We start from the raw sequence: 131,497 nt of genomic DNA, 5'->3' as shown, positions 1-131,497 counted from the left end.
AAAGTAAAAAGAAAAGTATTCAGGATGGGAGAGGGAGCACAGCTCCTAATAGCTGGGTGGCACCTGGCAGTTAGAGCTAGAAAAATCCTCTGGCCCATGCTGTTTAATCATCATCCTCCCCTACAGCTCCCTCGCAAAACACCCAGGGACTGAGCTGAAAGAGCTGGAACACTCCATTTCCTCCTTTCTTATCCACTTTTCATCCTCACCCAACTGCTGTTTAAAAATGCACACTGGCCACACTTTGTGGCATAAGCAAATGCATGCATGCAGGCATGGCTGGACTGGGGGTGTTGAGGCCAAATCCCACACTGCCTTTATCAGCCCCACAAAGGGCTGGGCAGGTTCTGGTTACAGCCCAGGAGAGGTGAAGGGAACAGTGCAGCATCTCCCAGTGAGAGGGAGAGGACAAGGTGTCACTCCTTGATTTTGTATCTCCAAGGAAGTGTTTAATGAGACAAAGACGAACCGAATGCTGTTGGTGGTTTTGGCCGTAAAGGAACCCAGCTGTAACACAGACCAGTTCTATGGTTGCATTTACCTGTAGAAGCATCTGATCACCTTCGAGTAGTGATGCAGCACACCCGTTTTCTCCTGAGGCGGATGCTGATGTGCACAGCGATGTTTTGTTCTGGCAGGGAATTCTGTGGTCATGTTCTCTTGTGTTAACTACAGAAACGATACAAGAGCAGCAAAGGTGTGAGCCAGGCAGCTTGGCTGCAGTCAGAGTTTTCCATCCGTTCAGCCCTTGGCGTTTCCTCTCCATGAGGTTGGTGATCTCCATCCTCATCCTCAAGGTTTTCTTCTTCAGAAGTACTTAAAACAGCAGGGATCTGTGAAGAAGCCTCCAGCAAGGCTTGTACTGAACCTCGGTCTCCTGTCAAGGTCTCCCTTTGTGGTAAATCTTCAAAGGGGAAAAAAACAGGAGCAGAAAATGGCTGGACTAAGGCTATTTGTGGTTTTCCCCTTCCTGCCACAGTTCCTCAGTGGCTCTAGAAGGAAAGTTTCACAGCAGGCAGTCTGGTGCGGAAGGGACCTGAAGTCCCTTGGGTGAGGGCATCTCCTGGATCTCATGCATCATCACTGCACGCTGAGGTTGGAACAAACCTCTTGGTCCATCTGCCCTAATCCCTCCATCAGCAGGGACACCCAGAGCTCTGCCCAGGATCACATCCAGGTGGGTTTGAAGATCTTCAAGAAGGGAGAAATGCTGACATTGAGGTGCTGTGCAGCAAATCCGCAGTGGTCCCAGTGAGGCAGAGGAGCTCCAGGTCAGTGCAATGGAGGAGCCATTCCCAAGGCTGTCCCAGAAGATGGGCAAAGATAAAGAGGTGAGGAGAAATGACAGCATTGGCAAAACTCTGCTCTAGTCCATCAGAGTTGCTCACAAATGGAATGGTCAGAGCAGCTTGCTCAGCCCCAGGACAGAAGCTGGAAGAAGATCCATCTTCTCCTATGGGCCAGCTATTTTCCTTCTCTCCCACACTGAAGGACATAGTTGAAAGTGTTCAAGCCTAACTATTTTTGTATGTAAATATTACTGCTATTCATTAGCAATGTATTCCGCACACTTCACTTATCTGTGCACTGCACTACGGGGAAGCAATTTTGGGAGGGGGGGGAAATTTAAAAAAAATAAGAGATTTAAAAAGCTAAAGGCCTGTCTGGTAGGGGATTGCAACCCAGCATATAGCAGGAGAACATCTGATGAAGCTGCTTGGATAACCCCATGCTGCTGCACGTCAGCATCGTATTAACGTTGGCAAATTGGTCTTGGATGGGCAGCAGCATGGTTCAGCCTTAAGGAACCACTCTAGTTGTAATGCTTTTGGAAGCGTGTTGCTTCCCAGCTGTCCAGGATGGGTCTTTGGACTCATATTTCTGTCCTTAGCATAAAATAAAAGCAGTACGTGCCTAAGATCCCCTTCCAGTGAAGAGATGCCAAAGTGCTTTAATGAATCAGGTCCAAAGACTTTCCCAGAGAACCCTAGAAAGGCTTGAGATCAAGCAACCTTAAATCTTTCAGAGCAGAAACCGGTGGAGATATTAACTGCTCAACAAGTGCTTACAGTGATTTATATTTGAATAGTAATTGTACATTTATTTATTTTTCCAGACACCATATTTTTAAACCACTAATATTTTATAGTAGATTTTCCTTCCCCTATTTAAAGAACTATTTCCTTGGGAAAAAAAGAAAAATAAAGTTTTTATGTTGATAACATTCTTTTTGAAAAAAAAAAAAAAAAAAAAAAAAAAAGAAACATCAGGTAGGAAATGCAGCATCTTCAGCCTTAATATTTCCCTTCATAGACTTGTAGCCATAACTGTTAGACCAAAAAGAAGGATTTACCCATGCATTTCCTCGCTGCCCCTCTCTCCTTCCCCTCACTCCTCTTCCCTTCCCCGAAATAGCTTTAACACCCAATATGCTGTACAAGGACTATTACTCTTACCATTTGGTAAGACTTTTGTAAGCAGTTCAGATGTTCTTGCAAGAGACTTTTCTATTTGCAGATTCAGAAGGAGCATGTAAATACTTTAGGACCATTTATCTCCCATTCACAGTGCCATGACCCAACCGAGCAGGTTGATGCTGTGACTTGCCTACAGCCGAAGATAATTACCCACAATGGGCTGCAGAAGGAGATCCTATTTCCCAAGGCAGCTATCCATTGAACCTTGCAAATATTGTAGAGCTCTCATGTACTGTATAGCAGCATCTCTCATGGGGACAGGAGTCTGATTTACACTGGAATTTAATGAGGAAAACTGGATTGTAGAGATTATTCTTGCATTTTCCTACAAATATATTTTGAAAGCATCATGTATTTCTGTCAATAAACATTCGTATGTAAAAGATTGATTTCTTGGCTGAGTGGAAGATGTGTTGTGTGGGGAAGCAGAGCTTGTGCTCAAGAGCCATAACCAGTTACATGCATAACCATGGCTGAGCTCGGTTGGAAACCCAGCATAGGCATTGCATGGTCCTGTTGGCAACAGCGTGTAAAAATTTTTGGGGAGGGAAGGAGAAAAGCACAGACCTTCAGATACCCAGCCCTGTAAGAGTTTCTGTTTCTGCCATGCTAAAGAAAGCATGAAGTGATGAAAACATTCCCTTAATTAAACAAGTGGATACCCATAGGTGTGGGATGCTAAGCTGATCGAGGTGAGGGCAAGCTTTTAAGTGTCTCTAAAAGACTCCATAAGGCCATAGTCAGCCAAGTCTGTGCCATTCCCCCTGCTCCAGCCACAGGCTAAGCAAAACTGGGCTGTCCATAAAGAACCACCCCTGTCTGAACTGAGGATTGGGCAGAAATTGGCTACTCCAAGGGAAGCAAACTGCTGGGTATTTCCAGCTACAGAAAAAAAGACAAGTTTATGTCGTTTTTCTCAACTATTCTTCTTATGGCTGTTCAGTTTTAGCAGTCAGTACTAACCACTGCACTGCAGATCCATGTGTGGCGTGCAACCCACACAGCCCTCCAAGGTCAAGAGATGCATGAGCAACCAAGGTGGCAAAGCAGCAGCAATGTGGGCAGTGCAGCACTTCCATTTGCCTCCTTGCAACCCAAAGAAAACATTTTGTTCCAGGTTGGATGGACAAAAAAAGAAAAAGAAAAAAAGGGAACTTGGTTTGATTTAAGTACTGAGAGTCATGAATTTGCATCAATCTGTGTTCTAGCGCCGTGTTCCTCCCCAGTAGAAGTTCTTGCAAGTGACAGCACACAGCGGATTTATGGAGCACAGATCCAGCTAATCATCGCTTCCACAGAACAGGATGTTTTCTCAGCTTTTCTGCAGCACAGAGGACAGGGCAGGCTCACCCAGCAGGAACAGTGCCTGCTGTCCAGACAGAACACACCATCAATTTGACAGTATCTGCACCGCTCAATCTGTTCACAATTTTTCCATCCTCAGAAATAAGTGATGTTAAACAGATCTGAAATGTACACTCTTGCTAGCATATGCATTTTTATTAAGAAAAAAAAAAAAGAACAAAATACATTCTCTCCTTATGTACATTACATACATCATAACTACATTTGTAGGTATTCCTCATGTCACTCATCCACTTATGTACAGCACAGGGCTTTCAGATCAACCCAGAAATAATCGAAGATGATTTTTGCCAAGGAAGTAAATTAACATTCCAGGCTGAACAAAGATAATCCATTTAACTGTAAAGAAAAGGCAGGGATGGGGAATGACCACAGTCCAGGAATGATGCCTGTGACCACCACGGTAAATGGGGGCTCAGTGCAGGACCAGTCAGTATTTGAGTTGCTCACTGAAAGATGCATGCAGTTCATTGTTCTCTCCCATGGATGCTCTTGCAAGCCCAGGGCTGCACTCCAGTTCAGCTCTCCTGAGGTCAGGTGCCCAAGACCACAGCTGCAGTAAAAAGGGAATTCAGAGGGACAGCAGAGTCTGGGGGGGTGCTGCAGGAATGCAAATGCTTTGGGTCAGATGCCAAAACAGAAGAAAAGGTCAGACTCTGGATAGGGTGTTGATGCTCACAAATCCAAGCACTACATAAAGATACTCATTTTGGGGGGGACCACAGAGTGTAGAGGACAAGAAAACAAACATCAAAAGTCCAGACAAACAGACCACCACACTGTATAGTGCTAATGAGAGGCAACCAACAAAACAGCTTGAAAATGCACCCCAACCAGGTGACAGTGAGAGTTCAGCCAGCTTAGCTGTGTCCAACTCCACACTCGTATGCTATCATTGCATTTAAGAGAGGTAGTTCGTTTCAGTGTTTTCAAAGTACAAAGTTCAACAGGAACATGTTTATCAAGACTCCTTTCATACTTCTAAAATGCAGCATGTTGACCTCAACATCTAAACATACAAGATGGATTTAACTACCAAGACTGGAACGTGGTCTCCCATTAACTGAGAACAAGCCAAAGGGCTGTAATTTTCTGCCCCTAGGCAAGGCAGCATGCAAGGTTTGGGACCTCCAAGACTCAAGTCTCCCAAGAACATACATGTTTGTGCAATTAAGCTCTTTTCTCTGGCTGAAGGTCTCCCCAGCATCCCCTCATTTCCTGCTGTGGGGAGGGCATACTAGAAGACAACACAGAAAACACAGCTTTGTTAGACAGCAGCAGCTCCTAATAACTAGGGTTTGTTTTGTTTTCCACAACCCAACACTGCAGCTTCTGAAGTGAGAGGTGTTTTGCACATCAAAACATCAAATGGAGGGAGAGAGGTTAGGAATGAGGAGGAAGAAAGGAAATATTTGGCTTCCACTGTTAAGAGCGCCTTACCAATTGCCATGGCAGACAAGAGGGGAAAATAAACACAACTATCCTCCATGGTCAGAAAAATGTAATAGTCATATCAATATAGGAGTTCTTATCAACACGGGAGACCTCTGCAGTGCTTAGCAAAGGGAACCAAGCCATCCAACTTGACTACTGCATATTACTGCAGTGTATGGAGAGGTATGAAGATCAGCCAATATTCAGATGTGACTATTTTCTGAGAATTCTGACTTGCAATTAAGGAAGTAGATATAGATAAAAGTCACATTCCTCTGCTAAGAGTTGAGATTTATTTTTCAAGGCCTGAAGCCTTAAAAAAAAATAAAAAAAAAATTCAGTTTTCTTCAATGAAGAGACTCCACTGACGCGTTGCAGTACTTTTCTATTTAGTGAAACATGATGTAAATGATTCAATCCTTTAGGCAGCTAGTTACCAAGTCAGGATATTCAAAGAGTATTTTCTCATTGCTGGGATGAAAAACACGTCCACTGGTCTTTTGGGAAGCTGAGAAGACTGCAACCACTGGGGTCACCATTTTAGTCTAGTCTTCTCACCATCATATTAATTAGAAAGTAAGCTAACATTCCCTCAATTCCACCAGCAGCTTTTGTTAGAAAGCTTGGGGCATTTTTAGGTTCTAACAATCTTTAAGTCTGTGAGACCTGATTGTGCTGCAAAACTTTCAGTACGTTTTATTTCAAGCCTCATTGGCCTCTCTGCAATTGTTGGAAAGACTGAAAAAGGGGGCTGGAAATCTTCCTTAAGATATGTCCCATGTGTTCATCTTTATGATGACTGTGACAGACACAGAGTGCCAAGGCCCAAGATGAAGCTCCAGGACTAGAAGAACCTGGTCTTGCATCACCCACACTTGAAAAAGAACCTGAGAATCCAGACTGAGTAAAGAAAATCTGCTCTAATTTTGAGCTACTTAAGAGTCAAGTCTTTCCATGAAATGCACATCACATGATCATCATGGCATCATCCCAAGTCCACTTCTCATGTCTCTTTGTCCTACACTATGGAAATAAATCAGACACCAACTACTTGCTGTCTGTCTACACTGGTTAGGGATTTGGGATTACAGAAGCGAGTGCTAGAAACCTAGAAGAATTATTGAGATGAACTTGCTACTACCATCTTTCTCCTTATGTCAAACAGCTATCACACTCCAGCTGCTATGCAAAATAAACAAGGCTCAGACAGGAGGAAAGCATTTATCACAGCAGTTCTAGGAGAAAACATTGTGATTCAGATATTTTTCTTCCAGAGTAGTAGCAAAACCAAAACCTAACCTGGTAGAGCTCTTCAATCACCACAATTTTTTCAGACACGAACTGCAATGCTGCACTAGAGCTGTACACACCGATTTCTGACAGCACACAAATACTTACACTTTCCAGGTCATCAGTAAAGGCTGAGCTGCCTTACAGCAAACAGCTGGAGGCTGAGACAACATACACCTTTGTCTCTACCAAGTATAAATTCAGATTTCAAGGTACTAATGTGATATACTGACAGATGTTGCAAGTCTGTGGCTATAAATGTTCAGAAGCGGGGCACAATTTGGGTCACAGCAAGAATTTGGAGTTCACCATATTGACAAATGGAGTTCAAACACACGAAAGCAAAGGAGACAGCAGCAACGTTACCTTCAGGATCCATGCTTGCAGTAGATGCTGCCTTGCAGACCTCTAGACTCAAGACATACAGCTGGCATCATATACAAACCCACGACCACTACTGTCTGCAGAGGTTTACATATAAAACCAAGGCATTTATGGATAACCCAGAAATCCGTCGAGTTCTTTGACCTCTGCCAGAATGCCAAAAGCATACCTGCTGACATTAACCATCATGATTTCTCATTCTCACTTTCAAATGGCAACAAGCAGGTAACTAGCTGGCTGCACAGTCATGCTAAAGCTGGGTTTAGATGCATTACTTACAAATAAAACATATGGAATCAATTTAGCCAAGCACTGAGCCATGTACTATTATAATGGTTTCAGCACAATAAACTTAATTCTTCCACTCAAGTTCTCATTATAATGGAACCTTTAAGTAAAACAGTGATTTTGCCTTGAAATTGCTGCCACAACTTGAATACTTCTAATATAGCCTTTCCCATGATGGGGTATCATGATCATATCTACCATAGCCAAAGGCATTTAGATACACTACCAGTACATTTGCATTTCAACAACATTTACAGCTCAAGTACTACTATTAATCTGTATCAAGAACAAGTCATGTAGCTACTCTTAAATCCCCCTTTCACAAAAAAAGACATCTCAAAATTTCCACACATACTTAGAAGCAGCATGGCCAAGCTCATTTGTTAATGTTTTGTTCTGTTTCTTATGTTCTTTCTCCTGATCAGAACAGTGGTAATTATTTGTTTTAAAGTGGGTCTACCTCTGTTTCTGTGACAACTACAGCTGTAAAGCAGCTCAAGAACTTCCAGAGAAGCACATGAATTAGTTTTGCTGTCAGGGCTTCTCTTGACAACAGCCAAAGATTCTTTAACTCAGAGCCAACCATAACTAATAAGCTAAAATTCAAAGAGCACACAGCAGGGATCAATGCTTCACAAGACATTTTTCCACTTCTAAATATAAAGGTTCTGGATAGAAGCATATGTAACACTTTTTGTCATTTTCCTCAAAAGCAGCACAGCATTACATCAACAGAATCACTACACGTACGGAGATGCAGGAGCACTGAAGTCCAATAGCTCTACGGTAAGTCCTTCTCAATCCTGAAAAACAGAAGGCACCAAGAGAATGAACAGTTGTAGTTTTACAGCTACCTGCCACCTTTCTGCATCTGAAACAAGTGCAGTTGTGTCTTTTATTACAGTAAAAGCAAACTTAGGGAAAGGAAAAAAAAAAAGATGATTCGAGTCTTTCAGAGTACTGCTCTGAATTTATTGCTCACTGCCTGCAGCACTCACAAGTGCAAGTTTTCACAGCAGGACAAGATTGGTCTACAGCACTGTGACAACGGAAACTCCCTTCTAAAAATTTGCACACATCAGGAAAACGATTCAGAAAACAGCTGTTCCACAAAACCCCACAGAAAACATTCTTCCAGGGTAATCACTATGCCTGGAAGGGGTCTGTTCTGGAAGAAGAAATAGCTAACGGAGACCCTGACACTTGTGGCTGCTCATGAAAGAAAAACACAGAGGAAACTGTTGTGACCTCTTGCCACTAGCCCCATCCCTCTGAAAGGAATCTGCATTCCTGCAAATAGGTGGGTGTGAGTCATTTACTGACACTTCTCCATCATTTAATTTTCAGGCTAGGTCCCTTCCAACTAGGGCCATTCTGTGATTCTGTTAGTGTAATTCATGACCAAAAAAGTTCAGCAATTTAAATTAAGCCTATCCATCCTTATTTTAGTACAGACTTCTTAGAGATAAGCTGCAGTATGTTCTTTAGAAAAGCTCCCTAATTCCAGCCTAGCTGCAATTGCACAAGGCAAATACTTCTGAGAGAAAAATCTTTCCAACCAGGACTTCACGTATCAATTAGCAATGTCGTGCCCTTATTTTGAAAAATCAGTCCTCTTGACCCTTGAGCTAGAGCAAGTCTGTGTGTGTCCAAAGCAATTCAGGGCAAGCAAAACCAAAACCCATTTATGCACATGATTGAGTATCACTATGTGAACCACACCTATGGGATGGTGCCAGGAGAAAGAGCAAACAGAACTTCTGTGACACAAAAGTTGTCCTTCCTCATTACACTCAGCAAAAGGAAGGAATGTTTACACATTACAATCATCATCCTTGAAAAAGCCAGAAGAGAAAAACCACAGCTCATTTCAATGACCACTTTGCAACAGCTTTCAGATCACTCCAGGAGCTATGCTAATTAATAGAAGGGCAAGGAGGTGGCTGTCCTCTCCTCATTGGTAACACCACCACCTAAGCAAGTCCTTCTGCCCCTTGACACATGAAAACGTGATCGAGTCATGTTATGATATCAGCGCTCTCTTGTCATGTTGAAGAAATCTGAAGGACTTCTGCTTTGTGATCACCATGAGGGGCTATATAACGCAAGCATGAACAAACTCAATTTTGCCTGATCTAAGTGGGCAAATCAAACCTGAAGGGTTTTATTTCTCAAGGAAATCATATTACTTCATAGCAGTAACTTCACATGAAGAACAATTTGGTGATCCTCAAAATAACGTTACAGCTTAACACAGTTTAGAAATAAATTACTGTAAAGACTGTATAAAAATTGCATAAAGCCACACTATGATAAAGGCAAATACAGCATGCGTGTCTTTATGCTAGAAGTGACTGGCCTCTGCTACAGCCTGCAAGCAGTACAGGGGAGGCTTGAAAAACTCTCCCATTGCTGCATGCACTGTGCTGCAAAAAGTTTTCAGGCATCTCTTTTCTTGTTGTACTGCAGCATCTCTGTAATGATCACACCTATCATTTCCTGGAACACAATTGGTATCTTTGAAGATCTTCATGTAATTATGTTCAAACTCTCCCTGCTCCTTAACTGTCTTTTTTTTTTTTTTTAAAATACTTCCCCATTCCAAAATTTTAATTTTTTTTTTTTAATAAGGTAGTGCAGTATATACCAATGCTAAGAAATCATTTAGTAGAAGCACACAGAACCAGGAAATACCCTAGGCAAAGCCATGAGAAGCCCTCACTGTAGATTAACATCTGTGGCCACAGGGTGCCTCTGCTGCTCAACAAATACCCAGAAGCTGAGCAAATAGTTTCTGCTGGTTAATCACCAGCTGGAATCCACAAACTGTGCTGGTATGAGCTGAAATCAATCGGCTCAGGATAAAGGTAGACCAATATTTGATCATCCTGAAGTGCTCTCATCAGCTGGGATTGTCCATCCTATAGAAACAATGCTTGCCTAATTCAGACAAGGAATTCATTTATTCTGTGCTACAGAAAGAGAGCTAGGCTGCCAGGATTTGCACATACCTCCGAGAACAGTGAGTTTTGACTGAATTTCTGTAATACAAACCAGCTCAGCAGCAACACTGTTCACACAGCCTTTAGCATTTCTGAACTTCCACCATCTACTCACCACGGCTCCTCAATCTAGTTTTGGGTTCATGATTACGCAGAGACTGAAAAGTACTGCAGGGTTGCAGTATTTTAGCTGGTTGTGGGAGATGTGCCTCAGTTAGCAAAACTCACCCAGATTAGCACCTCCAGTATCTCTGTTCCTATGGCATAGGCTCTACTTTAAGTAGTTAACAAAGCGATTGCAAACATAGCATAAAACCTAGCAGTCACCTAAAAACTTTCCATGTCACTGGAAAAAAAATACCATGTTTCAAAGAAACAATTTCATCAAATTTCATTTACTGCACTGCGTATTCTTCCACAGACATCTGATTTGCTGACCACTGAAGTATACAATTTCTAAACAGTCTCAAGTTACAGGTTACTTAAAACACTGCATCTATATACTCCTCCCTGAAGACACAGCAAAGCCCAACCTCTAACACACTGTTCCTTTCTGGGTGATTAATCACTAGCATGGAGGTTTAAAATTTATTTCTAACATACCAGAACTACGGAAGTTGCTCAAGAACATGATTAAAGATGCAATACAATGCAATCAAAGCAAGCAGACACTCAAGCTCTGGAAAAGACACTTCACTAACTCTTTATTTCAAGAGTTCAAATCATCTTTGCACACACACACAGGACTTCCATCAAGTTCAACAGGAGCTGTGTAGCCACAGTGAGTGCAGCAATGGTACCCTGCTGGCACGAACATTTCTGGACATAAAGCTTTGCAGTTCATATACGATTTACAACAGCCAGTTTTGTATTGAATGCTTACTGACACTGAACGCAAAAAAGCTGCTAATGCTCAGTATGAGTATCCTTCATTCCACTTCATAGTGCAGCACCAAGCCCTTACCTTATTTAAAAGAAGACTTTCAGCAAAGAAGAATATATTTTCTATACATATGCATCAGCTTGCTTTTTAAAGGAGTTTATGCTAAAAAGGCCTCCTTCACATTCAGAGTAAGGTCTAAAATGCATTTAAAAGTAAAGAAACTGCACTACACAAACAGAAGACAAGCTGTTTGGAGCAAACCTCTTTACATTTACACACTGACAAATGCACACAGAAGCATAGGTGTATGTAAACGAAGACAATCTGCTTCGGAAATCCTACACCCAACCTGGAGTCAGGTTGCAGAGGTTGGGTGTGTGAGTGGAAGACCCAGTCCTGCAGAGCGCTGTGAGGACCTGCAGAGTTTTTCCATCAGGAGAGCATGGCACTGGAAACAGAGCAATCCCTGAAAAGGAGCCTGTGCAGACAACCCCTGCACTCCCGTTTTCTGACAGTTTCTCTGAGGCTCCCCCATGACTGTCAGGTCTAAGTGGAAGACTCCAGAGAACGGAAGTTAGGCATTTAGGTTTAGACTAGATATCAAATGCAATCAGACGCTGCTGCCAGTCAGGTTCTCAAAAGAGAAGACAGACAATTTGTAACACATGCTCCCTTCACATGACACCCTGCGATTACAAGACTCAAGACACATATATTACTATTACCTCAACACACGCCAGTGCCTTGCTGCCAAGTTATTCAGCTGCTGAGGATGGACTTGTAGGACAAAGCAATACATCATGACTAGCTACAAATGAGCAAAGAACCACCACCCCCTTTCCCATGAAATCCAAAATAAAACCTATCATCTTTAATTCCAGACAGCCCACAAATTTCAATTTTCCTCTAGAGGGAAAAGCGATCACTGCACGATGGGGTTTTATTTTCTTCTCCTCCCCTCTCTTTTCTCCTTACATTTGCTAACTCAAAATTCAATGTCAGAAAAAATATATATATATTTAGTCAGAAGTATGTCAGTTACATTTTTATTAACCTACTCCAAGGGAAAAGCTTCAGGGATTCACCATACAAGTATAAAACCCCTTTCAAACACCTAGGGGTTACTATATTACTTCATCCCAGCAGTCAATCGATGCAGTAAAAAAAATTAAAATACTGAAAATGGATGCTTTTCCCCTCTTCCACTTGTCCAGTGATCGCTCTGTTACAGCGTGATGAGGTCTACCAGGTTGCCTTTAGGAGGGGTCATGTTGTCCGGAAAGAAGTTGACTAATGTGTCAAACAGCTGAGTTCTCTGCGCATAAGTGTGATCAACATCTGAAAATCCTGAGGGAAGAAAAAAAAGGAAAGCAAGTCAGTGCTTACTACTTTAAATGCTCAGTTCAGCTGTGGAATAAACTGGCTTTCCATTCTAAATGGAAGTTAATTATCTGCCGCATTTTTGTCCCTGACTAAAGCCCAGCTAACATCTACAGCATCGTACTAACAGAGCTGCCAGCTTCTCATCCCACTACTGTATGCATGTAAGCACATCAAGTTCATGTCACTCCAAGCCAACACCGAAATCAAAATGCCATAAGAGGTAGTAGGCAAACGGCTGTCAAGTCTGAGGACAGTCCTGAAGAAACCAGGGAAGCAAAAGTCCTCAGGGGACTGCTCTGATGTCCCAGAAAATAGGATTCATGTAGCTATTTTTATTTGGTGTCTCATTTCTTCTGTCCTCAGGCCCTCATTATCTCATGACTGCCTTAGCCAGAACCAGTACTCACACTGCTCATAGTTTTTCTTGAGACAAGCTCTACTAATGGTAGGAGTCCCGAGTTAAGAGCTGCTGTTTAATTGCTGGGCTACACTGCGGATCCAGCCTGCATCTTGGCACGAGGTCTCTGCAAAATCATTTTGTGAAGTGCCTCCTCCTGACAGGGGAGGGTTTACTCTACCAGCAGCATTGTTTATCCAAATCCTCATACTTAAACCATCAACAGCAAGAACAATAGAGTGGGCATACAACAATTTCCTCTGCTTTGTACTACTTAAACCACTGGTATCTCAAAGGAATGTTTTTTAATTCACTTTTCAGTTAATCAAAGTCAACCAAGTTAATCAAACCAAGGGGGGTTGGTTGTTGCTTTATTTTAGCAGCACCATTTGATGCATGCGTCCTCCAATCTTTAAAGACAATCTCTGAATACAGCACTGTATTGTAGAACACAGTGGTGTTAATGTGGGAAAAACTAACTCATCTTTCAGATCACTGAAAACTAGGAGGGGAAAAACAAAATCAAAACACTCCCCTGAAAACTAGCATTTACTTCCCTTAAAAAAACATATTTTAAACAACATCATGAACTAGGTTGCACTGCCCAAAGTCAGCAATGCTTCTTCATCCAGCAGGGCAGGTAATGCAGGCCTTATCCTTCCCTCAATTTCTTCCATAGGGATTTACATGGTTTGTCAAAACTGAAACGATCTCCACTCCCAGAGCCCAGCAGCTGGCTGGCAACACAAATTACAAGAACACAAATTATGCCAACAGTCTTCCTATAGCTTGCCCAGGATTAATATCTGAACTGTTTAAAGCATGTTAACTGGATAGAAGAGCAAAACAAATTATGGCTTTGGCTCAGACCTCCTGTTTTCAGACCTACATGCCACTGCTTTCTTCACTCTTGACATCCTGCCCAAAATACTCATTTTGCAAAGAACACAATGAACTAAACTACTCCAGGAATTGCAATTATCCCAGCAAACAGAGCCGTAGCCATGCTGTGAGATTCCAAAGTGACATGACAAGATCCTGACCAAAGCTTCTGTTTATTTGGGCAACAGTAACGCATGAGATGTAATAAGAGACACAAAATGATCCCCAGAGGCATGGATTTAAAAGCACTGGTGACAGATGTTTTAAATATGGGCTCAAGGCATTGAGCACTGGTCATTACACTCTTTCAAATGCCTATGCATTTTCAAACTGAAAAAGGCTCACGATACTCATAAGAGCATGATATTAAAAAAAAAAAAAAAAAAAAAAAAACCATACAGAAGAAACTAACAGTAATGATCTTTAGGAGAGGGAACATTCTCCATGCGATTCCTCTGATACACAATACTCACCAAGAGTGGTGAAATCCGAGCCAGACTTAAATAATGCTGAGGCAAGAAGCTGAAACTGCAAAACAGGAGGTGGAAGAAGAAAGAAAAAAATGCTGTTAACTGCATTGACACAACAACAAACAGTGGCTTTAGAGTTTTCTCTGCATAATCCTTAAAACTACTGTTACATGCATGTAAGTAACAGCAGACAATGCTCTCACATGAACAACACAGCTTAGCGGCACACATTAAATGTTTTCCTGTAGAGGTCTGAGTTAGACCAGCATTGAAAGGGTAACTGGTACAGTGCAGCGTGAACTGCTTTAACGCACCAAAAGCTTTACATTTTGATAACCTTTCTGAAGAACAGCTCGTATCACAAGCTTGTTTGAGGCAAGGTCTTTTCAAGTTTAAAAAAAGTTCCTTGCTTGGGAATATCAGAATCAAGAGTAAAAGTAGATTAAGTAACATTCTCCCTTAATATCTTAACAACAGGCAGTGAATATTAGCTTCCTCTGCCCCCAGCTGCTGTTTTCAGTTCCTCATGTCGAAGCAAAGCTCAGTGCTTTGTCATGTATCTTCAAAAAACTAGCCAATCCCTTAAAGGCTTGCAATGTTTTGTCTCCTCTCTATTTTATGTATGGTGATACAGCCCAAAGAAAGAAGGGTAAAATATGTAAAGGGAAGGAGTGGGTAGAACACCAGAAATTAGATATTGAGCAGTTTAATTTCAAAAAGAAAAAAGTGGAACAATGTAGAAGGTGACAAGTAGCAGTCAATGCTGATTTAGCAATAAGTTGTATCACATCAAGCTGATTTCTTCTACAAAGGCAGCAGGCCATAGGGACGGAACATGGGACTCTTTTTTTTAATCTCGTCTTTCGTTGGACTTCAAATGCTTTTATATGCTACTTAAGGTGAATTAGTGAGGAATCGCTGAGATTAAGCTAGCAGGGAATAATAGGCCAAGTAACTTAACTGGAGGTAGTCATGAGTGGTTTGATATCAAAACAGAACCATGAATCACAGAAGAGGAACGGGGCCTGGTCTGAAAGCAGAGGACACATTCATTCAGCCCGCAGGCCTCGTGCCATGCTTATACCGCCAGCATGGAAGCAGTCATGCTTCAGATTGTTTTTCTGTTTCATCCAGGCTATAACGATGGCTCAAGATGCAATTCACTAGGGTCAAGTGCAAATCAACAAACCTAGGAATAATCAGTCATACAAAACAGAACTGCAAAAATACATTTGCAAGCTGTAATAGATCATTGTCAGCCTATTGCAAAAATAACAAATACAGCAGAAAACAAATGAAAAGGAGTCAGGTCTTCAAGTAAATCAAGTACTCCCGCTGTTCTAAGGCTTGTAAATTCTCATCTGCAGTACAGCAACAAACTCTGAACGCCCTCTATCAATTAGGAGCATATTGGGAAAGTGCTAGAAAAATCAAGTGGTTTAAAAATCAACCTCTGTCAATACAGTTTAAAGAGTCAGGGTTGCACAGCCTCCACAGAAGAATGCCCAAGGATGAAAGAGCAATGAGTCTCAAATGTAGAAGGCATTTACGAAAAGGTAAGCCTACAACTAAGTGCAAGAACAACAACAACAAAAAAACCTTCAACAAAATTCAATCTGCCATCAAGAAAAAAGCAGTCTGAAGTAAGGACTGCAATATGTCAGAATAAACCTGTAAATTTTTGTGGAGGCTATCACAGGAAGAGATTAAGAGACCACACAAAATCCAAAGGAACTGCACTGCTACACGTGTACTTCACTGTGATTGAAACCTGTAAGACTTGCTTGGCCCTGCACCAGTAACACCCGTAAACATGGGCCCAGTTTAAATAGCTCCAAAAGTTCCAGTAAAACCAGAGGCCAAATCCATTGTGCTTCTGATATAAAGTGCCATGTCCTAGCTATCTTCCTCTCACAAACAAGTGCCTTACTGGCCTGCTGCCAAGCTGCCTGGTGACGCACTAAGCCAGCTCTGGGGACAATGCAGACACCACATGCTTTGAGGGATTCCCCCTCCTTCCCCAGGGACCACAGCCACTCAGCCAGAAACAGAAGTAAACCCCAGCTGGGGCTGGGCCTCAGGTATTCAGTTCCTAGAGATCAAATAACACAATCCAGGTAGTAACTTGCAGAACTGAGACCAAAAATCAGTTGAAAAGACCCTTCGCCAAGTATTCTACTCTTCATGCACTTTGAGTGATGAATTTCTGCTGCTATTAGCTCCTTTCTAGCCTCTGGGGAAAGGAGTATCTTTTTTTCCTTCGATGATGCCACTGCAGTAGAGTTAACCTTGACAGTTGTGTTTACTTTTGCTTTAAAATGATACTTTATGCATCATTTCACATTTAAAAAGCACTTTATGATAGAAAAGTCAAGCAGGTATGTTACCAACATCAATTACGGACAGCACAGAAGCTTTATGCTGGCACACCACATTTGCATTAAAATCCCGACTCTCATTTTTTTCCCCTACGCATACGATTGCTACTGCTAAGTGAAGACCACCTCTCTTACACACCATTCACAGCATATATCCAATGCAACTTTTTTTTTCATATACTTCTGAACACACTATGAAAAAAATAATTTCTGCATTAGTTTTTCTGTTAATTGATATCCTACCAGATAGTATTTCATATCTTGCTTCATTCTGGGTGCCCAATTTGAAACTACCATCTTTTTTTCCCCAAAAACATTTTGCTTTAAGCAGCTTTTACTGAATTCATTTGTAGCTTGAAGAGCAAAGCCCTCAACAGACCGCATATCAGATCTCTCCCATCTAGTACCAAAATGAAAGAGCCAATTAATGACCACCTAGAAAAAGTGATTTGCTTAAAGTCACATAGCAGCTTCGTTACAGAGGCGCGACCAGAACTCAATTATCCAACAGAAGCATCCAACCGCTTTAATTGTGCCACCACCCATTTTGACCATTTAGACAATCCCTTCACCATGTTGGCTTAATCTACTCCAAATTAAGCCTCCATGCAAAACACAACAGTTTACTTCATTACATAATTAAGTTCTCTCTCTGAGATCCAATCCCCCTTCTAAACTAATGCAAGGGTTCCTCAGAGATTGGGATTTAAGACAAATAACATAAGGTTCCACAACCACTTTCAGAGAAAAGCCTAATTAAGACTGCATAATTAATATTAATTTCAGTATTTTCCAACTTCTTCGTGTTTCCAGCATTAGCATTCTTTAATCAGTTTTACATATTTCACCTAGGTTTCTATCTAAAGCAAAAAAACAATTCTGCTGTGTGACAACCCATACAGGTTTTAGTGTATTTGCTGCATGCCTCTACTGTCGGTGCAAAGGGAAGATGAGTAGTTCTGTTTGGGATACTCGAAGGGCTCTACAAGTCAGATGTAATTCCTCCTCCAGAAGGTCTGCACGCCGAGTGCTCAGATCGCAGCACAAAGCAGTTCTCAGCTTTGACTGATTCTGTTGGGATGGCGCCTTGTAGTAAAGGCACAAAGAAGAAACAAGAGGCCTGCACTGTTTGAGGATGGAGCTGTCACAAGCCGAAATCTGGGAGCGTTGAACACTTATTTCAAAGACTTTCCTTGGCTCCAAAACCTCTGCTCCTGCAGCACTCAGAGCCTGAGGCTTTACAAAGAATCACAGCAGGACGTGAAGAACAGAAGCGTGCTTTTCTTAGCTCCTTCCTAGAACTATTTTTCCTATTTGGGCTTAAATTTTCCCAGAAATTTCACTCAAATGCAGACCTAAGCAATACTTTTGGGCTCTGCTGGCTTTTATCTGGCAAATTTTTTTTAAAGAAAATGTCTCAAGAATGGAAAGTATAAAGGAACCTTGAACAGGGGCCTCCAGCCCCAGGCTACAAATTAGTCTGGCCTCAAATTAGCCTCCAGGTTCTTGTTCGTTTTCTCCTACCACGGTCCAGGAAAAACAGACTTCAGCTTTTACTTGCACTTGGTACTTATGTTTTGGCAAGCTTAAGTTTCTTCTTCACACTAGGCAAATCTGTCTCATTGTCATAAACGGTCTTGTTTTACTTGGGCAGCACTGGTCAATTTTTGGTAGCCTCTTCATTTCTTCTACAGATGCAAGTAAAGCAGCAGCAATGTTTTGGTTTTGATCAATCCAGTGTTCAGCTGAACACACAAGGCTAACTGTGTTCCCTGATGCTGCTTTAACAGCATCTATTTTTTCCATGATAAAGTAAAACACTTGGAATTCATTTTAAATTCCAGTTTCAATCACCCTTGTCTTCAAAAGCTTAAATTAGGAAAAAAAACTTCAATTTAGGAAAAAAATTATCACCAAATGCACATTTATTTGTATATGAAATAGAACATTCATTCTGGCAGTTTTTTTTTTTTTCCAATGTCAAGAACTCCCAGTGTGAGCCTTTTATCCAACTTTCATCTCCTAATGACCCAGGATGCACAGAGAGATTTCCATGTGCTCTGGAAATTTACTCTCCTTGCACACAGTGTCACAGCCAGTAAACAGAAAAGATCCACTGATCTGAAAATGCTGAAGAAGTTTAAGTGATTTCAAGCAGGAACAGTTAAAGAGAACTAGATCTGCAATTGCAGGCAACAGCAGAAATATAGTTGTTGACATACAGCCTGTGGCTATTAAAATAAGCACCCATGAGATACCTACCTGCTAGCAGGCATCTACAGCTTCACAGTGTAGTAATAAAAAAAATGGAAGTAAAATTATCATCCCATGAACATTGCTAAAATTCACAACAAAGGAAGGAAAATCTGAGGTATGTTCCTACTGTCAATCATTCATGCTGCTTTAAACAAAATTGGTTACTAATGCCAAAGTAAGTTTTGAGAACAGCCTGTTTATTTTCTTTGGCATTTAACTCAAAACAGCTGAAGAGACTTGCCTAACGAAGTTTGAAAAAAATCAATTCTATTATAAAACAAGTAAGCTTTACCCTAAAGTGAAATTCTGCTTGTAATATCATACCAGTCTATAAAACTGTAACAAAGTCAAGGATAAACTCATTTTGGTCCTTTCCAAAATCAAGAGCAGCCCTATAGAGAAGGAGAACAACACAGAAAGGAGAAACTAATTTCTTTAAAATCTGCCATACTTAGAAGCCTTACAGTGTTCACTGGTTGTAGTCCACACAGAACAAACCAATCACATACACAGCTCTCAATATTAAGACTATCTCAACTACAAATAAAGACAGAGTACGTAGGTGTCTGTGCTGAAATAAACAATCAAATTGCTGCTTGCAATTTGATATGGAATCCAAAAAGCCTGCGTCAGTCCTCTGGAAAGCACAAGAACTATTTGAAGATGTAATGCCAGAGCAAAAAGCCAACTCAATGTGATAATCGGAAGGTAAATTGACGTCAACTGGAAATACACCCAGTTACTACCAGGGCGCTGGCTGGCTCTAAGCCTCTGACCCAGCAGATCTGTTCCAGCGTAAAAAGCTTTACAAAGCAAAATTTTGTGACCAGCAAAATTTGCAAAACAAACAACAGCAAAAAAAAAAAACCTCCTAGAATTTGTTAAATAATTTTCAGATAGCACAGGAATCAAAGCTTTCATTCTGCTGAAAGGTTCGCGCTTGATTTGGCAGACCTACATGACAGCTACTGAATTCTGCTTGGATCAGGCACTAGGCCTGCAGAGAAAAGAAAGGGTTCAACATATATTCACTTATTTGGGTTGTTGTACTTGAGCTTATATGCTTAGAAGAGAAGACTGCCAGAAGACCTCATTATGGCTTTCCAGTATTTAAAGGGAGATTAAAAACAGGAAGGAAAACAACTTTTTGCACAGGTAGATAGTGATAGGACAAGGAAGAACAGTTTTAAACTGAAGGAAGAATGATTTAGATGAGATGTCAGGGGGAAGATTTACACTGAGAGTGATGAGGTGCTGCTGGCACACTTGCCAACTACTAGATCAGCTGTACTAGACCAAATCGCACAGAGTCCCATCCAACCTGGCCTTAAACACATCCAGGGACGGGGAATCCATAACCTCTCTGGGCAAGCAGCAAGGGAGCTGGAACTTGATGATCCTTTAAGGTCCCCTCCAACTCAAGTCACTTTATAATTCTAAGATCATTAATGAGCAGAATACTAGCATGCCCTGTCAAACTTTTATTATCATTTAAACTTTTTATTCTAACTATGCTCTGCAATATACAGCTACTACTTTTCCTCAGAACCTCAGATGTGCATGCATTTAGGTAAATTCTTCATTCTCAGAGTGAACAAATTCAGTTCTACACACTGAAATGAAAATATAAGATACAGAGTATCAAAGGATTCCTTATATTTACATGTATGCAACACACAGTCTACTGGTGGCAGATACCTACATGAACTAGAAGGAAAGACGCTCACTGATCTTACCACAAGCACATTCTCTTCAGGCAATAAAAAGGCACACCTGGCCAACAGATGCAAGATCTCTTTAGGAGAAGTTGGCCAAACACACACATGGCTTTCACAGACATGATGAGGCTTCTAGAACACGGATATGCTACAGACAGAAAGGGAAAGTAAAGAGCACAGGACAATTTCACGTCCTGCAGAGAGAGACGGCAGAGAACTTGAAAAGCAAGCAATGGAATTGTCATTTCATGTTATTAAGCTATTACAGATTCAAATAAGGTGGTAAAAGTGCTATCACATTTAAAATAGGCATAATTGGCAGAGCCCCCATGAAATATGGGGAATATCTCCTTTTCTAGCTAAGGAAAATGAGGACTATTTGTTCTCCGTCTTTCTTTTGCTAGAAATAGATTTAAAAATGTATGAAAGTACTTGATAGGGGACAGTTTCAGTGAGAAATCGCCTAACAGAAAACTTACAGGCACAGCAGTTATATTTTATTTGGACCAGAAGTTTATGAACCCTAGCCAGAATTTATAACAATTAAATTTGATCAGTTCCAAGATTCGAATAGTAGTTAATAAAATGAAAAAATATTAACCCTGCATTTTTATACTATGCATATGCAAAGTGATTCCACACCAACTACAACTTTAAGTGCCTGTACAAAGATCACTTCTTTGAGCTGAAACCAGATTAAGTGGCTTTATTCAGAGGCTCAGCAATGAGCAACAAGAGTCCACTTTCCTACTTGAATTTTATGAAAGGAGCTGTCAAATTATTTCCATGGTGAGTAATGCATGAAGATAAGAACTGAGGACTCCACTTCATCTAACCATCAGGAGTGTTTGAATGCTTGTACATCTAAGCTGGCTGCCTCAAGTTCCATGTAGACATGAATAGGAGAGTGAAGTCAACCAAACTTATCTGATACTTCACACTATTGCTTTAATTCATTTTGTAAAGTGACACATACTGCAGTAAAGGAATCAAAATTGGAAATGGGAACAAATTTCTAGAACAAATCAAAGAACAAGTCTACTAGATAATATTCAAAATGCTGAAGAAATAGGAGTTTTAAGGTTAGTGAGCAATGTATATGTGCAATCTGCCTCCAGCAGTTCATATGATGTAGAAGGAAAGCTCTTTCTACCCCCAAGCTATTTGATATTGACAAGCCAAAACGTAAAGTGAATAGGTGTTTTTATTCCCCCTCCACCATGCAACCAACCACAGACTCATGACATTTCAGAGTTTACATTTCAATTAAAGTTCCCAAAATACCCACAAGTACACTGGAAATAGAACAAAGGCTTAGTCTTCACTATTATAAGCAGAAATCCTATTTTATCTGGACACATAGTTGTAAAATGCCTGTTTCTAAAGTAATATGATCTTTCGTGTGGAGAAAATACAATACAGTGAAGTATCACGTTCCAGTTTAGCTTTTCAAACTGAATATAAACAAAATTTAAGAAACTTAAGATCTGTGCTAGAACGTGAAAGCACAGTCATATTTCTTTATAACTAAGACAAAGATTGCTCATTACCTCTTTTGTCTCCTCAGGGTCTGAGTGATCCACAGTTACATACAAGTCATTCTGTAGATACTTCAGTGCACTAAGAGGATCAGTCTGAGCTTTCTCTTCAAACCTGCAAAAAAGAGATAGAAAACCTAAGTGCAACTACATTCTTCAGGACTAAATACAGCTATTTCTACACAGAGCAAAGCCTACAAAACTTTTAGACAAATACTTCCAAACAATACAGTATTAATGGCAGCTTAGCATCACATTTACTAGGGTATGTGCTTTTAAGGCAGACTGAAACATAAGAAATGGGGTTTTTTTTGGAGGGGCGTAAGGAATATTTAGATTCCTGACTAAACAGAAGCCTAAAATGAAAGATGAAGAATGCTCCCTGCTTCTGCCAGACAACAAAAGAAGGAACAATGGGAACAAAAATCCTCGGATTCAATGACTTGACATCCCACCTTTGGAAAGAGCACAGAAATGTAAAATTTGGCCATGCATCACCACCATTATTTTCTCGTTTTCTTTTAATAAGGGGAAACATTAACTGCTGCAAATTCCTGAAGAAACACACACAGCCAGAACAAGACTATGGGCTCAGCCCTCTCGATGAGTACTGAATTGGGTAAATAAATCTGGAAATGAAGAGGTTTAAAATTATCTATTTTCCTCCTACCATCTATCTGCTGAGTGCAGTATTATACTGTTGCCTTCTAAATCACTAATACACAGTTATCAAGTCTTTCCATGAAAATAGCTCTGATAATTCTAGATTCCAGTGATGAGAACCTTAAAAACTATGCTCTCACTTACTTAACAGCCATATATCAAATGCCATAGAAGAACACAAGGTCTTTTATTTGTAAGCCACACTGAATAGATTTCAAACTACCTGACTGGTAGCAATAGACATCTGTAACTCAAATTTTCAATTCATCTCAAGATCTGGGCTTAAGTCTCAGAAAGGACAGATTATGACTGTTACCTGATTTACACGACAATTTAGTAATTAAACATTATTACTTCCAACTAGTCAAACAGATAGTCTTAAACGATATTGCCATAGTCCAGACAGCTCCAGCAAAGCATCTATCGTCCCAATTCCCAGCTGGTACGCTCAGTTCCCTGACGTACACCAAGAAACAGCAATACAGTGCATAAAATCCAAGCTTCTGCCAGACAACATGTAGCAATGTTTTCTTTGAGTGCAACTTAATCAAGTGAAAACATGTAACACACAGTTGTTTCTGGAGGCAGTACAGCTGTATTTGCATACAACCACAGCAGCTAGTAAACCTCCCAGATTACTGGCAAGATTTTGATTTGTTCTTGTAGGTATTCACAAATACTGCATTGCTAACCTGCAAAAGGTCTCACCCAGAAAGTCTACTGCAGCAATTTGCTTGCTACCTCAGAAGTTTAAAAAAAAAAAAAAAAAAAAAAAGAACCTCAGAAGTTTTTTTTAAAAAAAAAAAAAAAAAAAGAACTGACCCTTGACCTCCAACTCTTGGCAGAATCAAAGTATTCTCATCAAGAATGCAGAAAGATGATGTATCTATTGGCTTCAAATGATTTGCTGAACCTTAAAAGACTCCTTAACTGTTACAATTTATTGCTTAAGGCAACACCACCAGCTTGATTTTGCAAAGCTGTTTCCTTAAGTAGCAAACAAAAGGTAGCTCTGAAACATCCAGAGTGCAAGTATCACAGTGCAGATGAATTCCCCATAAGCGAGATCTTTCAAGTGGTTCTGAAAGAGAAACACTGATGACCTCACTACAGGTAAGTCTCAGATGTGCAAAGGAATTCAACCCCCAGATTTCATTAACATCCTTGTGAGCTGTCACTATCCCCTAGCACTCTGCTTTAAAAAAATATTCTATTTCCTTGGGAGGTGACAGTACACACGTTGATGAGAAGCAGAGTGAAGAGGAAATCTAAAAATTCTCCACAAATCCCCACACGGTAGTCAAGACTTATTTTAGCTTCAGAATAACATCATAAAAACAGAGTGAAGTAAGTGATTACAATTTTATCATTTAGATTTGCCTAACAGCTTTTAATATTGAACTATTTTTCCTTAACCAAAAATAAACAGGAAATTTGCAGATTGCCATATAATCAGTGAAGTGAAACAACTATTTACAGGATAGAGAGATTTTTAAAGATGCTAAAACTTAAGAGATTTTTGAAAAGAAAATTGCAGAACATCTTTTGTTTCTGTACCTGTGCTTCCTTATGAGGTATTTGCAGTGTCTTAGCAGGTATTCCTTTGAAGGTCGACAGAGCTTCAGAGACCAGAAATCATCTAATCTCATCTTTGGAGAGCAGGACTTGCCAGGATTTCCTCCAAATAAATAATGAACCTATAGATGAAGATCAAGAAGTTTAACTGTTTATATATATTCATTAGACAATAACTCTTTTTTGGAGGAGCTGCTCCAACTTATTATGAGCTTTATTACCCCTACTTTATCCCTTAGAAAATGAGGTTATCTTAAAGCACTTAAAATGTAAGATAATAAGACATCCACAGACCAGGGAATCTCTTTCTTTCGGAAAAACTTATAAGCATGATAAATCTTCAAGTAGATAATATGAGCAGAAGAGGATCTCATCCAACTCTTGTTGCTCTGTTCAAATTAGAGCAAGCAACATTCAAACTGATTGATTGTAAGCTTCTTTTCCAATCTTGTCCTCAAAGACACTAAATTATCCCCATCACAAGACAAGGAAAAATTAAGGTACCTCAATAAAGCCTCTCTCTATTTAGGTCAAGCAGACCTAAATATACATATATATATATAAAATCAAGATCCCTCCAGCAACCAGACTCTCTCTTCAAACAAGAAATACCTACTCTCATATGTAAGACTTAGAAAAATGAACTTTCTGGACTAATATTCTTAACTCCAGTCAAAGCACTGTTGATGAAGACGCAGCGCTGAAGACAGTACAGCTCAGGTACTACTCAGGTACAGCTCAAGGAGAAGTAGTCTTCTCCTTGAGTCAGAGAAGACCGCAGTATTCTTCAAACACAAAGGCCCCCGGAAAAGGGAATGGGGGAAAGTCCTAAAGATGCTCAAAATGAAGTGACAACTAGCCCACTCCAGCACAATCTTGGGAGATGACACAACAGACCTGTGTTCCTACATGTCCTGGAAGCTCCCAAGATCTTATTTTTCTCTGCAAGACAGTTTTACTTCCATTGTCTCTGGAACAGACATATTTCACCTGAATACATCAGTTTAGCTGCAAGGTGTTTGATGCACTGCCTGGGCACAAAGGAGGAATTAAAATAAAAAGACATAACTGTAAAGTTAAGAGTTCAGAAAAATTGTAATGCTAAGAACAGTGGAATAGCTGAAAAAGAAAACAAATCTTATTTGGAACCAGATGTCACATCCATTGCTGGACTGATCATGTTCAAGAGTTGTAGTAATCCAGAGAGACCAACCATGGAAATACTGAATGCAGTATGCAAAATCCATTTTTTGTTGAAGGCAGCTCAAATGAAGTAGTCTCAAATAGATCTTCTGATGATTTCAGAATACAAGAACTTTGAAATGCAAGGCTAGACAGAGAGAGGAAAAAGAGAGCAAAAAGGACTGTATTTCTTCACTTTTTTTTTTCCTCCTTCACATCATTTCATATTTCAGGCTCTGAACTGCTGATACTAACCACGACAAAGAGACTTCAAATATTGAAGTTCAAGTTTAATAGGCTACTTATTCTCACAGCTTTAAAAATAATCACTCAAAACAACGTATTCTACATCCTACTGATGTAGGCTCTCCTTATTTATATTGAGAGGAGTTTAGAAAGGTCATTTGAACAGAGGTTTCTAAAAATAAGACTCTTCAAAACAAGCACATCAAACAGCTCTTCAGATAATGCTGAGCAACTGCCACAATTTAGCAACCTTCACAATAACTTAGAAAATTCTACTATCAATCTCAATCTCATACCTTACACATTGGAAATAAACAATTAAGGGTAGATCAGTATTGATAATTTATCATTAACATGCTCAGTGAAGACAAATAATAACACTGCTATACAGAAGCTGCACCTATTCTCCCTTAACCTTCTCCTTCCATCCACAAGCTTTTCCAAATTCCATAGCGTACTATGGAATTATAAACAAATTATATTTATATTTTCCAGTTTAGGCTGTTTCACACTAAATAAACCAATTTTAAAAACAGTTTAATCACATCCCTGAAAGTTGATGTGAATTTGTCACCATGATTTAAATTCATAGGCTAATGAAGTTATGGTAACCTAATCCTCAGGTCTGCGTTAACATGCACAAAGCTCTAAATCTGCTCACCACTCATGTATACACTATGAACAATTTTAAGTACAACTCAGTATTTGTCCATTAAAGTCAGATAATGCTAAAGATAGACTTTTGCTTCTGACATGCAAAGGAAATAAAGGCACCCGTTACAGCAGATTCTTAACAGAGCTGAGTTCAAACATTTTCACAGAATCATAGAATGGTTTGGATTGGGAAGGACCTTTAAGATCATCTAGTTCCAACTCCTCTGCTACAGAAATGGACATCTCCCACCAGACCAGGTTGCTCAAAGCCCCATCCAGCCCGACCTTGAGTGCTTCCAGGGAGGGGCATCCGCAACCTCACTGGGCAACCTGTTCTAGTGTCTCACCACCCTCACAGTAAAGAGCTTCCTCCTAATATCTAGTCTAAATCTACCTCTTCCAGTTTAAAATCATTTTCCCTTGTCCTGTTGCTATGTGCCCTTCTAAAAAGTGCCTTCCCAACTTTCCTGAAGAAGGCCCCCTTTCAGGTACTGGAAAGGATTTATTTCACTATTACATCCCCCAGGAGCCTTCTCTTCTCCAGGCTGAAGTGCCCCAGCTCTCTCAGCCTGTCCTTGTAGGGGAAGTGCTCCAGACCTCTAATCATCATCATGGACCTCTTCTGCACCCACTCCAGTGAGGTGGGTTGAGAACTCGCTGATTGGCAAGGCTTACAGGGTGGTGATCAGCAGCAGAGAGTCTGGTTGGAGACCAGCAGTGTTCTCCAGAGTTCAGTGTTGGGTCTGGTCTTGTTCAACATCTTCACTGACGACCTTGACCAGGTCTCCAGTGTCCACCCTCAGTAAGTATGCCAACAATACAAAGCTGGGAGGAGTGGCTGACATACCTGAAGGCTGTGCTGCCATTCAGCAAGATCCGGACAGACTGGAGAGCTGGGCAGCAATAAATCAGATGAGGTTTAACAAAAGGAAGAAGGAAGTACAGACCCTTGCAACTGGAAAGGAATAACCATGAGTATCAGTACAGGTTGGGGGCATGACCTGTTGGAGAGGAGCTCTGCGGAGAAGGACCTGGAGGTCCTGGTGGATGACAGGTTGGCCATGAGCCAGCAGTGTGCCCTGGTGGACTACAAAGCCAATGGGATCCTGGGGTGCATTAAAAGGAGCATGGCCAGCAGGTCAATGGAGGTGACCCTCCTCCTCTGCTGTGCCCTGGTCAGGCCTCATCTGGAGTACTGTATCCAGTTCCGGGCTCCCCAGTAAAAGAAAGACAGGGATGTCCTGGAGAGAGTCCAGTGGAGGGCCATAAATGTGATAAAGGGCCTGGAGCATCTTCCCTAGGAGGAAAGGCTGAGCGAACTGGGTCCATTCTGCCTCGAGAAAAGACAACTCACAGGGGATCTGATTAATGTTTATAAGAATCTTAAGTGCGAGAGTCAAAGAGAAATGGCCAACCTCTTTTCAGTGTTCTCTGGGGACAGGACAAGGGGAAATGGCAAAAAAACTGGAGCATGGCAAGTCCCACACCAATTTGCATAGGAATTTCTTCATAGCGAGGGCGATGGAGCACTGGAACAGGCTGCCCAGGGAGGTCGTGGATTCCTGTAGACCCCTGTATTTTTTTTATTCCCTTCTTGAAAATAGGCTTTTTGTTTCCCCTTTTCCAATCAGTGGGAACTTCCCTAGGCTGCCACAACATTTCCAATACGGACAGTAGTTTGGCAACTTCATCCATCTCAGAACCCTCAAAGCTTGTGAATGGATTTTAATCAAGTCCCGTGGACTTGCACGCCTTCAAGTTCTTCAACAGTCTTGAACTTGATCTTCACTTACAGTAGGCAAATCTTTCTTCTCTAAGTACTGCCTTGGCATTTTGGGTGGTATGGCTAGAGCCCTTGCTAGTGAAGACTGAGGCAAAGAAGTCACTGAGTACCTCAGCTTTCTCCATATCCCTTGTGACCAGGTGTCCAGTATCCTTCCAGAGAGGGCCTGCATCTTCTCTGGCCTTCCTTTTACCACTGATGTATCTGAAGTTACCCTTTATGTTCCTGGCCAGATTCAATTGTATCTGGTTTCAGCTTTCCTAACCTGATCCTTGGCTCTGCCAACATCTTTGTAGTCCTCCCAGGTAGCCCAGTCCTGCTTGCACTCCTACAGATTTTCTTTTTGAGCTTAATTAAGTCCAGGAGGATCCTTGTTGATATATGATGGCCTGCTGGCATTCCTGCCTGCCTTCCTTTTTCTTGGAATGCAATGTATCTGGACTTGGAGGAGACAAACCTTGAAGAACGACCAGCTTTCTCGAGCACTCCTTCCCACCAGGGTTTTATCTCATGTCACCCTGCCAAGTAGTTCTCTAAAGAGAAAAACATTCCCAACGAGAGAGAAGAAAACAATGACATTCCCAGCATTCCTTACTGAAATGTTAATTGTCTGTGAGTTCTTGGAAGGATGAACTCAACAGTTAAACTAAAAGAAACAACTCCAAGAAGTTTTGAGCTCAAGCCCCTGAAGATAATGAGAGCACACGCAGCTTCATGCAAGTACAAGAGAAGCTAGTAGCTTGCTGCCTGACAAGTCTGTATTGCTTGTAGGAGCTATCCATAAGAGGGAAAAGTACAGCCCATTTCCAAACACCATTAACGTGTTAGCTGAAGCTTATCCACCAGAGTAATCCAAACAGTTAACACCAAACAGGTATTTTCATTGTACTATCTCTGAAGAAGCAACTACACTGGATGAGCAACAAAAATAAAGTCAGTGTCTATGTATTTAGACTCTCATACCTTGTGCAGCTCATCGTAAACCAGTTGATGGGCAAATCTTGGGCAGGGCTCTTCTTCCTGAAGACTTTTACCTGGATTTTCTTTGGCTGCTTGGTCATTTTTATAGACACAAGACCTAAAATATATGACAATAAGTACAATTAATAGAATAGCATTTTGGATACAGTAGAGATGAGGGAAATCTAGACGACAAACTTTAACAAAAGTACTATTTCAGTCACTATTCTCCTCTCCACAGAGACTTTTTTCTTTTGCTTTGTTTCCAACTGAAGGTCCTACAAAATGGACAGGGGAATTGCCAAGTACAAAAAGTTTAACAACAGCAAGTGCTAGATTCTCCACCTAGGATGGGGCAACTCTAGATATTTATACAGACTGAGGATAAGAGGCTTGAAGAGCAGTCCTGTGGATTCTAGTTGATGGTAAGTTGAATCTGGTCAGTGACATTCCCTGGAAACTATACCCCGGGGTGCATGAGACCCAGCTCTTCCAGACAGGTGAGAGAAGGAATTGTCCTTCTCTGTTCTCCACTGTATGGTCTCTCACCTCAACCACAGGGTGCAGTTTGGGTGCCACAATTTAAGAAGGACATAAAACTCTTAGAAAGCATCTGAAGGAGAGCTATAAAGATGGAAAAAAAGGACAAGAAGTACAAGGAGCAGCTGAGGTCCAAAACCAAGGTTTTTCAGACCAGAAAAGGCTGAGGGAAGACCTCATAACAACCTACAGCTCCTCACAAGAACTGGTGACAGTGATAAGGCCAGAAGGAATAGAGCTGTCAAGGGAGGGTCCAGTGGAGAATTAGGAGAATGTTTTTTGCCTTGAACATTTCCTACAGAAAAAACTTCATATAAGGGCTTACTTTTTCCCCCACCCACCTCCCACCTGTCTCCAGCGAAAGAAGAACACAGTTTCCTCCCTTCAAGTGGCTTGTTTCTACAGTCTTTCTAAATACTCTGGGAGAGCCTAAAAGGAACTGAGCTTCAAGATTACCAGTGCATAGTTATAAATTATTATAGAGTTACTTGGGAAGTATGACTGTGTTAAGGACTGCTTTCTAAAGAAATCACTGTAAAAGTTGGAAGTTTTCCCCTTTAATTGACTTACCAGCTGTTCCTCACGATGTCATAAATCCAGAAAGAATTCCTTACATTCTCTTCCCGCTTCTCCTTATCTTTACTGAGCCCGGACAAGACATGGATTTCATTCAGTTCTGGATCAATGGTAGCCCTTTGAGTGAATCCTGTCATTGGAACTGACAAAGGAAAAAAAAAAAAAAAAAAAAAAAAGAAGTTGAAGGCTAAAAATAATATACAGGAAAGGATCTAAGCACCGGATAAATGTATTACCCTCTCCATGAACTTCCAAGAGGGGAATATGGGGATAGTCCAATATTCACACTAAAGGCACAAGACTTCATTAAATTACCTTCTTAGTATTCAGGATGAAGAGCATCTTCAGTTTAACCTTGCAATTTATTATCCCTACTTTCTGTTTTTTAAGTACTTTCACCTCTTCAACTTTCATATAAAACCAGTATCTGGACTGGGTGAACCCAATATTTTCTATTTTCCAGTGTTCTCGTTATTTACCACTACTTAAAACTGAACCATCTCTAAACAGGAGCCGTGCAGAAGTTGCTCCTGTTTAGAGAGCTCCTCGTATGAGTCCTCCGAAGTCAAATGAGAGAAATGAGAGGAAGAAACATCACCCAAAAGTTGATTCCTTCTCTGCTAAAAACAAGTCCTGTACAAATTCTCTTATTTCCTTCTTATTTATGATTCCTGGAAGCATGTTAAACAACACTGTGAGAGCTGCTGTTTCCTAGAGAAAAGTACAGTCAAGGTTTGAAAAAACTGCTGCCCTCAAAAATGAGAATAAAACTGCACTGCAACAGAGCTAGATGATCTTTGCGAGATAAAAATGGGATGATTTTGTCGTTATCTCAACTGTAAAAGGAAGCATTGATTCCCAAATATTTAATTGAGCTAGAAAGCTCAAAAAAAAAAAAAAAACATAATAAACTTATGATCACACAGCTCACAGCCCTGCATTGTTTTCTTTAGTACAAATAATTCAAGGAAGTTTTCTTTATCTCCTGTATGGTTGTGGTATAATTGCTAAGTTACTCTTCTGTTCCACCTTCAGATTAAGAAATACGTTTAAATACTGAGGATTCCAGCAGTTTTCATCATAATTCCCTGAAAAAAAGGTCAGCAAATTTGTTTGGCAGTCCTTTTTGTTTGTTGTATAATTCCCATTTCCTGTTTCCCTAGGCAACCATCCTTCCAAAATGTATTTGTGAAGAACACGTGATCTTTGTTTACAGATCCTGTTTGTCTCATTTCTCTTTCTGGGTCAGTTTACAAAGGCTGGTAAAGGTTCCTGGACTTCAATCAAGATTTTGGCATGAAAAATTCTCAGAACTTTTGTATTTTGCAAATTCTTCCCTGCAATTAACTACACACACAGCCTAGAAAACAAGACCTGTGCTAATAAGCATTTAATATTGCTTTTCAAGAACACACAAAACAGTGTTTTGTAAAACCATTCTCTAATAGACTTGCGTCTCATACCTTACTGTTTACATCTGGTACACTAAGAAAGTAATAGATGTCAATTTGAAAATTCTAGGCAGAAAAATGTTACCAAAATGTTTAGCAAAGCTGAAAAGCAAACATTTTTTAAAAACAATTACCTTTTATGTAAACATAAGTAGGAACTGAGATATATACTGTTAAGTCATTTTTAGAGCCCTCTCAAACAATTCCTTGTTTGTTGTTTTAATGGAAAAGCAAGAGGCAGACTATCAAGCCCTCATCACCATAAACTTGCCTATTTTGACCTCTGTTTTGCAATGAAATTTCAAAGGAAAAGTCATCCAGTCTGTAAGCAAATGGGTACAGAGCAAAGAAGAAAGGCAGGGAACAACACCAGATGTAGAACAACTTCACGTTTTGTTTCATTGGTAAACCATGAGCAAATTTCTGAATCAGTTTAAGGAGTACTGTGAAAGTCACCCCATGAGAAAACTGATAGCAAAAAACACAATTAAAAACTAATTTTTGAAAAATATACATATAGCATGTGTTTTTCCATTGTCAGGGACTGAATCATTGACCCAAAAGGATTAAATCCAAGGCATATGTGAGATATTTCTGGTGAGAAGCATCTAAATTTGATCAGCAATGCTAATATAGATGGAAAATGTCTTTGCAACCCTATCTGCTGCTTTTAACATTCAAGACCATGTCAGGTTACTAGAAAAAAAGCATGCAAATCTCCAGAGCATTAATACCCTAGGCTCACTGAAATGAAAATTATTATAATCATGAGGGATATGGTTAGCATATTATCACTGATACACAAAGCATATGAAACTCGTCTACGGAAGCCTCATCCCTCCTGAAACGTTAAATGTGTTCTGTATCTTTCCTGAAGCTGAAATTATTATTTATGTCATACAAGAGGGAGAAGTTCCTCTGTTTTTTTTTGTTTTTTTTTTTTTTGTTTTTTTTTGTTTTGTTTTGTTTTGTTTTTAAAGCTCCTGGAAATAAAATAGGATTCACATGCAGTAACTGCAATCAAAACCAAATTCAAGTAATTCCAAGCTCCCTGTGTTTTATGTTAGCCTATTCTTGAGATTGAACGCAGAAAGTCTAGAAAAATGTATATTCAAAATATATATATATAAACTGCATTTACTAGGGACTTAAGATGAGGAACAACTTGCATCAACTCTGATCTAAGTAATTAGGCAGAAACCATACTGAAGTAGATAAAGCACATAAGGCATAGGAAACTGACAGCTAGCCTTTTGCAGAAGACAGGAGAAAGATAGGTGCAATATAACTTGAGAAACAAAAAAGCACAATAGATTTGGTGAACAAGTCCCTGAAGATAAAACAAAAGGGAAATAAGGCAAACTACCACATAGTAAGAGGCAGATGCTGTGATATTTTACAATAGGAACATCAGAGATGCTTGCCTATAAACTCCAATCCTTGACAGAGCAAAGGGCTGCATAAAATCATCATGACTGACAAACTGACAAACACTGCCACTAGGGGGTAAGAGAGCTTCATCACTTCCAAGCGCAGCCGGCTTGCAGTCAGCACTGGACGTAATTCAAATGATTGAGGTCAGCATATTATAGAGGGACAACGGCTGTAAACCCTTGTGATATTTAACTAATAAACCATACTTTGGGACGGAAATTAAATCTTGCATGCAAGATGTTAAATTGAATTTATGTCAGTAACAGATTGCTTAGGATCTTTTTTGTTGTTTTTGGTGTTGGTGCAATTTTTTTGATTGTTTATTATTATAGTAATTATATATTTTTAAGAGTCAGTAAAAAGCCATAAACAACATGGGATGAGAATCAGACAGTAATGCCAGTGGACTCTGAGAGCTAATATTTGCAATGTACTGGATCCAAGAAGTACATAAAGCAGTAAGAGCTGCACGAAAGTTCCCTCACTTTTGTGCTTCCCTGCAAAAAGTAGATGTAAATCAGCTCTGGAGCAAACCTCCACTGATTTCATGCAGTCTGGAGTTCCTCTCAGGCCCCACTATCACTCAGATCAGCTGCAGGCAGACAGCTTGAAGGACAAAACAGCAGCTGAGGATGTAGGGCTGGTTGTTTTGAACACGATACTGGCCCGTTGCATAGCGATATCAGCTTGGCTTCTATGACAGATTCATCACAGATTGAAGAGGAAAAGCTGTGCAAAGAAACTGTTAAACAGAATGCAAAATCAAAAGCACGCCCAGAAGAAAGTGAATATTTTTCACGTGCTACTGCATCCTTTTCCCATAATCTCATTAATTATCCCAGTACAGACAGAGAATAACTAATCGAAAGCAAGGGATCTGAATCCTCTCTCCAAAACTTGGCATTTTAGTTTTATCTAGTAAAACCAAAAAGCTTACAGCCTCCATATTTGAAACACTAAACAGCTAACCAGGCCTTAAGTTTACGTAACTGGCTGCATTCAAAAACCAATATGAGGTCTGCTCTGAAAGTAATACCTCTTCTTTCAGTATGTCAGCCCATGACGTTGGCAGTACGTCAGCAGAGGTTGAACCTTCCTGAAAACACTGTTACATTTTGTTGGCACATGACAGATGGCAGTGGAGGGGCAGCTGAGAGAATGGCATCTGACATGGAAGCGCGTATGAAGCAAAGGTGTGTCAGTGAATTCTTCCACATGAAAAAAAATCGCATCCATTGACATTCGTCAATGCTTGCTAAATGTTTCTGGAAACCAAGCAGTGAATACAAGCACAGTGAGTGGTGTGCCTCAGCAATGACTGTCATAGCAACTGTGAAACAGTGGGTGCAAGTGAAAATGTACAGCTAATGGTGGTAGTGACCATGCTGAAAAACCGTGCTTTGTAGTCAAGAATTTGCTCCATCAGATAGTGTTACTGTGCTCTATGCATCTACAGTAGTGTCCATGGAAATAAGCAGGAACTCTTACTTTCAGAGCAAACGACGTAATTCCTGAGAAAACTCTGCTAAAATGCTGAGTAACCATGCAGTGTCAATTCAGTCTTCTAGAAAAGTGACACCTAATCATGCAACAGATATGCTCCTACTACTATAATCCCTACTTGAAGACTTTTTTTTTTTTTTTTTAAATTACTGTGATCATTTCAGCAAGCTGAATATTTTTTGGCTTGCATGTACAAACAGCTACAGTTGTTTCGAGCACAATGTTGACTGCTGCCAGTATCTAAGCAAGAGGAAAAACAGAGCTCTCACACAGAGGCAGAGTTTGCCAAGCAATAAGCTGGAATTCACACAGAGGAGGATTTCATAATACTAGACAGAGGTTTGGAAATTAAATCCCATCTCTTATTGGGTAAGAAATTATAGCAAGTTTTTAAACATGTTCTGAACACACAGAACTGGCAAATGTAATATTGAACCTCTAGTTGCCAATCACTTCTGAAGGATTCACTAAGGGAAGCAAGTTCACTGATACAGCACTTTAGTGCCACCTAAATTACAATTCCTTCACAACTTGCTACGGCTAATCTTGCTACAAGCAAGCTGCAAGCATCCTCCTCCTCATGATACCCCATGATTAAAAGAGCAGAGAGAACAACATCACACTACTGCTGTTCACCAGAACCTAGCATATTCCTAAAAGAAAAATCTGAGGGGAAAAAAAAAAAAAAAAAAAGCAGTATGTCAGCAAGTTGCTACATATTCCTCCTTGTAATTCATAAAGCTGAAGCAGCACATCCTGAACTTTAATGGAGCAAAGTGACAGAGATAGTATTCAAGCCAGCTGTTGACACAGCAAGATAATAATTATTCTCTTGGATTTTTCATGATGAGACTGTGTTTGGAAGCCAGCCAGGGAGCAGCAAGGCGACCATGTGAACTGTTTGGTTGATATATTCAAGAAAAATAACAAATGAGCAACCCTGATGTTCAGTGAATAAGCTCTCTCCCAAGGAATGAGAAATTTTGGAGAAAGCCAATCATTTAGCAAATTCAAATGGAATTCTGCTCAGTCTTTCCTGTAGAGCTCTTAAGATTTGTTGACTGCCAAGTCTCCTCACCTTCAAAGACAAAACCAAGTGTTTTTAGATTGGTTCAGATAAGCACCTCACAAGAATGAAGAAAAGATAACGTACATCACCAAAAAAGTACTTCCATGTTAAAAGATACGCTGGCCACTGGCGGGACAGACCTTAAAATGAACACAGGGCAAAACACGTCAGGTGTCAAACAGACAATCAAAATGAGATATGCACATCAATTGTCCAAGCTGGCTCCAAACTACGCTTTTAATTTTGATTCATGTTTTTCCAACAGCGTTTTGCTCTACATGAAGGTTTCCCAGATCGGGCAGTGCCGTCTCTGTCCGTGGTCCTTACCCATGAAAACTCAGCTCTGGAACACGCCTGACTTCCTATATCCAATGAGCAGCTGCCCAAGCAGGGCTGGGAAAGCTTGAGGGAATTAAAAATATATATACATACAGACAGTTTGTCCTTAAGTACTACTTCGCAATTAAAAGAAAATACAAGAACACACAGGGCTCGCTCTTGTTTGATTTGATTAGTTACTGAGTGGATACAGAATGATCTGTGCTCTCCTGCAGCAGGAAATTCTCCCTCTGACACACCACCTGAGTCAGGGCCAAACAGGATTATCACAGGAACCTTGACCACAAGTGCTCCCATCAGCTACATTAGACCTGAAATGACTGCCCACGATTAGTCATATGCTGTGTGCTGAGCAAGTCAGGCAAGCTGTCAATATAAACTTTTAAAGACATGTGATATCAGTGACATCTCTAATCCATATGTATGCCTCAGACAAACGCATGGCTTGTGATATTTTTGGTTTTTCTTTTTCCCCCCTATGAATAATTGTAAGTCTGTAACTGCTCTAAAAGGGCTCATCCACCAACATGCACATTCATGCCCCTTCTTCAATCACAGGCTCTGCTCTTCAATCACACTATATGTCCTCCAATTTCATCACTACTGCCTTTGTTCTTATCAGACTCATTATCACGATTGAAATCTCCTTTCCTCAGTCCCGTTTCAACCACTTCTCTAGCTGACCTAATGAATTTCTTGCTCATAACACTTATCACACAGGAGAAAGATAACCAATATGAATGACTTTATTTTGGTGCCCTCCTGTGACAACAGGGAGAAAGCACTAGTGTTTTGGATGCACTGAGGTGGAGAAAGCACCAGTGCTCACCCTGCAGAGGAGGCAAGTGCAACTGGAAGACAAAAAGAGTCGTGAGACTTAGCTATGCACAAAGCAGACTCAGTAACAAGAGAGTTTCAGTATGCAAATCCTGGAGAGCTCTATTTACAAACCAATCTTTCAGCAGCTGTACCTTGGTCAAATTTGAGTATTTTCCAAATAAATAAAATAAAGTATGTCTAAATTTGCTACAGCTTGCAGTCCTTTATCTCAAGCACATAATCTACACAAGGAACTGATTTTCTACAACCAACGCTTAAAGTACAACTAAGAGTAAAGAATGACTAAACAGCATCAACAACTCATCCACAAGATGAGATAGCAGCAAAACCAAAACATCACCATAATTTTCTGACACGGTACCCATTTCATATTACTGATATGCCTTCCAGTTTTTCTACATTAATTTTTTTCCAGTCTTCTCACTGCTGCACTGAAAATTTTAAACAAATGTACAATTCAGTTTTTAGATAAAGTAAAAATCAAAATAGCTCAACTAAGAATAGCACTGAATGCCATATGCGAGCCAGGAACAAAATGTAATCATGGGACTTTATAGGAACATTTAGGTCAGGCACCTTCAACTTGATTCATCACACTAAGCAGCATAAAACTCCACAGCAACAAATCACTGAATCACTTAGTTCACGCAGATCAAACCAACATATCATCACCTAACAAGAACACAGAGACTTGCTTTTTTGGGGCAAAAATAATGCTATCACAATATTTACTGTCTGCATGTATCAGGCATTTTGCTCTGCTCCTGTTAAGACACACCGAATTTTAGCATTTTATTACAAAAGTGAAGGAAACATTGGAATCTGTTTGTTTACTTTTCACACATGCAAGAACAGTGAACTGAAAATCTTGTGAATTATTTTCAATGACTCATTTCTTACCATGCCTACCATTCACCACTCATGGACCTGTGGGAATGGGAAGGAAGGTTAAATACTTGATTCCCATTTGCGTAACTGAACCCTGCAGATAATATATTCACTGAGAAGTGGTGCTCAACGTCTTTACTAGCTTGAAGACAAGCTCAATAACTTTAAATATGAAGTTAACATCAGAGATAGTTCACAGCCACATATTTTAAAGCTTCTGGCTATTAAGAAATGCAGCTTTAAAAAAGCAAAATGGAAGAATGCTAGTAAAACCATCAGAAAAAAAAAGAACAATACAAAACTTTGAAAGCTCTAAGGACCACAGTCTGTGGTTGTGTACACAGCAGCATGGGGCAACAAGCAGGCACCTTATTTAATAAGACTGACAACAATACAAGCTGTTTCTTTCTTGGAAGCAATGAAGTAAATAAATCACTCCAGAGAATAAGTGTTTGGGTACTCTTCTCCCTCACTGACATATCTAAATTGAATGAGCAAACACGAACTCATAACTATCAATAATTCACTTCGGAAGTTCAGTAAAATTAAGCCTGATCAAAATAAGGAGGGAAGCCTAGATTTCAGGTAAAATCAGCTTCTTAGGATTTTGGTTGCTGGAAGAACAGTAAACAAGATCAAGCATGTTATTACATTACACATAATACCAGAAGCATTAATAAATTCTCTCATCATAGTAAACAGTGCAATGTAAATTTCAACTTCCAAGCCATAGGTTCAAAAATCAGGATATCAGCAAGAGAGGAAAACAATGTGCTTCATACAAGCAGAAATCTTTTTTTCCAAAATGACCATTCTTCTCCCTTTGTGTCATGTTTGAGGAGAAAAAGCTTGAAATCAATTCTATATGGCCATGTCCTCTGGGTGTTTTTAGAGGATTCTGGTATACAGGACTTCTGTATGTAGTTCCAGGTGGCATGAACCAAGCAGGACTGAAGCTTTACTCTATACTGCTACCACATTTAGCTCCCCTTCCTCAATTCAGAGCAAGTATATCAGCACACGCGCAGCAGAAGCCTCATTTTCTCATCAGCTCTGATCAGGCAAAATAACCTCTGCCCCTCTGCTCCATTTCTCTGGACATCCTACCTGCCTTTCTGCATCTCAAACCAAGCTAATGATTACTGTTTCACAGCACCTTTGACTTTGTAGAAGTTAAAAAGCTGTTCTCTCCTTCCCTGTTTCCACAGACAATTATTTTTAAGTTTTTTTTCTCATCTCTGCTGAAATTGCAAAAATGTTCTGTGTTTAATTTTGCTTTTTTTTTTTTTTTTTGTCTTTTTGTGTTTTTTTTTTTTTTTTTTTTTTTTGATGGGCATATGGTTTCATGCATCAATTATTTGTATTGTGCTAAAAGGTGGAGATATTGAATGACAAGAAGGACAAAAGAGCTGGCATAAGTTTAACCTATATACTGTGGAGTTCACTTGGGAACACAGGGCTGGTTAAGGATGCTAACCTGATACCACAGGACTCTGCAGTTGGCCATTCACCTACTTAGCAATATATTTCTCATTCGTACCAATGTGAAGACATTACTTTGCAGTCATACTCTTACCCATCCCTGAATCTTTCTTAGTACCATCTGATATGATATCCACATGGTCGCTGTCTACATCGTAGCTGAAGAAATCATTCAAGTAAGTTTTTGATCTCTGGCCACCAAACACGTATAAGCAGCGATTTTTCTAGAAAGAAAGAAAAAGGTATTCCTTAACCAAGTTCTTTATTTCTGTTTCACAGAAACATTAATGAATGAAAGAGTAACAGATTTTTCTTCTAAATTTAAAATCATGCTTTTAATTTGGTAATCATCTATTACTTCCATATCCACAAAGATTCACAGAATTATGCACAACAGTTTATTATTCACAGACTTAGTAAAAGCTATATAATTCTTGATTTCATTCTTAATCTTTTCCATTCTTGAATACACGTATTTTCAGTTTCAAGAGCTATACCACTGAGAGCTTCCCATTTCTCCACCCCCAAACAAATGCAATTTTAGAAGACATTATTTTCTCAGTCTAAGTAAGGCTATAAACCTGGATCCAACAGAGTATCTACTCCAGAGTAACCAGACAAATTCCACATAGTAATGGTTATAGCCCTGCTGTTTGAACTGTAATTGAACTCTAAGGTCAGAATTTTGAAATGGCAATTCACTTCTCAAGTCCAATACAGAAGAGTGAGAAGTCTCAAGGTAGACAAGGAAATAGCCTCAAGTTGTAGCAGGGCAAATATAGACTGGATGTCAGGAAGAATTTCTTCATAGGAAGGGTAGTCAGGCATTATAACAGGCTGCTCAGGGCAGTGGTGGACCTTCCCATTCATGGAGGTATTTCAGATATGTGCAGACATGGCATGAAGAGACACATTGCTTAGTGGCAGACTTGGCAGCATTAAGTGATGATTGGAGTTGATGATCTTAGTGGTCTTCTCCAATCCAAGTGATATAGTGTCCAAAAACAACCCTACTAGATAATAATTTCACAGTTTAAACCAGGAACAAAGAAATTAAGAGTAACTATCCAGATACCAACACACTAAGAACAGGCAAATATGCAGAAAAGCCAGCTTTATCACTTCTTTCAAGCTCATCAAGTAGAAGGCCCATAAGAGGCAGACTGCTTTTCTTACAAAAGATTGAGAAAACAGCAAAGTATCTAAATTGACATCAACTCTACTTGTTGAAATCTGTCTTCTTCAGTTTACCACGGACATATACTTAAATCCTCTGGTACCTACGCAGAATTGTGTGGCAGTATTTTCTTTTCTTTTTTTTATAAAACCAAGTTTTAGAGAGTCATTAAAAGCTCTAAAAGCATAGCAATCACTATGAAACTTCTGATCTTTCATTTGAAAGGGAAAACCTTTTCAAACAGGTCAGTTTTCAATTGTACATTGCAGAACACGTACGGATGCCACAACATTAATTCCAGTTCCGTTCCTTCTCCCATCCCCAAATCAAAATTCAACATCGGCAAAACTTTGAAAATTTGTTTGCTGCCACTAAGCTTGGTGCAGAACTGCCACTACACCATGTCTGCCTATGGAAGCTTCACAGTTGATACAATTCCCCTCTGTACTGTGTTATTCTACTGAAGGTATCTGTAAAAAAAGGTAGTCCAGTGCATATACAATGCCTTACAACCCTCATCCTGCAAATCTTATGTCCTGCCCTTAAACAGCTGATGAGCACAAGTGGAAAAGTAACAGAAGATTTTTATTTTCTATTTATCTACCCAGTAATAAAGTGCCACACAACCTCTATCATCAAGCATTCTGCCATTCCCCATCAGGCTCTGGATTAAAAGCCCATAATGCCATCTGAACCAAACTTAACAGCTAATCATGATAACAGGCAGCAGCTGGGCCCCTGTGCTTCTGAATGCACACCAGGTAAGCCCTGCACTAGTCAAGTTTACCATTCCTGGTCTAATTGATACTTTATGTAATTACAGAAGACTCTAAGATTCTTTACTAACTCTGAAAGGAAAATACTTATGAGTAAATTCAACCAGTGGACTGCAGTTCAATGCTATTATTTAATTAGAACCCATTTAGAATTCACCTTGCTTTTACTTTAATTTTTATTCATTTTAAGTCATGAAAACTTTGCCTGAGACTTCACTTAATACCACCTGCACTTACAAAACAGATGATTAGAACATCATTGAACATAAAAATCAAGTGAGACAACACATCATTTGGAAGATTAAAGAGCCTGCAAGACAATCAAAACCAGAGGCTCTCTTTAAGGTCAGACACCATGAATCAAGATACGGTGTGGATACTTACAGAATGGAACAACATACAGTGTCCTATGCGGGACTGGATATCCTCAGGTCCAGCATTACAGGAATCCTCTCTCAGAAGTTTCCACGTCTGACACTGGCAGTCAAAAGCAAACAATCCGCTGAACTGTGGTTCGCTGGCTCTGCTGTCGTCAACACTGCCATTACAGGTCAAAATTCTGCCTCCAAAGGTATATATCATGTGTTTTTCAGAATCCATGCACATCTGTAAGAACAAAAGAAGTTTTTAAGAAAGCACATTAAGATCCGAACGTGCTCAGATTTATGATTATGCATCCCTCCCCTGCAAGTGATATCTAGCAAGTTAGATAGTACTCTGCACATCTCAAAGTCTCGTGAATAGACAAGAGCACAGGCATCGTGGTTGACAGGTATTAAACTCAGAAAATAGCTCCTTAGTTTAGAGCTCAAATCTAATGTCAGCTTAACAATTTAATGATCAAAAAGGGCTACACTCATCTCCTAATTGCTGATTTTAGGGAAAAAAATATATAATTTTTATCCAGAATCCATAGACAATTTTGCCAAAAAGTAAACAAAGTCACTGCTAGTTTACTGAACGCAACCCTACAGATCCAAAAAACAACCAGTGATCTGTTACTCAGCTTCCATCTCGATCACATATTTATTGTTGCTTTCACTACTTCAGCCTAAAATAGAGCTGTAACCTGGCCAAGAATCCTTGAAGAGTCTGCAGTAGAAAGAAGTTTATCCCCAAAGCCAGAATTCGAGTTATGGCACACACAAGATACATCAGTACAAATCAAATAGAACTCCCTGATTGCAGGTGATGTTCTCAGACATAGCGCAATGGAGATGTCTACAAAACACCAGGGGAAAAGAAAGACAGAAGAACACAACAAGACAGATGCTACTCAGAAAAGCCTACACACAACTTTTCCCAGGCAGCACATTTTTGTGAAGGTTAAACAAAATCTGGTATCACAGCACACAGTGAGGGAGAGAAGAGAAAGCTGTAGACTGAGAAAGAATTCAGGGAGGACATTCTTTCCCTGGAGATAGCAGGGAAAAAAGAAAATTTCAGAAGGAGGCAAACAAGGTACCCAAAGTAGCTCTTGCCAGCTGATCATTTGCTTTTGCTCAACACCTGGAATACTGATGTTTGTTATTAATAGAACAGAAAGACTGATTGGCTTTTGTTCTGCAGGCAACACATCTAATTTATAGTGTCAGCAAAAATGCATATCTTGCTGGCAGACAACAGCTTTGGTTACAAAACAGCACCAGTTCTTGGGACACTTTAAAAACAAATAGTGATGTATTATCTCTTGGCCATGTTTTATAAAAACAACTAAGAACCAAATATCTTTTTCAAGGACACAAGCCATTGAATATACAACACGATTAAAAATAGAGTAATTTGAATATATGGAGAGGTGCAGCTTTTTAAAAGACTGGTAGCTACTCCTGTAAGATTTTAATCTCTATACAGCAAGAACATTTCACAAAATTAAAGATAATCGATTTTTTTAAGAATCCTGATCCTGTTGGCCTCATTTCAGTGTCTTGCTTACAGTTTTCTTCTGAAGGCAGCACACAGCTTCACAAATTGTACCTCAATGTCTACTCAGTAGGCTGATCTGCAAACCCAGCTCAGCAAGTCTGATTAAAAACAGATGAACTGTGCTTTCAGCTTTAATAAAACGTGTCTTAATAAATAAAATGAATTAGTTTAAAAATATTTTTATGATTTGACTCAATTTTATTGGAATACCAGTAATCAACAGCTTTAGGCAACAATGCTATTAGAAATTAACTGAGTGCAGATCACAACTTCCCCTGTCATTGCAACGTTATCTGGTATAGCAATTCTAAATTGCGAAATCATAATTCACAAACACTGAGAAAAAGGTATACAGATAGGAACTTGTGCTAAAACATCAGTGTAGCTGACCTGATGATCGAACACCAACTTTGGACCCCCATCAGCTGCAGTGTCTTCACTTAGTAGCATCCATGTATTTGTATCAATGTCGTAGCGATAGAAGTCACTTTTCAGAGATTTGCTGTTCCTCACAGAGGAATCCAGGTAGCGACCCAGCGTGTAGATCTGTCTTCGTTGAATATCAATGCACATCTTGTGACAAGATCTGGCACTGGGACCATTCTAATAAAAAAAATAACCACAAAAATGAAGTATACAGCACAGTTAACACTGCTCCAGATAGATCACTACCCATTCAGGACAAATAAATATCATCAGGAAGTAGAAATCCTTTGAATGCTCAGGAAAATTTGTGTCAGCCAAATACAGAATTAACATATATCAATATAACAGGACTTTCTGTAACTTCTTAGTGCATTAGAAAAACACCAGCAAAACAAAGCAATAACACTTCTAACATAATGCCTTTTTGTAAGATTCCTTAGGAAACAGATCGCTCCCTCCAGAACTGATGCACAGAGGCATGTGAAAGCTACTTGATCTTTAAAATAACAGAAGCTAATGTACATGAGAGCAAATTAAGATGTCACAGCCTATAAATAACTACATAGATAAAAGATTAAGACGTGCTCTATTACACGAGGCTCTGTTTTATTAATAGACTGTTTTCTAACAGATCATAACCAGACACTCCCACAAGCAACCATATCCTGTAATGGGTCTTCGAAGGCAACAAAAGCACTCCATCCTTCACAAAACAGATACTGTTGTTCCAGCTCCAACTACAGGAATGTTTCTTACAGTAAGCAAAACTGCCCTGAGTTACGGTCTTCAGAGAAAAGACACTGTCAAATTATCATGCACTTATCCATCCAAAGTGCTCAACTTCAAAACACAGAGTAATTTATTCAATGACATTTAGATAGTACTATGCAGTACTGGACAGTCTACCACTACTTCAGTCAAGCCGAGTTTTGAAAGCCTTCCTATTCTCATCTTGAAGCACACAAGTTCTGTTGCTGTACTCCAAAATACTAGAAATCAAGGTGGGGAAAGCCTTATTTGCAAGAAATCAGACAGAAGTAATTATGCTTACAGATAAATCCTGTATTTATTTCACCTTTCTTTGCGCTTTGGAAAGCGTTAAAATGAGAATGACAGAACAAAGCTGTGCAGCTAGCTTTGAGAAGAATCTCAAGAGTCTGCAAAGATAAGAAATAGAAATCAAATAGAAAATGTCCACAGTTTCAAAGGTCAGCACTGGGAATCTGAAAAGGCAACCTGGAAAGCAACAAGAGAAGTGGGAAAATTTCCACTGTCAACTAAAAACTGTAAGATGCACATAAACATGACCAAACTATGAAAGACAAAACGTAAAGAAAATCTATAGAAAAAGAAAGACTAACCAAATACTCAAAAGATGCATGATAAATCACCACTTATTACAAGTCTTACAGTTAAGGAAATCTAACCATGCCATACCAAATGACAAAATTTGCTCCACATGCTACTAAATACCACCTTACTTTAAAAAAAAAATCTAATTGTATCATTTCACTGAAAACAAAGCTAATTAAAGTATAGTGATGGAATATTCTTCACTAAGTTTGATAAAAAGAATTCTTCACTAAAAAAATAGTTGCTGCAAACTATTGTTCGAGTTAACTAAACAATACAAAGATGTGAACTAAATTGCTCATATATGCTCTGGTAAATATGAAGCATGCCAGCCATAATTACAAATTTGAGAATTAGCTACTGCATAGTGATTAAGAAAATTTTCTTTTCTCACAGAAATGAAACAATAGCGTGAAATCCTGAAACACAGCAGAAGTTCACTCATTGTCTTTGGTCACATGGAAGAAGGTGAAAGAAGGTAGCAACATACTTGATCTTGATCCCAGAAAAAACAGATTACCATATTCCAAAAAATCCTATTCAGAGCACACGAGGTAATTTCTTTGCATGAGAGATGTCAATTCGTATATTCACAAAACTTGTCTCTGATTCAAACGAAAGCAACCCCCTATAGAAGAAGTCCATCTCTTGTTACGGAAGACCCTGGAGGATGTTCCACTGTTCCTCTGCCAAAGAGCATGCTGTTGCCATGGCACAGCTACTACTAGATGGAATAGTAAGCCCCACATGTCTGAAATCAGTCCTTTCTGACCCCTTCCCATTTGTCATGTCACTGCAATTTTCTTTTTAAATGAACCCACTGATTTAAATACCTCACTCTCACAGCACTATCAGGTCTTTCTGGGCTACAGTAGATAATATCAGATTTGCTTAAATAATGTCTCAGGAACTTTCAAGAATAAATCTCCAAACTTAATAATTTCTTGACCTGCTTTGCACTGTAGAAGAGATGCATCTTCAAATGAAATTTGAGTACGGGCAGGAGGCTCAGGCCTCGTGCACTCAGCACGTGCAACACTAGTTTTAAGCCAGTGAAGTTAACAGCACAAGTATTACAGAAAACAAGTTTCAAGAAAAACAAGTTCAAGAAAAATGCATTGTTCATAAACATAAGAGCTGTGTATTAGTCATGTATGACTTTTCAAAGGCATAAAGTTTGACCATTTAATCTACAGATCGCAGGCAGAAAAACCTCACCTCAGGCTCACAGAATCACAGAATCGTAGGGGTTGGAAGGGACCTCCAGAGATCATGGAGTCCAACCCCCTGCCAAAGCAGGTTCCCTACAGCAGGTCGCACAGGTAGGCATCCAGGCAGGTCTTGAACATCTCCAGAGAAGGAGACTCCACCACCTCCCTGGGCAGCCTGTTCCAGTGCTCCGTCACCCTCACCGTAAAGAAGTTCTTGCGCACATTTGTGCAGAACTTCCTATGCTGCAGTTTCCGGCCGTTTCCCCTTGTCCTGTCTCCACTCACCACTGAAAAGAAGAATTTTATCACATATATAATAATTTATTTTATCACAAGAATTTTATCTTTGACTTGAACTTGTAGAACCTGCCATAGAATGGATTGTATCTTGTCACACAGAAAGTTTCCTCCAGTTCATCATCTTTTCACAAAGAAAACTGAAGTTATTCCTTTTTACCACCAAAGAAGTCACGTGGAACCAAGCGTGTATGCTGCAGGATTACTGATAGGAGTAAATAAGTCCATTACACATTGGTTTATATGAGGGCTATCCTTTTGCTTAAAAAAGCCCTTGTAGCATGAACATATGTCAGTGGGAGACACAAAGTCCATTTATAGAGACAGATATGGGCAGACACTGAAAAATGACTAAAACTTCATGGCATGTGTGGTTAAATGAATCAAGAGTCTGTGGGCAATTATAAATGTTAATGCAAAGTCTCCTTCACACAGCTACAATAGCAAGCCTATTGCTCAGACAAAGAACACACTACCCCAACTGGTCATGGAGAAACCAGCCACCAACTTCAAACAATTAAGAACTGATTCCAGGAGTATCAAAGGATTTGCCCTGTTATTAAGTAATAAGTGAAAAAAACTGACTGTAATAACCATGATTCTCTTCAACCTATAGTAAAAGACATCAAACAGAGAGCAGAACAACCCTTTTTTCTCCTCCTGCTTAAACGTAGACTAGCCCACAATCCATTAGTTAATGTCTATTTATATGTCTATCAATAAGGTGAGTGCATTGCACTAGAAATCTCTACAGTCTCATTAAAATCTGGACCATACCATCAAAAATAAACTGACAGCATACGAAGTATTAATTTCGGTACTTGCTAGTCCACATAACACACTAACCACCATTCCTAAAAATCTGGGGATAATAAAGAATTTCACCTGCACACTATAAACCTAAGAGAAGATTAAGCAAAGTCAAGTCTTATTGAGCAGAGTAGAAGACAAAGAAAATTCCAGCTAGCCTGCATTTACTGGGTCTTGTGGTAATAACAAGTGATTGTAGATCAATGCGGGACTTTTCATTAAGCAGTACTTCCTTTAGGTCTAGTTTCACTGAACTGTTATCTCCGAGGTTCCTAGCACACGTGATAGACGTTTTTGCAAATGAAGCTTCGTCAGTAGATGTTGCACTTAGTGACATGGCAATGAGTCGATGGTTGGACTAGATGGTCTTAAAGGTTTTCTTCCACCTTAATGATTCCACAATTCTATGAACCAATCAACTGAGTTAGCAGAGACATTACTCTCCAAACAAAGCACAGCCAGTTAAAATAGGCTCTGATAAGTCATATCAAGCAACAGTGCCCAAATGATCTGAATAAACACTGGCTTTGGGAACACTTTCCAGTTCTCACCATGAAGCTTCTGGCATGCACACTGCAGAAACCACACATGAAAGAAGCTTTTGACCAGGCTAAATTCTTATTCAGATGGCTAACAATGTGGTAAGCTGCTTCGGCCAGTTCCTCGGTTCATGCCAATGCTGCGGTGGCAACAATAAAGCATTAGCGTATCGCATTTCAGATCTACAGGACACCAAGCAATACTAAAGATTACTAAGCTTAAGCACTTGGGCACTTTGGCTTCTGTACAACTCAACCAGAGCCCCCACAGAGCTAAGACTAACCTGAATAAAGTGGCTCTCTACCACCCAGTACCAATGCACAATTAGCACAGCATAATAACAATCAAGACAGATCAAACACTGTGTGCCATGGCACCATTTTCAAGTGATGCAGAATACCAAGCTTCTGTTCCCTACTTTAACAATACAGTCCTCAAGCAGCTTAGTCTTGACTGCAACTGCTCCAGACTCTAGAATAGAAATAAACGACCCAAAGGATGTAGGGAAAAGAATAGAGTACATATAGCTAGGAGTACCTAAGACAAGGTTTTGATCTTAGAAGAAACCTAGAAACCAAGGCCAAACAGGATCTTTTAGTTTTGTCAGTGCCTCACAGAATTCAGTTGTGCAACGCCAAGCGAATACACAGTATACTTTATGAAAAGCCTTCTCAACATGCTAAGCCACTTTATAAAATCTAATTAGAGCTTTCTTCATTTAACTTGCAAATGCTGAAAGCAATTATCCCACTTAGGAGTAACTTACAAAACGTTTTCAAAAAGCAACACAACAGCATCGAGAGACAACACTGCCTCCCAAGAATAATTGATTTGTTCCTATACAGGAGAGAAAGGATTGGGACTCCTTAGGGTAGGGTCTGCTCTAATAACTATTTATGCCAGAATTGCCATGCATCATCTTAGCAACAGAATCCTGGCATGCTTTAAGGCACTAACATGATAGCTTTCTTTTTTGTTTTGCTTTCAAATAAGTGTCCTACGAACCTCCTTTAACGTGAACAGAACTCCATGAAGCTGGTTCAACTTCCCACCTCCAAAACAAGAAATTGGGGAGCTTGGCTTCTTTTGGTGATCATAACCTTTTGCAAATAAAGGGTTTTCAGTCGCAAGAAGTTCTGTTTTATTCAGACTGATCCAGATGAAAAACCTCAGGAGCAAGCCTGGCCCCTGTTCAAGAGTCAGGGAAATAAAAACAAAGAACAGCTGACTAATTCTCCCTTCTTGGTGCTTTAAAAGACTGGATGGAATGTGAACATTGTCTCCAGTATAAAGTTCAAAAATAAGCGTCATGAGGTAAATGCTCTTGTCCTAAAGCAAACTGGGACGAAGACATAAAAAGACACAAACAACCTACTTTGTTTCCCATTCTGAGAGCACGGTGTCATACAACAAATAGTCCCTCCTGCCTACACACCACTGCGGAGATTAATTGGTCTCATTTCCCAGTTTCAAATTGCATTTCAGCAGATTCAGAATATAATTTGTTTCCTCCTCCTTCACCAGCATTATCCCAAAACAAAGGATAAAGTTCTACACAATCTTGAAAATAAAAGGAAATGCATATGAATCTTGGCATTCACAGAATCACAATCAAATCTTTATGCTCTTTACGATCGTTAATACTGTATCAGTGCAAGTGTTCAGGTAATGCATACTCCGAAGACATTTAATCTAAGCAGCAGCTCATAAGGACGTGATTTGCTTTAGATAACTCCTAAATTCAGCAAGAGAAGCTACAGCAACACAGAATCTCCATCTCATATTAGTTGCTCACAGAAAGCATTTCATGTTTCTCATAACTGAAGAAGCCAGAAATCTATTAAAAGCATGTATCCAGTGCTTTTTATGGTAACATGTGGCATCAGTACTGCACATCAACCCCAAACATAAAGTGAGTGGAGGCTGCTGCCCTTTGTTATGAGCTTTTAATGCTCATACAATTACCAACTGACCACAAGAGCTGAATCACACAGTGTGCATATGCTACAGATGTGAGCCATCTGCAAGGGCTTTTAAAAGGTGCAAGAGCCTCTCGCATCCCAGCTACCTCACCCTATATGACGGCAAAAATCAGAGCTGTGTGTGTCATTTGATGTCCAGGACATGACATCGCTATCACTAGATGCCAAAATAACCTTTGAACTTCACAGAGGGTATATGCAACAAGGGATTGAACCAAGATTCTGAATGTTTTAAAGAATACAAGAGTAGCTCAAAAAAATAATATATATATGCATATTCTGCATACTCAACATACATACAATTCATGCAATTACTCTGCAAGTTTGCCTTAGGTAAAAGCTTAAAGCAGCATATGAAGCTACAGGTCAGCAGCCTTGCATTTTCGTTTAGCCTTAAGATACTCTTGTTCCTATTTAGGAAATATAATGCTATTATAACTTACTTTCACAGTTGCTATGCCAGCTATAAAGATACTCTGAGAGTGCATGAGTTAAATATCTTCTGCCAGTAAATATTTCAGGAAATCTATTAAGCAGATCAGAACCTGACTAAGAAGCACGACCCTTAAAACCCCCAAGGCCAGTGTTGGAAAGACATGCACCTACACCATTTGTCATGCAAGTAGAATGTCTTATGATAAACATTAGGCTTGGATATCAGAATGTTGCTGACAAGTATTTGCAAATACCAGGCTATTAACATATCTAGTTTCAGCTAAGACAAAGAATCTATCCTTCGGTCAGGCAGTTGACATAGTATTTGAGTTGTGCCTAATCTTCTTACGTGTAACCTCCTATAGCAATGCAACAAAATAGATTTAGTTGCAAAGTCCTTTCTGGGAATTTGACTATGACATGATGGAGCAGATTAAAGTCAGAGGCAGCTTTTAGTACACAGTTTTGATTCATCGATATTGCTCACTTCGGGTGAGAAAAAAAATTAAACAGGATTAAGCTTTTTTTCCTGAAGTGTGTACACATTTGGGATACTCAGTGTTGATACTACACACCCTCAAGCTTAATGTTCTCTAAAGAGACTTTCTTTGCTTGGAAGTAAAATTGAATGGTCCCACGTTCTATTTGTGAAAGATGGTTCAATGAACTTATAACTCAAATGCTTAAGCTCACATACATAACCTTACGATACAGTGGCCAGGATTTGATGACCCATGGGCAGGTCAACCCATTCGGTCCTACATAAGAAATTACTCAGATTGCCTGTTCCACCCTTCAGAGAGCAGTGCAGGTTCATTACTGCACAGATAAGAGGAGACGCAGTGCAGCACATGAATGCCGCTATGAAAATGAACAGATGCTTATATTCTCCTCCCATCAAATTATCTGTTAAAAATTAGCCTCCCAGAAGGCCTGCTTGCAGAAACAACTAATGTCAGGGTATTTTCATAACATAAATGAACTAGCTCATGACCTATTGGCTTTTGGTGAACTGCAATTAATGCAACTTGAAGAAATAAGTCCTTTAAACTGACTCAAAAATTTCCAAAGCACGAATATCCTCATTTTGAGAGCAGTGCACATAATCTTACCTACTGTGCAAAACAGCTTTAGATACTGATATGTGCATCACTGCACGTGCAAGAAGCCATATTCCCAGGCCTTATCTGAGCAGTGTGTTCTCACCTGGCTTGCTCTCAAATCTAGGTATAATCAAGGCCTTTCAGCACTGTGGAACATCATGTTACAATAAACCAGATCAAGAGAGTTCCTATGCAAGCAGCAGAACAATGAAAAGAGGGAAGAAAAAAAAAACACCACAGCTTCAAAAGCAGAAAGCACAGGTAATAGTTCTTACATTTATGTGAAGCAGGCTGCAAGAGCAAACATGAAGGTCTTGCTTAGGTATCAGTTTACAGTCAAAAATAGATCATCCAGTCTTCTTGATTCAGCTTACCAATCCTCTCACACAAAAGAACTTGGCAACAAAAGGGCATTAATATTGTGCTACTTCTAACAAAACAAACAAGTTACTCACAAAACTAGTGCTACTCACAGCAATGAGATTTGAATAGCAAGAACTGCAGCTTCGAAAATTTTAACAAGCAAACTTGGTTTGTTACCCATCATCTGCTCAGTTTTGCTTTCAGTAGTGCTGACAAAACGTAACAGACAATCTGTCACCAGCTCTGAGATATGGGCCCTCAGGACAATGTCCTTCGTGGGCTGAATTCAACTACCCCATGAACAATTGCAGGATGTTGAATGAGGTCATGTTCAAATGCACTGCTAAGTTCATGCTGTCCTCTGATTACCAATAACAATGGTTAGCAAAGAAGTCATCCAGCTAAGAGAAAGATTGTTCTGCAGATGCAAGTTATTTGGCTTAAAACAGACCAACAGGCCAGTAGGCTGAAGATAGTTAAACTTGTAATTTATGAGTTGTTTAACCAAAGATGTGAAACATGTCCAGTTTTGAAACCTTCATGAGGGCACAGCAGAGATAGAAATAATTTTTATTAACTGTTTTTGAAAAGATGTGATAAACTTAAAATTTCATACTGATCTAAGCAATTCAGGACAGCCACAAGCTCTCAGATGTTTCCTGGAAAGTGATGACAGCTTTAAGGAGAAGAAAAAGAATAGTTTGGACCTAGAGGTGTTACAACATTACAGAAGTGGCTGTGTAACTTTTCCCCTGAGGCTAACCCATGGCTTATGAGACTGTCTTCTCAGATACTAAGTAGAGTTCAACATAGGCTTCTTCTGTTAGCTTTCATAGCAACATGCCAAGAAAAATATATAATACACACACACATCTATATATAATAGAAATACTATGTTAAATAGCACCATGGAAATGGCCATATCTTCTTTGAAACTAAGTGACACATCAGAAAAGATGTAGCTTGTGAAATTTTTATTTATATCACTCGTCAGCTATTCTCAGAACATAATTTGATTATCCAGCTGCGTGAATTGCATCAATTACCACAAAGTGTAGCGCACAGTCTTTGCTGCATGACACTTTCAGGAGCAAGTCAGCTTCAATTTTGAATTTGCATGGGATGTCAGAGGGAAAAACAGAAGATATAACAAAGAATACAAAGGCAATGCAGTTCCTTAATCCTAGCATGAATAAAATCCCTTGGTCCCTCAGCACTTGCAAGTCTTCGAAAATTCATGGATTAATTCCCACTAAACATACTAAGCTCTTTCAGGGTCTGAAAGCTGAACATAGCAATGTGCTACATCCATTCAGTCAGGGTTTGTCCAGAAAGTTTAACTGTCTTCAGAGCCTGGTGGCAGAAATACACCCATTAATAGCAGCAAGATCCACAAAAACTTACCAGAATTTCAAACATGTAATTATCCAAACAAATTAAGGATGTGTCTATGTTACTAATGAAATACCCACTGCGGTAACACAGGGGAAGCATTTTAGGATTCCTGTATTTGCACAGCTTGAGGAGTGTTAATGTAACAGAAGCCTTTTACAGACTAGCTGAAACAGGAGACTACTCCCAAGGCAACGCTGATTCATGTGTGAAGCTACTTTGACCTTGCTGGCAAGAGAATAAACTTTCCTCCCACCTTCTACCCCTACCTTCTCTGTTCCTGCCATTCTCCCCACACAGTGAGGGGGGGAAGATGGGGTACTAAGGATTCCAGCCTGCTGTTGTGTTCCAGGTGCCTGTTTTTCTGTCAGTAAAACCTGGAAGTACATAGATCAGCTTTTTTTAAATACCAATATTCTTCACCTTATTAAATCCTTACTTGAAAGTTCCATAATACTTCAAGCAGTACAAAAAGGCATCATCTTCCCCAAGATCTATGCACAGTCACCCTAGCATGCCTCTGCACACTGCTTTAAGGGTAATTCACAAGGGAGTGAATGGTGCAACGCACTCCTAACAAAGTCAAAGTAAAATGAATCTGATAAGGGAATCAGGCCAGTATGTCCATGTCCATTGTAAGCTAGAGTCAATGCAGTGATTTTCAACAGAACATAAATGCCACAGATCAACTATTCATGATATATTACTTGAAGGTATAAAAGCAGTTCTTAACTTTGCAGGCTGCAGCCTTTGCAGCTGAAGGCTTTATGATGCTTAGCAAGTCCACGCATAATCTGAAGACTGGCACGTGCAAGCTCCAGGACTGCCAAAGTTTTGCAGCCTTCAGAATACCGTGCATAATGCATTCATTTAAGTACTCCTTTCTCTATGAGACTGGCTTCAATATCCAAAAGGGATCTCTACACATTGAAACATCTGGTGTTAGGAATAACTCAAGTTTGGCTGGTTTTCCTGCACTTTTTGCATGCTGGAAGCAAGAACTATGGGCACTTCACAATGGAACTGAATAACTTAAGACTCAGAGCTTTATAAAATAAAGATCGCATTTTCTATTTTAAAATCTCAGTTAAAAGAAATACACAAGAGTAAGAGGACAGAGCTCTTAAGCACACAAGCTAGTATAAATGAAAAAGTTACTTTTACAAGTGGAAAACATTTTCTAAAATTATAGGACACTCCGCAACAGGATATTTTTGTTTTAGGATGCCTACGTATCACTGAAGAAACTAGTCAAAATTATCTGAAATTCTTTAACATTTTGGAGAATAAATACTGTCTAGAACAGTTTAAAACCATTACACTTCAGAAAGGGGAAATAAAACAGTAGCATGTAATATTCAGGACCTGCCCAGAATGCATTACATTGTGTTCACTTCAGAATGTGCCGCCTTTGTCCCTACTCTTGTAGGCATTTACACTATTTAAGAAGTTGGCTCAGAGCTACATCTTTAGGATCCAAGTTTCTGCTGCAGGCTTTTGGGGACAGCTGCTTTCTCCCTATGAGCTTTTGTGGTACCAGGAATTTCTTACAACTGAGCAACTTTTAACAACTAGAACTACTCAGACATGGCAGATTCAGTGTATTAGATCTCAATTCCATAAACATTACTGCATTCAAAATGAAACAAAAATCTCCAAATTACTGATAGCATCTTCCAAATCATATCATCATCTGCAGGAAGCGGTCAATATTTGAGACATTTTCAGTTCCTACTCTTAAAAATAGCACAGAGCAGAAGTTTTACACCAATAAGGTTATATATTTGAAAATCACCCCACCTCACAAAACAAAAAAATCATGTAAGTGTCACAAACACAAACAAATATAATGCTTCTGTTGCAATGACATTGGAAGTTTTGGGAAAATGCATCCATACAATACAGAAAAATTAACTGGAAATACAATAGCAGGTGACGTTCAGGTTGGCTCTCAGTACCACGGGATTTTTCTACATTTGTCAGCCTTCATTTTATGGAGCCTGGAAAAGTATTTAATGCTAGCAGTAAATTGTCACCTTACCATATGCCAATTTTCTAGACCATTTTGAACCTACTACCAGTAGACACTTGTTGACCTACACTCTCCTTTATTGTCAGAGAGAATTTATCCTCTTAACCAATTAACCCATGGGAAGACCTTGTCTGCTACTGAAGAGTTTTTGTCAAGAAACACTTAGAAGTTTGAGAAATAGCATCACCTAAACCTAATCCATCTACACAATTTCCATGTCCTTCACAGAGCTGACGCGTGAGCATAAAGCCACAGTGATGATGAATCAACACAAACGCACAACAGAAGCTACCACTTTGCACAGTAAAATACTGTTTCCAAGAAGATCTTGCATCTCTTCTGATGTCTACAGGAGGTACCAAAATAGTGCAAAAGAATACTACGGACATACAAAATATAGTGCTTCCCAGTTCTCAACTATTGAATCTTTCCCTGAATCATTGCATCTGCCCCTGAGTGCCGCAAGGCGAGCCATAGGGGTAGACGACTGGTGTGGATGAGCCAGGAACTACTGTTGAGACTCAGAGAGAAAAAGTGAGTCTATGTCCTCTGGAAGAAGGACTTGGGGAGATTACAGAGAAGTAGCTAAGGTATGCAGGGAGGAATTTAGGAAGGCAAAAGCTCAACTTGAACTCAGATTGGCCTCTACAATAGAAGACAATAAAAAAATCCTTTTATAAATATATCAATGGCAAAAGAAGAACCAAGGATAATTTTCATCCCATACTTGATGCAGCAGGGAACGTGTCCACTGAGAACAAGGAGAAGGCTGAGGTCCTCAATGCGTTCTTTACATCTGCCTTTAGTAGCCAGACCAGTTACCCTCTGGGCATTCGATGCCTTGATCTGGAAGTCTGGGATGCTACTCAGGATACGCCCCCAGCGATTCAGATGGAGACAGTCAGAGAGCTCCTCCTCCATCTGGACTGTCACAAGTCCATGGGACTGGATAGGCTACACCCTCAAGTGCTGAGGGAGCTGGCAGGAGTGAATGCCGAGCTGCTCTTGGCCATCTATCAGCACTTGTGGTTAACTGGAGAGGTACCAGAGGATTGTAGGCTTGCTGATGTGACTCCCATCTTCAAGAAGGGCCAAAAGGAGGATCCGGGGAACTATAGGCCTGTCAGCCTGGCCTCGGTACAAGGGAAAATAATGGAGCAAATCATCTTGGGTGAGAGCACACAGCACATGCATGGTGTCCAGGGGATCAGGCCCAGCCAGCATGGGTTCATGAAAGGCAGGTCGTTCTTGACCAATGTCATCTCCTTCTGTTACTGGGTGACCAGTCTGGTAGATGAGGGAAGGTCTGTTGATGTAGTCTTCCTAGACTTCAGCAAAGCCTTTGACACGGTCCCTCACAGGCTTCTTCTGGGGAAACTGGCTGCCCGTGGTCTGGACAGATATACACTTCTTTGGGTAAGAAACTGGCTAGATGGCCGTGCCCAGTGGGTTGTGGTGAATGGAGTTAAGTCTGGCTGGCGACCTGTTACAAGTGGTGTGTCCCCCAGGGGTCAGTACTGGGGCCCATCTTGTTTAATATCTTTACTGATGAAGGCTGCAAGTTGTACCAGAGGAGGTTTAGGTTGGACATGAGGAAAAACTTTTTCCCCCAGACAGTGGTCAGGCACTGGAATGGCTGCCCAGGGAGGTGGTGGAGTCACCGTCCCTGGCAGTGCTCAGGAGGCGTCCGGATGAGGAGCTGCAAGATATGGTTTAGTAGCTCATGGTAGCAGTGGTAATGAGAAGACGGTTGGACTAGATGATCTTATAGGTCGTTCCCAACCTTGTGATTCTGATTCAGAGCCTAAACATACCTCAGCATTTTGATCCTGTAAGTCCACAGAATTATCAACCTACTGCAAATGAAGTCCTTCCTCTGGCTGCCTATTCACCTCAACTGTCCTGTACTTCATTTCACTAAGTTACCCCAGGAGAAAGTTACTGCTTAGAAACTACAAATATTAGATACCAAAACATTCACATTAAGTTCATCTATTAATTGACGCTGGCCTAGTATCAAAATGCTCAAGAAATGACAAGGTTTGATATTTTAAAACTATTCCCAAATCCTAAAAAGGTCCACTAATCTACCACTGCTAATACACCCGAGACAATATTTGTTAGAACATTCCACTTGATTCAGGTTACAACTTCTTAAAGACTCTTAGACTTCACACGCTATGGCCATGCCTTGTGCCAACCATTTGGAGAGCTGTTGAATACTCAAGCACTGCACAGAGCAGACAGAAGTTGTGGGTCCATTTGAGAGGTCATGGCACAATTCCTTCGTAAGGACACGATCATGAATGAGGATCATTTCACAAGGACTGAAGGAACCTTCCTGCCTCCACACAGTGAAAGAATGGTTGGGAAGTTCCAATTTCAGTCTGCCCACCAGCTGCTAGGGTACATATTCTGGAAACTCAACACAACACTGCACTTTAGTTCACGATACCTTTTTCTTTCTTCTAAAGAACATGGGCCACCAGTTACTTCGCTACCACTGCAAGCATTTCTTCCTGAGATAAGGAGGACTGTGGAAAATTAGCATTGGTAGTTGAACTGTTAAGAACACAAGTGCAACTTAAGGTGACAAAGAGACCTTTCTCCAACTCACTGGCAAACTTAGAAAAACAGAAACAACGCCATTTACTGAAAAGGTCACCGCAAATTCTTTGTACCGCAGTGCCAAGTGGATGAAGATAATCTGGCATTGCATCAGAAGTTCTCAGTACCTTTACTCTGAAACAGTTGCTCTGTGTTACCCTTAAGATGATGTTGGATAATATGCAACCATCTTCTCCTTTTATCCAAGCTGAAATATTCAGTGGCTAATTCAACCAGCGTCACAAATTAAGTGGGATAAAATAGCTAAAAGCAGAACAAGCACAATATAACACAAAAACAAGACAAAGTTCAATTGGACTCTAGAACATTTTCAAAAATTCCATGTCAACAGACAGTTCCTTTCAGCAAGTTGTTTGTGAATAGTTGATGGTCCTATTAGAGAAACATCTGGAGTCTTTGTTTTTTAATTTACTTCTCTGTTTGAGATTGACCTTTTCATTTCTAAATCAGGTTTCATCCAGAACTCCAACAGAAAAACAACAACAACAACAAAAAAAACCACTGCTGGCAAGTGCTGGCAGCCCATTCAATGTACTGCTTTAAGTCATCAAAATCCTGAACTATGCCTCTGTAGGTTGTCTTCTGACATCCACGTCAGACTGTAACTAAACATAAAGCCATTCTGGAACTCCATTTCTAAATACTTCTCCACTCATATTAAGTATGTGTCTTTTTCAAAGTTCCCCATGCATTCAATTGAACCTTCATCTTTTCTTGATTTCCTGACCTTGCTTCTTCTCAGCCAACAATCCCTCCAACTTCCACTTGAATTTCCTGACCTGCCATTGCAATCTAATTTTACTTCCTCCAAAATCTGTCTCCTCCACAGCTGTTCTTTTCTATATTCTTTTATTCCCAGCCCAACATTACCCTGCTAGAGTCAGGCACGAGGAACTCAGAAAGCATACGCTGTTTCTGGCACTGTTTCATGCCTTGCATCCCAGCCAGGCCTCCCAAGCTCTACAGAAGCTCAACTGGATAAGAAAGAATCCCAGAAAAAAAAAAAAAAAAAAAAAGAAAAACCACCACAGAAACTGAACTGCTTAAGGAAACACCAGAACTACCCACACTAGTTCGTGCAGGAAGAAAACAGTCACCCTTCTTGACAGGAAGGCCTTATTACATTGCATCCTGAGTTAGACAAAATAACACACACTGGGTAGCTACAAAACAAGAAAAAAAGTGAAACAGACAGCAGTTAAAATTATTGTTTGCTTTCACTATTACTGGCTCTTTATTTTCTGGACCGAAGGAAAAGATGGTCTAGCTTTATCTTTTGGATAGAAGTTGATAAAAGAGTTAAATCCCAATTTCCTCATTACATCACACATATCCCACTTAATTTTGGGTGAACAGTATGAACTCTTTTTTTTTTTTTCAGCTACACAAGCTGACCCTACAGCACTGAAAGACCAAATCCAGTTTCAACGCTGTATTGCTAAACACGTGAGAAGCCACGAGAAGTACAGAGCTGCAAGCAGTGATGAGGAAAAAAGCTCACAAAGATACAAAACATAAGGACAATTTTTAACCTTTATACAGCACTGTTAAGATAGGTACTAGAATACCACACTCAGTTTCATTATTGCTCATTTTTTAAATAACATTAAAAACTCTGTACATGAAGCACAGATGCAAAGGGAAAGAGCCTTACTGTGAGATTTTCCACTAAGTCTATTTGTCCTACTTGATTGCAACCTCTATACACCTTTGCCAGGAAAAAATAGCAATACTCTTAAGTTCATAAATTAAGCTAGTGACAAGAACCCAGAAAAATTCAAATGAGAAAAAAAATACATCTGTGACTTTTGTAAATACTTGGGGAAATCAGTTCCTGAATTTAGGTATCAGAAAACGCTGAAATCTCAGTCTTTTCAATCCTTCAAGACAACGCTGCATGAATTTACTTCAGTTATGCTCTGACAAACAAGTAATGAACTCTGAACACAATAACCACAGGAAATTTTTAATATATACCGTGAAATGTCATGGGAATTACATGAGTCAAAGGTTGGAACTCTCTTTTTGTTATCACCTATAGCCCAATCTACATTCATTTCAGAGGTATCATACATCAAAAAGCAAGCAAAACAGGCCAAGGAAAATGACTTGAATGCCATGAAAACTCCTCGGATTGCATGACCTCTAGCAGTTACTCTCTGTTCTATATATTTTCACCTCTTGGTTGTCCATTTCTACTCACATTTTTGACAGAAGCTAAAAAAAAATTTTACTGAGCCTCAACACCAGCATCAGGTCTGAAATGTTTGTTTGGCAGCCTTGTTCCATCTTATCACATTATTGAACTTATGTCTTACTCACTGAACTGATTTTTGGCTGATCAGTCTACTCCTGGGAAATAAACCTTTCTCCCAGTAACAGCTAACACTTGAATTTCACATCCATTTCATATTTTCCAGTCCTATTTCAAAAGTCTTCTGAACTTGAAAGTCTGATTTTTTTTTTTGTTCATAATTTTGGCACACTATTCATGTATAGAAGCACTTTAGAAATACGGCATTTTTCTCTACAATAATTCATATAGTATTAACAGTATGAATGTACTACTTGCCTCTTTCTCAGTATCTCTGGATATACAAGTCCACTGGTTCTCCTTCACACTGTATGCCCAGAAGTCAGCCAGGTCTTGAGTTCCATCCCAGCCACCAAACAAGTAAACAGTTTCTAATAAAATAAAGGAAGAACACATTAATTTTGTTTAAAAAAAAAAAAAAAAAAAAAAAAGAATGCTTTTAAACACATAAATACCTACAAAACACCTGTGATAAACAGACTGTAGGTCTAGCCTATACAGGTCCCTCTGGACAGCATCCCTTCCTTCTATTTTGTCAACTGCACCACTCAGCAGGATGTCATCTGCAAACTTGCTGAGGTGCACTCGGTCTGGGTCACTGATGAAGATGTTGAAGAGCATCAGTCCCAAGACTGACCTCTAGAGAATAGCGCTCACAACTAGCCTTCACCTGGCACTACAACCATCAGGAATACACTTTATCCACTGAATTGTCCAGCCTTCAACTCCAATTCTCTCCAATTTAGAGACAGATGCAGGACTATGTCAAAGGCCTTGCACAAGTCCAGGCAGACATGATCAGCTTCCCTTCCTTTGTCCACCAGTGCCATCAATCATTATTAATCTTTTTGAGTGAACTCTGTTCGCCCCCTGCTTGATGCAAAAACTTACAGTCTACAAACATTTGAGACAGCAGCCGAAAACCTCTTTTATTTAGTTGATCTCTTATAAAGGACGACTTGCTTCAGTTATGAAATCCTCTTCAAGGAAAATGGCTCGCATAATATAATTTATCCTATGTCATGGTTTTGTGATTTTTGATTTTCGGTATTCCACATCATAACATCATGTGGGGCACTGGGAGTTTAACTGTTAATGCTCAAGTTCTGGGTACCTGCTAGAAGAAGAACTGCATTCCCCAAGGAAATCTGCGGTCACAGAGAGGAGATTCAACTCCTGGCAAGGTCACCTGATGGGCTCTTCTTTGTCCACTCTTTGTCAGTTCTCCCCCTTCTCCCTGCAGCTCATCTCACCTCAGCATTGTGGTGAGGCCTATCCATCTTTCAGATAGGCTCTCTCATTATATTTGATTAGCTTTAATTCAATATAACAGAATTATATTGTATTATAGTGTGTTATCTTGCATTCCAATACTATATTTAGTAAATTAGTTTGTTTCTCCTCAGATCGTTGCCGCTGTTTTTAATTATTTTGGGGTCCCCTGTTCCCTTTTTCTGGAGGCACGGATTTCGCAAAATCCCTCTGCCCCACCAGTCACAGAACGGGGCCAAACCAGCCCGTAAACCACTGACAATCCTATGTCACAAAAACATGTCAGAAGAGCAGTAACAGTTTAAGTCAGCATTCCAGCCTCATCCTTACAGCATGTTACCTTAAATTCACAACCACTCCAAGCACAGCGAGTTCAAAAGCTTATCAGACTTGCTGACGAAACCAAATGAAGCCTCCAACATGGGAAGCATATAAGAAATAAGTCTCTGTTATGACACCAACAGATGATTAAGTCACTTCCATTACAGTGACACCGCTATCTGGTCTTGAATTCTAAAAATATTTCATCTTCAGACCACACTAATACAACACAAAACCAAGTCCAAGAAGAACAAGCCACGGAAGAATCACAGAGCTTTATAAACTTCTTTAAAATCCACAAGCCAGATCTATTATGAAGGTAACGGCCAATTTTTAATCCAACACCAATTAAAGAGCAGAGCTAAAAGTGTGATTATAAAATGGGAATAGGCCCTGACCCTTACCTACCATCAGGATAGTGGTCATCACCATGGAAAGGTTACCCTGGTTCATTAACTTTAATTACCCTTCCTCCTGGACTCAGGGCTCCCAGTGTTCCCTGCTAAGAGCAGGTCTCTTTGTGCGCATAAATTCTCACAGCTCACAAAACCCACATTACCACAACAGCTTCATTGATAGCTGAGAAAAATAAAAGATTTGGCACTGGCTAAGTATCCTACTGGGGCCTTGCCAAAATGTCATGCCTGCCTGTAAAGACTTTGTTGTCTCAGATGAAATTTAATAGCAAATCTGAATGAATTCGATGAAAACTCAGATTTTAAAATTCGCCTAAATCCAGCTCACAGAACTAAGTGGTGTATAAGGACCAAAAAGGGGTACAATCGGTGTGAACTGTGAGCATTCCCAGATTCCTTGAGCACAGCAATAACATGAGCATACATGAACTGTATACCAAATTTCTTCTTTATCTGGATATAAAACTGTAGCCCAGATGAAAGATTCTATCACTACCTAGACCCAGAATGACCATCATTTTTAATCTTACTACAGAAGTAGCAAAAACATTCCTTAATATGTAAATTCATCTGCAACTGGTAATGTCAGGAAAATCGTTTTTCAACAGTTCTGAACTTCACAACTGTTCTCCCAAATGATAAGAAAAAAATAGTTGGGAGTGCAGAGGGGGGAGGGGTAACATTTGTTTTTTCAAAACAGAAGTTGAACTACTCTCACTTTCACAACTGGTATCACAACCTCCAGTCTATTTTTCAGTTCGGATCTCATGGGAAGGGTTACTTTTTCAAGGAAAGCACTCATTAACACAGACCCAGAGGTACAACTTCAGCATCCCTTGGTATTGCCACAACATCTAAGCAATGCATCCGTATATGACCAAAGAGGAGATCAGACACAGGGAACAGACTACAAGGTTTCAGGCAGCTGGAGCGAAGCTTGAAGAGAAAACAGCAGTCTCACATTGGTATAATTATTTCTACTTCAGTAACATTAGGGAAATCAAGATGCAGGCAGGAAGAACATTGTTCTCTGGCAGAGGAAGGAATTCCTTCCTTGCATCATAGCTGCATGTCACACAGCAATATCAATATTGCTTTATTAAATCAGAATTCTGTTCTGTTTTAGGGACTGACTGGAAGAACTTTTCAAATCAACCTGCAAGACAACAAGAAAAACATGAAAGCAGTTACATCTACCCTTGACTTTGACAACTAAAAAAAGCTTTTACTAGTTACATTTTGGACATCAAATGCGCCCTCCAGCATCTTATCCTTTTCTCCTTCACATTTACTGTTGAACAAAAATTCAATACTTCTAAATATGTTCTATGAATATTTCTAAACTGCTTGTTCATTCAAAAGTGTTTTCATAATGTCTAAATTATTTTCTTTTTTTGCTCTCCAAAAGACTAGAAGGTGCCAGAACACTCCTCAAAGTATCGAGAACATACACTGAAAAAATTAACATATGTCCAGACAACACCTCTGCAAGTTCCTTGTTCTCAGAAGAGTACATACATTATCCCTTTCCAGTCCCTGTTAAATCCCCAAAACCCTGCAGGAGCTTAAGTCTAGGCTTGGATAAGCTCACAAAGTCAGCTTTTCAAGTTCCTCTTAACTCTGTCTTCACTGCATGATGAAATCTTTGATGGGATTCTGGCACAGCAAGTTTTCCTATCAGGATGTAAAATGGAAGATTGTTGAGGGCAGGCTGATAAATTAAGCTTGGCCTACTGCAGAATCCCTGTTTTATCATGGCAATGAACACACTCCAACTTAACTAACCAGTGAAATATTTTTGCATGTAAGACTACTAGAAATCTGCCACAGTCTTCTTTCTAACCCCTCACAGCAGAGCAAATTTCAGTAACAAAGCAGGTTTTGTAGAGCTTTAAACAACTATAAGGACTGATTCTTCACAATATCTGGATCATCTCTCATAGGTTTTGTGCCTTTTTTTCCCCTGTGTAGCTAATCAGAACTGCTCTTGCTGCAATGTGTCCGCTGCTCTTCATCCTATCCCCCGAAATGAACGCCTATTTTCTCCACATCCCCTGCAGCAACCATATCATTCTTGAGCTATCTGCAAGCTGCATCGTGTTCTTTGTAAAGGAACACACTGAGCTCAAATACACAGACAGATGTTGAATTTTCTTGTCCACCATTCAGTTTCTGAATCACTTCAGTGCAGATGGTGGCTGGCTACAATTTTTTCAGGCTGTAGCTAGTCTGGATAGGCATACAATGCACACAAAGTCATCTTCTCAAATGTGAAAGCACCACGAAGTTGAGTAACCTCCAGGATGCAGCAGCTGTTTGTATTTCAAAGCTTAGAAGCCATCTGTGTTTTGTTTCAGAGATCTCTTCATCTTGTACACAAGTCCTGTCTTTAAATAAAATATCTTATGGATAGCAATGTTTTCCTCAGGCAAAACAGCATCCTTCCCCATGTTTGCTGTTCTCGCTTCATCTTTCTCATAGCTCCGTGTTTCTTTTGAGATGGTTCCATCATCTCCACATATACTATGGCATACTGTGCCCACTGTTTTGAATCGCCCACTGTTCCAACCTACAGATCTCTTTTCACTTATCTAACAGAATGAAATAATTCCTTCTCACAAAAGGAAAGGCAAAATTACATACACCCAAAATAACAAATTAATTTTGCTTCAGAGACTGAACAGAGGTAGCAGAAACACTGATAAAGATCATTTCACTAATATTTTCCTTTATAATACATTTCAGTTGCCATAGTTAGGAGAAACAGACAAAGCTGACACAACTGAGACAAAACATAAGGTGGCTTTATCTAAATGAAATAATGATGAATCTTGAAAACAATTAGGATATATTACCAAGGAGGAGTTTAATTCAAATAACTTCAATACTAGTTCATTTTCTTTTCAAATCCTAAAAAACCCTCCATCATTCTGTTACCAAAATAAGTTACATGGTTCTAGAGGCCATAAAACTGTACCTCCTCTGTAAAGGCAGACAAAAAAACTCCACCTTACCCAGGGAATTACAAGCCAGACATCTGAAACACAGGACTCCCCTAAACCGTAGATTAGAAGTTTCAAACCTGAATGTGGCACACTGCTTAGCCGTTCTCACTTTCTTCCAGAGTTGCTGTTTCAAAACATGTCATAACTGAACTACAGAAAGTCCTGAGGGGTCATAATTAAAGCTGTGTTAATCAAGAAAGGAGTGCTGAACAGATGCCTACCTGCTCTCTTCGGAACTGCACTGGGCAATCACTCTATCAGCACTTAATGCATCTGGGAAGCAATATTATTATATACAAGCCTGCACTTCAATGCTTGAAAATTTCACCAGGGCCTACATAAATCATACAAGGTTTTCATGGCTGATGTTCAGCTCACTTTAGAAAGAATGCCCTTGTGCAGCTTTGGGGTTACTTGCACTTTAGGTGTTCTGGGAATGCTTCTGTTTGTATTTTTAATCTAAGCCCCCAGTTCTGACTAGCCTAACACTTCTCCTTCCTCAGAACAGGGAGCAGAAAACTCTCTAGCCTCTCTGTACATACAGAGACCTACATAAGACAAGTACCTTACACAAGAAGCAGAAACATAATCCTTCTGTTTTCATTTAAAGTCTAGAGTCTTAACACGTGCAACAGCAGTTTCCAACTATAACTAGGAGTGCCTCATATTTCTCTATAAGCATACCAAGAACAATTTCCTATTTCTGCCACCCAGATGATTTCCATCTGAGCACTAATACAAATAGAAGTCTGGAATAACTGTTAGAGTTATTACCAAATTTTTCATGTAGAAGGCAAGCTCTACACCCCAAAATGCCTGCATCCTCATTTCAATTTGCTATATTAGTTCTTCAAAGCACAAAGAACACTCTACTTATTCCAAGACATCTGCAGTAAGTATTAAATGCGTAAACATCAGACAGAAGTGAGCTACACCACTACAAGTTACCGTATGCCAATAGAGATGCCATAATTGCTCTTTTTGTTACCTTCAGCCTATTCTAATTGGAAGATAAAACATGCTAGAAGTCAGCCTGCACCAAGTCTGACTATACCCCACCTGAAACTAAGAGTAGAAATTCAGTAGAAACTGAGAGATTCAGCAGACTGAATCACTATCAGTAACTCAAGATCTAGCTCAGCTGCTTACCACCTCATCTCCTCTATCCTGACATTAACACATATATGCATCTGGCAGGCTCTACGTTATACAAAACTTAGTAAAAACAAATGTATATTATTGTAATCAGTAGCAACTGGTTAATATTTCCCTGAGGTTAAATCAAAAAAGCAGAACCAGCTGCAGCTATATTCATAGCTACAGCAGACCTGGGCATGAGTGATTAAAGTTTGCTTCCAAAACTTGCTACTTTTATGTAATAAAATTCTCATGATTCATGTAAGCCTGGTCTTGGTTTTGGGGTTTTTTTTTGTAAGGAATGGATGACATCTGCAAATGTGCTGCTGCTCCTTTTTCTCTTAATACTTGATTTGCTTATGGCTGGCCAGGGAGACCAATTCCAGCCTGTAAAACACATTCTGACCTAACTGGCCAAACTCCCACAGTCTCGCTAAATGCTACCTATGTTCAAAAGAAAACTCAAGCAGTCAGCAGCAGCTGGTTTTAAGAATACAAACAGCACCAAGAACTTCCCCTGGCTTGTTTGTAAGCTAAATTACATGGCAAAGCTTTTAATCTCAAAAACATACAAGCTTTTACAAGCCTCAGTGGGCCTGGAAGCAAAAGTAAGGGCAACTTCCCAAACTTCCTAAATGCTCCACAGTAAAACTTTCTGAAGGAGCATATTCTGCCACCACTGGAGAGCTGCATCAAGAAGGGACTAACATGACTTAGGAACCCACTTCTCACACCTTGAGACTCTTTCTCCGTAGATGCTCTCCAACCAGTTTTAAGCAATTGGGGAGAAAAAAAAAAAGAGGAAAAAAATATCTGTGCTTTATACTGCTTTGTTGATACAGATGATAAGTGAAATGCAGAGATGATATGCTTAACAAGACTTAAGAACCAACAGAAATGGAAACGAAGACTCATGCTACCATCATTCTATTGCTTTCAGCAGGTCTAAAGGACTGTCACTGCCAGACTGCTCGGCAATTTCTTCAGCATGCTTGTGAAACAGACACTGCTACTTACTCACTAAGACCACTAGGGAGCGTTCACAGCCTCTTTTGTAGAGCTGACACCAGCTATCCTCCAGCAGCATTTCATTCTAATGAATCTTCCACCAAAAAAAGTTTGCTTTCATATACAAAATAACTCGAGTGCTTTCTCCGTAGCAAAAAACTACGTACTGAGTAACAGCCAAAGACTGCGGTGACTTCTGCATTTTTGCTTGTTCACTATGACTTAGCAAATTACTCTTGAAGGTACTATCCTGTCACATGCTTCAATCCCTCTCAATACGACCACAAGATAGACAGCTACTGCAGTTTTTTTTTGCCAACTCCCTCATTGCCACCCTGTATTCCTCTCTGCTACTGACAACCCTGATCTTGTTTCTTCTTTCCTAAGAAAAGCTCCATTACTCATACAAATTATTTGTTTAGCAAAGATGCAGGCAGGGAAGCTTAAGTGAACAGTCACTTCAGTCAGGAATGACGCACTACAGAAATCTGATTAAATAGAAGACACAGCTACAGAAAATTATAGAGTACAGAGTTCATCAGAACTGTTACCTATAACTTCCTTTCTTCTCTTTATGGGCTCTGCAAAACAGAGGTTGAACCATTTTTTAAACTGCTATTGAAAGCGTTTTCATAAAAAGCATCAAGTACATTATATTTAAATGGAACTTCCTCCACAAAAATAGCAGAAGTCAGAAGCCACTCTAACCAAAATATGAGGAATATTCCAGCACATCAGATTTATTCCTCAAGTGCTATTCCAAAGCAGATGATATATAGGAGAGATAAGAGAAATAATCATCCCTAATTTCTCTTGTATAAGCATCTGCTCAAAAGGGGGAAGAAAGACAGAAATTATTTAAACCACTTGTTCTTGGCTTCTTAGTGAAGTAGTGAGGAGTTAAAGGCCCAACGGGGTATTAGCAGGGAAGCAGCAAGTGGGGAAAGCAATTGGAATATGCTCCAGGCAAAGAAAGTAGATTATTTAATGCAATTATTCAAAAGTACAATTTTTCTCCAAAAATTAAAATTAAGGCATTCTCAAAAGAATACATTCGCAATACTTGTGTGAAAAATCTCATTAGGTAACTAAATTCTTTGAGAAAAGAAATCAGTAACTACTCACCTGTTTGAACATCTATAACCATCTGATGGCCTCCTCTCATCCCTGGTCGGCTGTCTTCCCCATCACCTTTAAAAAAAAAAAAAAAAAAGAGGAGTGAAAGAATGCCATCTGTTATAAGACCTTAAACAGAAAGGATAGAACTTCGTGTATAGTTCAAGTGCTATACAAAAGCAGCGTGACTTAACTCATCATTTTTGAACTTTAACACTTTCTTCAGTTAGTATTCTTCCACACATTGTAAAATTCAAAATAAAACTGTACAATTATCTGCTGACTGCTCCAATAAATAACTAAAGTGAATACAGTACTCTACTGCAATTCTAGGAGCCTTCCAAAGGATCCACAGAGTTCCTGAAGCATGCAGGTCCTCACAAATGAGGCCTGAGCTACCTTTGAAACTTTCCAGTAGTGGGAACACTGAAAATCTTTTGCTCTCCCTTTATCTCCCACCCAATGCTGCCTAAAGGCAGACAAGTGAGAACAGATACTCAGACAACACAGTGCTGTACCCAAGGGAGTGAAGCAAAGGGCTAATGGTGTGGATAGAACAGTTAGCTTTGCACCAATTATTTGTTCTCACATAAAGGAATTCCAACTGTCCAATTAAAGTAGTTTTCCAAGCCACTTCAGATTTCTTAATTTTTCAGGACAGGGAAGCAATATTAGAAAGATAATCCAGATTCTACTGGAAGATATGTCTGTTTACATTCATACATAACCCTTCCCCAAGAAGTTTAGGGATCGGGCTCCATACTTGGTGACCGGCGCTTTGAATCCTGCAGTTGCTGCACAGTCATTTTTGTCCTTTGTAGTCAATACTTGGGGGTAGATTCTGCAGTTTAGATTTACTGTACAGTAGATAAAGATTTCAAAAGATACGCTTCAAGTCTGGAATATTCCACGTTAAGATAATGCATTTATTTGCCACTCTCAGCAGTACATCTCCCTTTAAGATGACTCCACACATTAAACAGAATCCTGCAGGTAACATAGTCTGAGTTTTACTCGTGAAATGATTAGTTATCCTTGAAGTGACAGCTAGTGTTCTTGGAGCATTCCTTATTCAACCAGAGACCAGGTTACATTTCATTGATCTGCAGACAAATAGCAAATTTTTCACAGATGATAACATTTTCCAGATCAGCTGTCCTACAAAAGGCCTTCTTGCATCAATGTCTTGCTCTACATCCAGAAAAGAGCATGAAAGAACGAGTAGTACGAGGGCTATAGCTTTAGAAAAATCCTTACCTTTGGAGCTTTTGGGGATAATCTGTCCCCAGCGAGGTTTGTATTCTTGTTGACTGATATACTGATTGAATAAGCCATCTGCAAAACAAAACTCCTGCTATATAAAAGGCTTATATTTCAACTATAGCAAAAGAAAAAAAAAAAAACAAAAAACTAAAGCAGTCAATCCAGTATACTCTTCCAAAAGGTATGCTCATTTGTCAGCAAAGCAGGACCATCCTGTCAGGCAATGGCCTCCACTACCTCCCTAACAACTCTGACATGTTGTCATGGCAATGACCTTGCACTGCAAGTGTTTGAGTCATACCATGCACGCCCCAGAAAGTCAGAAAGTGCTTTCTGTTGGTCCTTTGCAGACACTGAAGGACATGGCTTAGTGGGCATGGTGGTGATGAGTTGATGGTTCGACTAGATGACCTTAATGACTCTATGATGCCTTCATTTTAAATAATTTCTCCATACATAAGTTAAACTTGCTAATGAACTTAATGAGGAAGCACTACAATAAGAAGAGGACTCATTACTATATCAATGAACAGTTATAAAGTCTGCCTGCCAGGTCATGCCAATTGTCTGTAAATCTCCAATGTGATGTATTTAGTTAAGAATAGATTCCCACCCCCTTATTTAATCAAAAGAGAAGTTGCCAATGCACATCAAATTCAACCATTTTAACACATGTTAATGCAAAACTAGGTCAGATAGTATCTCTGGATTTTCACCTGAAAAAGAAAAGCAGATTAAAAGCTACAACAGGGGACAACCAAGCATTGGATGAGAAACAAAATAATAGCTTACACTCTCCTCAGAGACTTAAACAAGAAGATAAACAGAAGAAACATGAGGTCACTGGCCAGATATGCCAACTGCAGCATTTCTGTAAGAAGCAGTAACTTGCAGCACTCTAGCCACATTCCATGGGCGGTCTTCTCTCCCTCTATACACTTACCAGATGTAATTTGCTTCGCATCAAGAGGTCAGATCCTAATTGTGTTCTACACGTATCATGAGTTTACTAGACAAATATTTAATTTTTTAAACTCTTCTTCCAAAGAGAAGAGCTTAGCAAGCACTGAGAAACTTATACCAGTCTTCAAATGACTTCATTAAGAAAAACTCCCTAACTTTCTGCATGCATCTCAAACTACTACACTGCTAGTAGCCAGTCTCCTGATCGCTGCTTCCCTTAACACCCACCTGCCTCTATCCCACCCATTACCTCACCATCTATAGACAGATTTATTACAAGCATTTGTACTCCATTTATACAGTACTAGAAAAAAAAAATGAGTTCAGACAGCCAGTTTTACACCGCTAGTACTATAACTACTAACATGAGCAGACTCAGAATTCCAATGACAGATTTACATAATATTTATAATAAACAGAACATTGCACATAGGCTGCTCGGTCAAGGGTAGGATGCGTTCAGAAATCCTTCATCATGTTCCTAACAGCTTTGCTCTTCACTAGAATCAGACCTAGCCAACTAGCTCAGGAATCACTTTCACATTCCTCAGCAGTGAAAGGAAAAATGAAATTACCAAGTTCTATGTAACACTTCTCAGTTCTTCCAACCCCAGTAATTGTGGCTTTGAGGTAAGAACGTAACATTTGTGAATGCCTCCATTTATTTATACAAATCCTTTGGTGGGCACAGAGGGAAAAAAAAAGATCATTCTTTACTGCGCATGTACCTATTTAGTTTCAAAAAAGGTAAGAATCTTTGGTAAGCGTGACACAACATTCAGAGGATATTTTAGAGCATTTCCTGGCATCCTGTACTTTGTCATGACTGAAATCCAGTTTTAATTAAAACTCAAGCCAGCAAGGACTTCCTGGGAGAATATGAATACTCTATTTAGAAACCACCTAATAGGAAAACTAAAGGCACTCAAGAATTCCTAAAAGGTACTGAATTTGGTCTTAAAACACAAAACTGCTTTCAACTTTCTTCAACTCTGTTCAGCAAGTTTTTCAGACTTACTACTCTGTTAAAGCAGGGCAGATTTTACTCTTACCTGTCTTAAAGTCAAGAACATGAGCTCTCTCGTAATAGGTAATTGAGGAAAATCAGAAGTTTGCTCAGCATATGTAGAATGGCTTGTTTCAGTTTTAAGACTGGGACTGTTACTCAGATTTCTTCAGCATTAATAAAGGTGGAATAAAACACAAGAGGCTTGAGATTTCATGAATTCCGACTCAGAAAAGCCAATAGAACAAACGTATGCACTGTAAGCAATTCCATACTGAGTCAGATTTTACTAGACACAAGCCTAGATAGAAATTCAGCCTCCTGGTTATCATTTTCCAGTCTTTAAGTCCAAAGACAAAACTGTATTTATCCCTATGGCAGCCAATAGATAATTGGACATAAATAGCTCAAGAGGATGAATTACACCACATATGATCCGAAAGGGTGATTTAACCTCTCTCCCATGCTCAACACCCACAGGCTGCACTTGTCAAGATATGATACTTCTCCCCTACTGTGCTTTCAGCCTCTTTTAATAATGCTTCTTGTCTTCCATGGGACATTGGTTTGGAAATGCTCCAGCTCACTTCCCAGAAATGTTTCTTTCTGCTGGGAGCAGTTCCACACTCATTCTACTTGTACCACAAACCAGAAGCAGCTTGTTTTGGGAGCTGAATCACCACCTGCCTGACACCACAGGGAGAAGAGGAGAAAAAAAAAGAAAAAAGGATTTCTAGGTGGGTTCTGTATCTGATGCCAGACTTCTAGCACACTCCTTGTGTCTCTAGCCAGAATAGAGCTGCTGACCAAAAAGTCTCTAAAGTTTCTGCAAGGCACTGAAGATCAGATCCAGGCCTACTTATGTTTGTCAGCTGCTTCCAATGAATCAGTAGTTTAAAATAAATTTCAAGCTCACTGTAGAAAAAGTGTGAAGTGTAAACCTTTAAAAGAAGTAGTTTCCTTAGGCCCTGCAGTCTCTCATCTCAATGTCCATGTTTACTCTGTAGCACTGCAGCCAAAGATGGTACTTTTATCTTGTACTATTTACAAACACTTTGCAACAAGTTGTGACGCATTTTGGATGTAACAACATGAACTTCACAATAGTTAAACCTAGTGCATTTCATCTGGTAACTGAAGGCTTTATTTTGTCCATCAATTACACACTACCCAGAAGAGATTAAAACAAACACTGCCAACCAAAATATTTAACTTTGTGAAGCTGATCAGAAACAAGTGAAAATTGTACTAAGCTTAATTTTAGGCAACACGCACATCTAGTTAGAAACAGTGAAATCTACTCACTTCACTATTAATGGCATGAAAAACTTCAAAGCAACATTTTGTCCATGACTCCTGGAGTTTGGGGATTTGTTTTCTTGGGGGTTTCACAGTTTCAGATGTTTTTCTTTGTAAAATAAAATCATAAAGTTTTTATAGTCAGAAAATGCTTCCAAACAAAATCTGAAGCAGAAAAAGATGAGATCAGACAAGAATCCAGCCACCATGTAATTTCTTTAAGATGTGAAAGCAACAAGAAAGCATGAATTTTCAAGCCTCAAAACTATGATATCCTCTTACTTTCCTCTTAATAAGAGAAAACAATCAGGATGCAAGGTTAGCTCTCCTACAAGATACCTGCTTCTACAGAAATCATACCACTGTACATCATACCACACCATCTGCAGCCTACTGTAAAGGGGGTGGGACCTGATTAGCTCCAGAGGTTCCTTCCAGCCCCTAGGATTCCACAATTCTGTGATCTACTTACCATAGGCCTTGAATCCCTACCAAGCTTCTCTCCTCCATCTATCCCAGTATAACACAGAGCAGCAAACCAGCCTATAATTTCTCTAACATGAACTCCAAAGTATTTGAAGTTAAAATTAAGTGGTGTTTGTCAACAGCTTCCAGGAGAATACAGATGTTCCTGTACACCTCAAGTTTTGGGAGACATTTGAGCCTTCAGGCTGTAAATCACCATCTTATTCATTGTATGGGGCCCATGTGTAAGCAGACAGACAGTGTACTGCGTACAGATAGGAGACTTGCCAGAAGGAACAAATGAGTCCCTGGAATACTAATATGCAGCAGACCTAGCAGATCTTCAATCCATTTCAAGCAGCCTTCTATGCCTCCAGTAGTTGCAACCAGTTCACCAAGTAATTTGCACTCCTCATGCTCTCTGTAGGAATACTAAGCAGATTTTTTTCTTCAGTATAGGCTGGTTGAAAGCTATAGGAATGAATCCAAATGTGAAGCATTTGAACCAAGTCTGTGAACCAGCTGAGATTTAAGGAACCTTTTATTTCTGAGCGGAAGTCAGACAGCTGCCAGAGTTTCCATTTGCCCATTTTCTAAGTCTAATGCACAAGTCAAAAGAATCTGCGGGAAAAGTGTGGCTGCCTGCCACTGAGCTCTCAAAAGAAATCATCTGGTGATGTGAGGTGGAAGACAGCGTTCACCATTAGCAATGCAAAAGAATGAGAGTTTAGCTCTGCTAGCACTAATTCTTGACCACCTACTCTTTTTCTACATGACTAAGCCTATGGAAATAGCCTACAAAAGATGTATCACATTTCACTTTTTAAACACCTATTGCTGCAAACATTAGCCCCTACAAATCAAATCTTAGGCTGCACGGAGCAAGCAGTATCACTGCCAACCTCACTGCACTTTGTTGGTTCCTTTAAGGCTACGAACTCTCAGATCAGCAAGAGGTCAGCAGTTCAAATATTCATGTCCAGTCTGTTCAAAGAGCAAACTGTTCCGTAACAGGGATAATTTAAGAATCTGTGTATCTCAATTAACTCTACACTTCAACTACACGAACTCATCATACACAGAACTGAAGTTAATCTGCATCTATTTCACAAGAAAATGCAGTGGAGAGCTCAGTTACAAAACCCATACCTTCAGTAGCAAGCTAGGAGACTGCACAACCAAGCTACCAAGAAAGTGAGGCGCTGGGTGCAAACAAGCCTTTTTCAAACAGAAGCACTTCAGACACATCGAGAACAAAGCAAGGATAGATAACTGCGGAGGACCACAGGGAGCTGATATTGTAGGAGAAAGTGGTGAAGACTGAAAACATCTATTCCCATCCTAGCTAGAAAGGGAAAGACCCAGCTGTGAGATACCAAGTGTGTTCAGCTACTTGCCTTATGACAGTCAACTGATCTAACCATGGACAAGCTCCTTCAGCAGCAGTTTCAAGTTTTTAGTTCCTGCCCTTTTAAGTCCCCCCACTGTAGCTGAATCAGTTCCCTGACCTGGCTTACCGCGCGGCAACACGAGCACCAAGTGCCACCAAGCAAGGGGCGAGGGCACATACTGTCCTGAGCAGGGATTGACCCAGTTCAAGTTCTGCCAGCTTACAGAAAATATGGGATGCAGCCTCAGTGTCTTGAGACAGATATCACTTCACACTGAAGGGTGCTGGGAGCTTTAAATGGGTACAAAAGCTGAAGACAGCAAAAATAAACGCAGAAGGGAAGGGGGAAGGCAGGTTAATGTATTCAAAGGCAAGCAAAATCATTAAGGATAAGCAGCAGAGCAATGGGAGATGCATACACTGACATTTAACTGCAACTAGCCAGGTGCTAGATTAAAAGGAAGAAATATAAACACACCCATGCATATTATTCTGTCCCTCAGAAACAGTAAGGAAACTTCACTCTGCTGCTTGGAGACTCTCCTGCTAAGCTACCCATAGTGTGTTGCTATAAATACTTGTTTCTGTATTTGCTGGAACAAAACAACAAAAAAAAAGGAGTGATAAAACAAACCACACTATTTTTCTAGGTTGCTTAAGAAATGCAAAGTTCTCCAGCCTCTAAAAAGAGACACGATTACAGGAACAAGGGAAAGAGGATTATTCACATCAAATTGTCCATCTGTCAGTACAATACCAGACTTGGAATTTTCTACCAGGGAAGTCTTTTGTCCATACTTCCACACCTGGTAAAGTTGAGCACTACAGACAGCAATTTTGCTCTCGGTGTACTGGGGAGGCCTAGAAGCACCTCCTCAGTTGTAGTCTCGGGGGAAAACTGCTGGATGCAATAAATTCAGTATGCTACGCATTATGTGGTGAGAAGAATTAATATGCAACAGGGCAAAACAAAGCCACAAACATTCAATTCATTAGTGCCTGTGGGGAAAAAGGTCAGTTTTTGAGGGACCTTATTCAGCACATTCTAGATCTCTAGTGAAATTCCATTCAAGAAGTACCTTCTACTACAGTCTGCAATGAGATGGAAAGAGGAAAGCTTCTAAGCATTGATGAGATGAAGCCACAGCCAAGGCAACAGACTGATCCCTTGGCATGATCACAATCATCAGCATACAGCATCCCACTGCCTCAGTTTGGTGGGCTCATAAGCTCCCTCTGACATTCCCTTCTTGGAGTAACACTGCAACGCCAGAGCAAGAGCCAGACACAGCCCCCCCACTGCTCTTTCCTCCTACAACTCTCACGTGGTCTTAGATTCAGCACAAAGCTGCCAGTTGAAGAATGCCTCTACATTGCAGGAAGCTGTTTACACTCCCTTCCAAGCCAACAACACTTCTACATCTCAGGAGGACAAGGACGAACACAGGCTTTTCTCAGGCTCAATGCTTGCAGCTGCTCAGGGAACTCAGCACACAGCAGAGTTGAGCTGTTCTGCTTATATAGTTCAGAAGTCTTCTGTCAAAATTCACAGAAAGCCATTTGACAGCCTGTTGCAGTAAACTCCCTAAAACTGTGCTCTATTGAACAGCTTCCTCATGAAAGCATTGTGATGCTGATTTTAAATCTATCATTTCTATCACATCCTAAGAACCACTTGCAACTTCAGTGCTTTTACCAAGAAAGAGGTGATCAATCACGTATGCTGCTATTTATTCTAAGAGATATTTCAAAATGATTGATTTGCCCAGAATTTAAAACAAAACAAAAACAAAACCACCAACACAAACCTTTGGCGCCAGACACCCATTACATTGGCCCACTTAGTCTCAAACTCCACAGACACAAGGATCTCTTATGCCAGTGCAGGTTTCCCATGAATAGCAATTGCACATAGTCAAAAAGCACGACACCCACAGGCAAGAGTACCTCTGTTTATCAAATTGCAATCCAAAACCACTGCACAGATCTTTGGAGACACACTTCACTGCAAAAGCTCAATTCTTGTATCCCATTCTATCAACAGAAAGTAAATCTCCTCCATCTTAGGAGATGAAAGCTGTTTACACACAGTGCTTCTAAGTTGAAAGGTTCCAAGTAAAAAATTAATCGTAGTTACAAAGAAACCAGTAAGTGAAGACAGCCTCTGCTTCCAATCATTATGACTTCTCTTAAGACATCCTCCAGGGAGTACTTTCTTCACAAAGAAAGCATTCTCAAATACAGCTGAAGTTCTGCTGAAATACCCACCAACTGGTAAGTCCTAACCAGAAATCATGATAAAGATCATTACTGAGAACACAAGTTCTACGCTTCTGTTTCCCTTGCTGCTTTTCTATGCTCGTAACTCCAGTTTACTTCTGATAGCTATGTCCACCTCCAGTTTGCCAGCCACTTGCATGAAGAACCTATGTTTACTGATTTTAAATTCATCAATTTGTCATCAAGGGAAAGAGAGGCTCCAAATGTAGTTGTGATAAGTTATTTCACTTTCAACGAATTTTTGGCTTTCATCATGCATATAAAATCCAGAACTTGATAGGACACCACACTGTGAAACAGCACATGGAATAGACAGATCTCCTGTTACGTACATTCATACTGAAAGCACTAACACTTCAATGTTTATTTGTTTCGTTTTTAATATCCCCACCCACCTCTGAGTCTTACCATTCACAGCTTTTTCTATCAGCTCTTCACAAGAATCGAAGTCTCCCTTCAACACTAGTTTGTCATGCAGGTCTGTCAACATAGGATGCTCCAGAGCAATCCTGGTTTTCTTCTGCAGCGACTCAAAAGCTTCAGTGTAGTTGTGCTGACGAAAATGCTTTAGGCAAAGGCGAATGGCTTCCTGTTCACGGTACTACTGGAACACAAGAAAATCTATGAGACATGCAGATTTTGTTTTTACTAGAACTGTTGGCATCTACCTATGAATCAGTCTGGAGATGGGTTCTTACGCACTGCACGTAACTTGCTTATGAGATGATGAGGAACACCATCACAGACATTTACTTTTCAACAGTATAGAAATTACACAGCTTCATATCATGAATGCAATTTAATAGGTGCACAAGAAGAGACTGCAGTGTCCCAGATCTCCAAAGTGACCATCACTTCCCCCCCATCTGCTTGGTCCCGCTGTTTCAGGCCTACACGGCATACAGGGCAGGAAAAAGCCGTCGCTATCAGTGTTACATAATTTGATTGTATGACTCTTATGTAACAAAATAATTTAGAAGAGTAAGTAGGTCACAGCTTTTCTAGAAGCAGAAGGAAAAAAAACATTAGAATATAAATACTTGTAATGACCACCGCTCCTGCAATGGAAAAGCAGAACGGACGGCTAACCACAAATCCTGCAAGTTTGCAAGGATTTCAGATCAACGACTGCAAGTATTTACACGCATGCCAGAATTTTACCTTCAAAATATTCCCCACAAGTCTTAAAGCGGAACCCCTGCCTTCATACTACAGATTAGCCAAAGCTGTCCGTGTCCCACTCAACTGTGGGAGAGTGAGAAAGGCTAGGGAAACCCACACTGCATCAAAAATAAAGGTACAGAAATATGAGGAAGTAGTAAATTCTATTTAAGAACTACAGCTCACGCAGTTAACGTACCAAGTCATCCACTGCATATTCAGAGCTGCTAACAATATGCGTGACACAGATTTGTATGTTTATAAGTAGCTCAGACATCCAGAACGACTTATTTTATGTATATCCCTCAAACCCAAGCTCTAACGCATTAAAAATATGTAATTCTTGATTTTCATCTTTAACACACATCATTTAGTGTGGTAAAAAACAAATCCAACTTAAGCATCTCTAAGAGCGATCAGAATAAAAGAAGATGTTTTATTCTTAAACTGCTGCCATTGCTCAAAGTTCTTTGTATGAAATTGAAATTAGCAGAATCTTTCTGAAAGCCTGGAAACTTACACCAACATTCAGAACAAATTAGGGCTTCTGAAATAACAGCTGTATAGCAAGAATCTACAACTGAAACACAGCTAAAAAGAAGCACGGCCATGTGCTGTATTTTTAGTTCTTAATCCATCAGTATTATACAGCTGCAAATAAGCAGAACTATGCATTTTTAGAAAATCAGTTCCCAGCCCACACGAGAAAGGCCAAGGCCACTGACAAAGGAGTATTAAAACTAAAACACAACTTTGGAGCACAGCTGGATTTATCTACTTTTTTTTTTTTAAAGAGATACTTAAGACACTGACTTTAAGCAAATGCTCACTTGCATTCATCACCACCCTACATTATTTGTTGCTCCAAGGGATAGCAAGCAAAAGGACAGATGTATGTCTCCAACAACAAACTTCTGCATCTTCAACTCCTGTAACTTGGCCATTAGACTAAAAGTATAGACTTTGTGTACTGCTACTGAGCATTTCATGATCAATAAGCCTGGCTTATAAAACATGGATTGACGACTGGCAATTGGCCACTTGATTTAATATAGAAGTTGGTACTTGATTGACACCACAGTAGTACTACAGAAGCTAAGTATAAAAATATTTTACGCAAAAAAATGAGTCTGAAAAGTACATAAAAGGCTCCTCTTCGCATGCTTCATGCAAGCTTAAAAAGATCACAAATCAAAGAATGGCTTTGATCTGAATCTGTAAATAATTACTTTGGTTAAAAACGTAACTAGAGCATGACACTAAGATGTTAACGCTGTGAAATATACAGATACAATTAAAAATATTTTACATTGTTCATTATGAAAAACAAAAATGAAAGCCATCCATAAACTGCTACTTTTTAGATCCCAAAGTATGCTTACTCTTCAGTAAAACTGACATGGTAAGGCCTGCAGGAAGCTGTCAGGTAAGCTAAACAAAAAGGAGTGAAGAGCCAACTGAGAAAGCCTACTTTTTTTTTTCTTCCAGTTATTATGTGTCACATCTAATCCTATTCCCCTAGGAAAAGGAAGATTTTATCGATTGAAGCACACAGAACAAAAAGGATGGGCAACTTCATGAAGAACCTTCTTGTCTGATGTCTCAGGCAATAGAGAACAATTATTAGATTTCCAAATCATTCAGACTTTCAAGAATATGCAAGATAATACCTGCACTGCCTCAAATGGAAAAAACAGATAACTTCGCTGCCCTTCCCCACATAAGGGTCAGCTTATATCCTCCTACATGGCTTTGGTAACAGCAGACCGTGGGAGAAGAGAACACTGACACACAATGATCACCAAAAATTTGGCAATTGATCCAAACAGTCATGACTAAGTCTCTGTCTTGTTGCTGTAGGGCTCTAAGCTTTAGAAGAACAATGCTGGCACTCCTTGAAGAAGCTGTAACTACATACATGCAGACCATGAGAAGTAGAGATTCCATGGGATAAGACATAACAAAACGGATGTCAACATCAGACTGTTCTTGACCAAAAAAAAAAGATTTGAAAGAAAAATCATAACCTCATAATTGCAACTAGTGAAAAATGCCAGAGACCACCACGTGCAGAGTTAGGAGAAAGAAGCACAGAAAACCATCAGCAGCTTCTATTAACCAAACATCAGAAATTAGCAGCCTAATGACCAAAATAACACTTTACAATTAAAGCAGCTACAGCTTCTCCTGTGACTATTAGTACTGCTCTGAAATCCTCCAGAAAGAAGCCTGTGATGTTGCTGCAAATATTTACAAATTAGTAAAGAAACCTCGTGGCCGTACTACCAGCTCTAATTCAACTGGCAGCACCATACAGTGGGGAAGGAGTCCGAATATTACCATCAACAGCCTTCTCCTTTTTGCCTATCTCCTTTTTGACTTCATTTTGGAAGCAGAGATATGACGCTCTGCTGCTCAGTCTTATTCAACTGGGAAGAATTTCTTCTGGAACAATTCACGAAATTCACACGGTATTACTGAGAACTTACATGCAGTAAAAATAGCGTTAAAATAAATTCTGGTTTTCAATTCATTCTCCCACAGAACACTTGCTGTACCCAATTACGTACAGCTTATACAAATAACATTTAGAAACCCTTGAACTTTCTGTCCGAAGTGACAAATGGCATAAATCATCTCATAGTCCAGCAGTGTCAGCTCCCCTCAATTTCAGAATATTCAGCAGAAGATATTAGGAGGGAAACATGAGAAGTGCAAAGATCTGCAGCAAGTTAAGACACTAAGGAGGATTCTTTTTAAACGAACCCATACCCTGTAACAAAAGCTACATAGTTAACCCAGATGCCTCCAGACTCACATATAGCTCTGCAGAACAGCTTAACTGCATGGTAAAAGAAAGACTAATCAAAAAGGAAGCAGAGACAGAAGCGGAATCTTTAAGACTTCTTTCGTTTCCAATGCAAACATGAATTTAATCACATTGTCCCCTTTTGACTCCACATTCCTTTTAGTTTTTCTTGTGATGCTACCTAGCAGGTTTTTGTTGTTTTCTTTTATAAAAGCTACAGATACAAAAAGACTCAAAGTCAAAGTCAGCCACGTGGTTTCAGTTTTATCTATGTGTGTTTGTTGTTTCAAAAGCCGATATTCAAGGAATGAAAAGGTCACATAATTCCAGTAAGAGGAGCTTCACAAGATTCTGAAATGACAAATCCTCAAGCAAACAGGCACCTAAAATGCAGGCCTACCTTGCTGTACCAGTTGAGGCACGGTTGGACCACATCCGGATCATCAATGCCATTAAGTTCAACATACCAGATACTAAAATTGAAGCTAGGTCCCCAGGATAACAGTGGAACTGGAGAAGAAAGGAAAAGGAGAAAAAGGACACATAAATACCAAACATTACACAAGTCCTAACAGGCTATACATAGTACTACTTCAACAGTACACTTCTGAAAGTTAAATTCAGTATTTATGACTTTATAGAAGTTTTAGTTTAAGAAAGTTTAGGCAAAATTATCACACCACGTTAAAGCTGTCATTTAAAGCAACCCGTGCTAAACAACATTAACACAGATCATTACAAAGCAGAAGCTTGCTTTAAGTAAAAGAGCAAAAATGCTATCATTTTGAACAACTAGGAGGCAAAAAGCTTGGAATGGACACTAGAGACGCTGTTTGCTTCTCACAGTGCATTTATTTCTACTTTTGTCAGCAGCAATTATTCTCCCTAACGGTGAAGACAAGAAGCTCACATATTTTGAATTTTACAAAATTAGTAACGTCTGTAAGTTGTGGAGGACAGAGGGAGGAAAAACTGTCAGTTTCCAATTTAAAAGCTGCATCTAATTTTTCTTCTTTTGAAAAAAAAAAAACAAAAAACAGCTTACACATATGCAGCTTTTTTAACCAATACTGTTTTATTTGGGTATCGGGACAAGCATACTAAGTGTGAAACACACTGCAGCGTCTCACTTAAGGCTCCTCTACCACTCTGCTGTAACATCTACCTTCTTGCATTGACCTATCAAACTTAGCCTGTTGATTAAGAGTTGGTTTTGCTTCAGAACAATTCCAACTCCCAAAAAGTTTTTATGTGAACACTTAAACTTTCAGTGAAATCAAGTGGTTTCCTTTCCCGCATCCTTTCTATTTGACCATAACTGATAAACAGGAAAGACAGCATTTAGAGATGAACGATTCATTACCAGCAACAGCACAGAGTCCACTACTTCCTTCCATAGAAACTATCCCTCCCACAGAGTAATTGCTAGTTGTCTTTCAAACCACTAGGAAGTACCATGAGACTACTAACTGCTTGAACTAGGGGTATGCTGACATACTCACTGAGAAAGCGAAACCCAAAATCCATTCTAAAGTTGCTACTGTTAAAGATTCTTAGTTGCTTAAACGTACCTCAAAGTTAAATCCATTATTTTCCGCAATATATTTGGGCACAGAGCCTACATTCAAATGCATGGTACTCTTAATTTTAAAAGCTGTTTCTACAAACCTACTGCTAAGGACTTAAAACAGCTTCTGGGAACAGTCATCAGGAGAACAGATTTTTAGAAAAGACTCTAAGATACTCGGAGTATATAATTCTTCATGATTTTGAAATCATCCCAAATAGTTTATTTCCACTTGATTGTTCAACATCACAAGTGAGAGGATCTCAGAGCAATTCCCAACGAAAACCCTGCCCAATAAGCTTCTTTGGTGTAGAGAAAAAGCTAAGCCAGATGTTTTTATCTTAATATCATAAAACCTTACTACTTTTAAATTCAAACATCAGTAAGCTCAAAGTTGTTACCAGAAAGACTACGAGAACTGATGAAATAACTGATGTGTGTTCTACATGAAAAGATACCACACTCCCTGCACAGAAACACAAGAAGGCATCGACAGTCACTATGTGATTGCTTTCTCACGTTGCCTGGGAGGGCAACAAACTTCCAAATGCTAGAGATAGTGAACAATCCAGGCATTCCTCATATTAAGATGATAGACTGACAGATTACCATAGGGTAAAACCTCTTATTTGTCCTCTGAACTGAACACATAGGCCAAACTGAAGCTAAATTTGGTATTCATTCAGCTATAAAGAATCAAAATCTGTTCACCGGTTTCTTCAGCTGAAACACTGAACCAAGCCACAGACCATCTCAAATGGATTGAGACCATGAATCTCCCGATAGCGAGCTTGAGGCCAGTTTCTTAAGGTTGAGTTAACGAGGTGAAAAACCAAACTTAAATACTACAGCTTTGCCACCTCCTTCCAGGAAAAATAAAAAATATGAAAAACCAGGAGTCCACCTCTCTATTTCTTTTTAGCAGCTCTCAGAACTTAAATCAGCTTTTTCTGGTACAATCAACAATTCACCCTCCCACCTCAGTTGCCAACTACAGTCCTAAATAAGAACGGCAATGTACGTAAGGATGCTATGTAGCTATCAATCAAAAGAAATGCAAAACAATCAGCTTACTGACACCCCTCTTCAGTTAACTCAGAGCTTTCAGCAGTCCTGCTCACTGTTCTGATCCCCACAAAAACTGATTCGAACAACAAGACTTCCACGCTATATTCAAACTTTAAGTAAGACACATAAGTGAAAATGCACAAGGAACACAGAACAAACACTTCCCTAGCATAAAATGGGCATAGAAAATCGAGTCTGATCGTTTAAGTTACTCCACAATATTAGGAAACAACACAAAGCAGAACTTCAGACTAATCTACTTCTGGCAAAGAGGTCACCTTGCGGGTTACTGGGCACTGTGGTGATGAGTCAGTGGTTGGACTACATAACCTCAGCGGTCTTTCCCAGCCTTACTGATCCTATCCCACAATGTATTTGCAGGAACCACAACTTATTCTGCCTTCTCTTTTCCATATTGCTTTTTTCCTCCTCCTATACAAACAAACACATACTCCTTTGAAATAGAAAAATGTTTCCACCAAAGCTGATGAACCTGAAGCCTAACCTTAGAATATTTTTTCAATTTTTACCATAAAGCTATCTCAGCTCGGTTCTTTTGGCTGCGTGTACTACAGCAATCCACCCTGAAATGCAAACAACTGTTCAGACCAGCTGAACCATCACCACACAGCAAGAGGAGCCCCGCAGAGAGGAAAAAATAGTAATAAAATAAAAATCAATACCACTTTAACAGAAGCAGAAGGTATGTATTTAGGTCACTTCAGCAGGTTTTTATCTGCACAAGAACAATTTTAGGGGATATTTATCAATAATTGCAAGTTACGCCTTGACAAAGATTGCCATCCTATATACTACAGGAAACATTAGATGCTAAGCAGTACAATCATTTAGATGACATGTCCCAAGCTGATTTCCGTGTCTCATCCACACGCAGCAGTCACACAAACAACGTATGTTTAAAATGCGCAGGTACAGATGTAGTCTATAGAATTCATGTAGGAAACATCCATCAAGAAAGCACTGCTCATTTCTAATACACAAAAACCTCAGTTTAGTAAATCCCATGCTAGTAACAAACTGGCATAAGAATTACATCCTGCACGTCTTCCAACTCTTTCACAGCAATCATTCTTTACAACACCTTCTGCTTTCAAGGGCAAAAAAATCTGTCTGGAGAAACCACAAAAAAAGGAAAATAAACGAAGAGTCAGAAAGTTCACGTATATTAAGAAGCTTCTTCCTCACTATTTTTTCCAGATAAATATCTTCCTTCCCTTTCCTAAGCTCTTTAACGAGGTGCTACATGAAACAGAGAAATTACTTGTCAAGTAGGTCAGAAGCCCACAGCTGGGCATTTCAGTGTTAAGGAACTGAAGTCGAACTAATTAAACTGAAAGAAGCACATGTCTCTTCTTGACACAAATTGAGAAGGAATTCATTTCTTCTGCTTCCTACCAGTCTGAAATACGGGCAACAGAAGCTTTAGGAAGTTCTTCCCCAGCATCTCACAGATACACTCATGCCATATTTCTCCTCTTTCCCCCTAAAAAAATAAATGACCCTCACTGTCGTGCTGTTGGTAGCTGTGTACAGACCTGGCTATCTTCAGAATTATAAAGCAAATGCCTTATGCAAGTGACTGCCGAATTAAATAACGCCTTCTCCAAACACGCAAGCTTCACTGATAACAAAAACTTCTGAAGTGTCCTTCTCTACAAGTCCAAAAGGGCAGATTTTGGCCTTGTGTTTACTGGCAGTGTGACAAGGAACACAGCACGGTATTTCGAATTTTGAGTTACTTTGGCTAGCAGCTTGGAAACTCTAACAAACTGAAAACATATTCACGCTGTGAACCTGAAAAATAACAGAATTTCGTAACATCATTTTACAGTTGTTTCACAGTAGAAAAAACAGTCAACTTTATAAAGAAAATGACGCTAGCAGCAACTAGAAATTAATAGGTGTTAGTCCAGAGATCATTTCAATTTTTGAGCTAGCACAGGAATTTCTTCACAGAAGATGCTTCAAGAAATGAAAGGATACTCATATAGCTAAAAAGGAAAATTAATCACAAACAATAACTGGAGAGCAAGTGACAATGAAACATGCCTTTTTGCAACACAGGATACTTATTGCTATGCAAGGAAGCCATTTCAACAAAACAAGCCACCTCTAATGTAACTCATGTCAGTCAGAGCAGAGTCTTGGTAGTAGAATTCATCAGCACTTTCCTAACAAATTCCAGTACAGTGCTATGCTTCTTAACATTCAAGTAGAATATATTCTGCAGGAATACAATTTAAACATCCAGAGCAGTAGCTAGGATTTGTTCTGTTCACCCTTTTAGATCTCTACTAACTATTTGCTGTTTGTAAGCCATTAAATATATATATATATGCATTTATAACACTGTCCAAAAAGCTTCAGTAAGCGTTAAAAATCAATTTAACTTTTGTGACATTGTCAGCCTTAAACTATTTCCTTACTCCACTTCAGGTTTCCTAAAGCCAAGTGGATGTCAGATGCTTCCAAAAGAAGTAGCCAAAAAAACCCAAAACAAAACAAAACCAACCAACTAATTTATCCACTTTTCTAAAAATGGGAAACACTCTGATTTACAGCATAGAAATGATCATTCAGTTCCTAAACTGATGCTTTCACTTTCTCAGATCAACGTGAGAAGTAATTCAGAAAGCTGTGAAGGCACCAGCAAAGGGCACCAAGGGAGCAGCTAGCACCAATGTCCTGGCAAAGGAACTACGTAACACTTGAAAACACTCTTGAGCTCCTAAGCTAGTCAATCAGGATCTCATTCCATTTTTCAGCAGCCACCTCCTCGGTCTTTCACCTTCAACAGCATAAAAGCAGTAATGCTTTTACTGTCTTGGCAGGTAGGAGAGGGAAGATAAACCTGCTTACCTATGTAAAGGTGAAAGGCTCTAAATTAATGCATTATATCCAACCAGTATAAACAATGGCAACTCTAAGACACTCTCATGTATGAAGCAAGAAAGAAAAAAACAGCCCTGCCCCCATCAAAAGTCACAGTAACGAGACATCATTTGCACACATACGCTCCCCTTTAGCGAGCTTCTCCAGAGAAACTATTCTAAAAATCACATAGCATAACTCCTCCTTGCTCCTGGACAGCATCTTTAGGCAGAAGTGAGACTTCAAGATTAGAGTAGCAAGACGACAAAAACAAAACAAAGGCTTCTGCTGTTGCTTTATGTTGAATGAGTTTGGGGAAAAAAAAAAAAGAAACTTTTCCAAGTTCTACAGCTGTCAATACAGGAACTTTTACTTGTATTTAGCTTAATGATTGTCTTTTTAAGCTCTACATAGCAATTTATAGTAGGACAGTAAGCAGCTTCTCCAGCAATTAGTTGGCTCAACAACTGCATTTCTGAAAATTACAGCATTTTGCTTTCAGTCCCTAGGATTTATGTTATGTAGCTATTATTTCTTAGTAACAGGACTTCACTGTGTTCCAAACCAGCCTAAAAGATCATGAAATGGAACAGCTACTTTGGATGCTTTTCCTAGTACAATGGAGTCACAAGTGCCAAGACTGGCACAAGACTAAGAGATTATGTTCTACTCAGAATGCCGAAAAAATGCATTTACCTATCTTAATGAATCGACAGGGGAACATCTGCTCATCAATTTTATGCTTCAAGGTGAATGTTTCTTTGTTATAATCATTCTTTAAGCCACTGTGGGAAAAAATAAATAAGGTTACTAAATCTTACCTTGTATTTTAGAACTAGCTAACAAATGCAATCTAGGTCATGCCTGAAATGCGATGCTTGTTTCATATTACTATAAATCATAAGTATGCATGCTGGACCAATGCCTGGACTGCTATCCACCATCTTATCTCCCTGGGAGGCAGCACTGGTTAGTGGTTTTGGGGGTGGAACTGACAGCAGATCAATGCTGCTTGCGTGCACTAGTGACCCTGTGACTTCAGCAAGCAATTTGAATTGCACTTTTCTGTTCGAGATGGAGACAACCCAACTCCCAGAATTATCACACTGCTGAAGTGTTTTGTGATCCATTTATGAGCAACACTTTATAAAAACTATTTAGTATAACTGATCAAAAATCATAGGTTCATTTGTACTGAAGATGCAGCTACAGGTCCCAAAATACAGATTTTAATTAAACTTTGGTACAAGCGAAACAACACTAGATATCAGTAACTACTACACTACTAAAAATCTCTACTCTAGAAAATTCCAGCAGCAATAAAGCTAAATTGCAAGACTGGTCTACCTAAAGAGGGGGGAGGGACAGGGAGAAATGTGGCTAGAAGGACACCTGCAAAGAATGTCCCATGTTTCTCCATGGCTAATTTACTTGACTAAAGATGTCATACACCAACACATTCCCTGAAGGTGGAGTTTCCTTCTGTAGGCCTCCAAAAATAGATTAGTTCTTGCTACTCATCTTGTGCTCCTAGATATTTAAATCATTCCCCTTTCTGAAAGAAGAGACCTTAAAAGGCCCTTGCAAATTTACATTAGCAATTTCCCAGAACCTCACAATAAGGCCTGAACAGCCCAAAGGCTCTTTCATTAGTCCTTACCAGCATAACTAGAAATCAAACTAAAGAAAAAAAAAAAAAAGAAAAAAAAAAAGGTTTTCTATTTGCTTATCTGATTTATTTATTTAAAGCTAGACAGAGCAGCTGACTGGTTTAGATCCTTATAGCTGCAGTGAGGCTCTTGACATAGGTAGGCTACTTGTGCTTTTAAAAGCTTCTTTAAGTTTCCCACACCTGGGGAATCATTTATATCGTGCCTCAGGCACAAGGAAGAAAGAAATCACAAATCCAATGTTGCCTCTTGCTCTCAGGTCTTTAAAGCCTCCAGGAGCACATTCTCCACAAATTCTGTGGTTAGAGCAAGATAAGAAAGGTTTTCTGGAGCAAGAGTTGGGCTTGTTGCTCTCTGACCTGACCATAACAAGGGCAGCTAACTTCAGGATCACAACAAAAGCTCTTTTACACTGTTAACCACCTCTCTGTTGGGCAGTGAAGGGGAAGAGCATTTTGGTCCAGCCTTTATGATTGTCATAGCTGATGAAATCACATCTTACCTGGATAAGAGATCTGTCATGTTTTCCTCATTCATCCCACCGAAGACTTTAAACTTCTTTAAATTGCAGACATGTGTTTTTTCATATTTGCCAAACGTGATACTCTGAACTATGGCAGGTCTTTCAAGTTTCAGAATCAAATACTGTGGAAGAGATAACAGTGCATTTCAATATTAAAGCAAAGGCTGCCTTCAAATATTCTGTTAACAAAACAAAAAATTAAGGTGAGCCCCCCATTATTCCTGCTTATTTCCAGTTCCTAAAAAACAAAGGCTTTTTAGGAATATTACTTTTTGAAAAGTCCATCCAGGAAAAACACTGAGTTTAAGTGCCTATTCCTAGCATTGCTATTCAAGGCTTACAGACATTCCTTCAAGTTAGATGCAAGACTTCCCAAAATCTAGCAAATAAGACGGATCTAACAAGAATGATGACTCAGACCCCACTAGAGCCTGAAATGAAACCTAAACTGAATGCACAATTAGATAAATACAGTATGTTCCACATGCTAAGAGAACATCAAATACTTTTCCTCTCTAGGCTGACACTATTTAACCACTGAATACAGACTAAGCTTGATTTTGTGGCTAATGTAGGAGCCAACTGCTTATTAGGCATCCCAAATAAAACCTCACCACTTAACTGACACTACAGGGGCCTTGCACATGAAGTGATGAAAGTGTTCTCCTACGTAAACATTCGCTCCTCCTAACACAGACATCCCCCAGCAGTGTAGGGATCAAGCCAGCAGATTATTTACGTTCAGACTACAGCTATCAGCTTCCCAGCACTGCTGGAGCAAAAGATTTCTTCCATTTGAAAAGCGTACACAGAATTTTTGCGTCATTCATCTGGAACCATTGAGCACCCCAAGTTTATTTAACCTTCCACTACAAAGTAGGTCACAGTAGAGGGACTCCGGAGACATCCTGCTTCACAGAATACATTGACATTCATACCTGAAAACAATGAATAATTTTCTTGTCTGACTTCTCAGAAATAAGCAGCACAGCAGACAAACTAAAACTAAGAGCAGAATCAAAATTACTCATTGCTCTGGATTTGGTTACAAAACCTTATGATCAAGGCTATGCTTCTCAAGCAGACAACTAAGGTGGTGTGGAACACCTCCCCTGCAGGCACTGCCGGTGGCCTTTTTCCAGAAAGCAGTACTGCCAAAGCACACACGAGGCCATATTTCAAGTCTTTCAACAACAGTTATCTACACGGTGTGTGCATGCACGTGACTGCTCCGACTGCCTACCAGCAGAAAGCAGCAACTTTCCACAAAGTGCTGGAAAGACTGCCCTGCTTGTGCTAAGCAGCTCCATCTTGAGGGACAATCTTACCCTAGAAGGACACGTCTCGGGTGAGAAACAGAACAAGGTTTTCCCATCTCTTTAGGGAATCTCATCTCTGTCCTGCCATGGCTCTATAAAGCAATTAATTCTGAACATAAGAGCAGCAGTGATGTTGTTCTGGAGAGCATCAGGATATACAGGTGATCTCGAGTATTGGTTCTTACTACAAAGGAGACAGGAGAGCTGGCTTGGCCAACTCGGAAGTGCGAGCTGCAGGCATGGGGAGCTCCTGGAGATGGCTGGACTAGATGATCTTAGTGGTCCTTTCCAGCTTAATGATCCTATGACTCACAAAGAGCTTAAGCTTAGGAAAATACTCCACAAGCAGCAGTTATCTTGAATAATGCAGATGGGTACCTTTTAAGGATAGAGAGGAATTACGACCAAGGATGTTTCCAGCAATGAAGAAAATAGGTCTATATCAGCAGTGCTCGGATGCGACAGAAGAATGCTTTGGTGCTTTTCCAAACATATTTTTTCCCCATTAAGTATTTAAAAGAAAACTGCTTAGTTTTGTGCCACTCATCTGGATGTCAGAACATAATTTCAGCTAACTAGCAGAAAGCTAAGCTTCTGTCTCCAAGTAATTTCCAAACTTTGGGGCAAAAAACAGTTTTACACAGAAAACAAAATTTTTCAAGACAGAAAGAAGGAAGGGCTGAGTAAGGGCACAGTCCTGTAGCACTGCAGTATTGATACACAGCACAGCCAGTTGCCAGAATTCCCATGCAGAACAGACAGTACACAATAAGAGCTCCTCTACCATCAGATCCTCCCTGCAGATTTCTCCCACAGCTGAACAAGTGACACCAGCACTGCTAGCATCAGCAACTGCATTTGTTAAATCTTGCTGGGATCACAAACCTCCTGCTTGGAGCACGAAGGAATACCTTCCCAGGTGCTCTGCAAGATATGCAAAAGCTTGACATAAACTTCATCCTGCATTATTAGATTAGTGCTTTAAAATACAAAGTAATCCAGGAACGCAGACGAATCCTTTCCAAAAGATGTCTAAAGCAGAGTAAGGCAACAACAGCAATTGCTCCACACGGACAGCAGTTATTTCTGAAGGCTACAGACAGCCCTTCTTCCTGCTTCCACACATCCCAGCACCTGCTGAGTCACACACAGATTAAAGGACACCAACACAAAAGCTGAAGACTGGTAGGGAACCAGAAGCCAAGTGTTCCTCAACACCTGCGCCCAATACCTGAACCTAGCAATGCTTTTTGTAGTTTTTATATACACAGGTTGCTCTGAAAGTAATGCTTCTTACTCGTTCGCATGGAAAATACAAGAGACACAAAAGGGCAAAATAACACTATTCAATTGTGCAAATTCTCAGCTACAAAACACTTTTTCAGCAGTCACTGCCATTCACTAAGCATTTTTGTCAGCAACAAACAAGAGCCTACGTGCCACACAAGCCTAATAAAATAGGAGGCATTACTTCCAGAGCACCCTTGTATAAAAATATAGACATGTGTAAACACACACAAAACACAAAAATACAGATGCAGCTTTTAATATAGGCAGACTTTGTATATGTACAAAGATATATACACACAGAGGCCACTGTGAGTACAAGCTACAGATCTCACACACTCAAACAGGTATGTGTATATACATACACATATATACACACATCTACACACACACATCTCCTCAAGAACTGCAAACAGGTGGCAGCAGGGATGTTCTTGGGCTGTTACCAGGATTTTAGTCTCACACACTATCCTCTATAGCTTTCAAAGACAGATTTGATCTTACATTTCTATTACGTTATGAAAATAACTGAAGAGAAGACATCTGTAGAGAACAAGTCTATGAGGTTTCAGGCAGACACACGCACACACACACATATATATACACGAATATAGTTGCATAACACTTTTCAGACATACTGCCATAAGCAGAATCAGTGCACTTAACACTGGAGTATTCAGAAGTATTCCAACAATCCAAATTACAAGCTTAAATATTTGTTCATTAAAAGCATGGCATACTGACACCACATGGAGCAGCTGCACAAAAAGCTTCAAACTACCACACTTACAAACAAGATGCTAGATTGCATTAGAAGAGCAAAACTTGTGCTCCATGAGTAAGTGTGTCAGTAAGTGAAGATGCACAAAGAGCAGAGCATGGCACCTCAACAGCCAGTTATGTGCACCCAAGAATACAAATCCAACCCTGTCACACTGGGAGCTGCAATCAGTTCCAAACTTTTTTGAAGCTCTGGTCCAGGCCACCATTTGATGACAACCACATGCACACTCCTGCATCACACGACTGAGTATAAACTCTACAAATGTGTTTTAAATTAGTTGCTGATATGATCTACAGTAGGATGCAACTCAAGAGTGGAAAACCGCTCTTCTCAGATGCAAAAGTGAAACTAATTGTTGGAGAAAGCCACTAACATTCTACATGTGCTCTTCAACAGCTCAGATTCTGCACCTCTGCATTAAAGCAAATGAAACCAATTCCAAACAGCACTACAGAAGATGCCTGTTCACAGACTCAGATCATATTATGTTGATTTATTTTTTTCTTGAACCATTTCTGCTTGTCAACCACTGCAATACAGCACTGCACACACTTGTTATTAGGGAGTAATGAAACTTATTTTGTATTTGAAAATAAAAGCAAAAAATAATGAAAATACCTGACAGGATCACTGGCCATAACACAAACTTACCCATTGTATTTGTAATTAAGTCTGTCCCTTTGTTCTGCACATTATTAATCAGGCCACGAGGGGAATTCAGTGTTCTGCATGCAGCCTCCTGAGCCAGACCATCACTGGAACCATCAGGATGCACATTTAGAACAGAGCCACAGCCTTCAGCACTACCAGCCTTTCTGCTTCACACTTCCTATGTAAGCCTAGAACTAGTTCAAAAATAGAACTATCAACCCTCTTCTGCCTGAATAGGTTACTACATAACAGGTTTATTATTGAATATGTAATTTCTGGGTCATTCTATTTCAAGACCCAAGAAAGATATCTAGTTTAATAAACAGAAAAACAGCTGTCATGTGTATTTCCTTTCACTGGCATTCATTCATAATTCCTGGCTTTCATGGCTGCTAGAATGATTTAACTCTAGTGTACCCATACAATTAGACTCTATTATATACACCCAGAGAACAGCATTTCAAATATTTATACTTCCACTTTCATTTTCTTTCCTTCTTGATAAACTTTCCGTGCACACTTCACCACACTCACTGTAGAGATCTGCTCTGAGGCACTGTATGAACCCCGAAGTTCACATGTGTTCTTTTGACTCATGTTTACCCTAGCAAGAGGAATGCTCTGACAGAAAGGTGTCTGTAGAGCTTTTTTTCACTCAGCTGGGAAATGAATAACTCAGTACTTAAGGACTTGCTCATGTTTTCAGCACTGGCAAATCAGTAAACTCTTACACAAAGGTGAGACTCACTGATGAGACAAATCAGCAATTAGGGTTGCAGCTTATTAAAATACCCCCCAGCATGTGCCAGTGAGCCTGAACCCCACTAGTCCACACGTTGTGTCTTAGCCCTTGTTTCAGCTAATAAAGTTTGAAACAAGGAAAGCTGTATTTTACCAAGCTTTACAGCATTTCCTGTCCCATACCATTATGGCCACCCATATATTTTAACAACAGTGTCACTGCACAAGCAACCAATTTGTAAATGAAGAAATGCCAAGACAAAAACCATAAAATGCTTTATAACTTCATTTGCCATAGGATGCTCAACATTTATTTTGGAGATTAAAAATCAAGTGGACACATACATTTTATTTCTGGAATACGAAATAGTCAGAAAGCAACCAATTTTCCTCAGCCTCTCTCTCCCCACCATGCTTATTAATTGGTTAACTACTGTTTCAGCTGAAGTTCTCCAAGCTAAGATTCTACCTTTAGAACTCCATCAGTTTATGAGAATGAGTAAACACATCCTGTCTATAACTTTTACCTGCATCAAAATGTGGCAATCTTCCACTGTTGGAGGTGTGAGAAGTATCTATTTTGAGCAGAACATAACCCAACCTGAAGTTCTTTGATAGGGTATGAGACCTTAACTTGGAACAGTTCCTTCACATGCAATAGTAGAAGCTGCACCCTTCATGTAGAGGCCTCTTTTGCAAATATTAATTCCCCAATCCTCCTTTGCAGTTGTTATTACAACAGGTATGTTAACACCAGCAAATATGCTTTAAACAAGTCATTAAACTCTTAGATAAGAAGCATGAGAGTTAGCTAAAATACAGATTGGAGACACTGCAAAGACATCTCTCTTACACAGTGCTCAGGAGTGGTCTCACTGAACAAACAAACAACTGCACAGCATTTTGTTTTCTTGCTGTTGCATGCAGAGATTCAAGCAAGAGGAATCCCATGGGACTGTCTTTTCCACTCGGGCAGACAGGTGTTTTGTTTTTTGGTTGGTTTTTTTTTTTTTTTTTTTTCTTTTCATTTTTGTCTTTAAAGGAAACAGAATAAAACTGAGACACTGTTTTAGTAATCTCAGTTGCCATTATCTGCATACCTCCTACACACATATTTAATTCTCCAGTCAAATGTTTGGTTTAAATTACTTGCTTAGCATGCAGGGCAACGCCCAGTTCTCCAGGGCTGGATGCAGAAGATGTACAGTAACATCTTCATTCATTCTGTGCTCAATACATGTAAAATTGATGGAAAAATCTCTCTTAAATAAAAACCACATGAACTTGATGAAGTGATTCTGATTATTCTCTGCTTATTCCACATTCTTGATGTAACTTCAGTCACTGCAACCCTGACTATTAACACGAGCTGGGGGAATGAAAGGCTTGAGCACAGCCAAGGACTTGGGGGGTGCTGGTGGATGAAAAGCTGGACATCAGCCAGCAATGTGCCCTCACAGCTCAGAAAGCCAACTGTATTCTTGGGCTGCATCAAAATCAGCGTGGCCAGCAGGGCGAGGGAGGTGATCCTGCCCCTCTACTCTGCCCTGCAGAGACCTCATCTACAGTACTGCATCCAGATGTGGAGTCCTCACCACAGGAGAGACACAGATCTGCTGGAGTGTGTCCAGAGGCGACCAGAATGATCCAAGGGATGGAACACCTCCACTATGAGAACAGGCTGAAAGAGCTGCAGATCTCAGAGAAGGTTCCAAGGAGACCTGAGAACAGCTTTCAGTATCTAAACAGGGCCAGGATAAGGAAGGAGACAGACTCTTTAGCAGGGTGTTGTGATAGGAAATGGTTTGAAACTAAAAGAGTGGAGATTTAGATGCAATACAAGGAAAAAACATTTTATGACAAGAGTAGTGAAGCTTTGGAACAGGTTGCCCAGAGAGGTGGCTGATATCCCATTCCTCAACACATTTAAGGTCAGGCTAGACTAGGCTCTGAGCAACCTGATCTACCTGTAGGTGTCCCTGTTCATCACAGGGGAGTTACATCAGATGACCTTTAAAGATCTCTTTCACCTCAAATGATTCTGTGAACTTGTATTGCTGCTCGTCAGCTTTAATCATCAAATGGGAATATTGTAAAGCATCCAGCCACAAGAAACAAATTCCCAGTTCAGAATCAGTTTGAAAACAGAACAAAATATTCAGGATCACCCCAAAAACGAGACGGCAGAATTATGAACACCTTACATGAAAAACCCAGTCTAAAGCTACACCACAACCACCCTTGCCTTCTGAATGCATGAGAGCTCAAAGAAAAAAAGGAAAAAAAAAACCACATGCTTTCTGAACAAAACAAGGTGAAGGATGGTACAGTTTGAGATGCAATACATGCTCAAAACCCATTACCCTCCAATCAATATGTAATAGACAGATTAGAACTGCTTCAAGCTATGGACGGAATTCCCATGCTGTTTAACAAAAAGATATATTTAAAAAAAAAAAAAAAAAAAAAAAAAATCAAACAAGCAGTAGATGCAGATCAGTCATCAGAAGCAAGTTTACAACACTAACAGCATTGATAACATAGCTCTTCCTCCCTTATCAGAAAACACTTTCACAGACAACAGTATATAACACTATCAGTAAAATTAGGATGAAAGCCTTTCAGTTGGATGACATGACCCCACTGTGATACGGAGCTGCCAGTTGCACACATTTTCAATATACCTTCACAGCATAGCAGCAATATTTACCTACAGGAAAAATCCAGAGACTTAACTCACAAGGAGTATCCGAATTCCATGTACTTATTGTATGTGCAGGTAAGTAGAATAACTTTGTATGAGAGATACTCTGCTGCACATCACTGCTTGAACTTGGGACTTCAAAAACCCAGTATAACAGATACAGGAGAAGCTGAGCAAATAGTACCACTGTAACCACTCTCTTTATGCTAGATCTGCGATGCTATTATTGAAGGAAAAATCGTAAGTTAACACATTAGTATACTTTTCCATTTAATCACACAACTTAATAATAAAAAGGCAAACAAGAAGCTAAGAATCAATACAAATTCTTTTTAATAAGGCGGTTAATCGGCAGACGAGGTGACTTTCACATCTATAAAGATTCCACATTTCTAATGTGCTATTAAGGGAAACAAACACAAGCTCCTTAGATCTAGGATTCAAGGCCAGCAGTCTACAGCAGTTTCCAATAGCGCTGACAAAGGGGGACCCGCATGCCTCATTAGCAGCTTAATCTAACCATAAGGTTAGATTATTTCCAGTACGACCGTGATTTTCAAGGCTGAAATGCAGAACTCTTCCCCTACAGAAAACATTCCTTGAAAGATCACCAATACATTGCTGGAAATGCATGTCAATGGTACATGAGGTATTTACATTTTAATGAACTGAGTAGGTAATTTATAAAGCCCGTCATTATAAACAGTAGCAGCCTATGCTTAAAATAAAAATGTAATTGTATGTTGTGCAGTACAACACAGCTGTATACCTGCAGAATTTCAGATGCTTACCTGGGGAGGATAATTGCTTTCAGAAGACCACCTCGAGGACTGATCATTGGGCTTGTCCACCAGAATGTTCCTTAAAAATGAAAAGCCAAAAGTCATTTAAGTACAACAAAACATGACAGTTGCGTCTCCAGTAAGAGCCATCCAACACACAGATCAGTAACATTCTCATGCAACTAACAAAAATTTTCAGCAGAGATCAAGGTTCTTCTCCTCTAAGTAGAATTTATATTTATATATATATTTTTTAATTTTAATTTTTAAATTCTACTCTCTTTTACAGGACTTATTAAAACACATCTCCAAGCCTCATTCACCTCTAGATAGGAGGAGACAAGAATTTTTCAACAAGGTTTAAAAAGGATAAGCAGTAAGACAGCAGGTCAAAATCTCTGCCTTACTAGGTGTGCCATACTGGAACAGAGAGAGTGGGCTGCTAACCTACTTAAGTTTTGCTGGTGCATAGAAGATCCACCCTGAACATGACAGGGGGGTTGAAACTAAATGATGATCATTGTTGTCCTTTTCAACCCAGGCCATTCTATGATTCTAAGATGATCATCTAACTCTCACCAAATTTGAACACGTATTTTTCATGAGCCACAAGTCTAGAACAACACACAAGAATCACATGTTCAATACTTCAGCCAACAAGATAATATCTTAAATATTTCATACAGTGTGAGGCTGTACAGCATTTAAGTAATTAACAAATTCAGAATAATGTATTGGCTAACATGAAACAATTTCTTAATTATAATCCTCATGAAGGACCTCTCTTCATCTTTCCTGCACAGTAAGGCTATCCCTCAATTCACCTCCCAGATGAGTTTAAAAACAAAAACATACATGTTAAAATACATAGTTACATCATTCCTCATGGGAAGGTAATGACAGCACCTGCTGGACAGGGCAAGCACAACTAACAATCTCACCAGCTCATAAAACTTATGTGAAAAGGATAGAGTCATCAAAAGGCTCATGCCATCTACATCTGCTGTGTTGGAGGAAAACAACGCTGGTATAAAAGCTCAGAAGGGAAAGAGGTTAAGTTGGAGGTTGAGCATTAACAGACAAATTAACTCACTCTTTCCACATCGGGCAGCCCAAAATCAATGCACTACCAGTGATACCCAAGCAGTCCTGCACCATGAGGGACACGGCAAGGAGCTAGACTAGGTGACTCCTCCAAACACGTAAGAGCAGGTGGCTGCCTACTGGCTCCACAGAAGATACATCAGGATTTTGTACGGCATGGAACAAAATTCAAACTCCCTCTCCCAATAGTTCATTTCTATCACAACATGTCATTTAGCAACACAGCGACATCAGCTGATTTATGGACACATGCCCAGTGCAGAAAACGCATCTAAACAGCTTACAGCCACACACTGCCCTCCTGTTCTAACCCATTAATACAGGAAAGATTGAGGCATCAGTCTGCACAATTATTCACTCAGCTGCAAACTCCAAGTTTGCAGCAAAAAGAGGCTCAACTCCAGAAGAAAACATAGCTACTGTCTTCCTTAATTACAACAGGGAAAAAACAAACCAATTGAACAGAGAAAGATTTTGGATGCTGTTAAGATACACAGATTTCTAACAGAAGTTGCCAGACGTGCAGTTATGTCAGCACTAAACAACAAAGATTCATACCCACAGCGTCCTACGGCATGTCACGGGCAAGGCAAAATGACATTTAGCCATGTCTTAATACCTTTTGATAACCAGATAAAGTTACTTTTGAAGATTTGGATCTTGTACTGTAATACGTACTTAAGAGACACACGAAGGCAGACCAAAAAAAGTTAATGCTGTATTGCTTTTCTCCTTTGGAAGCTTTAACTACACGCAAGAAACAATTCACCCTAGAGGAAAAAAGTTATTTATAATGATATTACATTTGTTTAAACATTAGACGGTAGGCTCTTCATACATTGAGCAACATTTGCAAGAATTGGCACTGTGACATGGTCAGATAATGCCCTGCTGGAAGGAGGCATTTTATAACTGGGACGAATCCCAAAGACCGTATTTTTAGAAGTAGATTTGTTTGCTTCTCCAGGTCGAAGATCAGCTTGCCACAGCCAATGAGGAGCTCATTCAGTACAACGAGACGAGAGAAATCCGTGTGCAGACAGGAAAGAAATAGGCAGCTCCCACAAAATTAATGCTAAAACAAAATTTTAAAGGGAAAGGACTATCACCAAGAGTTATTAAAAAAAGTTGAAAATACATAGGTGGTTTAATAAGTTTAATAAGATTAAACAAATGCTGAGGACAGAATTCAGTCCGCACAAAGTTAATTTACCATAGTGGTTTAGGAAAATTTATGGGCCCAGAAACTTGGAGGAATTCAAGCATTCCAGCAGTCCTGAGGCAGTAAAAAACAAACATCTCCTAGTGACAGATGCCTCTTGCCATGCAAAGCCCTTTTCTGCAGACACTGTTGAAATCTTAAACAGGAGGAGGAAGTTTTTTGCTTGGGGGTGGTGAGGCACTGGAACAGGTTGCCCAAGGAGGCTGTGGATGCCCCATCCCTGGAGGCATTCAAGGCCAGGCTGGATGTGGCTCTGGGCAGCCTGGTCTGCTGGTTGGCGACCCAGCACACAGCAGGGGGTTGAAACTGGATGATCACTGTGGTCCTTTTCAACCCAGGCCACTCTATGATTTTATGATCTCAGACACAGAACCTAAATTAAAACCTCTGAGAAACTTCCGAAATAAAAATTATACTGACTTGATGACTTTCAACACAGTTCTCACATGAAATTAAAGGTAGTGGCTCAAGGAGTTGCAAATACAAATGCCAATAACTTAGAGCATGCTTTCCCTATGGGGAAAAAAAAAAAAGGAACTCATTAAACGTGGCCTGAGATAATTCATAATCATAAACTGTAGATACAAGATCTGGTCTAGCATAAATCTACAGTACTGCCAAGAGTGACTGTTCCATCCACTCATGCTTGATCCTCCTCCTTCCTCCACCAGCAGCTTTAATAAAAAAAAATAAAAAATAAAAAAAAAAAAAAAGAGGAGCATAAATAACTTTTTCAGTCACAACCGTTCTCCAGCTTACCATTAGTGCCAGCACAAAAGGAAAAAAAGCTGACAGCAGCTGGACCAAGAGTCCCCACTGACATGAACTCTCAATACCACTCCCCTATAAGCTGCTAGAGAAATGAGTGCCACGGTACCTCAGCTGCTTTGTGGTGCTCTCACCTTTCACCCAAAAGCCTTATTTGCACCACCAGCAAGAACACATCCAAAAGCAGAACTGGTGAGCATCAAGTCTTCAAACTAACTTCCTTCACAGCTATTTGCATCTCAGCTTTTACTGTAGGCACTCCCTTTGCCAAGTGAGAGAAGCAGATCGTTCTGGCTGCTTCGCGTAGAAAGCACTCTTGGCAGAACAAAATGGAAGTTTCTTTTTATTACCCATGCAGAGACTGCTCTTGCAAGTGCTGGAAGTAGATAACTTTTCCATTTAACAACCCAGATGCTGCTGTGTCCACTGTACGAACCGCTAGTTGATCTCCACTGAGATTACAGAGATGTCCCCGTGCCTGGTATTTCCAGAGGACTCCTCTGTGCAAAAAGCTCCGTGGTTTCTGACACGACAGTCACAAAGGGAGAGTTTTTCTTAGCTTTTGAGGAAGGGGGGTGAAAAGGGAAGAGCGAGATGACTTAGCAAAACATACAGCATCTTGGGTTTTCAGCTGATACAATTTGCATTCAACCTAAATATTTTCATAAAGGCTGCTATTAAAGAAACCGATGACTTTTTAAGTAATTTAAGGAACAATTCCATAAGAATAAACAAATCCAAAACATTAGCTCTGCTTGGCACATTCAGAATTGCTCTTCAGAGAGCAGCTGTGCAGAGAAGAGCACGCACATATCTCCAAGAGGACTTGGAACTCAGACGTAGTTTTCTGCTAAAAAACCACTGAGGCAGCACACCATTAAACAGCAAGAAGGACGTGCAGCGCTAGAAAACAGCATCACTGAAAGCCAACAAAGTACCTCCTTTAAGGGCTGCCCATGTCATAATTTTTTTTCCTAGAACCATCTTAAAAAAGGCAACTTTAAACATGGATTCATTCCCTCAAAGTCCACTTCCCAGAGGACTAAGATGAGGTAGGCCAACTATTTCAACTATTGCACACATAGGGAACCACCAAACAGGCCAGCACAAAGCTGTGGCAGAGACACTTAACCAACTGGGGGAGGGCAATGCACAAAACAAACAAACAAACCACATGCATCCAAAAACAAACAAGACCATCAAAGCCCCATCCTTTACATCTATAAAAACCAGTATAATATTTTCTCTGTACGACTCTCTCCAACTCCCAGAACCTCACTAATTAATGCTGATTTCAAAAGTACCTAGCTGCAATGTTCAAAAAGCAATACGCACCTACAGCAAGCGGTTCAGAAAAAAAAGCTTTCTAGATTTCATCATAAAGTTTTTCTCCTTTCTGTTGTATAAATTCACTCCTTAAAATGGCATAAATACATGAAAACATGAAAATGTCTTGGTTGGAACACACACAGGAGGGTCTCCTGCATAGCGAGACAAAAGATACTGGAGGTAATGATGCACGTAAACGTTCCATTTAAGTACTGTATTGTTGTGAGATTTGCCAATTTAATGCTCAAATTTGCTTCCATCTCCTTAGCAGCCTTTTCACAAACACATCCAACTCGGTATAAATTTGCTTCTGTCAGAAGATAGATAGCTAAGTATAGCATATGAAAACCACTAACTTAGAACTATCTCCCTACAGAAATGCAGTCATTGGATCACAGCTGACTGCACTGGACAACAGAACAGGCATCACCTGGCTCAGGCCTAGAAATAACTTCATTCAAATCAGTTTCTCAAACATATCTTTCAATTATTAGTTTACCTTCTTTTTTTTTTTTTTTTTTTTTAAGCCATCTTTACATGTTGCCAACCCAAAGCTCTTACTAAAAAAGAAATACAAAATGATACTGTCACATACACAGAACGTACTCCTCATCACCCCACGTCCAACCAAGCCTCCTTGAAACAAAGCATTTCTGATTTGACAGTGCTTCTTCCTGACATGCCAGGAATTAAATGTTATCAATAGTGACTAAAACTGCAGCATTGTGGTGAATTCCCAATGAGTTATCAGAGCACTGATAAACAACTTCTATCCCAGTGATACTCAGTAACCCAAAATCACAGGTGAAACTTTTGACTACATCAAGCAATGAGCAACTCAAATCCTTAGCAGCAAGAGGCCCCAGCTCCAGGTTCGTCCTGTCAGTTGCAGGACAGCAGAAAAACAAATGGGAGAAAAACAAAAATCAGGCTTATTCACATATAATGGTAATCACTGGGACTTCAGACATCACATGTGACTACCAGCTTAATTCTTCCCAGCATTTACAGATTATACTTTTGATGAAAGTAAGTGACGATGAACCTTGAAGCCTAAAAGCTTAAGGTTTGTTCTCTCTCCCAGCTTGATTTGGTTTTAAATCTAACAATAAATGTTGATAGATTACTTAAATAACAGAATTTTCCCACATACACAGTGCCTATTAAAAATAATAACTGCAGATGCTCAGAAACGACCCTAAACTGCACCAGAAAGGGTTTAGACCAGAAATCAGCAAGAGATCCATTCCTCATGTAAAAGATGGCCAGGCATTTGAACAGGCTGCCAGGGCACTGGAGGAGTCCCCAGCCCTGGAGGTACTTAGGAGATGTCCCTCCGTGCCATGTCCACACATGGCACAGTGATGGGACTCAGGAGGGTGAGGTTCATGGTTGGACTTTGTGATCCTAAGGTCTGTAATTAATTCTATGATTAATTATTTACAAAGAGGCAGTTTCAAATGATCAACTAGTGAGCTGATATCAGTGCACATAAGAGTATCTGGACGATGTATTCTTATACTTAAGAATTCATTTCTACATATCTAATATTCAAGGATGTTTGAAATCCAGCCTTTCAGGCAATCCATAAAGCTCTAGAGGAAGCAACGTTGCATGCATGCAACCTAGGTGACATTCCTGGAGGTTCCCAGAACAGAAATAAATCCCAGGCTTGATAAAAATACCAAGAATAGCATAAATTCTACCCACTGGTATTAAGGAAAGATGAGGAGGTTATGTCCTTCAGCTCACTGATTCTGCAATCAAGAGATGAAACACCATAGCTAGAATTTGTCGGAGTTTAAGACATCATCAGGCACTGCCAATTTACTACAAAGTTCCATTCTTAATTTATTTAAAAAAAAAAAAAAAAAAAAAAAAAAAAAAAAAAAAAAAAAACACTCACTTCTTGAGAAAATGGATTTTGGCTGCTACTTTGAACACGGATTTCAACAGCATTCACTAGTAAAGGCATAAAACATGCACTTTCCAAATCTTCCTTAGTATTGGCAGCACAGCACAGTAACGCTACATTCCCCCCACAAACCCTTCACAAGATGAGCAGAAAGCTACATCCAGCACACTTCTGAGTGAATCCCCTATGCTGCACTCTGGAAGGATCACAAACTTCTTGGTAGTGATTTTACTTAACTAATGCACAAATGGAAAAACATTACGCAGGCCAAGTAGCAGGCTTAGATCTTCCATGACTTCACAGCGTTGCAGCAATGCTCCTACGTGCCACAACGCTTCATATTTCCACTCGAAGGAGGAATTCAATAAAACAGACTGACTACACGTAAAGATATAAATTCACAGCGCCATAAACACATCTTTAATACTCATCAACACAGTAACTTCACACTCAGTAAAAAGCTCACCCAAAAAACGACGCCTGGAAAAGAATTTAAGGAAGACTGTGTTCAACAGAAGAGATTGAGCCCCTCATATCCAAACTACTGCCAAGAATTGAACTTATTTTTTAAAAAAAAACTTAAATTCTGAGGGGGAAAAAAAAAAAAAAAAAAAAAAAAAACAGCAGTTCCTCCTGATTCCAGGTGGAAACACATTCCCTGCGTTTGTTTCTTTTCAAAATCAAGGTTATCTCACAAATCATGCAACTCTACTCAGGGAAATCAGAAAATCATAACATTGGCCCAAGAAAATGAAGGAATATCAGTCTGTTAAGAACTGGTTATTTGGGGAACCGTGCTACAAATCAGAACCATTTGCCCCTAGTGCTACATTACAGAATAATTCTTCATTTTGGAGCAATATAAATGAATTCATGCTAAAGCATACAGGTTCCCAAGGCAGCACTAGTTCCAGGTTTGGCAGGCTCCAAAGCTGTAGCAGAAGGCAGGGTGTTTTTTTTTTTGTTTGGGTTTTTTTTTTTTTTTTTTTTTCAGAAGACGGAAAGTGAAAGTTGCCCAGAGCACTCGTCAGGAAGAGGAGGTGGGAGCTCATTCAGCAGTTCCTTACTCAGAGGTCAATTAACTGAATCCCAATTTATTTTCTTCCACCACAGACTGCCTCCTGCAGCTCGGCAGCAGCACTGAGAACCCAGCAGTAGAAACCCAAACTGGGGAGGAAAGTTGGTGCATTCCAAGGAGAACACAAAATCCATCACGACCAATGCACCATTATCAATACTGTGCCATTTTCCAGGAACTGGAACACGGACCCACGTTGCAGCAAGCTTTATTGAAGCATTGGCTTTTGCAGTTCAAATCCAGGCACGCAGGTTGCTATCCCCAAGTCTAACAGCCATGCTTCTCGATTTAAATTGATCCAAGAAATAATTTCTCAAAGATACCATGCTGAGTGATAAGTAATAACTAAAACTGTAACTACTTAAGGTAGCAAAGCACAGAACATCTTCACCACCGCCTTCCCTCCCAGCAGCTGCTATATTATTCAATTCAGACCCAGTTAAACTTACAAACTGTTCCTATAGAATTCTGCAGGCTGTAGGAAAATAAAATAATACATTCCCTTTAGGAGGTTTCTATTTACATGCAACTAAAACAAAGGAAGAATTGGCTTGTTCTGGAAGTTTAAAAGACGTGACCTTCACATCACTACTGACAGAATATACCACTTCACCTCAACAGAAAAGTCTTCATCACATCATAAAATCAATTGTAGCATTAAACCTAACAGTGCGTTTTAACACTGATTTGCTAAAAAGATGAATGTGCAGAAGAACAACTATATTCTTTGCCATTAAAAAAAAAAATCAGAATGTAGATGCTGGCTCAGCAATAACAACAGTTATCAAAGGAAAACATGCTTGAAATAGTATTTTAGTCTTTAAGTGAGTAATTAGTAATCACAACCTAGAAAGCCTTCATTAAGCTTGCAGGATATAAAACCATACACAGAAGAAATGATCCATAATCTGATGAAGTTTATACCTCCAACAAAAACTTTACATTCTTAATGTTCCCCAAAAATGCCATCCTAGAAGAGGCGGAACTTCAAAGCACAGCAGGTAACGCCAGCTTCATCACATCACAATTAACAGTTTACCTTCACCATTCTGCCAAGGAACAAAACCATCCAGCCTCCTAAATAATGGCTATATTTTCACCGAGGCATAAAGAACTTCCTTCTTATTCTACAGCATTTGAGTTTGCACTCAGGAAGAAACTTCTGTAACAAGATAACAGACTTCTGATGTAAGGCATGAACAACTTTGTTTTGCAGTCATCTCCACTTTCACCTCTCCCAACCTCTCTCTCGCCACTCCATCTTCTCACCAACTTAAGCTTAATTCAGTCTGTAGGCAGTGATTTCCTACAGATATATTTGAGCTGTAAAGTACTCTATTTCAGCATCCAGAGAAAAACTCTAGGCTACAGAAGTGCCTACTAGGAAAAGAAATTCAGAAACATCCAGAAAAAACACAGAAACAAGTGAAAAAATCCTACTTTTAACAGGATCCTCAGAATCACTGAGGAGAACAGATTCAGCCAGCTCACTTCATTTGTCAGCACTCGCATTCCTCTTTGCAGATGTGAGACGTATTGATCTACACTGCAAACACACCACGAGCACATAATTACAGACAGCAAGCATCTTCCAATATCTGCAGATGAAGCGACTGAACCAAGAAAGTGAACTGGCTAAATTAGAATGCTGAAGTGAAAATAAGAGCTGGCAATTTAAGTTGGGGGGGAAAAAAAATAAAAAGACTCAGGCTTGTGGAAAAAAAAAAAAAAGCTGTGGTCCTACAGCTAAAGTGGAAATCATCACTGCTGCACAGCCAAAGTTATTTAAGAAACCAGGGAAACAAGCACTATCATTACAGTTTCCAGTGTACGGATGATTAGCTCAGTTCATCCTGCCAGAAAAGCTCTACAGCATGCTTTGCTTGTCTGCAGTTTAGGCAGTTTTTAAACTGGTGAGACCTCAACAGAAGTCTTCAGCTAGTTACTGAAACAGCCCAGCAAGCAGCAGATTAGGAAAAGCAAACCTTTGTGTTAGTCATGACTGACCTTAATTCAAGGGTGAGATCCTTCAAGGCTTAGATGCATCTATAAGATTTATGAACCTAAAAGATACAGATTCTGAATCATCAGTTTCATGTGGCAGGAGAAACTCTGAATCGTGTTTCACTAGCCATGAACAGATTTTTTTCTTGTTACAGAAATCACAAAGAACAGGGTTGTTGGAATCCAGAATTTTTTCAGAGGAAGGGTTGGATGTTTTGTTTCGAAATCTTTAAAGACTTCACCCAAAAAGTTTGCTATGCACATTCTCAGTACTTCTTATTAATGCTCTGGAATACCTTGAATTTGTACAGTACGCCTTTGTTTCAGAGTGAAGACAAGATAGCAGTAGATGGCTGGTTAGACTGAGCAGACAGTGATTGTCACACCCTTAGTTAAAAAGTATTCTTACCTTCAGGGGCTACCAGTCACCTAAACTTTACTACACAAGTATCTTTTACTTTACTTTGCCTGATTTGATGAAAAACAGAAAGTTGGCAAAAAAAGAAAATGATTATTCTAAGTATATTGTAACAAATCAGCTGTAACTTTCTTGTTCCACTAAGATTTTTAGAGAAGAAACAACAGAAATCCACTCTTCAGCACTTGATGTAGTGCCACTGTCAAACTAGAAAAGACTGGGATTACTGCAATAACCGAAGTTCATACTGAAATCATAACATCATAGAATGGCCTGGGATGGAAAGGACCACAATGATCATGTAGTTTCAACCCCCCTGCTATGTACAGGGTCACCAACCACCAGACCAGGCTGCCCAGAGCCACATCCAGCCTGGCCTTGAATGCCTGCAGGGATCCAGGGGCATCCACAACCTCCTTGGGCAGCCTGTTCCAGTGCGTCACCACCCTGTGTGAAAAAATTCCTCCTGATATCTAATCTAAACCTCCCGTCTTATCCTCCTTAACATCCTCTTGTCCTGTCACTAAGTAACAACAACAAAAAAAAAAAAAAACAAAAAAAAAAACCAAGGGGTTGCAATGCAGAAGTGACTACCAGCTAGAAGGAGGCTGCTGATGAAATTTAATCACTGGCTTAGAAACTTACAATCTTAATAGCACAAGAATGTGATGCTTCTGAAGAGGTATCATACAGGAAGATGTGAGCAACAGGAATGGCATGAAGCTTTCCTCCTCAGGTGCACAACTTGCATAACAGTAAAAGAAAAAGAGGTTAAAAAATGCTTGTTAGAAGCCATACTGCTGAAATCCCAGTTTAAAAGTGCCAGAAGGACCCGAGGACATTTGCCAACTACCACACATCATGAGTCAGGAATCTGATACAACCACAGTCCTAGGGTACAATAATAAGGCACTTCACAGTAGAGAAGGGCATGTAATTGCCATTGAGGAGGACACAGTAATATACACCCCTTATTCACCATAACAGGGAGCTTAAAGCAGAACAAGTACACAAAACAGTACTAAAAAGATCAGGATAAAGTGCTTTTCTCAGAAAACAAAGAATTAGCTTTTGATTGAACAGGGCTCATATTACCTTCTATACATGGTTTAAATTGTCCCTGTCCAAAAAAAAAAAAAAAAATAGAAAAAAGCAGCTGAGCTCATCAATTTCTGCAGAAAGTCAGAGGAGGGACAAGGGAAACTAGCGCAGGTCTCCCTCTGCCCATGCCAAACTACCTCCAGTACTCATTGGTGCTGTTTGCATGTAATCGATGCCAGTGATGGGGAAGCCCTAAGGCTGGTCCTCGGTGAAACACTGGGAAGCCCTCCAACATGGTTTAGGTTAGATATGAGGAGGAAACTCTTCACACAGAGGGTGGTGACACACTGGAACAGGTTGCCCAAGGAGGCTGTGGATGCCCCTGGATCCCTGCAGGCATTCAAGGCCAGGCTGGATGTGGCTCTGGGCAGCCTGGTCTGGCGGTTGGCGACTTGCACACAGAAAGGGGTTGAAACTGGATGATCATTGTGGTCCTTTTCAATCCAGGCCATTCTATGAGTCTATGGCTCCCCTCCTTTCAGGACAAACTGCAAGGAGGAGACTAAGGGTGTGATGAGGAAGCCTCACCTAACTTGCTGGGTTGAACATTTTCAACAGGCTGAAGCCTCTCAGCAGAAGACCAGTGTCTCTGGAAATACCAGGTATTTCAAGGACAAAATTGCTCTTGAACCAGTTTTCTTCCCAAAGGCACAACTTGCTTGCTCCCACATGCAAACTGAACGAGGCACCAGACCAACTCTTTCAGTTCTACCCACCGAGTTCTGAAGAAATTTCCAGGTCAGCGTAGCTGCTGGAAGTTGATTTTCCAACAGAGCAACAAAACTCCAGCAGCTTGAAATACAAAATTAAAGCCATTCTTTCACAGATTCGGGAAGCACAATTATCATTTGACATTTGGAAATGTCTTTGCAAATACACGATGAACGCAGAACTGCTAACACAGCCAAACTGGTTCAGCACTAGCCAATCCCTCAGTACCCCAACACAACAGAAATGAAGTTACTCTTTACTGAAATAAACTTTCTGCTCCTTAAAGAAATGTGGTATTTTCCAATAGACCACTGATGCTAATGTAAATAGGATAAGAAAGTCTGAAAATCACTTTTTCCTTTTTCTTTTTAAATGAAAAAGAACAGTTAAGTGTTGTCAGTGTACTGACGGGTTTTTGTATCAGTTCAGCATCTGATAAGCAGATGCAGTGTAAGCCACTAGACAGTGCTCTTCCCTGGGAAGTGGTGACAAAAACTTCTCATCTCATACCTTCAGTTTTTTGCACTTGAAACCATACAACTATTTAAAGAGTATGTTTAAATCATACTTAGTTAACATGGAACATGGGTAATTTACTTTGTTTCCTTTCCACAAGCACTTTACTCACAATGTCACAGCAGCAGTAAGCATCCTCCCAATCAAGCAACATGTTTTATGAAGTATTCCTACACAGATTATGGCTGAAGACTCTTCCAGTTCCAGTTTAAAGAGATTTCTTCTTAGCTATGCTTTCAAACTTATTTCAACTAGGATCTAACTAGAACTCCCAATATCCTTCCTGAACAGCATAATTCTGATCCGCATGTTAAACAAGATGACCATTTTCAGCTTTGTCTGCACATTTCTCCTACAGTACATTATGTTCCTTTACCTTCAATTTTAATGTTTTTCATCTTCACTCTACCTCCAAACATCCACTCTCCTGTATGATTTTCTTCGTAAGCTCCCACCTTATGAGAATCTTATCTTCAGTCACAGGTCAGAGCTTTCTCTTTCCATTTGAGATCATATTTTAACTCCCTCCTAGTACATGGGAATCAAACGCCAACAGACAGCAAGCAAAAATCAAGCTTTCTTGATTGATTGATTGAAAAGCTGGCCATTTTCACCACAATCCTTAGCCTGATATTGTCAGTGCTGATGAGATAGTAGCACCCGAGCATAAGGACCAGTGCACCTCATACCAAGGTCCATAACCCCACTGCTGAACAATGCTCAGAAGCCTTTTCAACTATTTTAAATGATAAAGACACTTGAATGCTGTCTTAAAAAACAGCCAATTGCAAGGTCATGCATTTGTAAAACACGAGCCCTACCAAAGGAAACAGAATCGTATCACAGATTGCAATGACATTAAGGACTTTGGGCAGCACTGAAGAGGCCACGTGAACATTAATTCCTAACAAGAGTCTGCAACAAAAAAAAAAAAAAACAACCTAATGGGAGTCTTGGAAAGGAATATCAAGGAGAAAGAGAGTACTGCCTTTTTATATAGCAACTGTGAGATCAATAAAGGACTGTCACCCTTCCACTCAGGGGCCAACAATTTATAACAAGTACGATCATGGACCTGAAAAAAATGCCTTACAGTCTTTTAAGGGAAAAATGGATTACTTAGTTATCACAAAAAAATAATCAGTGAAAATCCAGTTTTTCTTAATATCTAAGCAAGCAAACATACTTAAAGATACAACTACTGCAAGTTTAGCCAGAGAAACTTTTGTTCAAGTCTGACCTTATTTTAGCAAGCAGAGATAATCCATAAAAACTAACAATTAACAAATATAGCAATCACCTCTTGTTAAAACTGGTTAACAAAGTTATTTTAATCAGAGATCGTTAAATTCAGGGCCATCAATCATTAGACAAAACTCTAAGCCTGCATGTCTGAGGTGCCCAAACAAAGTATTCCTTACTGTCCTCCAGCACTGGAGCTGACATGACAGAATGGTGAACAAACATTCAAGACCACATTACTTTCATTACAAACTTCACTTCCAGCACAATCTGATTACTCTAAAACACAACTGCTTGCTCACAGAGCTCAAAGTCAAAACAAAATCGAAACAAGCTGGCACCAGGTGATCCCCTTCCCCCAAAACCACACATAAATCACAGGTGATCATTGCACAGTATTTACCACACTGCCAGCCAACAGGGATTTCAGGGGTCAGGGGCAGGAGACGAAGCCAGGTTGCCAAGAAACACATTGCCACAGGGACCTGACATGCCCCAAACCTGCAGGACAGTGTTTGTGCAGGGGGAATTGACTTATCCTTCCCTCTGCATCCTGCGGACCAGTCTCTCCACTGCATGACGCTGAGCCCAAAACTGGGGGGAAAGGTTGCATCTCCTTCCCAGGCCACCTCCCTTACCCAAAGCAGATGACTGCTCCCCTCAGCCTCCCCAAAGACTAGTGTCTCAATGCATCCCTCCTACCTTCTCCAAACAAGTTCAGCACCTCACCAGACCTGCATGCACATCAACCCCTCCCTACATACCCCTCAGGGCAGGTGCTCACCCCTTTCCCCACCTGGCTGATCCCCCACCATGCACACAGCCCCTTTAAATCCGTTGACCACCTCCTGCTCCTAAAAATCCTAAACTGCTGACCACCCCTCCAGACCACACGACACCCTCCAGACATGCTGAGCACCACTCCCACACACAGCCCCCACAAACCCTACTGACTATCTCTCCCCACATACACAGTCTCCCAAAATTTCTGACCAACATTTTCCCTCAGATTAACCTCATCCCCCCGGACATTCTCAAGCATGATAAACACTCCCTCCCACACAAACCGCCCCCCCTTATTGAGTACTCCTCCCCACAGACACAAACCCCCAAAATCTGATTTCCTTCCCCACAGATGCATCAGCCCAACACCTATGGGCTTACAGAAATCCTTCCTCACATACTCCCCCCAAATAAACTGACATTCTCATCCACACAGCCCCCCCAAACCTGCTGAGGATCCATCACCATATAGTCTTCAGACCACCATTCCCCTTCACACACAGCCTCTCCAATACTAACCACCTCATTCCCATAAACACAAAACTCCTGAATGCTGATGAGCACCCCTCCCCACACACACAGCCCCTCTGCCCCCAAAATCTTTGCGCCACCACACCCACACTCATGCAGTCCCCCAAAAGAACTTAAGACCATCCCCCCTCCACACGCAGCCCACCCAGAACCTCTAAACCACCCCCCCCCCACACACACACACAGCCCCCCCCCACAACCTCTGGGCCACCATCCCTTCCATATAGAGCCTTTAGAACTCCTGCGCCCTCCCAAGGGCACACTCCCCCATAAGTGACTGCTCTCCTCCAAACACACATCCCCCCCACACTGACCATCTTCCCCATTCCCGATCCCCTAATTCTAACCCTCTCCCACACACACAGTGCCTGAAAAGCTAATCGCTTACCCTATCAACACAGACCCATCCCCAAAACGACCATCTCCTCCATTCTAAGGCCCTCAAACTTAACCCCCTCCTGCACCCACAGCCCCCACACAAACACTCTTATCATCACGCTCCCACAGACATCTTCCCCAAAACCCTCTGACCACCACACACCTCGCCCTCAAAAGCCCCCCATCCCCTCAGATCCCCCCCCCTCTCCACACCAGGCCTACACCAGGCCTACCCCGCCTCACCCTCCCAACCAGGCCCAAACACTCACTCCGCGATCCTTCCCGCCTCCTCCCCTGACCCCCACAAGGCCCTGTCAGCACGCCCAGCACGAGCCCGGACTCACTCGGGCAGATAGGTAGAGGAGAAGCTGCTCCAGCGATGCAAAGTGTAACCCAGCACCCGGCTCTCGGGGCCCGCCGGCCCCGCAGCCGCCATCTTGTTGTCAGCAGCGGCCGCCGCGGCCCCGGCAGCGACCGCGGGAGGGGCGGGGCCGAGCTCTTAAAGGGACCGCGCGGGTGGCGGGGCAGGGGCCGTGGGGCGCCCGAGTTGGGCTGTGGTGTGATGTGAGGGGGACTTTATAGGTCGTGAGGGTTGTGGTGCGTCTGTGAGGGCTGCAGTGGGTTATTAGGAGCTGTGGGGCTTGGGGTGGGGTGTAATTTGTGGCTGCATGGTTGTGTGGGTGGGGTATAGGGTGTGGCTTGGTGGGGGGCTGCGGTGGGTTTGGGGAGCTTTGAGCGGCACGTTGGGCTCTGGGGGTGTAATTTGGGGGCTGTGTTTGTTTTGGGTGCCCCGTAGGACTGTAGTGAGCTGCATGAAGATGTCCTGTGGGGCTGTACTGGAGCGTTGGGGTTGTAGGACCTGAAGTGGGATGTAATTTGGGGTTGTAGTGGTGTGAGGCTATGCCTATGGGGCTGTGGGACTGTGAAGCCCTGTGGGGTGGCATTGGGTAGTGGACACCGTAGAGACTGGGATAGGACGTAGTTTGTGTCTGCAAGGCTGTACAGGGGGGATAGGATGTAGATTGTGTCTGCATGGCTGTACAGAAACTGGGGGATCCATCCCAAGGGGCTTTAGGGGATGCTCTGAAGGGCTGCAGTGGATTGTAGGGTCAAGGGGACGCTCCACGAGCTGTGTGGGGAAGGGGCTGAAGCAAAACCCAAGCATGATGTGACTTCGTCCAGCTCCTGTGCTGATCCCTGTTGTGAGTAGCTCAGCTCTTTTCTCTTAGTCTGTTTTATTATTTGTATTTCACCACATAGCTCTGTACTTTGTAAGTATCAGAAGCAGCTTGTTTTGACAGTTCTGTCAATTTCAACATGCTTTTGTTGTTGTTTTCCAAAAAAGGAACTGGAGCAGTCAAAGTCACCATAAATAACTGTAAATATATAAACAAGAGTTAGTAATGACTGAAATAAAAATGAGTGGTACCCAGATTTAATGCTTGACCAACAATTTGCAAGCAACTGGAAATTCAGTGGAAGGTACTATAATTATTGAGCTTATTGGGCTTCTTTTCTTGGCTTATTGTCTCTTTTCTGGTCCATACCACAGCTCATCTGAATGCTCCATGGAAAGGTTACCTGGAGATCCAGACTGTGGGAAGGAGCCCGAGTGGTTTCCCATGCCTTGTGCACTGTCATATTTAATAACTTTTTTCTTTTTTTTTTTTCCTTCTGAATTCCACTGAATAACTTGTATTTAATCACTTCATCTATTGCTATCAGTGCTGCTGAATGGTTCTCCAGCAGTGCTAAGACCTCTTCAGGTTTACACTGCAGTCCCTGGTTTAGAGGGATGCTCACATTGTGATCTCTGTTTGATGCCATGATGTTTTTCAGTGCTTTTTCCTGCCACATGAATGGACCTGAAATCCCAAACACACGTGTGATTTCCAAGTGTGTAAATTGGAGATTTATTGATGGTTTCTCTGACTGAGGTTACTGTATGGGGATTTGTTTGTTTGTTGGTTTGATTTTTGGTTGAAATAAAATTGTTCCATCCAAAACCCCCACCAAAGTGAAGGGAAGACTTGAGGAATCCCTGGAGCGGTTTTTGGATGCTTGAGAATTAAGAGGAGATATTTCAAGATCAGGGACAAAACCAAAACTAAAATAACAAGAAAAACACCAATAAGGCGACAACAAATAAACAGCTGTCAGTTGGAAATGACAGATTGGAGGGATGTTATCAGACAGGACAGCAAAATGCCTGGCTAGATTAAATTAACACAAGGATTTTTTTTTTCGCCATTTATTTTAGGAAAGCAAGTGAGAGTGCTGCAACAAAATCTGGCTGAGGATGAAACATTCTTGCAGCAGCCTTGGAGGCTGAATGTCAGCTGAGGATCTCAAAAGTGAGGAGGAGCAGCAAGTGCTTTGTCTCAAGACCCTTTTTTGGGACCTGAGGGAATGGTGCTTCTACTGCAGCAGCACAGCAAAAACTTGCATGCGAGGTACCATATTCCACAGCTCTACCTTTGCTGCTGCACTAACAAGGTTTTTTGAAGTTTGAGGTCTTAATGTGGCATTTAAAATTTCACTTACCCAAAGCCTCCAAAATTTTTTGTTATTTTTTTCTTTTTCTTTTTTTTTTTTTCCCCCTGCGATTTACCACAAGAATATTAAAGGAAATAGTTTACTGTGGATCTTGCTAATAATATACTCCCTCCACCAGGAGAAAATATTCTACCTTGGTATTTGGAGCCTCACTAACAAGCAGCCAGAGAGGAGCGATGCCATATAAAACTGTAACCTCTAAATATGAAATTTTGGAGATCGCAACGAGCGGCGAGTGCCAGCTCCATGCCGGCAGCAGGGAGGAGGCAGAGGGAACGCCATCAGCTCGCTACTCGCTGCTGCACAGAGCACATAGCCCCAGGAGTTTCTCTGCCCGGTGTCCTGTTACCACTTGAATCAAGATGTGAATGCCAAGCCAGCTTATTTTTAGCATGATTTGGACCTAAAGAAGCAAACGCTGGTGAAATACATAGTACTGACAGCTCTGGAAAATCTTTATTCATCTGCAGCACAGGAAGCAGGGAAGGATGCAAGAAAGCAAAGCAATCCCAAGCTACAAACGAAGTTTCCCTAGCACTGCACAGATTCTGGCAGTAGCTGGGAGAGGGTTTTTCCACGCTAAGAGCAGGCCTGGCACGGCAGGGAGGAGTGCGGTGTGCCGCAGATTTGGACAGCCTGCAAGCCTCCAGCTGAGCTCACTGCGTCTGTTGGAGCTCAACTGCAGCAGCAGTGGGGCTGTAAAAATGGGAGAGACTCGGAAAACTTGAGTATCTGAGCCCTGCTCTGCTAAGCTCTGTGAGTTTACTGTGTTAATATAACATTGGCTCTGTGCAACTGGGCGGTCCAATGGTACTGATGCTGCCTTGTACCACCTCTAGCAGTCACTCAGACCCTCTGCTCTGTGGAACAACCCAAAAAGAGGACACTTATGACACAACCATCATGCCAAGCAGGCATGTTTCTATCTCCGTCTCTTGGGACGTTGCTGAAATCCTCCAGTGCCTTTAGGCATCTGCAGGACCTGAACTGGCTGGGGACTTGTAGATCCCTGCAGGCAGCAGTTGGCTGGAGTGGAGATGGGGCCATGAAGGGGAGCAGAGTAGCAAAAATGGGTCCCTTCGGCTTTTGGGGCACAGCTAGGAGGTCCCTGGATGTGTGCCGGGAACAGTAGCTGGGGTTGTTGAAGGTGGACCACAGGAGATGTCCCTGCATTTCTCTGCCAGGAGGATGCACACACAGTGTTAACACGCTTGTCATCAGTAGGTCTGAAATCTAACCACGGACAGCTCAGGGATCTGACAATTGTTTGTGTCTGCCTCGAGACAAATATCTCATTGCCCCCTTTGCAAATTTGCTCCTCTGCTGCGTGTGTGTTTCGAGTTTCCTCATGCAAAACCTGCGTGGGTGTTTGGATATGTAATGAGCACATAGTTCAGGATGAAAACAAGTTGCCTGGAAGAGCCAAGTAACGCCAAAAAAATGAAAGCAATACAAACAACAACATGGCACACAGCCATACCAGCTAGACCGTGGGCCAGCCGGATCTCATGTACTCTCTGGAGCTGCAGAGCCGATCAGCTGTTGGAAAAAGAGACCTTTAAAGACAAGTGAGAGGAAATAGCATTGGCAGTGCAGGTCACAGCATGTTTCCTTCCAAAGCAGGACAGAGCCAAGGACATGAGGCAGAGCTGTAACATTCGGGGTCTCATTGCTCAGCAAGTCAAAAACCTCCAGTGGGTTGTAGTTGTGTAAGCGCCTATTGTTTTCTGAGCAGAATCAGAGCACTGGTCTGATTGGGTATTGTCACAACAGATTTTGGCAATGCTTGCTCACCTGAGCTCCCTCTGCAAAACGAAGCCCTGGCTTTAACTCAGTGCTCCGTGTTGGGGAAATAAACCTGCCTGCCTGCACAACTCTCTGACTGGAGAGTATCTTCCAAGACCTCCCATAGGAACTTTGAAGAAAAGCACCATTAGCCTATGGACCAGAGCAATTCCAAAAAATTCCCTGAAGTGGCCTCACTAATTATTATCTCATTTTAGTAACGTGAATGAGGAAAAAATAGTGGTGAAGCTGTTTTGAAATGCATTTTCTGCAGAGCCTGAATGAATCTCTGTATAGAAAGGGGGGTGAGAGCAGGCCTCAAAGACAGGTTACGTAATTTTTCCCTTGCCTTCATCCATTTGGAGCAAGGGACCATCTGTACCTCCTTATAACGCAGAGAAACAGTACTTCTTTCAGCATAAGAAAATAGGTCTAGTTGTGTAGACTCTGAACTAAGCATCTGCTCTAGCCCATTCACTTAAATACCTGTCTGAGAACTCTTCACCAGCTCTTAGAGCACCTGTTCATTGGTTAAAGGCTTGAACCAGTGAAAGCTCACTGGCAATCTGGAAGGTTGAAAGGGGCCTTAAATACCAGAGCTTCCATATGCATATTGGCATTTTTCTTTGCATAAATGCCAGCTTTAAAAGGCTTGTTTTACAAAGCACACACACAGTTCTATGATGACTTTTTTTTTTTTTTTTTTTTTTTTTTTTTTTTTTTTTTTTACATCAAGGTCAGTAACTCGGCTTCATTCATCAGTCTCCAGCTGCAAACATGTCCCAGACAATGGAGGAGAGTGTATGTGAGCCAGGAAGTGCCGTTTAAGGGGATGTGAGTGGCTCTGAACTGCACTGGGGAAAGAGGATCTTGGTGCCCTTGTGCACTTGGCCCTTCACGAACTGAAATAGGGCACTTGAGGGCAGGAAAAGCTGCTTAGGTGGCACAAATAACACTCGCACTTGGTGAGCTTCAGTAAAAGGCACCTCTCAAATGTCACCGCTGTGCTGTCGACTCTGGTGTGATGCAGCCAACATTGTGCTCCTCTCCACAAAGGCAGTGAGCGCTCTTAGGAAGCAGACAAGATAATCCCAGCTAAAAATACTTATTCTTCCCCTGGGAGGTGCATGCATCCTGTGCACGGTGCTCTCACGGCGATGTGCTTGCACACCCAGTGCACTCTGCTCATCTTTCACTTCCATGCTTCTCCTCCTTCCAAGTGAAGTGCTTGGGCATTGTGATTAGTGCTCTGAATCACCCAGAGAGGATGCTCCGTCCTGTGTTTCAGATGCAAAATGTGTCTTGGAATTCAATTGTTGCTATAGTGCTGTAATTACACATTTTATGGAGTAGTTAGTCAGAATGGCTAGAGCTCTTGTTATTAGGCTTGGACTCCTTCTGCTTTATTTTAAAGACCTCTCTGATAAAGATCTACTCTCTGCATTAAAAATAGTTTTTTTCAGCTTTTGTGTCCCTTCAAACGTAGCCACAATTCATGGCTGAAGGAAAATAGGTCCCCAGCCATGTGGAGGGACAGAGTTTGTAGCATGCTTTTTGCAACATAGGGGTTGTAGTGCTCTGGCATTGGGTGCTCCAAAATGTTCCTCAAAGTCAGCTGCAATGACACCAGCTGAGTACTTCCAGGATTCGGGAGTTCTTGAGCACTGATCTCAGCGACTTTGCTGTCTGTGGTTTGGAGAGGACTTGCACAGCCTGCTCAGGGCACCCATACCAACCAGGATCGTCTTCTTCCCTTCAGCAGTATGGAGGAAGTGGACTCTTTGGATGCTTCTTCTAGAAGATGACAGCCTACCACAATGGGACACGGTTTTGGTGAGGATGAATCCCTGTACCAAGGTGTTGCTGTTCTTATGCCCACTCTAGAAGAAGCTCAGCAGTATTGCAAGCAGCTGAGATAAGCAAAATAAGCACCATCCTTGACATCCCTACTCTGGTCAGCAGGGATACTCACCACCCTACACCATAGGGTTGGCCTTTCCCCTATTAACCACATTTTCTGCCCAGGTTTCCCTATCTGGAGAGTGGAGCTAACTGCTTAATTGCCTACTTTCTAAGGAGTCAGGCAGGATAATTAGCTAATGTTTGGGTAATGCGTCATAGGGTAAGAGTGCTAAGTAGTATTACTGTCAGCAGCACAGTGGGAAGTGAAGAACTCAATCTTGTTTTTCAGTTGGGAATGTCACGGTCTTCCCTTAAGCTCATTGTTCACATTGACTGCTGAGGGCAGGAGACTTGGGTGAAAAGTTTCAAGGAGGAGGATGCCAAGGACAGCAGAAAGCTGTTTGCAATCCAGGAGAAGAGCTATGAGAATAGCTTGGTGTGCTTTGGAAAGAGAAAACTGAAAATGATGACAAAGGCAGGGAACACGCCTGGGGCAGCACAGAAAAGACTCGTGTCTGTAAGCTTAATTATTCAATAGCAACATCCTCTGAGTCATAAAAGTGCATCGGGGAAAGTTTCTTGTGTTGCATTTGTTGCATGCATGCAGCACTGTGGGAAGCATGATACAGAAACCCATCTAGCTCTCCCTGGGGACTGAAGTAGACTCAACCTAAAAGAGATTTTGCATCTTTAATTTCTATTATTCTGCAAATTACGTTACAGATGAACTTTAAACCCTTCTCATGTCCGTTGATCATAATTGATGAGATTTCAATTGTGCCTCCTTGAAGTTAAACATCTGAGAGACACTTTGCTTAATAGTTTGCCTTTCAGAGCACTGCATTAGCTCCCTTGTGCTCCAGTCCGCTTAATTTACAGCGAGTGCCCAAAAGTGGTGCAATTAAGGAAGGAATCTTGGGCTGAAGCTCTCGATGCTTTCAAATGACCAGCAGACCCTTCAGCGCTGGCTTGTTTTTACCATAGCTGGAACAACACTTTCCGTGACTCACTCTTAATTATTCTCTGGATTCACAAACAAATGTTTTTAACCTCTTTCTGTTGTATCTGAGAATAATTAAACTCTCATCTCTGTCTCTGAGCAGTCCTGGAAACGTTGCTGTGATCTGCCGTTCCACCTCTGTGAGCCTGACTCCTTGGCTTTCTGGCCACACCAGAGAAGCATATCCTCCTTCTGCATCTTTTCTAAATGAGCTGACATTTTTCACACTTTCTGTTTATTTTCTTGCCCTGGAAACAGTCCTATGCTTTGATCTGTGCAAAAAAGATGTCTTTTCCAGAGAGGTTGTTGGGCTTTCCCTGTTTCCTGTCAAGTGGCCAACCGCAGGCCACGTGGAGAAGATGCTAGCTTCCTTTTCTTCTTCCCAGTATCAGTAAGCCAGCTGCAGACCATCTCAGCAGCTCTGCACCCTGCACAGGTGTTTCTTCAGGCAGGAGGATAGAGGGAAGAAACAGAGATGGTGCGGAATCAACCCTCTCCACCATTTGCATTCCTACATCTTTGCGAGCTTTCCATCAGGAGTAATGTTTGACCCTTGGGAAAGCAGAGCAACCTTTTGTTTGCCATTCCTGATGATATGAAAATCAGCAGACACACTGCTGTGATGAGTTGCCCGCCATGAAACAGTCACATGCCAAACACCGCCCCATCCCAGTGCTCCCCAGGGAGAGTTTGTGCCCAGTCTCAGTTTCTGAAGTCCTCAAAAGCCTGCTTTATCCTAGAGAACCACTTCCTGTTGTGTCTGTTCCTGTATTTGTACTAAGTAGATGGAAACGCTGGCAGCAGTTATGGGAAGGGTAGGGCTTGGGGAAGGATGTACGTATTTATCGAGATCACCCTCCCAGCCATGGCTGGATGTTCTACTTAAGACCCTCTTCAGTGCTCAGTGTCAAGTGGAAAATAAGCAGGACTCACTGCTTCCATGAACAGAGATGAATTTTCCAAACCAAAAAATAATATTTGATGAAAGAATAAGCATCATCTGTCAAGACAGGGCATTTAAGGAGATCTCAAGTTGATTTTTCTTCTCCAGATGTTGCTCCAGCAGGAAATCCACCCAAAGGGTCTCATCTGTCCTGTCCAAAGCCTGACCTTAAGGTCTACCATGAGAGAGTGGGAGATTGCAGCTGTTTGCTGAGAGTGATACAGAGGAAGGGGACATTGTAGCTGTTCCTGTGCTCTCTTCACTGGGTTTGTGTGTATGGGAATAAGGAGAGATGCTTTTGGGGCTAGAGGTCTGCCAGGCTGGGAGAAATGGTGTAGGGAGGGCTGAGACAGGGCAAGGTTGCTAATGCTCTTATAAAAAAAGGGCCATGGGGATCCAGGAGAAAGATGCAACTGCTGATGTTGAGAGGTGGCTTTTTTTTTTTCCCCATAGATCCAGGAGTTTTCAGCATGTTGTAGAGAAGCATTTCTGTTCCCTGGGAAAACAGGATAGCTACATACCCAGCAGGTGGCTTCACTTCTCAGCACACTCAGCTTCTCCTGCTCCATAGGAAGCTGTTTCCCAGGAGCCGCATATGAGCATGGACTGGTTCATGAGCCTATTCAGATACTGCTTGTTTCTGTGGCTTGGTGATTTTGCAATCTGCTTCTTAGGAAGAGGAAGGAGACAAAAGCCCTGTGACTGCTGAAGGCTTGAGACAGATTCATGCTTATGAGCAGTCATCCATGTGGATTTGGCAGCCAGAGCTCAGAGGCTTGTGGGCTGCCTGAGTGCCATCCCTGCTACTTTGGCAACCTGCTGCCACATGCATAGACTGACTGAGGGGCTCAGGAATCTCTCCACATAGCTGAGAAAGAGGAGAAGAGGGACAGGAGAGTGACCCAAGTCATTATGTCCTTCAGCACGGGCACCTCGAATTGCCCAGTCCAGATTTGCTCAGTGTGTGTTGGAGGAGGGCAAGATCCTTTTTTGTCAAAAGAAGCATTGCAAATCTCAAAATGGAAGGAGCCTAAGAGCATGCTGGATATGGATACGACCCTACATGTAGCCCAGCAAGGGCTTTGCTTATGGTTCGCAACTCTCCTGCATGCTTTTGGAGCACTTATAACAGCCAGCTTGCAGCCCTGCCCCTTCCCAGGAATATGCAGCTCCAAGGAGAAAAATAACTAACTTCTTGGAAAAGAATACAGCAAGCAAAAAATGTGAGTCAAGACAGATTTGCAAGGGAAAAGGAAAGGTGGTATGAAGAATAACAACAAAACACTGATTGATACTACAGAGAAGTTTCAGGGAGGTGAAAGGTTTGCAAAAATGCCAGCTTGGGAAGTATTAGAGAGACAGGTCTATCTGTGGAATACGAGAGCCAGATGTATACCTCTTCTGCCTGAAATCATCTAGGCAAAGCCAAAGGGGGTAGCCACAAAATGCACAGCTCAGAAAGTGGCTGGGTAACATCAGGAACCAATTGAGGTCTTGGGCATGGGTGGACTGGAGGTGCCAAGTCTGCTCACAGATACTGCTCGGATGGGTGTCATGTCAAGAATGATTCAAGCCACCCACAGCTCCTGCCCGCTTAGACCTTGGCTTCCCGTGCTGCCTGCAAGAAGCAGTCACGTCTCCTTGTGTAGGCATCTAGAGTACACAGCAAAGCAAAACCAGCTGAAGATGAAGTAAAGATAATTCCAAAAAAATGATTGGATGTATTAAGCAAGAATAGCATGTCCTCCAGATTGTTGAAAGAGGAAAAGAAGCAACAGTGGTGACCTTTTATAAGTCATGGAAAACGAAGGAGATAGCCGGGTTCTTGGGAAAGAGGTCAGGAAATGGAAGGCAGAGCAATGGAAATTTTTACCTGGCAACACTGACTTTGGTCCCAAATACAGCGAAGGAAAAGGCAGGACGTGACATAAATCTCTGACTGTTTAAAGGATGAAAGAATAATGAATGTTTATCCACAGGGCTATAAAAAACATGAAGATGGAGAGATTTTTTATCAGTCTACGAAATGAGTGGTTGTGAGAATACAGTGGAGGCAATATTTCGTCTCATTTGTAAAGAATTTGATGCACTGTCTCAACACAGCACTTTCCTAAAATTAATTTGGCTTGAATTTAAACATCACGCACGCTGAACATCGCAATTTAAAGGTCCTCTCAGATGGCCATATGATATCTTCCTCCTGGATAAAGTGGAAGTGTTAATGACCCCATCCCTCTGTTGAAGCCTTCTTTCTGCAGACACAAAACCGCTGCATTCATCTGCCTCCGCCAACCACAGTGCAGATAACACTCAGCAAAACACCGCATCCTCCAGGACGGAGGCGGGGAAGTGAGAAAGCCAGCAAGTGAGTCATCAAGCCTTACGGGCAAAATCTGCCTGGTATTTGTGGTGTGCAAGAGAATAGCCATGCGAGGGGCTTTAAGCTCACGCTGGTCCTGCAGGGCCACTTGACTCTGTCCAGGGATCACTGTGTGTCATCATTCATCATCAAGATCTTAAAGTCTACTCTAACCCCCAGTACGTCCTTGTCTCCCTCTTTTCTTCTGCAGTGTGGTAGTTCCAGGAGCCATCTCTGCTGGCTTTCTATCACTGAAGTCTTCTGAGAGGAGAGAGCATTGGTTTGTGGCTGAAATCCTAAACATGTAAATGTAGGCCATGATGCAAGAGAAACTGGCTTTCCAACTGTGCATGGCAAGAATGCCCCCTCATTAAGGGATCAAAGTGCTATCCATCGAGACCGCCTCTTGCAACACGCTGAAGACCTGATTATGGTCATTTTTCTCCCTGCTTCTACTGCATGCCTGAGAAAGGGACACGGTAATTAAAGTTTGAATCTCATTAAATCTCAGAAAGTGCTTGGCTTTCTGAGAATCCAATTATCACAAATGCTATGTAACGCCAGTCAGGGCACAGTTTGTTTTTGGAGTTTGGAATTATTCTTGTTAAACATACAAATATGGTATGAAATCAAAATTTGTAGAGTATGTTGAAAATCCAAAGAAGGTGCAGCTAAAAAAAAAAAAAAAAACAAGGGCAGAAAAAAATACCTTGGAGAGGGAAGGAAAGTCTGCAAGAGCTTCACTCACCAGTAAGAGAAGGGACAGAACAGGGAAGCCTGAGCAGCAGGAATTACCCTCATTGAGCCCAAGGGCTTCCAAGGATAGCGTGCCTGGGTCTGGATGAGCACCCCATCAAGATAACAAGCTCTAGCTCCTGGATGGTGACCTTAGGCATAAAGCCAGATGAGCAATGAACTGTCATGGCTTAACCAAAGGAGTGGCCAAGCTCTGGAACATGCTGCCTAAGAGGGTGGTTGAGTCCCTGGAGGCATTCAGGAATGTTTAGATGTTGTACTAAGGGACATGGTGTAATGAGGAAATGGTGGTGGAGGGTGAATGGTTGGACTAGATGATCTAGGAGCTCTTTTCCAACCTGAATGATTCCACGACTCTATAAACTATGCCCCAGCTGTTCTGGCTTGCTCTGTGGTCACTTGGGTTTGACAGGTGAAAAATCCTTGAGTTAATATGCACTTGGATCTGTACATATCCGTGGCACTGAAAGTAACGTAAAACCAGCAGTGAGAGGTGAAGCTGCTCTTCCTCTTGCTCTTCAAGCATGGAATCAGAGAATATTCTGAGTTGGAATGGACCCACAGGGATCATTGAGTCCAACTCCTAGCTCCACAGAGGACCATCCAAAGTTCATAGAATCAGGGAACAGTCTGGGTTGAAAAGGACCATAATGATCACCTGATTTCAAACCCCCTACTGTGTGCAGGGTCGCCAACCACCAGACCAGGCTGCCCAGAGCCACATCCAGCCTGGCCTTGAATGCCTGCAGGGATGGGGCATCCACAACCTCCTTGGGCAACCTGTTCCAGTGTGTCACCACCCTCTGGGTGAAAAACTTCCTCCTAATATCTAACCTGAACCTCTCCTGTTTTATTTTAAAACCATTCCCCCTTGTCCTATCACTATCCACCCTCGTAAACAGTCATTCTAAACAAACAAAAACAAGTTTAAACAAGTTCAAACCTTATGTCTGAAAGCATCATCCATATGCTTCTTGAACCCCAGCATCTTGGTGCCATGACCATCACCCTGGGGATCCTGTTCCATGCCTACCTCCCTCTAGTGAAGAACCTTTTCTTAACTCCCAGCCTGACCTTCCCCTGATGCAACTCCATGCTGTTTCCTCAGGCTTTGTGTCTTTTACTGGAAAGCAGAGCTCAGCTCCTGACCCTTCACTAACTCTGAGCACCTGTAGGCTGCCACAAGGTCTCCCTTCAGCTTCCTCTTCAGTGTAGGAACCCTACAAATATACATGGTTGGAAGCAGAAGCCTGCCACATGGAAAGGAAATTCCTCTTTCTAACAAGCAGCTCACTGTGGAGAGGGAAGAATTGGGTTCTCCATCCCTTGCCATTTCCACATCCTTACTGAAGTCTTCCTGAGCAACACAGACCACTTGTTTCAGCCCACTTCCAAATGCTGAGTTGCAGTGTATACAGAGCCCATCCAAAATATCCTCCCTTTTGCCATTGCTCCCAGGTTGGCCCCAGGATGTGACCTCCAGGTTATCGGACATGCATGTTAGGAAGGAATTCTTTACTCAGAGGCTGGTGATGCACTGGATCAGGCTGCCCAGAGAAGCTGTGGATGCTCATCCCTGGTAGTGTTCAAGGTTTGATGTAGTGGGTGGTAACTGCCCACAGCAGAGAGGTTGAAACAAAATGATCTCAAAAGGTCCTTTCCAACCCAAGTCGTTCTATGAGGGCAGAGTGGGTGATCTGAGACAGCCAGCATGGTTTCACCAAGAGAAGGTCACACCTGATCAGTCTGGTGGCCTCCTATGATGAAGTGACAGAATCAAGGGAAGGCAACTGATGTTACCCACCTGGACTTGTCCAAGGCCTTTGACATGGTTCTTCATCATATCCTTCTGTCTAAATTGGAGAGAGATAGATTTGAAGGGTGGGCTGTTTGATGGTTAAGGAATTGGATGGAAGGTCATAATCAGAGACCTGTGGTCAATGGCACTATGTCCAGATGGAAGCCTGTAATGAATGGTGCCCCTCAGGGGTCCTTCTTGGGATAAATACTCTTTAACATCTTTATCAATGACGTAGATGGTGGGATTGAATGCGCCCTCAGCAAGTTTGCTGATGACACCAAGCTGAGCAGTTGATATAGCAGAAAGAGATGCCATCCAGTAAGGTCTTGATAAACTCTGAATGTGAGTCTTTGTGAAACTAATGAGGTTTAACAACGCATAGTGCAAGGTTTTGCAGTTGGGTCAAAGTAATCCCAGATATGTATACAAACTGGGAGAAAAACTCCTTGAGATTACCCCTGCTGTGAAGGGCTTAGGGGTCCTGGTGGATGAAATAATGAACATGAGCCAGCAGTGTGTGCTTGCAGCCTGGAAGGCCAGTGGTATCCTGGGTTCTATCAGAAGAGAGGTGGCCAGCAGGGACAGGAAGGTGATTGTCCCACTCTATTCTGCCCACATGAGGCTCCAGCTTGAGTATTGTGTCTGAGAGTATCTGGGCTCTCCAACACAGGAAGGATGTGGAGCTGTTGGAGAGTGTTGGAGAGTTGTTGGAGTGTTGGAGAGTCTTGTTCAGCCTGCAAAAGAGAAGGCTGTAGGAAAATTGTGGCCTTCCAAAATGTAAACAGAGTTTACAGCCACGAGGGAAATCAACTTTTTACATGAGTAGATAGCGACAGGACAAGGGGGAACAGTTTTAAACTGACGGAAGGGAGATTTAGATGTCAGGGAGAAGTTTTTTTACTGAGTGAATGATAAGATGCTGGAACAGGCTGCCCAGAGAGGCTGTGGATGCCCTGTCCCTGTAGGTGTTTAAGGCCAGGTTGGACTGGGCCCTGGGCAATCTGATCTAGTAGGTGATCTAGCGGCTTGCAACCCTGCCTGTGGCAGGGGGGTTGGAACACGATGATCGTTGAGATCCCACTCAACCCAAGCCATTCTGTGACTCCATGATTCTATGATTCTATGATATGATTGTCCGTCACCAGGGCTGGTGGTGGCTCTCGATGCCTGGCTTTGCTGCACTGCTCAGCTGCTGGCTTGCCGAGGCACGAGGCACTCAGCTGTTCACTGCCTCAGTTTTCTCAGCTGTAAATGCATATTAAAATAATAACCTCATTTGTTAGGGTGCTGACAGCCTCCAGCAGTGATAGTGAAGAGTTCTGCCAACCTGGGTTAAAAGGTGCTAGTTAAGTGCAAAATACTATTATGCTTTTTGTGGCACAGTGTGTCTGCCATACGTTACACTTATGTAACATTACTTAGCACTTAGTCGGCACTTCACATCTTTAACTAATTAATGCAGAATCGAGCCATTTACCAGCATGAACAGAAAAACATCCTGTAATGACTGATCATGAAGCTCTGGACTGATTTCCAGACTCCTCCATGAGTGAGAATTGCAGAAGATACAAAATAAGTTTTTGAAAAAGAAAGGCCAAACAAACAAACAGATGCTTTAAAAGAGAGAAAAATTGAACTGTGTGACAGTGAAGGACTTGTAGAGAAAAATAACACACTGCATTTTCTCATAGAAACAACCAGCCACAGCTCAGCCTGCAGCATCTCCAAAGCACGTTTAAAATTTACCTCCTCCTTTTTGCAATTAAACACATATTCTTATTCACCTCAACTTATAAAATAAATAATGACAATTTTTAGTGCTAGCAATTAAAAGCAATGCTGTTTACATTTTAATTAGGTCTTTCAGTGTAACTATCTCAGCTTCTTTCAATCAGAAATGGATGTATTTAGAAACAAAGCAGCTCCTAAATGCTCTCTGCTTTTCTGTAAACAGTAGTCTTGCTCTGCTTTCAGATTCTCAGGGTGGAAGGAGTGGAGAGGCAATCTGCTGGATGGAAAACTCTGCACAGCTTTTCTTCCCAGTGGTGATTCTCTGTGGGAGTACAGAAAAGGAAGTTTATTTTGGAAGTGAGAAAAATAAAGAGAGGTTTTGTTCCAGGAGAACACAAAGATAAGTAGCATCTGTGCAGCTGGAAGTGCTGTGTGTGGCTGGGAGGACCATTTTACAGCTGCAAAATGCCAGGTACGTTTCCACCTCCTGGTAAAGCTTCAGAAAGCATTGAAGTGCTACCAAGGCAGTCCCCAAGATGCATTTCCACCCACCTTAGGTTTGTGTTGCAAAATCAACGATCATCTTCCTGCTCAGTGCCATCTGTGGGCCTTGATTCAGTATCGTGCAAGTCAGTGAAAATTTACCAGCAATTTCAGTAGAAATAGTCACAGCTATGAGAATACCAGTGCTGTACATGAGGTTCTCTACGCATCAAACGTGCTCGGTCTGAACGCACTTCAACAATTCACTCTGTTGTACCCAGCACATCTGCATCTCAGATGCAAACCTCTTGGAGGAGAGACAGATGTCAAAACACCGTTCAGATAGCTTTTGCTGTGAAGTAATTCTTCCCAAATAAACATCAACTCTGAACATGTTGCTGAACGGTGCTAAAAAGAGGCAGGATCAGCAGGTGCACGCGGTGTGGTTTTAACAATCTACTGCTTTGTGCCCTCATGCCACTGAGGTGGCATTATTTGTGACTCACAGATAAACTCAGTGACTTGCCCAGGGCAGCAAGGGAAAGTCTTTGGAGATAGAATGAAAATGCAGTGCTTTTCTGGGGAATGTTCTGCCTAAATATTTTCTTTTTCCCAGCTATTGTCTGGGTCATAGAACCCTGGATTTCTTTGAGTTGGAAGGGACATTTAAAGGTCATCTGTTCCAGCTCCCCTGTGATGAACAGGAACATTCACAGCTAGATAGGTTGCTTAGATCCTGATACAGCCTTGTCTTGAAAGTCACAGAATCACAGAATCACCCGGGTTGGAAGGGACCTCAAGGATCATGTAGTTCCAACCCCCCTGCCTAGCAGGGCCACCAAACATACACATTTAGATCAGGTTGCCCAGGACCCCGTCCAACCTGGCCTTGAACACGTCCAAGGACGGGGCATCCACAACCTCCCTGGGCAGCCCGTTCCAGGGCCTAACCACTCTCCTTGTAAAGAAACCACTCTCCTTGTAAAGAAAGTCTCCAGGGATGAGGCATCAACCACATCTCTGGGCAACCTGTTCCAGTGCCTCACCTTTATTGTAAAACACTTCATCCTTATGTCCAATCTAAATCTCCCCTCTTTTAGTTTGAAACCATTTCCCTTTGTCTATTACAACAGATTCTGCTAAAGAGTCTGTCCTTTTCTTTCTTGTAGCCCTCTTTTAGATGCTGAAAGGCCACTCTCAGGTCTATCCAGAGCCTTCTCCACACAGAACAGCCCCAGCTCTCTCATCCTGTTCTTTTAGGGGAGATGTTCCATTCCTCAGATCATTTTTGTGGCATTTTCTGTTGGTTCCCCCACCTTCTACTGTTACATTGGGAACAGCCCTCGCCATCATCTCACTTTGAGGCAGCCTGAGATGACAAAGCCTTTGGAAAGGAGTGATTCTTTTGTGTCCTGGAGCACAGTAAGTACAGATGATGATGAAGCCATCACAGCTGGTTACAGCCACATGAGCTTGAGCTGCCTGTTCTTTGGTGCCGGTGGATAGCATATTGCTTTGAAAAGGATCCCACCGTTGGACATCATGGAACCTAATTGGTATTGTTTGTTATAGCATCAACACTGGATAGCTTATCCTGTAGAGCTGAGGGACCACCCCAGCCTCTCAAAAACTACTGGCACGTGTTGTCTTGATCTTTCAATGCTGCACTGAGATTTTCATATTTCTCCAGCCAATCTTCCACTCCCTCTCTGCTTCTTTCCAGCTCAGAACCCCATCCTAGTGCATGAGTCCACTTCATGCACCCATGTGATGAGTTACACTTTGGAAGACCTTCCTAAACCTGCTCCTTACAGATTGGAAACGGGTGGGAAAGCTTGGACACATAGCAGGAGAAGATTGCTAAGGGCTAGAAAGCAAAACAGGAGTTTGAGTTTTTTAAATCTATGCTTGAAGGAACAGCAAGAATGGCATGTAAAAGGCAGTAGTGAGGCTGGAAAATCCCAAGTAAGGCTCTACCCCTGGCTGAAGGTCAGGAAAGTGGCCATAAATGCTGGCCAAGGCTGGACCGCGAGAGGCTCCTCAGGGATGCCGTGGACAGATGTGCACTCCTGGATCCAGCTGTGCCACTGGACGCAGACACTGGACATGCTCCCCCCTCCAGACATTCCTCCCCACCCTCCAGCTGCTTCAGTCCCTGCAGCACAAAGCAACATCGCCCACTGCAGTGAACTCTCCATTGACAGTGTGGTACAGAGCATAATTTCCAGCCAAGGCCAGTAATGAGTAGCTGGGGCACGGTGACATTTCCATTTGATACAGCCCTCTGTGGAAAGAACATCTGCCTGTGGCTAGAGAATAGCCAAGGTAGCCAAGCTTGAGCGGTTTGAGACGGTTCAGGATTGCTGTGAGGAGGTTGGCGAGCCATGCAGCAAAATTAGTTTCATTTCATGGAAAAGTGTAAGAAGGGCTCCTACAGCCAAAATTGTAGCAGGGAAGCAGACAAGGAGGAAAATGAAACTATGAGCAAACAAAAGAGGCCCGTACTCAGAGCCCTCCTCAAAATCCCGTCCCCTTAGTTCCCAAAAACGTGCTCTTGGGAAATTTTAGATTTAAGAAATCAATCTGTGTACGCTGCAGACATCCTCTGGTATTCATCCTCAGTTGTTAATGGAAGGATTAGTTAATGAACATTTTGATCCTTAGGTGGCTATTGTATAAATTTTTGGACAGTGTGGTCCTGAGAGGCAGAAGAAAGGAAATGTGGTGGTGATTTAGAACAGAAAAGGATAGAATATAATTCTGGCACTCACCAGCCTATAAATATCATAGAACAAATATTTAAGAAAAAGTCATGATGAAATGTTTAGAGCTTGGTTCTGTCCACACAATAGTGTCAACAGGGAGAAACTGCAGAAGCCAGATGCTGAGTAAAATTACCAGGAGACAAGAGTTGGACTTGAAGAATGATGGGCACAGAAAACAGCCAGGTTTTCTTCTTTTCCAACTTCTTTTTTTTTTTTGGAGGGAAGAGGTGTAACGTTAGAGAATGACAGAGCCAGAAGATGAAGGAAGCACACATTTATGAACATGTGTTTTTGTTTTGATTAATGTATTCTGCTTCTTTGTCTTAGGAAATAAGAAATTAGAATAAAAAAATGAGTTGGTCTGAAGCACAGTTTGTGCAAAGTGAAAACACATTGAAATGCAGTAACTAATCCCAAACAAGAGTGTGCTGCATTGAACAAGGCGTGTCCACTGCGGTAGGACAAGAGTTAGGATCAAGTTTCATTGACATCCTTGCTGATGATCCGGGAGGACAGTACCAGTATGAATTGAAATTCACAGACGACAGTAAATTAGAAGCAGGTTAGTAAGTAATCAGGAGTTTTCCGTGGTTTAGATCTACTTCTGTTCCAAACACCTGGAAATATCCACCCGATACGAAGAGCCATTTCATGCACCGAAAAATCGCGTCTCACTGAGTGCCATTTTCATTACTCACCACCTCGCCCACTCAGTCTCTTTGTAACTCTCTGAATGTACTTCTGGGTATCTTCCATAGGTCTTTCCACAGGTCCAACCCTTCTCTCTGTTAACTTGTGTGATATTCAGAGACACGTTTCTGGAGCAAACACGTGCACCCAGTGCTTGCAGCCGCCATCTCCAGGTTTGCTGCCTGCCCGCTTTCCCCACATGCAAAGAAAATCACTTGAAATCACTCGAGTGATGGAGCAGTGTGCATTTGGACATATGTCCCCTCTCCACATGGCTTTCAGTGCTCTTATCTGCTAATACAGATTAAACTGGTTTCATGATTAACCTCCCAGGTCTGTGCTTGCCAGCATGCTCCTCTGGCACATGGAATGCTCCCTGACCTCCTCCTCCTTGTGCGACTTGGGCGATTCATGGCTGTTACTCAAGACCTCTCATCCACGAAATCTTGAGTAACATCCATGAATTTTCTAAGTAGAATAAATCAGGTCTCTGGAGCGTTGACCTGGGTTCTCCTCGCTGTCAGGAGAAAGGGAGCAGGGAGGGACAGAGCTTGTGAGCGTCTGTGTCTTCTCCCATCATGCTGGCCTGAGGGAACATCATGCAGCTGTGTCGGGAGGGTCAGGCTGAGTGT

At 40.9% G+C, this 131,497-nt stretch overlaps 1 protein-coding gene across 1 annotated transcript; it reads right to left on the bottom strand.

The window, feature by feature from the left end:
• Positions 1 to 12,162: 12,162 nt before the first annotated feature.
• Positions 12,163 to 112,530, bottom strand: MKLN1 (muskelin 1; the record flags this gene model as incomplete). Its single annotated transcript, XM_079540440.1, has 18 exons — positions 12,163 to 12,470; positions 14,259 to 14,313; positions 22,158 to 22,260; positions 24,366 to 24,505; positions 29,212 to 29,326; positions 30,319 to 30,466; positions 39,425 to 39,554; positions 41,668 to 41,889; positions 43,600 to 43,812; positions 60,354 to 60,466; positions 68,380 to 68,445; positions 69,628 to 69,705; positions 77,445 to 77,637; positions 81,407 to 81,516; positions 87,230 to 87,318; positions 88,706 to 88,848; positions 97,004 to 97,073; positions 112,439 to 112,530. The coding sequence occupies 18 exons, from the start codon at positions 112,528 to 112,530 to the stop codon at positions 12,349 to 12,351; spliced, it is 2,202 nt and encodes a 733-aa protein (XP_079396566.1). The 3' UTR covers positions 12,163 to 12,348.
• Positions 112,531 to 131,497: the final 18,967 nt, after the last annotated feature.

This window comes from Tetrao urogallus (genome assembly GCF_951394365.1).
Source record: "Tetrao urogallus genome assembly, chromosome: 1".
NCBI classification, from domain to species: domain Eukaryota; kingdom Metazoa; phylum Chordata; class Aves; order Galliformes; family Phasianidae; genus Tetrao; species Tetrao urogallus.
This window is presented reverse-complemented; position numbering and strand designations above follow the sequence as displayed.